The 141575-nt window shown below is 35.6% G+C and overlaps 9 protein-coding genes and 1 long non-coding RNA gene across 13 annotated transcripts in view; 5 read left to right on the top strand and 5 right to left on the bottom strand.

Moving 5' to 3' along the window:
- The window catches only part of LOC146733740 (uncharacterized), a 2056-nt gene extending 1985 nt beyond the window's left edge, over nt 1-71 (bottom strand). The window contains exon 1 of the mRNA XM_085491552.1: nt 1-71. This exon is cut by the window's left edge and continues 49 nt beyond it. Coding sequence (XP_085347678.1) covers nt 1-56 — 56 coding nt within the window. The 5' untranslated portion in view covers nt 57-71.
- A 547-nt stretch (nt 72-618) lies between these two features.
- LOC102804888 (uncharacterized) lies at nt 619-2738 on the bottom strand. The gene is made up of 3 exons (XM_006818027.2): nt 2391-2738; nt 1221-1319; nt 619-819 (listed from the first exon to the last, which is right to left on the bottom strand). The coding sequence occupies exons 1-3, from the start codon at nt 2736-2738 to the stop codon at nt 619-621; spliced, it is 648 nt and encodes a 215-aa protein (XP_006818090.2).
- Nucleotides 2739-20867: 18129 nt separating this feature from the next.
- On the bottom strand, nt 20868-28027 carry LOC100373814 (derlin-2-like). 2 transcript variants are annotated; one of them, XM_002735948.4, is made up of 6 exons: nt 27911-28027; nt 23502-23567; nt 22975-23142; nt 22077-22272; nt 21716-21806; nt 20868-21135 (listed from the first exon to the last, which is right to left on the bottom strand). In XM_002735948.4, exons 1-6 carry the CDS (start codon nt 28001-28003, stop codon nt 21000-21002), a joined length of 750 nt encoding a protein of 249 aa, XP_002735994.1. In that variant the 5' UTR covers nt 28004-28027; the 3' UTR covers nt 20868-20999. The 2 variants fall into 2 exon arrangements, with proteins under 2 accessions (XP_002735994.1, XP_085347317.1); XM_085491191.1 differs by lacking the exon at nt 20868-21135 and having other exon boundaries at nt 21622-21806.
- Nucleotides 28028-28309: 282 nt separating this feature from the next.
- Nucleotides 28310-38156, top strand: LOC100373967 (sin3 histone deacetylase corepressor complex component SDS3-like). 2 transcript variants are annotated; one of them, XM_085491189.1, is made up of 11 exons: nt 28310-28489; nt 29853-29919; nt 30635-30782; nt 31324-31383; nt 32582-32678; nt 33021-33116; nt 33657-33718; nt 34816-34854; nt 36760-36787; nt 37086-37273; nt 37914-38156. In XM_085491189.1, the coding sequence occupies exons 1-11, from the start codon at nt 28381-28383 to the stop codon at nt 38007-38009; spliced, it is 990 nt and encodes a 329-aa protein (XP_085347315.1). In that variant the 5' UTR covers nt 28310-28380; the 3' UTR covers nt 38010-38156. The 2 variants fall into 2 exon arrangements, with proteins under 2 accessions (XP_085347315.1, XP_085347316.1); XM_085491190.1 differs by lacking the exon at nt 34816-34854 and having other exon boundaries at nt 37914-38143.
- Nucleotides 38157-40232: 2076 nt separating this feature from the next.
- Nucleotides 40233-56666, bottom strand: LOC100374123 (THO complex subunit 5 homolog). Its single transcript, XM_085491188.1, has 16 exons — nt 56462-56666; nt 54150-54290; nt 53846-54057; nt 53302-53448; nt 48847-48961; nt 48095-48224; nt 47284-47399; nt 46428-46527; nt 46017-46128; nt 45057-45158; nt 44390-44604; nt 43778-43881; nt 43478-43565; nt 42913-43028; nt 42182-42372; nt 40233-40511 (listed from the first exon to the last, which is right to left on the bottom strand). The coding sequence occupies exons 1-16, from the start codon at nt 56579-56581 to the stop codon at nt 40448-40450; spliced, it is 2073 nt and encodes a 690-aa protein (XP_085347314.1). The 5' UTR covers nt 56582-56666; the 3' UTR covers nt 40233-40447.
- A 179-nt stretch (nt 56667-56845) lies between these two features.
- On the top strand, nt 56846-73164 carry LOC102805230 (ankyrin repeat domain-containing protein 27-like). Its single transcript, XM_006818029.3, has 16 exons — nt 56846-56929; nt 57666-57771; nt 58890-58926; nt 60075-60204; nt 61661-61717; nt 61874-61935; nt 62126-62282; nt 63540-63619; nt 64166-64325; nt 64903-64974; nt 65509-65607; nt 66404-66501; nt 66999-67092; nt 67845-68052; nt 68411-68516; nt 69357-73164. The coding sequence occupies exons 1-16, from the start codon at nt 56858-56860 to the stop codon at nt 69415-69417; spliced, it is 1599 nt and encodes a 532-aa protein (XP_006818092.2). The 5' UTR covers nt 56846-56857; the 3' UTR covers nt 69418-73164.
- A 4936-nt stretch (nt 73165-78100) lies between these two features.
- Nucleotides 78101-111514, top strand: LOC102808307 (telomerase-binding protein EST1A-like). The gene is made up of 20 exons (XM_085491187.1): nt 78101-78255; nt 79597-81511; nt 82295-82484; nt 83292-83399; nt 89812-89918; nt 95940-96018; nt 96838-96948; nt 97528-97737; nt 98073-98134; nt 98435-98580; nt 99100-99204; nt 99906-100053; nt 100616-100713; nt 100864-100967; nt 102472-102654; nt 103325-103474; nt 103804-103957; nt 104322-104536; nt 106882-106963; nt 109877-111514. The coding sequence occupies exons 1-20, from the start codon at nt 78159-78161 to the stop codon at nt 110011-110013; spliced, it is 4401 nt and encodes a 1466-aa protein (XP_085347313.1). The 5' UTR covers nt 78101-78158; the 3' UTR covers nt 110014-111514.
- Nucleotides 111515-112793: 1279 nt separating this feature from the next.
- On the bottom strand, nt 112794-115952 carry LOC144354648 (uncharacterized). Its single transcript, XR_013420982.2, has 3 exons — nt 115878-115952; nt 114735-114853; nt 112794-114486 (listed from the first exon to the last, which is right to left on the bottom strand). It is a non-coding gene; the product is annotated as an uncharacterized LOC144354648 (long non-coding RNA).
- Nucleotides 115953-118900: 2948 nt separating this feature from the next.
- On the top strand, nt 118901-124073 carry LOC100374423 (uncharacterized). The gene is made up of 7 exons (XM_002735952.3): nt 118901-118995; nt 120036-120114; nt 120473-120541; nt 120659-120787; nt 121503-121710; nt 122296-122413; nt 122838-124073. The coding sequence occupies exons 1-7, from the start codon at nt 118970-118972 to the stop codon at nt 123517-123519; spliced, it is 1311 nt and encodes a 436-aa protein (XP_002735998.2). The 5' UTR covers nt 118901-118969; the 3' UTR covers nt 123520-124073.
- A 1292-nt stretch (nt 124074-125365) lies between these two features.
- On the top strand, nt 125366-139313 carry LOC100370215 (developmentally-regulated GTP-binding protein 1). Of its 2 annotated transcripts, XM_006817997.3 has the most exons (10): nt 125366-125497; nt 126778-126898; nt 129153-129197; nt 132578-132708; nt 133578-133647; nt 134187-134286; nt 135559-135814; nt 136205-136317; nt 137484-137702; nt 139056-139313. In XM_006817997.3, the coding sequence occupies exons 1-10, from the start codon at nt 125459-125461 to the stop codon at nt 139060-139062; spliced, it is 1101 nt and encodes a 366-aa protein (XP_006818060.1). In that variant the 5' UTR covers nt 125366-125458; the 3' UTR covers nt 139063-139313. The 2 variants fall into 2 exon arrangements, with proteins under 2 accessions (XP_006818060.1, XP_002735973.1); XM_002735927.3 differs by lacking the exon at nt 139056-139313 and having other exon boundaries at nt 125379-125497; nt 137484-137706.
- Nucleotides 139314-141575: the final 2262 nt, after the last annotated feature.

The following is a 141575-nucleotide window of genomic DNA, read 5'->3' as shown; positions in this document are numbered from 1 at the left end:
TAACCAGATGTTAAAACCAACCAATTGGAAGACCCAAACTCAACCATAGGAGGCATGAAGTAAGGTCTCGTGTAATACTGCCTCAATATCTTGACTGCAGACTGTGCACAGTTCTGCCAGTATATATTCCAGTGCTTGTTTGCTGCCATCCCTCGAAGTACGTGCAGTAAAAATGGATTGTCTGGGTCCATACTGACCACTTTACACAGATACGATGTGCTCAGAACTGGATTTCTAATGAATAACTGTAGGAAAAGTCATAATGTGTCGGAGTGAATAGTTATTACGTTTCCGTTGACATATTTGTAACATTTTTTGAGAAAATATAACTTCCAGAGAATTATTGTCCAATGCCGGTACGTGCAAAACGACATGTGCAGCTGTATTGACATTGAGGTAACATTAAACTTCTATAGTTTGGTTATTCTAATCACACGACATGACCTGTTATCCAATCAGAATCGAACAAGCAGTCGATTGTAAGCCATAACAAAGTATATTCTCACCAAGACAGAATAATTCAGCAATCGAATTAAGTTGTGCGTATAGCCGAATAGTACTAAATAGACTGATCTAATTCTTGCGGATTACACCGCAAAACCGATGTAGACTCATTACCTATTCCCTAATAAATGTATTATATATGTTCACAACATCTATAATTACCTTTGCTATGAACTTTGAATTGAACTGTCTATACGCCTCCCAGTCCTTTACTGCATCAGTTACAATAACAGGTGTATTTGTGTGTAGATATTTCGTCATTTCCGCTTCGGTTACGTCATTAATTTTAATAGGTGTCATAAACTCCTCACATGTCTAAAATGTAGAAAATAATATCTATCCATTTTTGTTAAAGAATAGAATATGGCTGACCAAGAAAATTACTCTCGATAAGAAATAATATGATTCGCTCATGAAAAAAAAGTTAGATACGTATTGGGTCATAATAAATGCACGATATATGTAACTGATGAAATAAACGAAACACTCCGGTCCAGGTAACCATCTGCTTGATTTAAAACTACATGAAGTTTTGTTGCTTTAACACCAGGGAAGGTAAACATGTATCGTATTGCCGGGTGATATTGACGGAAAGCGGAAGTGTATAGTTTTTGAGGACAACGTGCATAAATATTAGACAATAATATAATCCAAATAACGTAATATAATGCAATACGTCTTACAGTTCTGGTTTCCTCTTAACAGTTATGTCTTACCTTGCAGTCAGATTCATTGAGAGATTTCGAGTTCTGATATGGGTTATACACCAGGCATTTATCTGCATACAGGTAACGCCAATCCCAGTATGGAAGTGTCTTTGAAAACAAAACAAAAAGTGACCATTCAATGCATGTACGTTTATTAGTTACTGCTGCTACATCCTACCAAATCGTAACTAATTTTCTTCTCAAGAAGTTATTGTGGTACGGTCTAAATTGCCTCCACGTCGTTAATGTTCAGACTTCCATATAAAAGATAAAATTTGTCGATGAATATGGTTTACTTATTAATCTCATTCGATATACTTTACTTGTTTTACTTATATCATTTGTGTACTGTTTACATAACAATATAACATAGATTCAATCATTTAAATTCTACACGCCTTAACTGAAATGTTCTACCTTCCCTGACATATGTACATTTATCGATACCCCAAAAACTCAGTGGACTCAGGTAGTGAGTAGCGCTACTTGCCACGAGTGTTCTGCTCATTCGTTGTGCTGTACATTTCAAATATTTATTAAACACTAGAAACTTCTCTCTAGTTAGCAGCATTGTTTGGAGTATCGCAATTAACTCTTAATTTGGACTGTTTGGAATAAAATATTCACGTCTTTTTTCGAAACACCTGTCTCACGAATATTTGTCCTAACGTGCTATGATTTAGTACATATCATAAGAAGTTGATTTGGCGATCGCTGTAGTAAATACTGCGTAGGTAGTCATGGTGATTCGTCATTCATATATTAGCAATCCGATAACATAGATTCTAATTTTACAGCGTCCGCGATTTACATATTATGGGATAGCTAATAACAATGAGAACATTTCACGTCGTCATGGTTGAATAATCATACGTAAATACATGCGCAGATAATGGTGCACAAAAGTACGTTTTCTATTTTCAACTTACCACAGATGTACATTGTCCTATGTAAATATATTTCTTTTACGTTATCGATAACGAGCCATTGCTCGCACCGTCTAACTATTTCCAATAGTTACTTAAGACAATGTTTGCAAAACAATTGCACGTCAAGTAATATTCAAGTAAAAGTGGTCAAGTTACTAGTGAAACTAGCATACTCTATATAACATACATCGCTGGAATACTGATGATAAATAAATCATTCAACATTATTTTTCAATTATTCGAATCTTACTTTTAGAAACGTGATCCGGATGAAACTACAAATCAATTGATACGACCAGCTGCAATAGCAGAGGATAATGCCGACAACGAGGGAGACTGCTGCCACTTTTCCGCACGCTATCAACTTGGCAATGTTAGCTTCACGGATTACACCAAATACTGGGCTATAACATGCACCGATATCATCGACACTGAACCCAGCCTTCACGCAGAACTCGTATAGATCCACCATATCATCTTCGATTAGTTGTAACTTCTTTTCCGTTGTCAAACACTTTTGATCCTCAGTGGCTTCAACGATTACTGGGACGTCAAAACTATCCTCGGTGGTGGGTTTCCTGCATCTGAGTTGAGACATTGTGACCAATGCAATATATCACCGTGGCAGGCTTCAAGACAAGTACACAGAAACTACAGTCATGTTTAATATATGGGAGTAATATACTTATATACAAGGACGAATCTATTTCAATTATGGGGAGACACCGCTCAATATATGTACTCTCTCATCCTATACCATAGCCTCTGAAAATACATATTATGTTATGTGTCAAGCATCTCAATCTTACTTCAATTCATATTCATATTCATAAACAGCGCCCAGTTATGCGTCCAAATATGTGAGAATAAATATTTATTGTTAAATTACCTCAAAATAAAATAATTTCACCGAATGTCATCGAGTATAATACTCATATCACATTTCACTTTTTTATCAAAAACGCATCTAATCATTTTATCGGTATTCCATAACACAATATGTATTTGATGTGGCCACCATAACTATGCTAGTGTTATTTCGTTATGACAGGAGCCTCGTGGTTTCTATGTGTGGAGTATGTACATATATTTGACTGAATATCAAATGCCAATTAACGCTTATTGGAATTACTACGTTACAAATATGCTGTACATATAGTACAATTGACGCTGATGTCTAAATACAATAACATTCAAATTGTACAAAAGATGTTATTTATAATTGTGTACCATTATCGTATTTTATTTGCTATGTGGCTGTTATTCACTTGGAATTTAATAATGCTATTACCTAAATCGGTAAAAATATAATCCGACGATGAAATATAATATTTATGCAAAATCATTAAAATAAGTCATGTTTTTGAGCTAATCTTGCAAAAATGGATTGTTGGCGATTTTTATTTTTTTTAAAGTGATTATAGTGTTTTAGGGGATTTTTGATTTGCAAGTAGTAGATTGATAGACCCAATTTTGTAATAGAAACTTCTGTATTTTAATTTTTTTTTTGAATGTGAAATTCTATAATTTTCATGTGCTAGTTCTTTAAATTACTGTTTTCCGGCATTTTTTCAACATTTTCTTCGATTTTTTTATTATGTCACGTTTTTTGTAAATGTTGTCTAAAGAGGGCATACTTTAAAGTTTTGTTGAAAATTTTAGTGTTTAGCAATTTCAAATATCTACTAAAGCTGTTCGCTTGTTTTACTATATTAATGAATCAGTGCTTGAATTAATTGGTGTGAAATCATGATTTCTAGCATTTAACAACATTAACCAGATTGATTGAGTTCATAATAAAATTAACAATAGTTAATTACTCAATTTATTACTAATAGGGAGGTGGATGTCGTAAATTAACAACATGGAAAACTCCAAGACCTCTGTTTCTGTGTTTTGTATATTACATAGTTACTATAGTAATCAAGGTTGTTGTGAAAGGAAAGGAAAGTACAGTGTAGGAAACTTCGACAAACTTAGCCGATGACGCTTATACAATAGAGTTACCAGGTTCGGCCCAAATAGTCTGGGGGCCAAAATGCCAAAGCCCCCTATAAAATTAAATTCGTAGCCTCCCCCCCCCCCGTGAAAAAGGTTTGACACTTTTTTTGTTTGTGTGGGTCCCCATGAGTGAATCTAGGGTGGATGTGGTCTGTCACAGTGGTAACATTTATAAGTATGGACGATTTTCTGAATCATATGAAAATTCTATTTTTTTTCATTCCTGAAAAAATGCGGTAAATGGGATGATTTTTCAATGTGCATACTATCATCATGTGCATTTAATTTATGAACTCAATTATGATTTAAATTTATTTTTTCATTTAAAATACTGTCTTAAAATATATAATCCCCATATAGTTTATAAAAAAACATAGAAAAAACATAAAAGCCTTGCCCTTTAATTTAAATAACGTTGTTACTCTTCTTATAATGGTGAACTTGTTCAATATTCTTTATGACATATTTATCAATTTATTCATATTTCTAGAATCCAATGATAATTTTCCCTGTAAGACACTGATTACCCCCTTGGTATATGCGTGCGAATATCATGTTTAGACACAGACCCAGAGCCAGTTAATTGGAAATACTATCATCAAACTGAACTATATATTTCATTATACACAAATTGTTCACTAAATTCACAGTGTGAAGGCGATATTGTAACCATTTTACGTATGCTGCTTGTATAGGTAAGTAAATTTGTTATTCAATTCTTCACATTGCATCTATTTTGATCTTGTTTTATACAGATATATACCATGTTTGAAAACATGCATTTAATGATAATCAAAAAATAAAGACGACTTTAATTAGTCACATGTAATATAATGGGTCAATCATATGTGCAATTGGTCACAGTAACAACATTCAGTTGTCTGTCAATGTGTTATTTTTTTAGGAAATTGGCAAAATAGTTTCAATAACTGTGATATGAAAATAAATCCATTGAGCAAAGCAATATATTTTATCTTCAAAAGTTTGATATAACTCGGAAATTCAAAGTACCCCATTAGATGTGGTATATCATCGATATGCTCTGTGTCACCACGAACTTGTTTGAGATATATATATATGTGAAAGTAGTATTTAATACATGTAAAATGTAGCCCATGTATCTTGTTCAGGTATTGAATAATCCTAATATGGAAACAAATTAAAACTGCATCACATATAGCATCATCATTTGTCCCTACTATGCCGAGAAGCAAACATTTTTTTGGCTTTATATTATGATATAAGAAATAAGTGTACAAATATAATAATTTTGCATGTCATAACAATCTGATGTAACTCTATGTTTTATTTGAATCTCCATTCAGATAGCAGCAAGAACATAAAGAAATACAATAATGGCTGATGACTTTCCTGAGACTCTTCTAACAAAAAACCTCGTCTGGTTAGTGACTGGTCTAAGTGTATAATTTGCCAGGTTTCGACACCCGAACAGCTTAGGACTGCAACTCCAGCAGAACTAAAGAACTTTTCATTGTGCATATCTTGCTAGAAGAGACCATGTTTATCAGAGATTACAGTCTTTGGATATTGATTCATTATTGACATTGCCACAAGTATATTATCATGCACGATGTCACCAGTCTTACTGCAGCAACCTAAAGCCATTTATGCATCAAGGAAGAAGTTCCAGTCCATGTTCAATGGCAGAACCTAGCACATCCATGGAATCCAGTCAGTATGCAAGCTCGTGCAGTCAAAGATCTACCCGTCAGCCTGTTAACTGGGATGTGTGTATAATATGTCAGAAGGTGTATAACAAGAAGGACAAGAATCTGTCTCAAATACTAACTTTTGGAGGGCAACAAACTCTATTCGAAGCAGCTGATAACAAGGAAGATGATACTGTCCTGAAGAGGATAGCTGGATTGGGCTTAATCGCATATGAAGCAAAATACCACAAGGGTTGCTTTAAGAGTTTCACCATAAAACGAAACCCAGAGTCTAAATTGTCACTTACCAGGGACGAAAGACGAGGATATATATCAAGAATGTTTCTGTGAACTAATTTCTGAGGTTGAAAATGACATTCTTATAAACAGAAAAGCATTTTCTATGTCCTACTTGTTACAGAGATACCGTAATATTCTGAAAGACAAAGTTACAGGCAGTAAAAGTTGTCGAAGCGAAAAGTTAAAAAAGAGACTTTCAAACTATTTTGGTACAAACATTTTGTTTCAACAACAGCCTGACCCAAGTAAACCTGAATTGGTCTATAGCAATAAAGTATCGCTCGAAGATGTCATAAACATTGCTGCCAAATTCCATTCAGAGTTACAACATGAAGATGAGACTTCTGTGAGCACTTCCATGATGAGTGATATTGATACGACTTCAAACACATCTACACTTTTCACAAATAATTCGCAAAGAACTCAGAAAGTGTGAGGTGTTGGAGATTAATCCAGTAGATAGTTCCACAATCACGTTAGAACAAGCAGTTAACATGATTCCAGATAATGTGTATAGATTTTGCATTGGATCTTCAAAGGGGATGATGGTGATGAACCTATAGATGAGCACTGTCCTTTGAGTACATCCAACAACAGGAATCTACACAGACAGATATTATCAGTTGGTCAGGACATGATCCATATAGTGTCCAGAGGTGCAAAACGTACCCCTAAACATGTTTGGCTAGCAATGTCCATACGACATATGACAGGATCAAAGCAGGTAGTAACAATGGTACACAAGCTAGCACACTGTGTCAGTTATGAAGACCTGGAGAGAATTGACACTGCTATTGCAATGGACCCACAGAGGAAAGCAGCTGCAGATGGTGTCATAATTCCATCAAATATACAGTATGGAGATTTTGTTCAGTTTGCTGCAGACAATGATGATATCAATGAAGAAACATTAGATGGGAAACACACAACCCATGCCACAACTATGGTAATGTATCAGCGCCAGAATCCAGTAATTACGGAAGGCTGTTTTGGAATAGTACCAACTGAGATGCAGGGGAAAATAATACCACCTAGACAACGAGCACTTAGTAACCCAACAATTTGTCACACAATCCTACAGTACAATCGTCATGGAAGACGTCCTAATCCAAATCTTCTTGGAAAAGAATACAGTAAATGGTTTTCTGATATTGAATCATGTCAGCAAGCTGCTAACATTGATTTACAATGGCTTATTGTTAGGTGTTGTCCTATAAAGCTATTTGAAGTTGAATTTGAAAGGCTTACTACCCAGCAAATCCCTGAATGGACAGCTTACAATGCAATGATTTCCTCTACAGTACCAAAAATAACATCAATTGGGTACTGCCCAATGCTTCCAGCATCACCTACTGAATGGAGCACTGTGTATACAGTGATGACAAATGTGTGCAAGATGACTAGGATACTTGGGCAAGATTACACTGTCCTGACATTCGACGAGGCTATATAATGTAAAGCCAAAGAAATTCAGTGGAGGTGTACTGAAGAGTTTAACAAAACAGTATTGACAATGGGTGGTTTCTACATAGCACTAACATTCCTGGCAGTGATTAGAAAGAAATATGCTGACAGTGGTATTGAAGACATCCTTATAGAATCACAGGTGCATGGCAGCAGTACAATAAGTAATCTACTGAAAGGCAAAACTTACAATCGTGGAGAAGAGCTCACAAACTGGTAATGGAGGCCCTGTTCAGACTAAGGTGACAGGCATTTTGTAAGTGGATACAAGGCAATGAGATAGATTGTGATGTTGACTTCATCAATGACAAACTTCAAGAGTGTCAGTCTGCTGTTTTGAATGATAACACACTTAGTCTGGAAGTAGCGCTCTCTCAGTTAAGTGATGCCATCTATATTGTGCATGATGCACTTACCAGATTCTGCATTACAAGAAATGCATCATCACAAACATTCACTTTCTGGAATGATTACATCAAAATGGTTAATATCCTATTGCGATTCATAAGAGCTGAATGAGCAAGCAACTGGGAACTACATCTGGCAGCAGTTATAGAGATGTTACCACTATTCTTTGCCTTTGATCGTACCAACTATGCCCGATGGGTGTCAGTGTATATAAGTGACATGAAGCTTCTACCAGATTGTTCCCCCGAAGTACATGCACAATTTGTACAAGGGAATCATGCTGTTGCTCATTCTACAAATAAGTTTAGTGAAGTATGGACAGATATGGCACTCGAACAAACAGTAAACCGTTATAGTAAGGTAAAAGGTGGGATTGTTGGGTTTACTTTATGACCAGGAGCCCTTGCTAGATGGTTTATCACTGCTCATGAACGCACATCTATTACAACCTCTATGAAAGTAATGTGTGATATGGTGGGAGAAACACATGCAAAGCACAAAGAAGGTACTCCAGGCCGCATACAGCGCGATGAAGGAGATGTCAATAAGATAATTAGCACTGTCACTAACTACATGGCAGACCCGTTTAACATAGAAGTGGACCTGGCATCACTTACCAACATTGTCACTGGCATAGTGATACCACCAGCAATTTCTACTCGGCTTATAAATGCCGGAGACACAGGAATGAAAGCAATGGATCAATTTGTGGAAGACATACTAAATATAAACAGAATAGGTTTTTTTCAACCATTGAATAGACATAACATAAACACATTCGCATCAATGGGCAAGAAAATAAAGAAGAAGTTTGGTGGAGAGCAGACAGTGACCATCAATGCAGATAGAGAGTTGTTTAGTCGGCTTGTAGTGGCTGCTCAAACAAGAGAAATTAATCTCAAAGATGTTTTCAAACATGAGCTGTCCACAGTTCCATATGCATTGGCCCATGCTGATGGTTCTCTGCTAAAAACAGCAAAAACTAAGCTACTGCCTGAATTAGAGAAAGAAACGGAATCACAACACCAATTGCCAGCATCCAACATTCCAACAGCATGGATGATAGACGGCATGGCTATTCTGCAGATGGTTAAACAAGAAGGTGCATCCTGCTTCGGAGAACTTGCTGAGGTACTTTTCAAAATAGTTCACCAACCTCTACAGAGATATGAATGCTGTACAAGAGTAGATATTGTTTTCGATCAAGGCTTTCGAGAGAGCCCGAAGGCAATCCTCACAGAGCTATGAAGATAAAAATCCATGGCCCTAACACACCAATACCGACACAGTGGAGTAAGTATATTGGTAATCCTAGAATTAAAGAACAACTGGTAGACTTCTTATCAGAATCATGGTGCAAAATGGCACAATTGTTACTTGAACCAGATGAGAAGGAGGGTTCAAGGATGGTCTCATTGCTCGCATGACATCTACTGGTGGAGTTGTTGATGTCGAAGATCTGTTCTCATCACATGAAGAAGCAGATACCAGGCTTTTACTTCATGTTGCACATGCTTCAGAATAGTCTCGAGTTGTGGTGTGGTCTCCAGATACTGATGTTGCAGTACTCTGTGTATACTTCAATCACTCCTTGGAATCTGTCCAAGAACTATGGTTCCATACTGGTGTGAAGGATAAATCTCGACTCATACCCACCCATTCCATATCTGATGCATTAGGTCAACAATTGTGTAAACAGTTCGCTGACTGTTGCCAGCAGTACACACATTAACTGGATGTGATTCCACCAGCAGTCTTGCAAGGGTTGGCAAACTTAAGCCATGGAAGCTTGTCAGGAAGAACCCAGACAAGTTTGGAAGCCTTATGGACTTTGGCACACATGTTGATATACCTCTGATAGAACTTCTGATAACCATTATCTATGATGCGACAGCTGACTCGGCAGATGTGAATGGTGTGCGGCATAAATTTTTCTGTCGCAGACAAGCAAAGAATGAAGCCCTTCCACCAACATCTGATAGTTTAGAGCAGCATTCCAAATATGCAAACTACCAAACTTATATATGGAAGCAAGCATTGGAGGCTCAGCGAGTCATTCACTCCCCTATTGGTAATGGATGGCATTACAGTGGCGATGGTCACATGTTTCCGACACTAATGACACAGTCACCTGCCCCTGAAGCTCTTCTAGAACGCATTACATGTGGGTGCAAGAAAGCAAAGTGTGAACAAAACTGCAGTTGTGCGAGACAAAGCATGGCATGCACAGATGCCTGTTTATGTATGTATGAGTGGTGATGATTGTAATAATCCACATAAAGTCGCTATTAGTGTTGACCCAGAAGAATCGGATACAGCAGACGACTCTGTTATGGATATGGACATATAAAATACTTGTGATATTAGCTGTGATGATAATGGCATTATTATATTATAGCTGTATAGTTTGTGTGTTATCATTTAGAATTAGAATATATCTTGTACATGAGTCATATGTATTTTCATATTGAACTGTATACAACTAATGTATTGCAGATATACACTGTCGAATTATTTTTCTATTATTTCGTGGAAATCTTTATTTTGTCATATTCTTATGTTTTGCATTTCATAACTTTACTATACTATGCAAACTATCATTTCTATGGGTTTTTTTCCTTTGAAATAATATTGCAAAATTATTTAAGTTCATCAAATAGTACATAACTTGGAAAATTGTTTCTTTATTGGTATGTTAATATAGTAGTAACATAATTATGACCTGTGTAAGTTACTATCTAGTAAATCAACAAACTATGCCAAACATATATATTCAGTGCATTCTTAACCTTTTAACCAAGGTAGACCATTAAAAACTCGGGGCGGTGATGTCAGAATTGGAAAAACAATTGCACAGGAAAAAATCATGGGAAAATTGGGAAAAAGTAGCATATTGACAAAACAAAAATTTGCACAAAAGCACAGTTGTTCTGCCACCCCCCAGCTTTTCCAATGGCTCACTCCTAAGCAATACTATGTACAATAAGAAATACAATACATAACCTTGATTAATAATGTTGGATGACTGGAATTTGTTTTTACTGATTAAACACAACAATATTCAAACCAAACAATTTTCGTTATTTTATGGTGAAATTTAGAGTTTGTCAAAAATCGTTTTTAACAGTGTACAACAACCCTCGAAATCTACACCTTGCTACCACTTTTTAGGGACACATCGCTCCAAATAAGTTTCCAAAGGACACTTCTATGAAAAAAAAAATATGGTTATTGCTTTTCACAAGGGGGGTGCTACGTCTGTGAAAATTTTCACCCTGGGCCCCCAGAAGAAACACATTAGTTCATTACAGATAGTTAATAGTTTATTCATCCAAGCGGTCAGCTGAGGCAATGCCTCAATGTCTCCCTCCTTTACAAAATCTTACCTACTTTCCAATAAATCTCTAAGGCGTGGCAGATCATGCGACCAGCCAATGGCTGCAGCCGTTGGTATGATCACGTGATTACCAGGGATGTGTCTCACGGTTAATGCATTGCGAAATTGTCATTATAGGATAAAATTAGCAAAGAATCTATTTTTTTTAAATTCCTGCTGTAATATATGTTTCTACTGTCTACCTTTAAACATGCACTTGAATAAACTATATATTGTTGTATAACATTTTGTGCGTAAGGTCTCACATGTTTTTGTCGATTTTGAATTGGGAGAGGGGGCATATTAAAAACAAGATTAAAAGTTGATTTTGGCGTTCAAAGAGTTGAAAGTGCAAGGAGAATCAATACAATATGTTCGTGTAATCTGTCATTGTATTTGTTCACTAATATAAAATATTCCCAACTGAGTTTTATATTTCCAGTGTTATTGTTATAACCTAACTAAAATGATTGCTGCTATTGGAAAGTACTTTTTAACATGTTAATGCAGCATGTACACATAATACCTAGGGTAAGGTCAAAGATGCACATACATACATCGTACTGAATGTATATTATCTGTGAAACTTGAAAAATCCAAGTGAATGTATATCTTCTTTGAACTCCTAATTGCCACGCATAGCTATATCAGCCCACCTAAGGGCAACACGTTGCCATGGTTACGAATAAGAGGCTTCACAATAATTGGCGATTATAAATCTTTACTTCGTGGCTATGCCTGTGCCCTAAACAGATGTGACACACTGATTATTCGTTACAAATAATCCCATATTTCTTTCTTGAATTATTTAGGAAGTTGTAATGTATTGTCTAGAGGTATAGTCTTACATACACCACGTGATAAATTGTGTTGCAATGATTTGCAAACACCTCTATAACAGAAGGAGAGGTTTGACAAAGACCTGAACAATGTTTGCAAATCATTGTGCTTCCTACTAATTGGCATATTGACTAGTACTTTTTTGTAGTTGATGTTTGATTTCATTACAAAATTTGATAAGTTATATAACAGTAATCACAGTGTTATTAATATTCCCTTTGGTGGATATTAACAAATTACATTAGATATGTATAATATGAACTACTAATCTACTAGTAACATGAACAAAAATCACAGGTAACACACAATCTTTAACCTATAGCGGTTTCCATGGCAACTTGGTATTCCAATTTAATTATGTAGCGCGCTGAATAGTTTCCTCATATGTGTGTCTGATTGGCAGATGGGGACACTGTTGATTGGAATGGCTATCCCACAAATTGGATCATTATAGGCATTCTTCCTCGAGATGATATCTCATTATCCCGCGAAGTCATAGCGGGGCTTAGATTAATCGATATCTCTCCATCGATGATATCACTTTAACGTATAACAACGTGTGTGTGTGTGTGTTTCAAAAACAAATCATGATCGTGAATGCCATCGTTACGGATATATTCTTTGGATGTTTCTCGATAGTCGGAAACACGGTGGTGATTATTATGTTCTGTCGATTTCCACGTTTAAGAACACCCGAGAACTGTTTCATCGTATCGCTGACTCTGTCTTGTTTACTGGTGTCCGTAATCGGTGTTCCGTGTTCGGCTTTGGTGGGTACGGATATTGTCCATCATATTTTGCTCTATGCTGCAATGAGCTGTGCCAACACTACGCTGTGTGCCATCGGAAGTTTAACTCTCTTAGCCGCCGTCGTCCACCGATCGCGCTCTGTTGGGTGGAAAATGGAAGACTATTTCAATAAACCAAAACCTGTAAAGAAAGTGGTTTTAATTGTGTGCTCCGTTTGGTTCTTATCAGTGGTCGTTTCTCAACTCCCTGCAATGGGCTTGATGATCATGGACGAGAATATTATTATTGGCATGTCATATTTTAAAATAATCGAAAAGAAGTATTGGATTATGGTTTCGTTGGTCCTGTACATTGGCCCATTCATCATTATAAGTATCGTTTTTGTCCGAATGTATATAGTAGCGAAGAAGCAAGTGAGTAGAATTAAAGAAGTAAAAGCTACTTTTCTCTTTGAACAATATTTTTTTCAGACTCGGATATCCTCTATCAAAGTTATTGAGATATTGCCTACATGTATATATATACGCGTTATATAGGTATTCTGAGTTTCTGAATTCAATGTATAGCTCATTTACCAAAAAAAGTATATTTTCACAAGGAGTTTTGCAGCAAATTGATGTTTGAAAAAAAAACATTTATTTATTTATTCATACACTCATGCATTTTGATGTGAACATTTTGATATGCATTTTGAAAATCGGGAGCACTCTGCAGTTGTTTGAGATCATTTCTCATAAATGATCTTTTACAAATCTAGATGCATATTCGACCTAGAATTCAGATGTATAATTTAATATTCAATTCTCTAGTAAATACAACGTTGGAATATTAAAGATGGAAAAAATGCTATATCATAATAATGCTACCAAGGAATCATAAAAGCGGTGTCCTCATTTAAATGGCCACGTGACACGATCTAATCAGTAAAATACCAACTATTGTTTTCAACGTTTCCCTGCTATTATTGTTTTTTAACATTGCTAAGACGCAATGTAATGCTGCGTATTTGGAAATGGCGGATCCAGCAAAATGTATTGGAGGGGGGGGGGCAAGCTTCGCTTAATATTACGGAGCGAAAATCGCAGAGAAGCTATGCGTAATCCAGATGATATGAATAGTCATGGTCCTTGATGACGTTCCTTATTTCATGCGTGCGTTGTTTTTCTTTTCCAGTTGCGTCAAGTAGCCGCCCTGGAGCTCACCAACACAAGAGAACAAACACGGTATTACGATAAGGAAACCAAGCCAACGAGAGGTCTCCTCATTCTCAGCATCGCATTTATGTTGTCATGGTTACCACTTAACACGCTCTATTTTGCAATTTACTTCATTGACCCCCGTCATATTTTACCTATTATCGTCATCGTGACAACAATAACTGCGCATTTATATTCGGCTTTACACCCTGTGCTTTGCTTATATGTGTTAGACGGATTCCAATCTAGAGCCGTTAATTGGTGGAAACAAATGTGTTCTAAAATTGAGCAAGACGCGCTTGAGGTTGATGTATGATTTGTATGTGGGATGACACAACACATTAAACTATTATGTCACACAACTATGTGATATTTATGCTATATATGATGACAATTAAATGAGATACAACTATGTGATATTTATGCTATATATGACAATTAAATGAGATACAACTATGTGATATTTATGCCATATGTGATGACAATTAAATGAGATACGACTATGTGATATTTATGTTACATATGATGACAATTAAATGAGATACAACTATGTGATATTTATGTCATATATGATGACAATTAAATGAGATACAACTATGTGATATTTATGCCATATATAATGACAATTAAATGAGATACAACCATGTGATATTGATATCCTATATGACAATTAAATGAGATACAACTATGTGATATTTATGCCATATATGATGACAATTAAATGAGATACAACTATGTGATATTTATGCCATATATGATGACAATTAAATGAGATACAACTATGTGATATTTATGCCATATATAATGACAATTAAATGAGATACAACTTTGTGATATTTATGTCATATATAATGACAATTAAATGAGATACAACTATGTGATATTTATGTCATATATGATGACAATTAAATGAGATACAACTATGTGATATTTATGCCATATATGATGACAATTAAATGAGGTACAACTATGTGATATTTATGTTATATATGGTGACAATTAAATGAGATACAACTATGTGATATTTATGTCATATATGACAATTACATGAGATATAACTATGTGATATTTATGCTACATATGACAATTAAATGAGATACAACTATGTGATATTTATGCTATATATGATAACTATTAAATGAGATACAACTATGTGATATTTATGCTATATATGATGACAATTAAATGAGGTACAACTATGTGATATTTATGCTATATATGACGACAATTAAATGAGAAACAACTATATGATATTTATGCTATATATGATGACAATTAAATGAGATACAACTATGTGATATTTATGCTATATATGATGACAATTAAATGAGATACAACTATGTGATATTGATGCTATATATGACGACAATTAAATGAGAAACAACTATATGATATTTATGCTATATATGATGACAATTAAATGAGATACAACTATGTGATATTTATGCCATATATGATGACAATTAAATGAGATACAACTATGTGATATTTATGCTATATATGATGACAATTAAATGAGATACAACTATATGATATTTATGCTATATATGATGACAATTAAATGAGATACAACTATGTGATATTTATGTCATATATGACAATTAAATGAGATACAACTATGTGATATTTATGGCATATATGATGACAATTAAATGAGATACAACTATGTGATATTTATGCTATATATGATGACAATTAAATGAGATACAACTATGTGATATTTATGCTATATATGGCAATTAAATGAGATACAACCATGTGATATTGATGTTATATATGACAATTAAATGAGATACAACTATGTGATATTTATGCTATATATGGCAATTAAATGAGATACAACCATGTGATATTGATGTTATATATGACAAGTGAATGAGATACAACTATGTGATATTTATGCTATATAATGCTATATATGATGACAATTAAATGAGATACAACTATGTGATATTTATGCCATATATGATGACAATTAAATGAGATACAACCATGTGATATTGATGTTATATATGACAATTAAATGAGATACAACTATGTGATATTATGTCCTATATGACAATTAAATGAGATACAACTATGTGATATTTATGTTATATATGATGACAATTAAATGAGATACAACTATGTGATATTTATGCCATATATGTTGACAATTAAATGAGATACAACTATGTGATATTTATGCTATATATAATGACAATTAAATGAGATACAACTATGTGATATTTATGTCATATATGATGACAATTAAATGAGATACAACTATGTGATATTTATGCCATATATGATGACAATTAAATAAGACACAACTATGTGATATTTATGCTATATATAATGACAATTAAATGAGATACAACTATGTGATATTTATGCCATATATGATGACAATTAAATGAGATACAACTATGTTATATTTATGCCATATATGATGACAATTCAATGAGATACAACTATGTGATATTTATGCCATATATGATGACAATTAAATGAGATACAACTATGTGATATTTATGCCATATGTGATGACAATTAAATGAGATACAACTATGTGATATTTATGTCATATATGATGACAATTAATTGAGATACAACTATGTGATATTTATGTCATACATGATGACAATTGAATGAAATTCAACTATGTGATGTTTATACAAGCGCATGGCCCAACATTTCCTGAAAGACGATTCCGGGAGAACACCGTGAAACATGACTATCTTACTATTTGATAGATGCGTACCGAGTTATGATATCACAGCCTAGCGTTGGGTAGTGATGCAAACGTTGTATGCATAGAGACGTGATTGGTTTCCAAGGTGATCAGATGATCTGTATCTTTACGTTATATACAGAGTAAACTATTCATTCTAAGTAGTATCAGTGATGTACTGATTACATCATATTTTCCTGCAATTTTATTATGGTTTGGAATTTTTAACTACAAATTTTGAAATGCATAAATAAATTACATGCATATATTTTAGTGTGATAATATATGCCCTGCTTTTGTTAATTTTAACTGAAATGACTACTGGAATGACCTCTGTCCGTGTTGTCATTTCGACATGTTGTATGCTGGTTGCCGCATGGTCGTCACAAGAGAAAAGAGTTACGCAGTAAGATGGCAGACATTATCGCCTGATACGGCATCACCAAAAAAACGGCCACATATAAACTCATTATTGCATTTCAATATAGGTTATTGTGCATGGTACAGTGCTACCGACGAGTCGAAATAGCGTCTGAGTCAGCTCCTTCAATTTTAGTCAATGTGACACTCCGTGCCAAGGTGACGTGATTTATTTTATACATAGGGTTAGTTTTCTTACTACACTAAAGGCTTAAAGAGGCACTTGATGTTGGTCTCTTGGCGAGGTTGTTTGTTAACACTCGGAGACGAACATGCATGTACTTTATCCGTCGTCACCAGAATGAAGATCTCCAGTTTAATAATAACCCCTGTTCATTACAGTGTGATTTTAAGAGAAAAATTAAATTCGTTTTTTTGGTGGAGTTTTTCACAATATATGTATTTGTAAAGGAAATATTAGATCATTTCTTTGTTTTTGTGAACGCGTTGTATATAAGGATAACTGCCCACAATAGTTTAATAAAATATCAATACTAATAATAAATAGCAATACTGGGGGACGAGTACAAATAACGTGCTTTAGGTGTGTATCAGCGAATAAATTTAACCTCACCTCATCACTTGGTCACCTTTCGCTATAATGCATTTCATCTCACCTCATCACTTGGTCGCCTTTCGCTATAGTGCATTTCACCTCGCCTCATCTACTGGTCACGATTCATTATAGTACATTTCATTTCACCTCACCTCACCACTTGGTCACCTTTCATTACATGTGTATATTACATTTCACCTCACTTGGTCACCTTTCATTATAGTACATTTCACCTCACCTCATCTCATCACTATCATTATAGTACATTTCACCTCACCTCATCACTTGGTAACCTTTCACTATAGTGCATTTCATCTCACCTCGTCACTTGGTCACCTTACATTATAGCACATTTCATCTCGCCTCATCACTTGGTCACCTTTCATTATAGTGCATTTTATCTCACCTCGTCATTTGATCACAATTCATTATAGTACATTTCACCTAATCACTTGGTCACGATTCATTTTAGTACATTTCACCTCGCCTCATCAACTGGTCAGATTCATTATAGTACATTTCACCTCACCTCATCACTTGGTCACCTTTCATTATAGTACATTTCACCTCATCTCATCACGATCATTATAGTACATTTCACTTCACCTAATCACCTTTCATTATAGTACATTTCACCTCACCTCATCACTTGGTAACCTTTCACTATAGTGCATTTCATCTCACCTAGTCACTTGGTCACCTTACATTATAGCACATTTCATCTCACCTCATCACTTGGTCACCTTTCATTATAGTACATTTCACCTCACCTCATCACTTGGTCACCTTTCGCCATAGTGCATTTCATCTCACCTCATCACCTTACATTATAGCACATTTCATCTCACCTCATCACTTGGTCACCTTTCATTATAATACATTTCACCTCACCTCATCACATCACTTGGTCACCTTTCACCATAGTGCATTTCATCTCATCTCGTCACCATACATTATAGCACATTTCACCTCACCTCATCACTCGGTAACCTTTCACTACAGTACATTTTACCTCACCTCATCACGATTCATTATAGTACATTTCACTCATCTCATCACTTTGTCATGATTCATTATAGTACATTTCACCTCACCTCACCTCATCACTTGGTCATGATATTACATTTCACCTCACCTCATCACTTGGTCATGATTCATTATAGTACATTTCACCTCATCTCATCTCATCACTTGGTCATGCTTCATTATAGTACATTTCACCTCACCTCATCACGATTCATTATACATTTCATTTCACCTCAGCTCCCCTCACCTTTCATTATAGTATATTACATTACATTTCACCTAACCTTATTACTTGATTGTCTTTCATTGCAGTACATTTCATCTAACCTCACCTTTTTCTCATATTGCATTACATTTCATATTACCTAGTCACTTGACCATATTACAGTACATTTCACTTGGTCATCTTTCATTACAGTATATCACATTACACCTAACCTTATCACTTGGTCATTACAGTAGATTTAATCTCGGCACTTGGTAACTTTTCGTTTCAGTACATTTTATATAAACTCACTTTGTAATTTTCTATTACAATACATTTCACCTAACCTCACTCTCAGTCTCGGTCATCTTTCATTACAGTACTTGCTCATAATATAACAATTAAATAAGACATGGAACATCTGCAAACAATTGAATTAATACATGTATGTACTCTATGTAGGTACAACTCGTAAAGTGATTTACCTTAATCTGATGAGTGAAAACTTTCATTGACCCAGGTCCAAAATTTCAGAGTAGACAAGTGCAACCAAACTATGTCTCGTACATGCTCAAGAAACTGCATTCATAAATCTGAGTAAACCTTGATGTACCTTTAATAACTTTACTTCTTTGTTAATTCAGGTCTTTGTATATTACCAGGACCTGGGGGTTTGTTTCATTATCACCAATATAACTCCCATCAAAAAGTAGCTCTTACACCCCTCTACAGTTTCCACTGAGATTGGTAATGATACGACCCATCTGTCAATGATTCAGATCAAGGTCATGACATCACTAAAAACCCTAGCTTTACATTCTAAGCTAATTATTTATTCTGAGCATGCTCAGTTGTACTCTCACTGGTGTTAGGAGTTTTGGATGAAAAAGACCCACTTTTAAGATCTGGAAAAACAAATTACATGCATATTCAGCAGAGACTTGTTTATCAAACTGCCAAGTTTTATTGATATCTGCTGCAGAAATTCTGAGAAAATGTTAGAGATGTCACAGACTAGAAGCGTCTGAAACAGGGACTAACTGGAGTGAATTGATGTCAAAGCTACATTTTCAATAATATCACTTACTTACCATTTTCTTTCAAGATTGCACAAGTTGAAGTCATAATAAATTCACCAACACAAAAACAACATTCTGTAATCACAGAAAAAGGCAATATATTTCAAGAAGAAACTTGTCTCTATTACATCAAAATAAATATGCTTTTATAGTGTTCTGAACAAAATAAGTAAAAAAAAAAAAAATTAGCAAAATTAACTCTCAACTGTTCAGCATTTTCTCTCATGGCCAGTTGATCAACTCTTTTTTCTGCCATTCTGTTAATACAAAGCCACTTAAAAAATTCAGCCTGATTGGCTACTCAGCCCTCACACCTGACTGTCAGACCAATCAGAGAGCAGCTTGTTTGTTGAAAGGTTTTTTCAATGTATCAAAATTCTGCTTTGATTCAACTGCCATCACCTGCTGTTATAGCAGGTCCAATTGTTTTCCACCCACTTTTGTGAATGAATTCATTCAGCTGCACAAAACTTATAATTATGGGGTAGATTTATGGATGTCTAAACATATTTTCTATGTTATTGGTCAAATTCAATTTGTAAATCATGGTCTCTTGGAAAATGCACACTAGATGTTGAAATAACAATGCTTCAAAGTAAACGCTTGTTTTCTCCAGTGTGTTGGGTTAACTGTAGGGTAAAACACATGAAGATGAGGGCAAATACAATTCTGCAAAATCACCATAGGTTGAGGTGGTTGGTAAAACTGAATATTTGAAAGAAAAAAAAAAACAGTTCTTGGAGAACAGCTCATAAGATCACAATAGCAAAATTAAATAGTGTAAGACTGAAAAATATAATATGTAGAAAGATGACATGATAGCTGAAGACAATGCTGTCGCATATAGTCTAAGTATCATTGATTATCCTCTGCTGGTGGCTGCTGGTCACCGAGTGGTTCACCCTGCCCCCACCGAAAACCACCAGGTCTGTCTTCTTCTGGTAAAGGTTCATAATTAGGATCCACTGTGGGGCCATCAAAAATAGATTTACTGTGAATCAAATAATACAGCAGTCATTAATTAGATGGTATTGATACAGATATTGCCATGGCAACATGAAATATTGATTGTTAGTGAATGTAAATACTATATTAATAAACTCAACTTGACAAGTAGGTGTATGGTGCTACTAGCGTGCTCTACTTCAGATTACCACTAATTGAGAGTAAGATGAGGAGGGGCATATTAATTGTCAGCACTACTTTATAACATTGATAATATACAACTTTTTATTCTCATGTCCAAAGCAAAATTTTGGGATATAAAGAAATAATTTTCACCATTTTTTTTTTACTGCTTCTTCAACATTTCCAGTGATCTTTATTTTTTTTTTATTTTCAGTATGCTAAAGGCATAATAATGATATTACCAAGAAGATGACATAATTTTTAATTCGGCCTGAACTTCCCTAAAACATTGCCTGCAAAAAGCCGCCACGGATAAGTGAAACGAATGCGAAAAAACGCATCAGCAGACAATACATGTATGTCAAATGTGAATATCCAAGAAAACTTGATATACTGGTAATGTAAAACAATTTAATATTCACATATTGATATCAGTTACTTACAGAAAACCTGGTGTCTTTAAAAGTTTGAAACCTCCAGGCTGCTGAGGAAACACGTCTTCCAAGAAGTAATAAACATGACCCACAGCTATACCTGGAAAAACAAACAAAAAAACAGTGACAGTGAGGAAATACAATCACCCTATCAATCCAAATGAAACAGAGCAGTAAATAAGTAATTTTCTGTTCACTGTGAGTTTTGTGTATTGAATGAAAGGTACAGACTGAATGACCACTGCAAAAATTGAATAATTTAATTTTGAACTTGAAATTCTTATTACAGCTCAATCACAGACAGAATCCCTAATCACCTTTGAGAAAATCTTTATTGAAAAACACATATTTGAGTATAGTGCCAACTTACCCATGATATCAACAATGACTGAGTTGCCAAGCAACAGTGAGAATGCTAACAACACCCATGGCAAGTAGGGAGCTTGGAAGTTCATTAACCCAAAAAAGTTCAATCGTACGTAAGGATTACGACGACTCCAGATGTACACTAGCATCAGCGTAAATGCCTGACCTAAAAACACTAAGTTTACAAATAAAGCAATTATCTGTATAAATCGTTAAGAAAAAATTAGCAAGCAGTTGAATTATCTTGAGCCAGGTTAGTATTGAGCGGCAACATGGCACAGGGATAAAAGCAGTATGAGCAAAAGACAAAGGCCACACAAGAAAGGGGCAGTTCGATGGCAGAAGCATATGAAGCAGGAACACAGTTTGATAGGTGAAGTATGGGAAACTATTGGAAAGACAATCTAAGTATGCAGCGTCTGTTTAACCTGCTTAGCATCAACAAAACAATGTTTTGGTTTCCTCCTAATGTTAACATTAATACAAGTCTTATTATTCACACTGATTGGTTCGGTTTTCAGGTGATGTAAGGTCAGAGAGCATATTTTTAGTGACATGAGGGCATGGTTTGCGTATTTACTTTGGGTTTGAAAAGTTTGATGACAGCTAGTGATGAGTTTCATGATGGCCAACTGATTAACCAGGCCTTGCAGTTGCACATTGGGATGACTAAACAGCTGAAAAAAAAACAGTTTAGTGGTTTTTGCAATAGTCTCAGTATCAAGCAATAGATTCATAATGAACATGTGCCCCAAGTACAGATATGATGATACAAATACGGCCAATGTATTAACACAAAAAACAACAGGAGGTTAAAAGACTGTACAAAGAAATAAACACTTTCTTAGGCTTTAGTTTATGAAAGTTTTGTATTTAGTTCTTGGTAATCATGAAAAGGATACTGTCATAACTATTCCACCAAAAAGAAACATGAAAAAAAAATCACTGGTTCGTCCTCGAAAAGATCCTTCTTCCAGCATTCGGCAGTATCTATATGTAAATATCATGTTAAATAGAAAATTAAAACCAATCGTCCCAAAAAATAAGAAATTTGTCACCAGCCTCCATAACTGCAAAAAAGCAACAAAAAAGCATTAGAATAAGAGGTACATTGTAAGTGTCAATCAAGATTTTAAATAAATCGTGCTTTTTTGAAATGAAAAATGTTTGGGTTTTGAGTTCTTGTAGATTGTATGTTCATCTTTAACATTTGCATGCAGCATTGTTTGAGAGTTTATATTTCAGTGTTGTGAGAAAGTTGATTGTAGTACCACGTCTCACATTACTCAACAAATTACAAATCAATGATTCAAATATTTATAGACATTTTCACCAGCACACAAATAACTCTAGCCTAAATTCTTAATGTACGAATAGGCATGAGGTTTGTGAAGAAATCAGTTGCGTGTAAAAGACTGGTAGTACATACCTGGTATTTTGTGAATATAAGATCTGGATTGAAATACAATTGGAATGGAGTTATAACATCTAGTTGCTGTAATGCAAAATACAACCATTATTAGTTATATGACAAAGAATATGATTGAACCAACCATCCATCGATCCAACAAACTTGTTGTCAAGCTCACAGATTCCAATGAGGGTACTATAAAAACATTTATTTTTATTGGCATTCAATTTCACTATTTTGATGATTTGAGCAATTTCAATAGGTTTTAAGTTCACAAATTTAGCGGGGAACCAAGAGTTTTATTGTCATTATTCACATGGATTTATATTAGTGAATTGTAGCAAAATATTATTGAACACCAATACAACTGTAAACCCCCCCAACAATTTTTTTTATTGGTGTCCTAAAATACTACTGTAGAATATTTTCGCTGAAGGGATGATTCCGTGAAAATAAAATCCAGCGAATATACTTTTTTTCCTATATTTCACATTAAACTCATCAAAAATCAGTGAAAATAAATTCCATACAAAATGCCTAAAAAGCCTTTTCAGCGAAAATTAAATCCAGCGAAAATAAAGTATTCCACAGTAGTTATTGGGCAACATTATTCAAATAATATCAACAAAACTACAAATGAATACGTACAAACAGGAAGAAAAGCAGGTGTGGGCAGGTGTGTAACAATTATACCAATAAATCAGAAGATAAAAACTGGACTTTGGAGATTAAAATAGTTCACCACTGAACACATACATTAGGGCCACATGTGTTGCTTGAATAACACTATTATTCATGATTACAGTAATAAAATGGAAGAGGCTAATATAATAACCCATTTACTGGAAAGTAGTGACATTAATGTTAGAGATCTTGGCAATGTGCAGAGACTCAGGGCAGAGTTGGCACATGTTGAAACACGCGTGTAAACGTTGAGGCCAAGTCTGCATGTACCAAAAAAAACTTGATCTCAATAGATGCTTGGGGCCGAAACTTGTTGTGTTCCAAGATTTGCTGCCTGAACACTCAGCACGAACTGAAATCACGCCCTCAGTGGTGAGTTTAAGAGAACATATACTGATTCATTCTAGTAGGACATGACGATGGAGGGAAGTCCAGGTATATATGGTCGGATGCTGTAGTAATGTAATAAATACCATAACAGCAAATTGATATGATTTCAATATAGTAATTATTATTATCATATGCAAGTCGTTTTCCATATTTGGGTCAAATAACAGATAGACGAATGATAGCGAGAATTTGGCATGAGCCGAATCGGTTCCAAGAAGTATCCAGGAGCGTATTTACTTTTTAACCATGATTGATCACGCAAAGTTGACTGGAATGTTATATGACAACATTATCAATAAGAATGAACTTGAATATTGATCAAAATAGAACCCTTTTGCTTTTTTGACACTTACATGAAGTTGTTGTTCATTAATGAAATTTTAAGGTAACAAAATTCACAGTTATTGAGATAATTACGACCGAGCAGTTAAAATCAGCAAATGCGAGAAAACCGATAGGTGTTACTAGTACTTAACGAGTGTCAGCAAAAATTATGGATATGGTATAGTCCGGCCATGTATGTATGGGGTTCTAAAAACTAACTCTGCGACGCGATTGTGCGACTCGCCGAATGTCGATTATTGCACTCTGCGAAGAGCACGATTCCTATTGGTTGGTTGATTGGTTGGTCGAACAGCGCGAATCCTAATGGTCGATTTTCACCGCATGCCTTATAAAAGTTAAGTTTTAAATGGTAAAAATGGTACGGTAAAAAAAGTGTGTGAACACTATGTACCGGCGACATGCCGCACTGTTCGGTGATCGACAAGCACATGGAAGACAAATTGTGGGAACAAAGAAATGACACATGGTTTACGGTGATTAGACACATCACACCGCTGGCTAGAAAAGTTGAATAGTGTAACATGCACGTTGGTTTTGACTGCCTATTTACGGTGTAACGTTATCGCCATCTTGGAGTTGTAAGGCTTCGTCCGGACGACTATGCTCATTAGCATAGGCGGCAGCTTCAAAGCGAGTGGAACGCGCAGTACTTTTCACGAGTTCTGCAACGAATGTTGTACGTCTGCTTTGACTTGTGCACCAAGGAAAATAATTTGCATGCAGTGAAAAAAAATCATTCACCATGTGCATCGTTTTGCTGTGACAGCAGTTGTTTGCAATCGTCTGCCTTCGTTTAGATCATAAACGGACTGCAAACTTGTGGTCTACGATCGATCAGCTGGTATTTTAACCACCAGAAATGAAATACTTTGTAACAGTTGTGAAAAGTAAAGAAAAACAGCGTTGGTTTGTGGTATGAATGTAATTATTTTTGTATCATAATTTTCAAAGTCAGTATTACTGAAAATTGTGGTTTATTTTTTTAAATGAAAGCCAAATTTTGGTCGTCCATATTGAATCTTAATGTAGCAGGAAGGGAAATTTTCTTTTTTTCTTGATTTTTCAATAATTGATAAAACGGTTAATTTGTACCTTGATTCATCTACCAAGCTTTTCGAAATTTAGGAAAGACTAGTGCTCAAACGCTAACACTACTACCGTTTCGTTAATATTTGCATAATGTTTATAACATGTATATGTATTCTACCGGTAATACTCTGTTGTTGACGATTCTGATAAAACGGGTGACAAGCTTCCTGTCGCAAACAGTGCATATCAATCTAACGTCCATTGTCAGCATTATTATCAGTCAAGACTTCGTCTGAGAAATCGTTTTATTTTCTAAGTCTATAATTCTATTTTAATAACACCATCTTACTAACGCAATGGCGATAAAAAGAAAGAAAGCAAAGACGCCAATGACAAACGAAGCAAAGACAAATCTGCAACTCAGGGTCATATTCACCCGGCATATTTACTAATTTAGACTTGCCCCCAGCCTGTTGTGATTCTGATGAAAAATTACAGGACTTTCGCGTTCACCCCTCGTTTACGCAATTTATATTGATTTTTCAAGAATTTTTCATCAGAATCGCAACAGATTGCAAGCTCGTCTAGGTCATATTATGACCATCCTCGCGAGTGGTTCGAAAGGGATGAATAGGCTGAAATATTCGCATCAACGCGAAAGAGTTTCAATTACTTAATCGATGATGACACCGATACGCGAGACAGTTAAGGGCCGGTGATCAGACGAGGAAGTGAGTGCAGGAAATCTGTTGCTCGTCGACATCGGCCAAATAAACAAAGCAATCGTTTCCGTTTATGCAGAGAGCGTGAACCCATCTAATTTTCTGTTGACACTGCCGTTTTAGATTTCTATCTTCAGCAGTAGTTTAATTAAATCCATTCACACAGCTTTACGTTTTTCCTCTCTTAATATTCTTAATAAAACGATATTGATTGCCTAGAAACAGTTTGACCCGTTACACGCTTTATTTGGGAGTTCAAAGTGATGAATATAGTCATAACAAATTATACTTGCTAATGACAAAAAAGAATGTAACATCGTGTGAAACGTACTTCGCACTCTACTCGCTTTGACGCCTATGCTAATGAGCATAGTTGCGGACAAAGCCTTACAACTTCAAGATGGCGTTTGTTAATGTTACCAGCTCCTTGATGTTACACCGTAATAAGGCACCCAACACCAATGTGCACATGTTTTGTAACCCCTTTCATCCCCTCCGAAGGATGTTATATATGTTAATAAATCAATGGTAAATACTTGCTGATTACCGAACCGTGCGGCATGTCGTCGGTAAATACTTGTTTACTGTAGTTCTCCGAGCAGTCTGCGAAATAACCATTTAAAACTGAACATTTCTATAACGCATGCGGTGTACCCTTATATCGATCATGGAGGTGAATCGATCGACCATTGAGATTCCCGCTTTTCGACCAACCAACCAATGGGAATCGTGCTCTTCGCAGAGTGACACTACGATCCAGATGCAGAGTGCAATAATCGACATTCGGCGAGTCGCACAATCGCAACGCAGAGTTAGTTTTTAGACCCCCATAAATACCTCCAGTCTGGCACACAGCTTCGTGGCAATTAAATTGACCACATCCATAATTATTACCCTCTCCCAATTTCCAATCACTCAGTTTGAGCATGGAGGTAGAAAAGACCCGTCTACCTCCATGGTTTGAGTTGAACACTTTAGGTACCAAAAAATGTTTGAAAAAAAAAACTAATGTTTTTTTGCAATAGGTGTTTAAAGTAGATAAATTATAATCTTACGAGTGAGTCAGCATCTACACCATAAAATGCTAAAATATAAGACCGCTGCATTCAGCAAACCTTATGGCAGTATGCTGGTGTTTACAAACTAACTTACTGCACTCACTCGACACTATGATTTCCGGTTTTGCGGGTCACCAGAATATAGACTGTTATGAAAATCCACCATGTTACCTAAAAAACCAGCTGCAAGAATACTTACGACTGAAAGTGTAGTTAGTACACATGCTGTTGTATATGCTCGGGTAATCGGAGGAGTTTGCATGTACTCCTGCTGGAACGACTGGAAAGCCATTTTGCCACGTCAGATTTATACGCATGCGTGGAATTTGTGATCAAAATGCAAGCCGGGAAAACAGTAACCGGAAGTAAGCAATAGAGTTCAGTAACGAGTGACCTCTTGCAAGACTACCCAACGTACTGTATTTTAACCTAATTTACAATACTGATTCATATTACCAGTGTTTAGATTTATATACGACTGGCAATTAGAAAAAAATATAAAACTATTTAATCTTTATTTTCACCAATTCTCAAACACTAATTACTCAACAGTGACAACATTGATAGTTTCAATGGGAAAAAAACAAAAATATATAAACCTAGGGATGCCAATGTCACATCTTTGTTGTCACTTCGCTGGGCAGAAAATCTGAAACTATTTGTGCAAGGATGGCTTCTTCGCCGTATTATTCACCGGGAAGAGCAAGTAATTTCAATGAAGATATTTCAGACGAAGAGGAGGAATGTAGTTATCTCAGTGGCAGATCGTCTGATGAAGGTATGCAGACAGTGTCGGGTCCGACGATTCCAACACGTTGGCCCGTCATAGTCGTATGAGTATTCTGTTTGTAAACTGACCCTGAATTTGTGGTAATGCGGCGTTGTATACACAGAATCACCGCCAATGTCATGCCGAAAATCTTTAAACCCACGCCATGATTATGTCATGCAAAACAACTAAAGTTATAGTTGGACATTTGTCACACAGCCAGTTCATTTATTATTTCATTTACATAAACACTAACCAATGGAGCATTCTATGCACCAACCAAACATGTCGGCCAGCCCCCTTACACAAACTACCGACCCAGGACTAGCAACACACTGAAAATAAGATAATCACTTATTTCTTATTATTAAAATGTTGCTTAATATGCATAGCATTTTTTCCCTAAAAGTAAAGTGTAAATATTTTAAATATGCCAGTAAAAAAAAAATAAAACGGGAATTTGACCAGTATTTATTATGTTATTCAAAGCTGTGTAAATACCATTACTAGTATACAAAGCAGATGTACAGTAATATACAGGGCTTAAACATTTTCTAAAATGTTTTTTTGAACATCCACAATTATGTCAGTGACTGATATTAATATGTATATATATTGCATTAAATTACCCAAATAGCACATTTTTATGTACTCATTTACTAAAATGTATTTCAAATTCAGTTAAAGAAATGTAGTTTGTTGATGTTTGAGAAAATCTCATTAGTTTCTTCATATGGGTATAAAGCAAATGAATGTGCTTCTAAAGCCATATCTCTGACATGCTTAGACTGATTATGTTAAAATTTTTATATATTCATTATACATTATGTTATAGATATATAGATGTATTCTATATGACCGATTTTGTTTTGTTAATTAATGCTGTTTCAGAGCAATATCTCTCAATATGGACAAGTACTCGTTTGACAATCAGATACAAGATGTCAATCATTTTAATGTTAAAAAAATCATAATCATATTCCTGACATGTTTATATTTCAACTATATTACTATAAATTATATATTTTAAATTCAACAATGCCCAGTAAATTTTAAGTGTAAATGCATGTTAAGGTACATACACCTGTTTACTCGTTTGGAGATCATTTGCTCAGGAAAACATGAATATACATGTATATGTGAGTCAATTTCAAAAGCATTTATTTACAAATAATGACAAACTCAATTCAAAAGAAACTTCTAACTCAAACTTGAAATAGCATGTAAACCATTGAATCTGCATATGTCAAGCAAAAAATTCTCACTGTGAACTATGATAGTTTTGTTTTAATACTACAGTAATTATTTATCAAATATCATGATAACCTGCAGTTTACACACATTATATACATTTTGGTTATATCTTCTTTAGACACTGAAGATGCAAGTGAGACAGACGTTGCTAAGTTAGAAGAAGAATTCACAGTTATGAAAGAAACGTAAGCATTACTAGTCCATGAATTAAATCGATCCAGTGACGTCTGGATACATGCCTTGTACATGAATTCAATAACAAGAAAGTACTTTCAATTCATTCTTGTTAAATATTTCAGCAAACAAAATTACAAAAACTTCTGTATCATGTGAAAAAAATGTTTTATACTGTGAATATCTGCTCAGAAACTTAGAGCAAAACAGCCTCCAGGGCTGTATTTAAAAAGGTTTAACTGATAACGTATAAAGTATGTAACAAAATGACTTTTAAGATGTAAAATTCAATGAAAAAGTAAAATAATCACACAAACAATTTATCTGACGATGGGCAATAAGACATGTGGTAATGTGATGGCACAGGTTTGATAGCAGATTGGTCTAAGTCCTCGATGCGGAGAGAAAGGAACCAGAGTGATTTGTACAGCCGTCTGTGGCGCTGCTATATGGCCTCGGTCACATGGTTCGTGACGTAAGGGAAAGAGAATCATGGGGTCATGGGGCTTCCCCTGACCTAGATTCTATCTCTCCGTCACCGGCAGAATCGCTGATTAATGCCTACAGTTTGACTGACTGGAGTCTATGGTGGGTATGAACTATGTGAATAGGCGGGTTCGGGAACCCTCGCCTAAATGTATAACATGCACAATTTATATAAGTATTCATACAAATGAAACTTTACCTCTATGACAGTTTTCTGCATTCTTAATTGTGTCATTTCAGTATGTATCAAGAAAAATTGGCACAGTTAAAGAAACAGCTGCAAAACCTACAAGATGGCAGCCATTCTGAATTGAATAAAAAACTAAAGAAATTAGAGCAGAACTACAAAGATAGAATTAGAGTTGCTGAGGCTTCCAAGATGTATGAGGTAAGCTGTTATTCCTGAACTCTCCCAGTGTTATCACCAGTATGCCCACCAAGCCGATATGACACTCCACTTATGCACCAAGTCCTAATTCAAAAAAACGTACATTGATATAGTGATCTTGAAATTTTAATTAAGTTATATGATTTGTAATTTGCTAAAATGAAATTCCCATCACGTAAACAAAATAGGTGCAAATATGAAGGAAATTGGGTTCATTGTTTTTTGTGCCTCAAGTCACCAATACAATACCATACAATTTTATTTTTTTCTTCAAGTTCTACCTCGCCAGCAGTCAAGCTTTTTTGACTTGGCATTCCTACAAATCAGTTATGGGCACACAGATTAACACTGTTCTAAATACAATAAAAATACAATTCAAATGTTCTCACCCCTTTGATTTTATATCCAGTGGTATTCTTTTAGAAGTACATCTCCAAATAGGCGCAATAACGGCAAAACTTGTGTTTTGTTTTGGTGAGATTTTGAGTACTCCAATTCATACTGTGATTTGTTAATGCATATCGTTACTTTCATTTTACAGTTAGAATTTGTTGAGCGTGAGTACATCAAGGAAAAGAAGGCTTGTATTAAAGAATTTGAGGTAAGACAGGTTGTACATTTGTGTACTTCAAAGTAATATGTACACATGTTCGAGACCGAAACTAAAAAGAAATACCTTTAAAATACATTTAAAAATTTGAAAAAAATATAAATTCTATAAAAAAAATATACATAAAACCAAATAATACCGGTAATGTGATTGCTGTATTTATTTTTATGATTTTTTCAGTTAGCAAACAGTTTTCATACTTGGTTGCCATGACCCGAATGGTTGTTTGGGACTTCTGAACAATTGGTTGATCCCTACATTATTGGAAATATTAATGGTTTTTACCATATAGTACCAGAATTAAAGAATGTATAGCATTGAATTGGATGTTGATTCTGTAAAACTATTTACCTGCTTACCATTTTGGATTCTATTGAATTCCTAGAGAGTCTATGTATTTGTATTTCAAAAGTACATTTTGCAATTTGTGATCAGAATGTCAAATTTACTTTAAAATCTGTCGATGTTAAAAATGCTGTAAATCTTCAGAAAATACAATTAGCAACATAATACTCTCTCTCATCCCCTGTTTAAAGACACAACCTGAGAATTATATAGTATGGTTATAAACTGTTGACAAAAAAAAACTATGGACAAAAAACAAAAAAATATTCAGCAATGTGGGGAAAAAAAAGAGGAGAAAAACATTATAAAATAAATGTACTTTTTCATAATTCATTATGCATATCCACAGATGGCAATACATGTAAGTAAAAAAGAGGAAGGATTATGGATAATCACAGGCACCATGGTACCTGTCAGAAAATCTTAATGCATTGCAGGCCAAAACAGCAACAAGTGATTTGTCTGAAATATGACTTTTACCTTACCCCTTGATTTGACTTTAATCACATGTACATGGGATATGAACTTGGAACATACTCAAATGAAGCTATGGATGTATAATACATTGTTTTAACTTTCTATGAAAATATCGGCACTCATTATTGATATTGACAAGTTCAAGATTATTGATGTCTCTTTTGAACTCTTTCTTGTCTTTATATTGGCCACAGAAGTGCTATAGCGACAGAAAGAGTATCCTGTCACTGAACTCAAATATTTGCACAGCTACTGCAAACACAAAACATGTATGCCAGCTGACTGTGAAACATACCCTTGTAATTTCTGAATGATTATTTTGTGTGTCATAATTTATTTTACATTGTAATTTCATCATGTCATCCAGGCTAAGAAGATAGAACTCAAAGAGAACCTGATAGCTGAGTTGGAAGAGAAAAAGAGGGCTATTGAGAGTGAAAGACACACCATGGAACTTACTGGAGGTATATACCATTGCAGTGTTTTCATCCTCCTACCTTTTTCAGTAATATTTTTTTTTGTAACAGTTATTAAATTACAGGCATTTGTAATGAAGAGACTGTATACAAATTGTAACAGAACTATGTTCAAAGATGACCAGGTGGCTCTTACTGTAAATGCATTAAATATTCACTGTGTTTTAATTTTGCTATTTCCACTGGTAAATAAAATCCATGAGAAGATTAAAATTACCGGTACTATCAAACTCATTGTTTCTCTGGAAAATTCATGAACTAAATATGTTCAAAATGGGGAACACATCACAACTTGCACAGCAATTCAGAGCAATACTTGTTTCTTTACAGACTCCATGGAAGTAAAACCAGTAATGACAAGGAAGTTGAGGAGGCGACCTAACGATCCCATTCCATTACCAGAAAAACGACGAAAACCATCACCTGATATCCTTTTTAGCTCTGTTTTTCCATTTCCCGGATCCATACAATGTACATAGTTTTAAATTTTCTACATGTGCCTTCTTCCCTTCACTGTACTTGAATGATCATTAGAAAGCACAAGATCAGCTGAAGGATCATGTGTTTCTTGTTTTTACATTCATTCTTTCACTGTACTTGAATGGTCATTTGAAAGCACAAGATCAGCTGAAGTATCATGTGTTTCTTGTTTTTACATTCATTCTTTCACTGTACTTGAATGGTCATTTGAAAGCCCAAGATCAGCTGAAGAATCATGTGTTTCTTGTTTTTACATTCATTCTTTCACTGTACTTGAATGGTCATTTGAAAGCCCAAGATCAGCTGAAGAATCATGTGTTTCTTGTTTTTACATTCGTTCTTTCACTGTACTTGAATGGTCATTTGAAAGCACAAGATCAGCTGAAGGATCATGTGTTTCTTGTTTTTACATTCCAAATACTGCTAAGGAAACTTCATATTAATTGATGATGCTATGAACTCAGGTGTTTTCCTTAACAGTCTTACCTCATCTAAACTTTTTATTATCAGAAGATGATATTTTGGAAGATTTAAAAGTTTTAAATAAGGTATGTGAATTCAATGAAATGTGTGTTGTTGTATTGAGGCAATACCTATTTTTGCTGTGCCCATAATGTGAATGGAAGGAAATGTACATGTATATGAAAGAAAAATTGTCTGTCTTGTAGTTGTCGTTGTCATCATCGTCAATGTTGTGGTTACAATAACTGAAAATGTTTTTCCTCTGCCTGGTTTCAAATTTTAATATGTTGTATAAAACTCTCGACCAATTTTTATTTGAGTTATTGTCTTCATCAGCATGCCATCTAGATGAATTGAAAAATAAAAGCAGGTACATGTCCAGACAATAATGATAATATTTATACATCTAAGACCCTGGTGTTGACTACTAAAATCAATTACTATAAATTATTAATATCTGTCATTTAGATAATGCAGTAACCTGATATGTTTACAAAATTTGACAAGAAGATGTTTTTCGAAGTTATTTGACCCTTCTATTTTTTATCTAAATTTCTGCATCTCTGCAACCGGATCTCCTTCATGCATGGACATACCTTGTATATGTTAAGACCTTGATGCACATCATTTTGTTTTACAAATGTCATTCCAAATGGCCGACTGGTGGCCATTTTTATTACAAAAAATGCGGTTCTGAAGATACTTAAACGATTACAGTAAAACTTCACAATCACATCAAACATAATTTTACACATATGCAATTGTATTCATCATTAACATCACGTTTATTCCTCCCAGCTGTACCTGGTACAGTTGTAACTATGAACAAGGCAAATGGTGTAATTGTTACACTGTGTTTGTACTGTAATTTACAATTCCAAATTATTCCTTGCAATTTGTTTTCATTTTTGGTGTGTTGACGCCCTGCAAGGGGTGTTGCTGAGAATAACAGTATCTTTTGTTGTACAGTGGCACAATAAATGGTGAATTTCACTCTAGGCGTACTGATCAATTACCAGTTCTACGTGTTATTCAACATTATTTGAAGCCATTAACAACACTTGAATTTACAATTTGTAGGAGTACTTTTCTCTTACAACCACCAAGTTAAAAATAGTAATGCCTGTCAGACATGTGTGTTAGTATATTTAATTCAATCTTGCCCTGTCACATTTCATTGTAGAAAATTCTGAAGAGTCTTAAGAACATGGTGCACTCGCAGGTGAGCATAACGGATTGTATTTAATGCAACACTTTACATTACATCCATTATTCATCTCAATACAGAGTGTAATTCCATGGCTGATACTATGATAATATACTAACACTATTGTGTTGTCAAGAAGGAAAATAGAATTCTTACAGAGATCCATTCTATTGTACTCTCTGGAGAATTATTGCAGAGATCCTTGGTGTTGTACTCTCTGGAGGATTCTTGCAGAGGTCCATTCTATTGCACCCTCTGGAGAATTATGGCGGAGATGCTTGGTGTTGTAATCTCTGGAGGATTCTTGCAGAGGTCCATGCTGTTATACTCTCCGGAGGGTTCTTGTAGAGATCCATGCTGTTGTACTCTCCGGAGGGTTCTTGTAGAGATCCATGCTGTTGTACTCTCTGGAGGATTCTTGCAGAGGTCCATTCTATTGCACCCTCTGGAGAATTATTGCAGAGATGCTTGGTGTTGTAATCTCTGGAGGATTCTTGCAGAGGTCCATGCTGTTATACTCTCCGGAGGGTTCTTGTAGAGATCCATGCTGTTGTACTCTCTGGAGGGTTCTTGTAGAGATCCATGCTGTTGTACTCTCTGGAGGATTCTTGCAGAGGTCCATACTGTTGTACTCTCTGGAGGATTCTTGCAGAGGTCCATGGTGTTGTACAAAATGTACCCTCTGGAGAATTATTGCAGAGGTCCATACTATTGCACCCTCTGGAGAATTATTGCAGAGATGCTTGGTGTTGTAATCTCTGGAGGATTCTTGCAGAGGTCCATGGTGTTATACTCTCCGGAAGGTTCTTGTAGAGATCCATGCTGTTGTACTCTCCGGAGGGTTCTTGTAGAGATCCATGCTGTTGTACTCTCTGGAGGATTCTTGCAGAGGTCCATGGTGTTGTACAAAATGTACCCTCTGGAGAATTATTGCAGAGGTCCATACTGTTGTACTCTCTGGAGGATTCTTGCAAAGGTCCATGCTGTTGTACTCTCTGGAGGATTCTTGCAGAGGTCCATACTGTTGTACTCTCTGGAGGATTTATTGCAGAGGTCCATGCTGTTGTACAAAATGTACTTTCTGGAGAATTCCTGCAGAGGTCCATGCTGTTGTACTCTCTGGAAGATTCTTGCAGAGATCCATGGTGTTGTACAAAATGTACTCTCTGGAGAATTCTTTCAGAGGTCCATGCTGTTGTACTCTCTGGAGGATTCTTGCAGAGGTCCATAGTGTTGTACAAAATGTACTCTCTGGAGAATTCTTGCAGACGTCCATGGTGTTGTACTCCCTAGAGGATTCTTGCAAGAGTCCATGCTGTTGTATTCTCTGGAGAGTTCTTACAAAGGTACATGTTGTTGTACTCTGTAGAATTTTCGCAGTGGTCCATGTTGCGGTACTCTCTGGAGGATGATAGTTTACCATTCATCCTGCCTAATTATAGCAATTTCTGCAACACAATTAACAAATTGGAAATTTGTAATATCCATTGATGTATATATGTATGATTTTGGTGAATTTCTTAAATTGATCTTGATATTATGTAAAAAAAACTTGCTTTATTTAAGGCAGAAGAATTTTATTCTAAATTCTATTAATGTTTCAATGACAGACATGCTTTGGGAGATATTATTTAAATTTATTGTGTGTTACCACCACATTATTCAACTTTAACAATGGAATATTGTAAATTTAATGTTCAAATGGAATGTATTATTTAATTTTCAAGCTACATCATTTTATTTTCTGTTTGTGGTGTAATGACAATTTTTGGCAGCATAGTGGTCTACATGCCCGGGATGAACACTGTCTCTGTATTTTTTGCATTGTTTGCGATAACATTTCAGATGAAAGGTGGACCACACACCCTGTATATACAAAGCATATTACCTCATAACAATACTTTTATTATTTGTTTTCAGGGAAAAGCTGTTACAACAAGAAGATCAAGTAAGTATTCATTTGTGTTTAATTTGAACCCTGTTGGTGATGTCTTTACCAAATAGCTTATCGAGGTCGTCTCGTTTGGAAATCGGTGCAAGAGGAATAGCCTCTGGAGTATATCATGCATCAGTGTAGTGTGTGGCATGTAATTAAGATGTTTTTTTTAAAAATATTTATAAAACATCTGTATGTTCCAGAACTTTATTTGCATCACATTTATGCAGTCTGAAATGAGATTCAAAAGAATCTTACACTTAACCTTGGTTGGTTGGACTGGACAATGATCATTATATTTGGTTTCCAGATCACCACGACTCGTCAGGAAATCATTGCTCGTCAGGCAATAATTCGCATCACATCTACGAATGCCGTATTGACGACGGGAAACTATTCTACGATAAACGATGGTACCATAGAGGACAACCAGTCTATTATGAAAACAAAGAAGGAAATAAAGTCAGCGGTGTTATCAGTTCTGTCGGTCAGTCAGAGGTACGTAGTAACCACATGGCTCAGTTGATGTCCTTACCAATATAACTTACAAGTAATAGTAAGCTTAGGATGAGTTAACATCTACTCAGTGAAGTTTTATTATGACTTGTGTGTGTCAGTTAAAAATGTGCACATCACAGCTAGTTTTTCAAATGGATTTTAGAGAAATGTATAAGAAAAACAAAATAAAAACACTAGCATTCATGCAAAATGTCTCCCGAATGACTGTTCATAGCACAGAATTGACACTGGTGCTACAGTAACTTAGAAACAAATTTGCTTTTGATAAATAGCCACTGGTGTACATTGCCTCAATCTACATCCAACGTATTCACCGACACATATGTAGATAATGTTCAGGTCTTATAGGATCAGCTACTAGAAAACGTGCGTTACAAACCATTCTGTAGCTTCCACTCTTTAATTGGTTGATAAATCATGTTTTACATAGTTATTTGCTCAGATGTACTCTGCCAACTGGAATTAATGCCATCCACCAACATTGAGTTTTAATCAGATTGCCAAGCAAAGAAAGATAACAAAATGTATGTCCCATATAGAACTGTGCTGTAACTCACACAGTATCTTCAGTTCATTTCAATATGATGTATAGTTGATTGTGTTACTGATTCTTTTCTAGATATGGATCAGAAAAACCAGTGATAATGCAAAAGTCCGAATTTATGTCACACAGTTCCAAAAGGGCAAGTACTCCATTAAGAGACGATCAACGTGACCTGGCAAGGACAATGGTTTTCTGTTTGAAGCCAAATTTCAATTATTTTTACTGCCACTTTTAAAACTACTTAGATGAGTAGTTCCTGAGTTTTATGAGGGCGCTGTGCACATGTGTGCTTCTATTTCATGACACAAGTAGACATACATGAAGGTCAATGATGGGATTTGTTACGTGTCAGACGATGATATCAATGTGCTTTGTGTCAGAAATACTACAGTACAACTCCGGACAGTATAATGAAGAAGCATTTCTTCTGATTCCATTGAACTCTGTACATGTATAATGCTGAGAGTGCAACATTTCCTGCATATCACGCTTCCCATTATAAGCATATTCGTGTCTAATCTATTTGTACACAGCATGCATGTAGTAGTATTCTAAATAATTGACATGTATATACTATTTGCCTTATTAGAAGCACATAAACCAAAAATGAATCTTCAAAATACGACTTATTTTCCCTCTAGAAACAATCCTGCAATGTACATATGCTACTAATAGAGCCAATGTGGTATGTACATTTCATAAATAGGATCCCAAACCCAATTTGTTACAGGACCTGATTGCTTGCTCTGTCAATATTTTCTGTAAGCAGCAAAGTGCCCAGATAAAATCTGAACTGTGTTGTTTCAATTCAAATAGCATACAGTGCTGTGTGAGTATATGGCTACAAGTCCATATCATTGTTTTTTATCAAAATATTTTTGATTGATTTTTATTCCCATTTTTCAAATTGATTGTTTGGATGTGAATAATCATGAAACAGAAATTATATTAGTTATTTTAGCTCACTGCAATTGTGAAAACATTCAGCTTATTTGACCCCCCCCCCCCTCCAAAAAAAACTACCTTATGTAGTATGTGATTTATTGCATTCTTTGTTTTATTCATTGATAAAGGGACAATCTTTTTGATGGAATTTGTAACGGATTCACATTTGGGTTAGAGTAATCATGTTTTGTTTTTTTCATAAAAAGGTACATTTAGAGGAAAATTAAAATTAATCAACATATTGCATTCTTTTGTGTATTTGTAATAATTTCTGAAATCTTGCAATGTAAATATTGAAATATTCTACCCAACCTCATTTACCATGTTATTTGTTTATCATTACTAATGGCCACAGGATGTACTTGCATTGTATTTGCATTTTAATTTGATATTGTCATCTTTTTTTAGTCCTCTCTAAATTGTACATTTTCATTTCATAATAAACTATACATTATTGTAAAATTCCTTCTGTTACTTCAGTTAAACGAATGATTCCAATCATTAATTTTGGATGCCATGATGCATTGTATTCCGCAGTACACTGAGGGAATTTTGGAAATCCCTCCAATACTCCTAAAATTGTCTACTAGTTTTAGACAGAGGATAATTTCTACTGCCAAACCCTGGTTTCTTTTATCAGCCAGGTCACTCTACTGATTGAGCTGAGAAGGCATGTGCCCCATGATTACAAATGTAAGTACATACCGGTACCATTGTTTAATAAGCATGCATGTTGACTTTAGCAAGAATAGTAGTCACTGGTTGTACTGAGACTGATGGATGTTAAACAAATCATAATTTTTTTTTTCAACAAAAGAGAATACAATTAGTTACTGAATAGAGTATTTATTCATGTCAGCTATTTTATACATAACTTTGTAAAAATATCTAGATATTTTAATTGATCAAATAACAGAAGTGGTAAAGTAAAGCATATTTTTACCCTTGGCCAGCATTGAGTTCTTTACCAAAGCCCAGGACATGGACGTTTCACCGAGTCAAGCCTCAATCTCAGGGCTACCATATCGAATTGGATATAGACAGCAATAAATTCTAAGTGAAGGAATGTGGGACGAACCAAATGATATGTTCAAATGTTGATTTTGGATGTATTTCTGGAAAAGGGGCTGAGAGTCGCTCAATAGTCGATGAAATGAAAAGCTTTGTCTAACAAGGACAAAACATATTTTAGAGATGAAGGACTACAATCGGGAGTAGATGCTATTTTTGGGGTGGTCATCTGGGCATTTTCACTGCCTGGCAACCACTATTGGTCGGACACTGTCATTTGGGTTAGTTGTCGAGACTCTCCTAAACAGTTAACACGACTACCCCTACATGTGCAACATATATAAATTAGGTTGTTCTGGATTGTCTCATAGTTGAGTTTATGCTGTTTTCTCAACTTTAGCAGTTTTCACTAGCTCTGCCTGCAGCGCCCAAATAAATATTGGGCACAGTGGTACATAGAACATTCTGTGATGCAGCTCCGCCTAGAGAATAGATAATTACCAGTACATAGCAGAGTAGTATTTTTTTTTAAATCCCCGGGTCACAACAAATAAATTTAAAAAAAGTTTCATCCATACATCGCTAACAAACTTGTTGACATGTGACAGAACTGTCAACAAATTAAACCAGCTGATCATATAGCAAATTAAGATTCATCTGTGACTGAAGAATCCATGCTGTGGGTTGTATTTGAATGGCTTGGCACGATGCGGTCCCCTGAAATGAATAGAGACAACAACTATTACAAATAACAGTGACAAAGTGAGTAACAAATAAGAAATACAATAATGAACATGGCTGATATGCACTTCTCCCTAAATAAGACCACACATCCACCTGGACAGTCTCTTACATATCTAGACAGTTTTGGCATCACCTTCTCGTACATGCCTAGACAGTCTCTGCATCATCTTCTTTTACATACCTAGACAGTCTCTGCACCACTTTCTCTAACATACCTAGACAGTCTCGACATCACCTTCTCTTACATACCTAGACGGTCTCAGCATCACCTTCTCTTACATACCTAGACAGTCTCTGCATCACCTTCTCTTACATACCTAGACAGTCTCGGCATCACCTTCTCTTACATACCTAGACAGTCTCGGCATCACCTTCTCTTACATACCTAGACGGTCTCGGCATCACCTTCTCTTACATACCTAGACAGTCTCTGCATTACCTTTACTTACATACCTAGACAGTCTCTGTATCACCTTCTCTTACATACCTAGACAGTCTCGGCATCACCTTCTCTTACATACCTAGACGGTCTCGGCATCACCTTCTCTTACATACCTAGACAGTCTCGGCATCACCTTCTCTTACATACCTAGACAGTCTCGGCATCACCTTCTCTTACATACCTAGACAGTCTCGGCATTACCTTCTCTTACATACCTAGACAGTCTCGGCATCACCTTCTCTTACATACCTAGACGGTCTCGGCATCACCTTTTCGTACATACCTAGACAGTCTCGGCATCACCTTCTTTTACATACCTAGACAGTCTCGGCATCACCTTCTCTTACATACCTAGACAGTCTCGGCATCACCTTCTCTTACATACCTAGACAGTCTCGGCATCACCTTCTCTTACACACCTAGACAGTCTCTGCATTACCTTTACTTACATACCTAGACAGTCTCGGCATCACCTTCTCTTACATACCTAGACAGTCTCTGTATCACCTTCTCTTACATACCTAGACAGTCTCGGCATCACCTTCTCTTACATACCTAGAAAGTCTCGGCATCACCTTCTCTTACATACCTAGAAAGTCTCGGCATCACCTTCTCTTACATACCTAGACAGTCTTGGCATCACCTTCTCTTACATACCTAGACAGTCTTGGCATCACCTTCTCTTACATACCTAGACAGTCTTGGCATCACCTTCTCTTACATACCTAGACGATCTCGGCATCACCTTCTCTTACATACCTAGACAGTCTTGGCATCACCTTCTCTTACATGCCTAGACAGTCTCGGCATCACCTTCTCTTACAAACCTAGACAGTCTCGGCATCACCTTCTCTTACATACCCAGACAGTCTCGGCATCACCTTCTCTTACATACCTAGACAGTCTCGGCATCACCTTCTCTTACATACCTAGACAGTCTCGGCATCACCTTCTCTTACATACCTAGACAGTCTCGGCATCACCTTCTCTTACATACCTAGACAGTCTTGGCATCACCTTCTCTTACATACCTAGACAGTCTCGGCATCACCTTCTCTTACATACCTAGACAGTCTCGGCATCACCTTCTCTTACATACCTAGACAGTCTCGGCATCACCTTCTCTTACATACCTAGACAGTCTCGGCATCACCTTCTCTTACATACCTAGACAGTCTCGGCATCACCTTCTCTTACATACCTAGACAGTCTCGGCATCACCTTCTCTTTCGCAAATTCTACTGGTGCAGCTGAGGTGCCAAAAGCTGATTCTGCTTCCAAATACACATCGAAACACATCATCAAACGCTGCAGCTGATTGGTCAATAAATAATCATATGCTCCATGTTCACTGAACTCATCAAAATGAACGTTGACTTCATTCTCCATCATCTGAATAAAATAAATTTTATTTCAATAATAATAATAATAACATTAATGCATGCTAACTACATACACACTTATTAGGGAACAAGTTACAGTAATTACTGGCAGCAAGAGGTATTATGGGAATACTACAACCAAAACACAGCAGACATGAATGTGATCCTGTAACACCAAGTTCAAACTTTGCAGTATTCTCATGATTACCCTATTAAGTCTATTCTTGCATGCAGTAATAATTTAACAAAATATAGCAGCCAGAATTGACAGAAAATTCCAAGATTTGTGCAGGGTTGGTCGATTGTATTCTGTGACAGGGTTCTATTTCTGTCATACACTACATGGTTTCTGAGTAAACTGTATACAAAGAGCAGCATTTGAATATGACGTAAATATGACACATCTTTTCTAAATAAGGAAGACGTTCATAATACATTTGAATGTGTCCATTACACTTTGGAACACATTCGTACAGGTTTTTATTTTACGAACAGCTAGATTCTATTGTTTTCATTGCATGATGTGATATTTATCATGATTTGCACTTACCCGGATACTGTGATCATTAACAGCATGATGCACACCTCTCCAGGATATATTAACTCTAAACAGAGGAGGCGTGGATGGATAATTGGGATGCACTGCTATAGCTGCATTTAGTTTAGCTACAAAGAACAAACACCAAGTGAAATATAGCAAGAGAATGAATTCAGATGAATTCTTTTCACTACCAATGTAAAATGATGTATATTTTCACAACTTAAAATAATTCTATAAGTAATGACACAATATATGCCTGTTTGGTTCATAGTTGAAAATGTACCAGTAGTTCGTAATTATGTTCAAAAATTCAACTTTGTATTATCCACAAGTAGTTTCACTGAATGAGAACATCTTCTGTAACAAGCATTCCTATTGGATAGGACAAAGTCTTTGTAACAAGCATTTCTATTGGATGGGAAACATTAACAAGCATTCCTATTAGATGGGACAAAGTCTCTGTAACAAGCTTTGCCAATGCATCAAAAACAAACAAAGTCAAAAGTGCATAGTGGACCAAACACTGATGCACACACATCGCTTAATATCAAGAAATAAACACATTGAGACTCACCAGACCCTCTCTCAAACACTGCAAGAAACATAATGTCTGTTTCATTCACTAACTCAGCTTCCAATGTGTCTTGAGTGTACAACAGTGTCTACAAAAAAGATGAAACGTAACATGAGGATTTTCCCTGACAGGATATCTTGGGCAGCGTGTTATTCTTGGAATATTTTTGGTACCAGTTAAATCCAATATAAAAGCCTGATTATCAAAATAAGACACTGATGACAAGAAAACATGGCTATGAATGGTATGAGACACAAACCATCCCTTCGGAAAATGAATACATTATCTTTCCTGACTCACCATGTAATCATCGTATGTCAAGGACTTCCAACCTGTGAACTTGCCTTCCAATTTAGCTGGGAATAAACTCTGACAATCACTTGGTACAGGAATGCTATGACGATCTACATTTGAGCATAGTTATTTCAATGGTTATTCTCGCTGTTGAAATAGTATTAGGTACTCGCAGAAAAGAAGTTTAAAATTATCATAATGGTGCCAAACACAGATTATCAGTTACTTAAATTTCAGTAATATGAAACTGCCGGAAAGCAGATGATTACAAACATGCCAAAGAAACATTGGTACTAACAGGGTTCTCCCCAAGGCATTATAGAGTTAGAGGTCTCCCAATTCTTTATTTTGGATAAAAAAATAAAGCCAATTTAGCATAACAATTACTACAATATATGCAATTAACATATTACATTGTTATGCAAATTACAAATTACTGTAATAATCCTGCCAATTTAAAACAAAAACGTCATAATATCCAGATGTCTTGAACGCAATGCAGTTTGGTATTGGTAGATTATAAGCTGGTAATACACCAGTAATAATACTTCAGTATATAGCAGTTTACTTGATTAATTAACATTAATATAATCATCACATAAACAAATTAAATCTTACCCAAGGATGCCAGCTGTTTCTGTAAAGCTAATCTAGCAACAATTCTGTTTCGTAGTGCCTTAGTAATAGTTTCTATGTGACTAGAACTGACAGACGACTTGGCTTTAGGGTCTCTTAACTCCTTACTATTCTCTAAAAATTCAAGACCACATATCCTTTGTACCCATTTGTAGGGATGACCAACTTCTGTGATGTATGCACCAAATGTATCCATTCTGGGAAAAAAAAAAAAAAAAAAAAAGCAAACCATTGGCAACTATATATAGTTACAGTGTACTCCTTTCAATACTGACTAAAGTCAGAAAAGTAAAGGAAGCTAATGCATTTGTGTGCTGAAGATAATGATGGGAATTGCAATATGGAAATAAAATATACCCTCCTAAACAAATGCTTTTTAAAAATCATATTTTTACACTTTTGAGATTTGATTAAAATTGCAGAAATCCTAATTGCAGTAAAATATGTGCGTTACAAAATCTATGTTACTAGTGACCAGCTATGAACAAAATTAGCTGAGACATAGTGAGAAGATGCCAGTAGAGTGAGACTTAGCCCCAGACTATTTCATCTAATTGAGTACTTAATAAAACCATTTACTAAAAAAGTGAAGCATTCAAATACTAGAAATAGAAGATGCTGGTTCAGGTTATCTCCTTAGAAAACTTACCCAAGCTTGCTCAACTGGAAATGATTGGCTGGATTGGGAGTGTCGTTACCATAGTCACCAGGGAAAAGACAAGACAACAAGCTGTTTGGAGACAGTAAGTCTCTACAATGTAAAGAATATCATCTGGAATTAGTACAATTCAGAGGAGCTAATTTGACAACTTAGTGCTTAGGTCAAGATAGTGTTTTGGTCAACATAGTGTTCAGATCAACATAGTGTTTCGGTCAACATGGTGTTTAGGTCAACATGGTTTGTAGGTCAACATGGTTTGTAGGTCAACATAGTGTTTAGATCAACATGGTGTTTAGATCAACATGGTGTTTAGATCAACATGGTGTTTCGGTCAACATGGTGTTTCGGTCAACATGGTGTTTCAGTCAACATGGTGTTTCGGTCAACATGGTGTTTCGGTCAACATGGTGTTTCGGTCAACATGGTGTTTAGGTCAACATAGTGTTTAGATCAACATAGCGTTAAGGTCAACATAATGTTCAGATCAACAGTGTTTAGATCAACATAGTGTTTAGGTCAACATAATGTTTAGATCAACATAATGTTTAGATCAACAGTATTAAGATCAACATAGTGTTTAGGTCAATATAGTGTTTAGGTCAACATAGTGTGTTTAGGTCAACATAGTGTTTAGGTCAACATAGTGTGTTTAGGTCAACATAGTGTTTATCAACACATAGTTATCAATGTAGTTATCAATAGTCTAGGTCAATGTAGTGTCTACGTAAACATAGTGTTTACATAAACAGTGTCTCTGTCAATGTAGTGTTTACATCAAAATAAATATACAAGAAAAACAACATAAATGAAAACATATTAATGTATAATTGCATACTTTGTTTTTAATATTGTTAAAACGCAATAAATTGGTCATTTACTGAGTTCACGTCAAGAGTCATCTTTCAAATCTCCCTCTGTTGAGTACCAATAGCATAATTTACAACTTACCCTGCACTAAATGTGGTGATTACAGAGTCCATAGCGGGTGTCAATTGCACACCCACTGTAACTATTTGTAAAACTGATAAGTAACTAAAACACAAACTAAGAACTGATCCATCTGCAAAGAAAGACAGTTAGGTGGAGTTAGTATGTTTAGAAAGTATTTATAACTGCTGAACAGTCTACCAATCATCAAATATGAATGAAAACGGTCATTGGAACTGTAGTAGTTTCTGTTGTGCATTTTTCTTAAATTTTCAAAAACTAATTTTACTGGTCCATGAAGTACATTAGAAAGGTTAACAGGATGAAAACACATAAATGGGGCAACCGAAAACACAAACATGACATGCATCTTGCAGTGTCTGTAGAGATATTTCAACACTGCCACAATTACCATAGGAATGACATTCATACCTTCACATTTGATCTTTAATACAACTGCTAAGGGATGCTTTCTAAGAACTCTTTTTCGCTTCTCTGTTAAGAGGTCAACAGTTTTACGCCGCCTTCTTTTCTGTTGAACAAATATAACAGAATGATTTACATGTACAATTTCAAATGTTGCATATGTTGAATATTAGTAAATTTCTTTAATTGCATGACATGTCAATTAGACAGTGTGAATACTAGTAACAAGTATATTATCAATACCTGAGATTTATAAGATGATGATATGCAAGGATGTGATTGGCAATAAAGATCACAAGCAAATTTAGGCAGAGAGTTCTCGGAACCCGCCTATTCACATAGCTCATACCCACCATCATTGGCTGAATCGCAGATTAATGCCTACAGCTCAAAATAGTCATTTTGACTGACCGGAGTCTATGGTGGGTAATTGAACGTAGTGAATTTATGCGCAAGTGATGTGAATTGCAATATGATACAATTTCACAAGTAAAACCTACATTTCTAGAAATCCAAATGCAAATAAGTGAGTTAACGGAAAAACTTTTGGTAGTGTCCTTCCTCATTCACAAAGCACGTATACATGTGTTTTATTATTTTGAATGTGGCAAATTATACTCTCGTTCATTTTTGTGTAAGCAATCAAACGTTTCCAAGCACCCACTGAGTTCTGTGACGCTATTGGTTGGAACTATGTCTGATTAATGCATGCAAAATTAGAACACTTTTAAAGGCTGGGTATGAAAGTTGCATACCATTTTATAAATCTATGTCATACATTTACTTTCAAAAAAAAATGAGGGCACTAATATAATATTAGAAAATTTATACAGATAGACTGTTTGATGTTAGTATAACTTACTGATTCAGTAATTGCCTCATCATCTGAATCACTGTCATCTTCCACAGCACTACTATTGCCGTCATCTTGTAATGTTGTATCTATATCACCTACAATACTCACTGTCAAATCAGCATCTGGAATACACAACAAATTTTTCAACGGAAAAATAACTGAAACATTAAGAAATTACATCACCATAATGCTGATTTTTCTAGATTTTTGTGCCTATCCTTGTGGGATGGTGGGAATGGTGAAATTCTTTAAAGCAACATAATATAACCGAATACAATTATGTTATATACATGTACAATGTAATTCATTGTACTGGTATCATGCAGCCAAACAAAATTGGATTATGGTAAAAATTCACTTGCTGCTGTGCATTTTTGAGCAATAAAGCAAATACTAGAATTTTAGCACTCAAAATCTAAGTCGGCCATTTAAAAAAAAAAATGGATTAATAAAATGCTGTGCCACAGAATAGGTCAATCAAGGGGAGAAAAGTGAAAGCACTAACATTACCGGTACATACTAAAGGTTTTCACACTAAAATATCACACAGCTGTATAATCATTTTACTATTTAGTAAAAATTTCTCATGTTCTTTCAGTTGATATTACAGTGTCACATACAGTGAACTCATTGCCTCATAATTGGCATGTCGATCCATGAATGGTATGGTATCTTGACATGCCTAAATAAAGTCCATTACGATATGTTTTGTCTTTGTACACGTCTACATGTAATTGGGGCATGTACATATACATTACAAGTATATTTTTGTGAAAGTTCATGGAAACTAAAATCTGACAATCAATTTTCCACTTACCACACGCCTCATGATAAGCATTAGCTTGGACATATAATATGTATAGTGGTCTTGTTAAATGCCTGGCAGTCTTGTGCTGTAACCTGATTGCTTCAAATGGCATAGACAACATTTGTAAGGGAACTGTAGCCTGTGGACAAAACATAAAGATCAGGGATCAAATCATACCATTATAAAATGAAGCATAATTACATAAATCATCTACTACATACATGTACATGATATTTAAATCTGTGAATGTACCTCTAACAGAGAAATATTTATTTGACAATGAAGAGATAGGAATGCAGAACTCAAAATTAGCAGTCTATCGAATTTTGTTCTGAGCCACTATTTTGCAAAATTAAGTTCAACACAAATTGAGCAAAATAACATATATTTATTTCTATTTCAACTACTTGGCACAGCTGTAAGTACCAACTAAACCAGATTGACTAGTCGATATTACTATGCAACTAACAAGCTCATTGAAACTGGTAGCCCAGGTTAATTTCAAGTCGTAGAAGCTTAGTGAAGCCTTGGGAAGCATTCTCGTTGGGTGTTTGAGATTCCTCCTCAGATGAAAAAGCCTTTTTACTGTTGGTGGTGAAAAGATTCAAACCCATTCAAACTCCATAGTCCTACTTGACCAGCAATCCATTTACAATGTATTTGAAGCAGCAACTATGGATAATTACATAAGAGAGATGTATGATATTCCAGGATGACAGACTTGGTGTAGTTATGAGAGGGCGGTGTGATGTTTTACTTACCTGAAGTACATCATTCAGTTTAGGTTGTAAACTATCCAAATAATCTCTTTTTGTCTGTATCTCTTTAGATATTATATTCTTACTGGTTTCAAGTTCTTTGCATTTCTCAGCCAACCTTGGGGAAAATGTATATATTATCAACCATTTAGAGACGATTTTATGTTCTTGTCTATAATTATTTTGTTAATTTTGAATTGAATGGACAAAATTTACATTTTTAACAGGTCTTGAACAAAATATTTGAAAACAAAAGTATTTTGTGAAAGGTGATAAAAGTCTACCTTGATATTCAAAAAAATAAGAAAATTCATCCTTTTACCATTGCATCCAAAATATAATTTCATTATTAGCCACAAAATGCAAACCAAACCTACATGGGTTTAGAATACCTAAATATGGCTATTTTTCTCCCAATTACATTTAAATATATAAATACTGCAACCTTTCCAGTGTTCTTTTCCACTAATTTGCATAAATCTGTATACTAATTAGCATATCATTTGCATATACTAAAGAAATGGATACAATTGTAATTTGCAGTCAGTGATTCTTAAAATCTACAATCATTTAATGCATGCATGTAGCAAATATACAAGATGATTTGCCCATAGAGTATAACAACATTTGTCAAAACAAAATAGACTATACTGAATTGTTTTATTTTTTGTAGCAGCTACATCACCACCCAGAGTTGTTGTGAAATTCAAGAAAAACACTACCAGCCAACTATCAGAAAGCCTTTGTGGACACTGTTTAATTAGAGCTAAATTCATAATTTTTATTTTGTTACTCTGCGAAGGCATCTGAGGAATACAGAGGGTAGGCAATGTAAAATCAAAGAAAGCTTAGAAAGAACTCCCATGTGCTGAGAGTATTGGAGACACATTAAATATAATTTGAAATTACTTAGCTGAAAACTAATTATGCAAATCAGAAAATTAACATGAACAGATTTGATTGTAAACTAATGAGGTCTGCGCAATGTAACAAAAACTCTATGTACCAAGTTTAATTGAAATGTGATTAGAACCAAAAAATTATGAATTATTATGCTAATTGGGGAAATAATATGAACAGAGTTTTACCCCAAACTAATTAGGTTTGTACATTGTCCTAGAGCATCTTTGTACTAAGTTTCATTAAAATGGAAATTAGTACTTTAGATATCAGTGTGAAAGCTTAAAATTGGTTAATTATGAAAATTGGGTAATTAATATGTACAGATTTTAACCCACAATTATCCAGGTCTGTCTATTGTCCTACAGCATCCATGTATAAACATTCATTGATATGTGATGATTACTGTAAAAACCCGCAAATAAGCGCCACCCTCAATTAAGAGCCACTCAGTGAAAATTTGTTACATTTGACCCTCCATTAAGAGCCACCAAGAGTTGAGTGGTTTTGTCAATAAGAACCCTGAAATAAGCGCCAACCGCCCGGTTGTTTACAATTAGGCAGACACCGAGCTTGTCATGCCTCACTTCCACCTGCATTGTTTATTGCCCCACAGAAGGTGTGAGACAAATAAAGATTATCCCCATAACTTGCCTGATGTCCTGTGTAATTGAGAACGGAAGAATGATAGACGAAAGAAATGCACTGAGAGCGTGAATGTGACTGTCAACTTGTCCATTTTATATTTCTGACACACAATCGACCAATTCACAAACTATTCAGTAGTAACTACTAGTATGTTTTTTGCCGAAACACCGAAGGACACGTTGAGATATTCATTGTCAATGTTGTCTTTATAACCAAGTAAAGAACGTCACGATTTTAGAACGCCTTTATCGGAAAATCGGAGGTATCGAAAATACATTCTCACAGACGGACCGGAACAGGAAGTCAGCAGAAAACAAAAGATTTTTTCCTTAGCGTGGGGGGAATTTGGTTAGCGTGGGGGAAAACAGAGGTGTTAATCCGGTCCTGGCAACGTTTGAGGGATCGTGACGTAGCTCCGACTGTGAGAATGTAATGATTACGCAGCCCACTCTCGCTGATCGTGATTTTGGGTTATTTTTTGCATTTTATTTGAGACGTTCGTTTTTGGATGATTCGAGACAAAATGTTCAGGGAAGTAACAAAATAACTGGCATTAGTTTGGAGAGGACTCTCTTGCCGAAAATAATCAAAATTGAAGTCGAATGGATTAGTTCCACAAACTTGTGCGATCAACTTGTCTTACAGCAAAGTGAAGTCTACGTGACCCGCCTGACCCAAATATTTAAATTAGCTATTTGTGAGAATTGAAAATAATCTGAACTTGTACCAATCAGAAAATGCCTTGTAACAGGCCTGGGCTTTCGTGAATGATTTCGTCTCTCCGATTGGTCACAGGAAATTATTTTTAATACATGTAATTGTTACTTTCTCGGTATCGTTTCGTATTTGGTTATATAGGGGTGGGGCTATAGTTTGACCCTGTTTGCGTGGACTGTGAAGTACGTGAATATCATTATAAGCTGGCTTGATTATGAAACAGGAAATATAAACCAAAGCTGTACTGTCAGACGTCTAGCGCAATTAAAACAATGCCCAAGTACCCAAGCTGTACAAATCTATAGAAAAACGTGTTTTTATTTATTGTTTTTGCCATAAATACAAGTGATTGGGCATCATTTTTATCATTCGTTCCATGCTTCCTTTGCAAGTATGTCCTCTCCTGTCGCTGCTGATCAGATCAATTCTATCCGAAACTATTTTATATTGTCACCAAATCAACCACCACGCCAGCCACAGCCACGCAAGTTATTCCCAGTTTTCAAGAAAAAAGTTTGCCGTACCAAACTTGGTAAACAATTGTACAAGTGATTTGAGTGTTGGGTCAGACACTGAGAGTGCTACAAAATCCGACTTCAGGCATCGCTACGCATTGTCAGTGAAACGTGACTTCAGGCATTGCTACACATTGTCGATGAAACGTCGAATCGTCGTATTTATTTGACATTTGTTATTCCCATAACAGTATTTTTACAGAATAAATTAATTGCAATGATACATCATTAATAATTACTTGTCTGTTTTGGTTGTGTGTGTGTTTGCCTATCCCCTTCCCTATTTCACAATGAAAAAGTTTGATGACCCTGGTTTAAGAGCCACTGGCTACAGGGTTGTCAACATGTTACCTCAAATAAGCACCACCCAGAAATGAAAGTGTTACAAAGTGGCTCTTATTTGAGGGTTTTTATGGTAGTACCTGAGATATCAGTGTGAAAGTTGGAAATTTGTTAATTATGCAAATTAGGTGATTAATATGCACAAATATTTACCAAAAACTAATTGGGTCTCTGCATAATTTTAGATTCATTGAAATGTGATGATTAGTACTTTAGATATCAGTAGAAAAGCTGAAAATTAATTATGCAAATTAGGTAATTAATATGCACAATTATTTACCCTGAAACTAATCAGGTCTCTGCATAGTCCTAAAGGATCTATGAACCAAGTTTCATTGAAATGCGATGATTAGTACTTGAGATACCCGTGGAAAAGCTGACAAGTAACTAATTATGCAAATTAGGTGATTAATATGCACAAATATTTATCCGAAACAATCAATCTCTGCATAGTCCTTGAGTATGTAAGTACCAAGTTTCATTGAAATGTAATGCTCACTACTTATATCAAAAGCTGAAAATTAATTAATTATGCAAATTAGGTAATTACATGTACTGATATTACCATAAAAACTATCAGGTCTGTGCAGTGTCATATGACATCTATGTACCAAGTTTCATTGAAATGTGATGATTAGTACTTGAGATATCAGTGGAAAAACCGAAAATTGACTAATCATTATGCAAATTAGGTAATTAGTATCCACGGATTATTACCAAAAACTAATCAAAACCTAGCATTAGTTCAGAAAATCTATGTACCAAGTTTCATCAAAATCCAATGAGTGGTTGTTTAGATATCAGTGGAACAGTCATGGAACCACTAAAAAATAGCTAATTATCATGCAAATTAGGTAATTAATATGCACGGATTTTTACCAAAAACTAATGAAATCTGCGCATATGTTCAGAGCATCTATGTACCAAGTTTCATCAAAATCCAATGAGTGGTTCTTTAGATATCAATGGAACAGTCATAGAACAGCTAAAAATTAGCTAATTATCATGCAAATTAGGTAATTAACGAGCATGGATTTTTACCAAAACCTAATCAAATCTGCGCATTGGCCCAGAGCATCTATGCACCAAGTTTCATCAAAAACTGATGTATGGTTCTTGAGATAGCAGTGGAACAGTCGGACACACATACACACATACACACACACATACACACATACACACACACATACAGACACACTAACTGCAAAGACTCCCATTTTGTGCTTCGCACATGGGAGTCAAAAAAGAAAATAACATTACATAAACCCATGACAATCACATAACTGGCGCCCTCCATTGACAACTTTGAGAAACAATAACAAGACATTCAATTTACCTTTTTCTCTGTTCAAGTTCCCAATCTAATCTGGCTAATCTCAACTGATGAGGATCTCGGTTTGTTTTTTCAGGTTTAGATATTTCTCCCGGTGCCTTTTCATAGAAGTCTGACACATCAACAAGATCTATATCTTCATCCATAGAACTGTAAGCAAAGAAAAAAGATCAAATAAATTAAAATTTAATATAGCATGAGAGCTTACCTAACAGTTTTATATACTGTGGAATACTTTATTTTCACTGGAATTAATTTTCGCTGAAAAGGCTTAGTGGGCGTTTTGTGTGGAACTTATTTTCACTGATTTTTGATGAGTTTAATGTGAAATATAGGAAAAAAAGTATATTCGTTGAATTTTATTTTCACGGAATTATTCCTTCAGCGAAAATAAATTCCAAGCGAAAATAAAGTATTCTACAGTATACCAAACTTATTTTCTCAGAAATAATTTTTTCATCTGAAACAAGATTTACAAGTACAAGGAAGTTAGGAAACTTTGATAAAGCATGTAAAAGATGTTTTAACTACTAGTATTGATACTCACGTAAATTCCAAACACTTTGTAACTTCTTTCTGTAGATGCATCGCTTCATACAACAAATTCTGCAACTGTAGATGGAAACTGTCCACTTTCTGTTTGGATTCATGTGTGGAATCTTTTGACTTCTTACTTCGTATGTGTGCAATGCGATTTAATTTCTTAAGAGTCACAAAATTTAAAGATGATTGGATTCGTCTTGCCGTCATCTCGCCAGTCTATAAAACAATAAATTTAATAAAAAAATTTATTAAAGATAACTTGTATGAAAATACAAAAATAACAGTAAATTAAAAAGAAAATTACTTACATTATCTTTAACACCTTTCATCTTCATATCATAAATTTCTTTCATTAATTTCTTGATATCATTTGAAGCAGCTGAAAATATTGCTTGGTCTTTTACTGGATCTCTCTGATCAACTTCTCTTTCTTCACTGTATACAAATTCCTATAATCCACATATACAAAGTTTTAACTTATTTCATTGTGAATGACACAGTTCATGACGATACCGTACTCGACCGCGTTAGCGCCCAGGGGCCTCAACTCAGAAAATCACGATTTTTTTAGGGGTGGGCGCTTACCCGAGCACTCCCCTCGGGAAAATGAAAATTTTGATTCATCATGCGACAGATATTACGTCTTTGAGGGAAAATCAGTGAAGTGAATTATCGATGTCGAAGTACGATCTGTTGGAATTGAATTCAGCGAAGAAACGACATGTTTTTTTTCCAAAAAACTGGTAACTAGCCATTTTTGAGAGGTAAACTGAATATGGCATGAACTATTTACCGCATTTTTATTTGTATCAACAGGTCATTGTCAAAGCATAGTTTACGCACGGTTACCGTGGTCTGCGCATTCACAACATATTCACAGCGGTCGATAGTTGATATCCACGCTGTATCATATAAAAACGATTACTAAGATTTGTTACGTAATTATCAAAGACCAAGTTTTAAATTAGTTGCATTTTGAAGGGGTGGGCGCTTAGCCGAATGTAACCCCGAATATAAAAATTGCACAAAAGTGGAGGGTGGGCGCTTGACTGGGCATGGACGCTAACGCGGTCGAGTACGGTAATTGAAGTGTCTTAACATATTGGAATTTTTATACAATCCAGAGAAAGAGACCTGAAGAAAAAACAATATGGCAGGCAGTCAGCCATTCTGAATCAGAATTTGAAAACCAACATTATTTTCATCATCCAAAGTTTGATTGAAATTAGCCCAGTCATTTCTGAGAGCAGGTTGTAAACATGTTCAAGTATTAGGATTTAATCCGATTTACTTCCAAAATGAGTCAGTGAGTGACTTTATCTGTTGGTACGGTAGAGACTATTCGCACCATATTTGTGCATATAATAGAATACTGTAAAATGACTAATTTTCACTGGGTATAAATTTTGCTGATTTACCATTTCAGGCATATTTAGTGGGTTTTAAATTCACGGTTTTGTCATTTAGATAATGTGTGCTAAATTTTACATATTCACTGAGTTTTAATTTAGTGCATTTTCCAGTCAGCGAAATAAGCAAAATTAAAACCCAGTAAATAATTACCATTTTACAGGAGCTTTGCATCGCATTGGTGCAAATAACAGAAATAGATACATAATTCTCACTGAATTTGTAAATAGCAGAAAGATATCAACTATTCACACTATTTCATTTATTACACCACAGTCCCACTATCCATCTACAGCGGGACTGTGATTACACCACAGCTAAAAATAAATTACAGCGCAATAAATAAATAAATATTGTATATAGCAGATAATATTGGTAATCATTGTCCTAAGTACATTTGTAACTACTATTATTATACATCTGTCATCGTAACACCATAAGTTACAGCCTGCCATAATTTTGCGGTATTGCACTGGGTATTTTCATCCTACTATATTAGGAAATGCAAATTCCAAATATGGAATGATTACATGCATAAACGTTCTCTAATAATAACAAACAAACATGGCTGCCCCAGAGTTTGACCAGACCCCACACAAAAAAGTTTGCTAAATCTGTACTAAACGTTTTAGATTTTGGCATTCCCATGATGTATTCCTGGGAGGAAAAGATGTATAATAATAAGGTTATTACGAGGATACTGCAAAGTATGCACTCAGACAGTATGTGGTCGCATCGACCTTGGCTGCACGTCGGCCGATACTGTACTGTACTCTCTTCATGCATACTTTGCAGTATCTTCGTAATTTATTTATCTTATTTCAGACTGTCAAACATTTGAAAGTCCATATAAAACAAGTAGGAAAAATAAATAAATAAATGAACAAGACATATATGTATGTAGGCCAACAGAAATGAATGAAGAAAAATTACCTCATACTCATAGTATTCAAAATAAATATTGTATTGTAAATAAATATAAATATTGTATTTGGAAGTGAGTGTCAGAAAATTTCACTCACCGATCAGCATTTTAGAGAGAAAATAAAACTATTTCTGCGGGGATACTATATTATCTCAGTGTGATACACACACACATACGAGTATGCTGTAGTTTTACATGTAGCAGTTCCCATTGTCATATGTTGCTTGGGCTTCGCTACGTCCCCATAACATCGGCAAGTTTACCAGACACTATGAGTGTACCCACCTTATCATAGGACGATAATTTTACTTTCTTGGGATCTTTCGAACTGACAGATACATCGCTTAATGGACGTGTTGTTCTACGGCGTGTTTTTTTCTGTGAAAGTGATGTACTTGAAGACATTTTGGCCGATCTATAATGTTATAAATGTAATACACGCTGGTTGACGCTATTTCCGAAAACGAGGACAAACCCTTTGAACCTTGAACTCTGCCTCGTTCCCTGATATAGTATTTATATCAGGCGGAAACAAAATATTACCTAATGTACAATTTGTATAATTATAGTCAACTTGTTTAATAAATTAATATTAATATACAATCAAATGAAAGGATAAATATACTCAGTTGATGGAGAGATAAACGATTTTTTTTACTACTCATGGCGACTGAGGCTGCTATGTGTATACATACACGCATAATGGCCGACAGTGAAGATTTGGATTTTAATCCGTTCTACAAACTTCTACAGGTAATTGCATGTTTCTGTGATCAAGTACAATTGTATCATTATTGAGGGATAATACATGATTTGTGAGTTTGTATAAAAGCATGGCATTTAATTAATCAATTGACAAGTTAAAGTTGACGTCATAAGTGAAACTGGAGCACCATATTTTGGGCCGGTGGAGAAAGTAGAAAACTGTAGTCTCGAGTTGTTTCAAATAATAGTAATATACTGTAGGTTGTTTATTATTTGGCGCCGTAGACGATATTTACTTGAGAACCTCTCATCGTCTTTATTTTGACCACGTCGTAGGTCATATACTCATCGCCCTCTGTGTCAAAATTCAGAAATGCTTTCTTTTTGTTTTCCACAGAATCCCTCATTTACATCAGTGTTTCCGGAAACGTTGTGTGATTTTGTGATCATCCCACAATTGGGGTGACTTCTTCAATTCCCATGAGATAGTCATGATCATTGCATTTGCTTTAATATTTATTGTAGTTTTTTAGGAAAATATGTTTCTAAAGATACAATAAATTTATCATATTATTGCAGCAAATCACTTGCATACCATCATCTTACAAATGTACATTGTCATTTTATATGCTATTTTCTTTGTTTTTAGTTAAATTCCTGAATTGATGAATTTTTGAAACTATTACTTTAAATTTGGCAATTGTTCGGTCCATATTAAGCAGTTGATCTGTGTTACTAGTATTAACATGTAATATTGTATTAATTAATTTGTTTATTTCTACAGACTAGATTTATGAATAAATTTGAAACTGCCCAGAAAAAATGTTATCTTGTGTGTATCCCTGCAGCGACAGCACTTCAAGGAATCAATATCAATCAAAACTTTGTAGGTATGTATGATGTTTTGAAATAGTTTCCTTCAACAACTCACATCAAGACGGCAGGCTTTTTGTAAGTCTTTGTCCACCACTGTCGTCCTAGGTATTCGACTTTTGTTCTCTTATGATGAGTTAATAACACCAACGAATTGTTTCCCTCAGCATTGTGTAAGTTAGATATGTGTTTGTGTACCACTACTGCTTTTCCTAGGCTTCAGTGACCGCGTCTCGTGATTCACAAGTGATCCTTTGTCGTTGGTAATTAACATAAAATGGTGGGCTTTTTGTAAGTCTGCGTCAACTACTGTCGTCCTGGGAACTTGACTTTTTTTCAGATACGTGTTTGTGTACTGCCACTGCTTTCCTTGGGCTTCGGTTTCCCTCTGAATTGTGTAAGATAAATATGTGTTTGTGTACCACTACTGCTTTCCTTATGCTTCGGTTATTTTTTCCACAAATAAAAAAGAAAATCAGCAATCTCTGGTCTTTATTTTTAAACCTAAATCGTAACTAGAATGGTTCAAAGCAGCCTGTAAAATAAAACAAAGGCAGCATGTTACTTAAGGATCTGTCAATCAACCACACCATGCTAACTAATTGACCTGTCAATCAACCACATCATGCTAACTAGCCCACAGCCGCCACCCCCCACCTAAATGATATACGGTAGTCCGGCACGCAAGTTGTTGGCGCTTAAATTGACAACATCCGACTTGTTCAACTAATACCATCAAGGCTACAACTGGCTTATTGTTACTGCAGTAATGTGATACAAAGTCTGGTCATCATACTTTAATTGATAGTGAATTATACACAAGCATGGATTGCTAGAATACTCTGTGCCCAAACATGTGAGTAACAATTGCACAGGGCACATATGTCGTCATAATTGAAATTGTTGTCAGGACAGTACATTCAGCAATACTGTTTCAGTCACAAAGTTAAACCACCCGTTTATCATACTTGCAACATAATAGCAAGCAATAACATGACATTAACTTGATGAAAATGAATGAATACTTCATATAATAGTGGTAGTGAATCTACATGTACATAGATAACATTTATAGAATTGATATACATACATGTACTACTACTGCTCATTTTACATATTTACTATTTTGTTTCAGATACTCATATACTCAGGCCTTCTCCTTATTTTCGAAGGTATGGAAAACCCAATTGCTTTATTACTTTTTTCATAACTCTGTACAGGATTCTACCAAAGATAAAAATGAATTAGCCATGGTGGCTATATAAATGTACTCCATCATTTTTCTTAGCGTGCAATCACCAACTTGTTTGGTCACTTTGCAAACATGAAAAATAACAAAATTATTCAGCTTCATGTAACAAATTGACTTACTTGACTTAATTCCTTGTCTCTTCGTGGAGATTAGGGCTAGTTGGTTTCCCTAATCACAGCTTTTTCCAGGGTAAGGTGATTACCCCGACGCCCAACCTCCAACCTGGAGGACCAGTTGAACTGTATTTCGTCTCTTCTCTGCATGGTTAAACATGCCAGGGGATTTCTCCTCGCTGACACAGCTCGTAGGGTAACTAAGAACCCCAAGCCTCTCCACCACGGCAAGGTAACAGTTCAGGGAGTAGTGCTGTAACACTTAATATAAAACAATATTATGTTTCCCTGATGTTTAATTTCTAGACATTTCTGGTGGTGATGTTTGTATATAATGACCATTTTCTCTCTGAATAATTGAAATTACTCTTAGCTATTGGTGGTGAAAGTGACGTAATATGTTGTAGCCTAAATGTAAATGTAATTCATTATTTGAGTGTATTTTAGTGTAAGGGTTACTGGAAACCCAGTTATTATTAGTTGTTATCCTTGTAAAGAGTATGAGCTTGGCAGAAATTGCTGCACCCAAATACAAGTAGACTGTTGACAGTCCTCAGGTCTAATTTGTTAGTATATTAAATCAGCAAACACTGAAGCTGTTTACAAGAAATTCCACAGGCATTTCAGCGAAGGCCACAATGTCACCTGAGGGTGTTTACAAACGTTAACAGTCATCAGGCCTCCAGCCTTTGCTGAAATGCTTATGGCATTTCTTGCAAACACCTTTAGAGTTTGCTGATTTAATATACTAAAAAAATCAGGCCTGAGGACTGTCGACAGTCTATTAAATATACAACTATCATTTTATACATTGTGTATACATTGTGAAGGCAGTATCTTTTCATTCACTGTTACTTGTTTTAGTTAAATTTGTTTGTTAATTTGTTAGCTTGTTATTTTTTAAATTTTAGCTGTAAAAAACATTTCTTTAATTATGTCGCTGTTTTTCTTGCAGTCACTATGAAAGTACAGATAAAACTGGTAACAAAAGTATTGCAATTGAAAATGGTTTTGTTCAAACCAAAGATGGATTCTCTGTTAACACAAAAATCAGGATTCTGTCTGAAGAACTCAGCTACAATAAGGTATACATTGACACTTAGAAAACCTAAGTCAACTTTTGTCTGAAATTTTCTGAAATAAACTTAATTTTTTACTCCCATGTGCGAAGCACACAATGGGAGTTTTTGCAGTTACCCTGTCTGTATGTGTGTATGTGTGTGTGTATGTGTGTGTGTCCGTCTGTTCCACTGATATCTCAAGAACCATACATCGTTTTTTGATGAAACTTGGTGCATAGATGCTCTGGGCCAATGCGCAGATTTGATTAGGTTTTGGTAGAAATCCATGCATATTAATTACCTAATTTGCATGATAATCAGCTCATTTTTAGCTATTCCATGACTAATTTCACTAATTTAGTCCACTAATTTCTAAAGAACCACTCATTGGATTTTGATGAAACTTGGTTCATTGATGCTCTGAACTAATGCTAGGTTTTGATTAGTTTTGGATGAAAATCTGTGAATATTAATTACCGAATAATGATTAGTTAATTTTCGGCTTTTCCACTGATATCTCAACTACTGATCTTTGCATTTCAATGAAACTTGGTACCTAGATGTCATAGGACACTGCACAGACCTAGTAGTTTTTAGGGTATATCAGTACATATTAATTACCTAATTTGCATAATAAATTAATTTTCAGCTTTTGATATTTCAAGTAGTAAGCATTACATTTCAGTGAAACATGGTACATATATACTCAAGGACTATGCACAGATCAATTGTTTTGGGATAAATATTTGTGCATATTAATCACCTAATTTGCATAATTAGTTAATTATCGGATTTTCACGTATATCTCAAATACTAATCATCACATTTCAATGAAATTTTGTACATAGATGCTCTAGGACAATGTATAAATATGATCAGTTGTGGGTTAAATTAGCATAATAATTCATAATTATGATCTGATCACATTTCAATAAAACTTGGTACATAGATGGTCTGTTACATTGCGCAGACCTTATTAGTTTTACACTTTGTTCATTTTAATTTCATGATTTGCATAATTATTTTTCAGCTTTTCCATCAATATCTCAAGTACAAGTAATTTTGAATTAATTTTTACTGTGTCTCTAATACTCTCAGCACACGGGAGTTCTTTCTAAGCTTTCTTTGATTTCATATATTTTCAAAAATATTGATCAAGACTGGTAGCAAATAGGGGATTATGTCAATTTGGCCTAAAAATAACAGAAAAACATTATACAAAAATACATAAAATGTTGCGCCATAATTGTGGTGAAAAAAATGTTAAAGTTAAGAGTTGTTGGATAAGCGAATCACTATTTGTATCTCAGCAGCTGCAATCCACCCTGCCACATTTGATAATGTATCCTTCAAACTCTTTTCTGCATCCATAGTTCCATTGCCTTACACAGTACACACAGTGTACTGATTATATCATGATTTGTCATATACTGCATAGTATGATTTGCTATAACAAAAAATTTATATTATTTACTTTCAGGATTATAAACCATTCAAGATTTTAATAATAGAAAAACCATTGGATCCAAGGTTCAGGGTGAGTATTATTTACAGTATCAGTATATTGAAGCATATGATTAAAGGTTACTATTGGTAACAAGGCAGAGATTTCAGAAAAATAATTGAACTGTTATAATAAGTACTTTTTGTACTTGATTATGTTAGAAATCTAATCACATTTTTTTATTTGCAGACTGGCAACTTTGTTTCATTGTCGCCTGTAGATACGTATACTAATAGCATATCATTTCAGGAGTAAGTGATTTCTTTGTATATGTATGTGTAAACAGAGTAATGATTTGATGAACCATTAATTAAATGTGTCTATTCTACAACATTATACCTTGAGATCTCATAGTTATGTAAGTGTCTAGTGAACAACTTTACAAACAAACATCCTACAATGATCATGATGCGATATTTACTTTTCAATTTTGACTTTCAGAAACAAGAAACTTCTGTTTCAATTTCCGGAACACAGAGTGCCTTTGTCAATTTTAGATCAGAACATTAAACAATTTAACATGAATTATATGATATTGCAAGGTTACTTGGACCATGCTGCAATGAAGTTACAGGATATGTGTTTTACTGCTACTGAGGTAAAAATGCTCTACTTAGAAAATCATCTTTTTGTAGAAGTGCTCATCAAGCCAAAATATTTTTTTATTGTACATATTGTTTTTCCATAGATACACTCATTTATGTAAAGGTGTATGTTACTTTTGGTTTATGTACCGATATAGTCAAACCTGTGTTTAGAAACTACCCAATATGAACAGTGTTTATAGACAGGTGGTCTTGTATGGAGGTTGAATTATCTTTTCTTGAACTGCCACCTCATACATTTCAAACTATGTTTAAAAACAAATACTGTAGATAACTTTATTTCGCTGAAGGGATGATTTCGTGAAAATAAAATTCAGCGAATATACTTTTTTTCCTATATTTCACATTAAACTCATGAAAAATCAGTGAAAATAAATTCAAAGCAAAACGCCCAAAAAGCCTTTTCAGCGAAAATTAATTCCAGCGAAAGTAAAGTATTCCACAGTAATTTGTTTCTGTTCCTGTTCCAAATTTGTTTGATGTTAACAAAATCAAGTTTGACTTAAAAATTATTTTATAAACAGAATTTTGGTTCTTAAGCAAAGACAATTAAAAATATTGGTCACATAAGACAGGTATTTTTTTTACCCTGGTTGCTCATACATTATGTCATAATAGGCTTTTTTTTCTTTGAACTAATGCTGTAATAGTTTTATTTCATATGATTGCCCTATCAAAATATAAGTAAAAAAAATAGTTGACTATTATATGTACATGCAAAACTCAAATTGGCAGTAATATTACCGCCAGTCCAAATTTTAAGTTAGATGCATCAAAATTAAAGTTGTATGTGTTACATTACCCAATGGATACTAAAAAAAATTTTTAATTTGCAAAAAAAATTTTACTAGTGTTCATTTGCATTTTTTTGTTATGAAATATATAAATATTTCTATGGTATACACTGGAGTCTACTAAGCCATGTACGTTATAATTTATTTATAAACCAAAATGATTCCAGTTACATATTGTATGAACTTGTGCAGCGTCTGTCACATATTTGGCAGATGAAAACAGTAGATCATGGTAAGCTGAGAAAGTGTTGTGAAATCTCAAGCCATCATTGACTGGTCTGATTGATTCTTGAATGGATGGAGCAATCTGCCTAGTCTATCCAATTATCTTTTTTATTAATTGAATTAGATTAAATTCAAATAAAAACAGTTGGATTTATAAGTATAAAAAATTTATTTTATAAAAATAAACAAAGATTTGTTGATTTATAAGCGTGATTTGATTTTGATTCGCAGAGCATTTTGAAAGTTAACAGAAATACGCGACGTAATGCAGACAGGAGAATGGTTGATATATTGACAATTGCAGTTGAAAGGTAAACATTTTGTCTGTGCATGACAAATTTATATTTTTCTCATTTTGCTTAATAATTTGTGTAAATGTTTGGTCAAAAACATAAGTCTGAATTCTGTGTTGGCATATGCCGGTCATCCTAAAATAAGAAATTATTATAGATTAATAATTAATTATTATTATAGAATGCATGCATGTCGTATTATCATATTATAGCTAGTTTTTACTGAGTTGCACTTTCACTTTGCAATATAGTGAGGTATCATTCCCTGGCCAATATGTGCACTGTCAATGTTGACGTCGTGGAAGAGCAATGGAGAGATACAGAATATGAATTGAAGTGAATCTCCTAAATTAAACTAGCTTTGTAAACAATAGACACTCATTTGAAGGGTTTGTTTTATCGTTGGTATGTTTGATAAAAATATATTTATACAATTTGTGTTTTTATCTTATCTGGGAGTGATATTTCATATACAAAGTAGGAATGCAATTATAGCTGGTAATCTCAGTACTATTATTCATGTAAACTGTAAATATAACACTGATCATATTTTATTTCACATAGTTATGTTATGGGGTGTGTTCATAGCAAAGTATTCCCGGCTGTCTGTCAGAAGTGTTGTAGAGATGATAACAAAATCTGTAGCAAAGAGAAAGAACTCCAAGGAGTTGGAGGTGACGAATTTGGTGTCAAAACTGAGTTTTGCTGTCCACTACCAGCATCAGTGAGTATTCATTTACCCTCAAACTAGCTTAGAATCTAGAACCTACCGGTAGGCTTAGATGATGACATTTTCAATCAACCAATCAAATTTAGTCAATAGCTGACAGTGATTAAATATTACTAGCATCATACCTAGATATAATTGATGGCATTTTCAAACAACCAATCAAATTTACAGTCAATAGCTGACAGTGATTAAATATTACTAGCATCATACCTACGCTTAGTTGATGGCATTTTAATTCAACCAATCAAATTTACAGTCAATAACTGACCATGGTAAGATATTACTAGCATCATACCTAGGCATAGTTGATGGCATTTTAATTCAACCAATCAAATTTACAGTCAATAACTGACCATGGTAAGATATTACTAGCATCATACCTAGGCATAGTTGATGAAATTTTCAATCAACCAATCAATTTTACAGTCAATAGCTGAAAACAATGAGATATCACGTTTTTCAATATTGCATATTTTTTGTATCAATGTGTTTTCTGATGAATCTATTCATAGCATTCATACATGGTATATTTACCATACTAATGAATTGTGCAATGTTTTACGTTATGTAGGTTGTTGAATTAGCAAGATTGGATGGACTCTACACCCCACTTGAAAAATTGTTTTGTTTAAAATCTACGTTGGTGAGAATTGTAATTTCATATATACACTCATCACTTCACATTGTTTTGTATTATACGTACATGTATTATATTAGTATCTGTTGTGGGTTTTTTCTGCCCTCTAGTATGGACTATAATTAAATCTAATCCCATGTATTTGCATATCGTTTAGACCAAGTTGTGTCCATGCATAAAAGTTACTTGGGGACAACCAAACTTACCAAGAAATTGTCAGTTCTTTTAATTTTGATTTCTCATTAAGATAACCAGTTTTACTCCATGTTCCTTGCATGTAGGGAATAACACGAAATGAATAGTCATAAATATAACAGTAAATATTTCAAATGGACAACACATACAATATTGTTTTGTTGCCAGAGGTCATCCTTCAGGGCACTTAGATTGAACCAGCTATTTCTTTGCTCATACTGAGGATTTGCACATGTTTCACTGTACAATTTACAACTACGATTTTTGACCTCTTAGACCATGCTAAGGAACTTTGCATGAATACAACTATTATGTGTTTATATATATGGTTTGTGTTAATTATAGGATTGTATATCAGAAGAAGTGAATTACTTTGCTAAAGACAATGTGGTAGCTGGTAATGAAGTACCATGCATTGCGTCAGATGATCTTATACCTCTACTGGTAAGCAAAGTCCACAATCATGAAGCGGATCTGCCATTACTTAGTCAGAATGTGTCCAATATTGCATTTGTCATCCAGTGTTTGTATTTTAATAGCAAGAAAGAAACAATATTAATTTGACTTTCTTGGTGAAAATAAAAAAGTTGCTTAGTGTAACATTTGTGTTAAGACAATAATGTTTATATCCATCCGTGTTAAAATGATTGGTTACCTTATTATGGTCATCATTAGGGTCAATGCCATTAAGATACCAGGAATAGAAAAATAATTGGTGTCATCGAACAAGTCCAAAATTGTGGTGTGGAATATGACAGAAATTTTGCATTTTAACACTGGTTTCTATGGTGAAATTATTTCTTCACAATGAATCCTGAAATTTTATTTGGTGACATTATTGATATGAATCCTAATGCTGTTAAAAAAACACATTTAATTTTGTGTGTTACTTGTGTCATAATATATTCCTAAAAAGTACAACGAGTAATCCTCTCCCACAATGCATTGTATATATGTGCAGTAACATGCTCAGTAGTGCAAAATTTGAATTCAACTCCCACAATGCATTGCATATATGTGCAGTAACATGCTAAGTAGTGCAAAATTTGAATTCAACTCCCACAATGCATTGTATATATGTGCAGTAACATGCTCAGTAGTGGCAAATTTGAATTCGACTCAAACTGTCTTGAAGTTACTATGGATTCAAAAATAAAGGGTGATAACATTACATTTTATTTTGCTCATTGCTGAAACTTAGGTTATTTTTGCTTAAAGTTGTATCGTTATTCCATTTCAGGTAACAGTACTCATCCAGTCTAAAAGCACTCATTTAATCAGTAATTTGTATTATATAGAACATTTTCACTGGGCAACAACGTCAAAAGATGATCTCAGGTTAGTCATACACTCAGTTAATGTTTAATAAATACAGCTAATCTGTATTTCAGATAATTATCACATTTGTATCATGTATATCTGACCTGTGTAATGGAATCTGCCTCAGTGTGAGCCTTATTCATGACAGAACTTTTTCAGTAAATCAAATAGAAAGTATTAATTATTCAATTAAGTTCAGTAAAATTTGTACATGTACAGGGTACATGTAGCATGTTTTATGATAAATCTATAAATTTTTAAAAGAAATCACTGAAAACCATTCGACCAATCACAGTAATTTTGAATTTGACATCACTAGTGTAGATGAAATGATCTGAGTGTCATCCAATCAGCAATCAGTTTCACACTTAGAGAATGATACAAAAGTTCATTCCAGCGTCTCTCATTTCAATTGAGAATCAAAATATTTTCCAAAAAATTACAGTTATTGAATTCACTTGGTAATCTGAAATGCATATATACATGTGTCACATATATACTTTTGTATTATTTAGTTTCAGTCTAGTGACATTTAAGGCTGCTACAGAATATTTTCTGAACACTGATTTTTCACATCTCAAACCACTTGCACCGAAGATGAGAAATGAGGTAAGTGGTTGCTGCTACATTTGGTAATTATTATTGATATTGACAATGATGTGACGTGACTCCTTCAATTGTTGTGATGAGCAAGACTTTGGAAATTTGTTAGTTTGAAATTACGAGACTTTAGTTTGGAGACAATTAGTAGCAATCCAACAAGTTAAATTTATAACATTTTAACATGTGCTACCAGTACATGATTTGTGTCTGTAATATGTTAGCTAGAATGAAAATTTCTGCTGTTGGTTTGAAATCTATGGATAATCTTGATAAACTGGGTTTTAAGTATAGGATAAAGCTTGAGTACAAAGATTTACTATTTCCATAGCAACTGGATCCAGATCTCGTCTAATGTAATTGGTTGTTTTGAAGGAGAATCCTTCCCTAAAGAAAATTTTATAGTACAAGTGTTATCATTGGTTACTTGTTAATATATAGTCGTTATTACTATTTTTAATTTAAATTAAACATCTTATTAATACCGGTACTTCTTTTTATGGACACACCCCCCCCCTCATGGGCATGTAAATTAAAAATCATTCTCAAAGTTGTTGTTTCCATGGTTACCAGATCCTTCTCCACCAAAATTTATTAGATTGGCATTTTGAATGAAAATTAGTTCCTGGAATGAATGTTTCCATGGCAACCGTATCTACAAATTTCACAAACAAACATACACTGGCAAAAATGTTATTGAAAAATCCTTGGCTGACTAATTGCATGCATTTTTTGTAAACTTCATATCTGTAATATACTAGATGACACTAGAAGAAATTCTTCTTGCCAAAAAAGAACAAGAAAATGAAACTGGGGAAAAAGGTGAGAGAAGCAGAGACAGCCATAAAGTAGCATACAGAACACGTGGAGGTTCATTCAACAGAGAATTAGACAATATAACAAGAATGATAGAAAAAACTACTACTAGTCCTACAAATACAACTACTCCAATGAAATCTCTTTTTGCCGGTAAGTCAAACAACTGTGATACTTTAGGATGTGTCTTAATTTGTGTATGTTAAGCCCTGCTCAGATTGATCTAGTACAAAGGTATAACACTGCTCAGTAAAAGAATGACCTTGCTAACCAAAGAAAACTGCCTATTCATACAACATCCCTTATAATCTATATCAATTATCCTGTTTATCAAATAATGTATTTAGTATATTACCGGTAGTAGCAATTATGTGAATGAAAGAGTTGTGTTTATGGGTCACAAATTTTAATGATATGCCATACATGTGCAATAAATGTAATTTTTATGTGCACTTCTATTGGCCATATGGTAGGAGCAAATATGATAGTGGTTGATACTTATCTGTTTTAGAATATGACCAAGTCCAAGCAAGTGGTTTTGCTCAGAGATCTACAGTTGTACCTCCAGACGTGATCCCTTCATCATCAGCACACACAAGACTACAAACTCCACTTGGGTAAGCATGACTAAGCTCAAGGTTGTTGCATTTGCATATTCATGTCATATTTTATTACAGTATTATTGACATATCATCAGGATTTATGATGTAAAATTTATTGGAGCCAGTAGGAAAAGTAGAGTAAAGTTGGTTATCATTATCAAATGTTTTTTTGGTTGTATACAAAGTCTTGATGTGAGCCATGATGTTTTGTGCATGATTTGACCTACAACCTTTGATCTGATAGGTTAAGTACAATCTATGTTATTAACCAATCAGAATGCTGTGCAATTCTCCAGGAATTCTCAAATAATAGCAATGACATTCTTATAAAAAAAGAGGATTTGAATTACCAATATTGAACTGCAATTCGTTGGTATTGATTTTAGGGACAAAACTACAGAGTACAATGGCTGTGCACTGGACATTTGTGGTCAAACAAATTTCTGGATTTTGAAAGAGATTGCATATGTGACCCCGAATGTAAATATCATGCAAAAATTAGGGATGCTTGACCAAACATCTAATTTTATTATTTGAACAAGTTATTGACCATTTCCTTGGCATGTTTTAGCAGATTCCATTCAAGCTTATTAGGAGCAACTCACATGAAGTACTGATGCATGTTGATTTGTTTCGTGAATCGGTTCAAAATGGCTGACTGATGGCCACGTTGGTTTTACCGTTTCTCGGTCATACTTTGACCAATTTTGTTCAAAAAAGTCTTCTTTGGTAGCACATTATTATGCTGAATACTCCTCCAACATTGAATATAATTATATTTTTTTTTATTGTTTATAATTCACACAGTCACTAAGAACTTGATAATTGAAAATGACTTATTCACATTCATTTCAGGGACTTTCTATCATCTTTGAAGAATGATGTATTGGATGGTACTTATGGAAAAGGAGATTGAATAATATCACAAGTTTTACAAATTGGAAAAAAGCTACTACAGCTATATTCTGCAAATCTACATAGCTGTTCGCAAAACTACATTGCTGCTGAAGTCTGCTTCCAGTCAATACAGATGATACAATCTTCAGTCCATTTTGCTGTTACAGTCCTCAACCAATCTACATAGCTGCTGCAGTTGCCTACCAATCCACACAGTTGATACAGTCTTCCAGTCCACATAGCTACTGCAGTTGCCTATCAATCTACACAGTTTCTGCAGTCCTCTAGTAATCTACATAGCTACTGCAGTTGCCTACTGGTCCACACAGTTGCTACGGTCCTATAGTAATCTACATATCTACTGCAGTTGCCTACCAATCTACACAGTTTCTGCAGTCCTCTAGTAATCTACCTAGCTACTGCAGTAGCCTACCAATCTACACATTTGCTGCAGTCCTCTAGTAATCTACATAGCTACTGCAGTTGCCTACCAATCTACACAGTTGCTGCAGTCTTCTAGTAATCCACATAGCTACTGCAGTTGCCCACCAGTCTACACAGTTGCTGCAGTCTTCTAGTAATTTACAAAGCTACTGTAGTTGCCTACCAGACTACACATTTTCTGCAGTCCTCTAGTAAACTACATAGCAACTGCAGTTGCCTACCAGTCTACACAGTTGCTGCAGTCTTCTAGTAATCCACATAGCTACTGCAGTTGCCCACCAGTCTACACAGTTGCTGCAGTCTTCTAGTAATTTACAAAGCTACTGTAGTTGCCTACCAGACTACACATTTTCTGCAGTCCTCTAGTAAACTACATAGCAACTGCAGTTGCCTACCAGTCTACACAGTTGCTGCAGTCCTCTAGTAGTCTACATATCTACTGCAGTTGCCTACCAGTCTACACAGTTGCTGCAGTCTTCTAGTAATCTACAAAGCTACTGTAGTTGCCTACCAGTCTACACATTTTCTGCAGTCCTCTAGTAAACTACATAGCTACTGCAGTTGCCTACCAGTCTACACAGTTGCTGCAGTCCTCTAGTAATCTACATATCTACTGCAGTTGCCTACCAGTCTACACAGTTTCTGCAGTCCTCTAGTAATCTACATAACTACTGCACTTGCCTACCAATCTACACAGTTGCAGCAGTCCTCTAGTAAGCTACATAGCTACTGCAGTTGCCCACCAGTCTACACAGTTGCCTCAGTCTTCCAGTAATCTACATATCTACTACAGTTGCCGACCAGTCTACACACTTGCTGCAGTCCTCTAGTAATCTAAATACTCACTGCATTTTCCTACCAATCCACAGTTGCTGCAGTCCTCTAGTAATCTACATAGCTACTGCAGTTGCCCACTAGTCTACACAGTTGCTGCAGTCATCTAATAATCCACATAGCTACTGCAGTTGCCTACTGGTCCACACAGTTGTTGCAGTCATCTAGTAATCTACATATCTACTGCAGTTGCCTACCAGTCTACACAGTTGCTGCAGTTTTCTAGTAATCAACATAGGTACTGCAGTTGCCCACCAGTCTACACAGTTGCTGCAGTCTTCTAGTAATCTACATAGCTACTGCAGTTGCCTACCAGTCTACACAGTTTCTGCAGTCCTCTAGTAAGCCACATAGCTACTGCAGTTGCCTACCAGTCTACACAGTTTCTGCAGTCTTCTAGTAATCCACATAGCTACTGCAGTTGCCTACCAGTCTACACAGTTGCAGCAGTCTTCTAGTAATCTACATAGCTACTGCAGTTGCCCACCATTCTACACAGTTGCTGCAGTTTTCTAGTAATCCACATAGGTACTGCAGTTGCCCACCAGTCTACACAGTTGCTGCAGTTTTCTAGTAATCCACATAGGTACTGCAGTTGCCCACCAGTCTACACAGTTGCTGCAGTCTTCTAGTAATCTACATAGCTACTGCAGTTGCCTACCAATCTACACAGTTGCAGCAGTCTTCTAGTAATCTACATAGCTACTGCAGTTGCCTACCAGTCTACACAGTTTCTGCAGTCCTCTAGTAAGCCACATAGCTACTGCAGTTGCCTACTGGTCTACACAGTTGCTGCAGTCTTCTAGTAATTCACATAGCTACTGCAGTTGCCTACTGGTCTACACAGTTGCTGCAGTCTTCTAGTAATCCACATAGCTACTGCAGTTGCCCACCAGTCTACACAGTTTCTGCAGTCCTCCAGTAATCTACCGGTACATAACTACTGCAGTTGCCTATCAATCTAATTGCTGCAGTTAAGTACTTCTTGAGATCAATCATCACGTCTGAGGAAATAAATTATAGTGAAGATATGGAATAATTTGCATACCTATAGATAAATAATAGTTTTGCTATTTTCACAATTTCAAAGATGATAAAACTGACTGGCCACTGAATCACTGTTTAGTAAAAAGAGATTGATAGTTATTTTTTTTACTGTTTTGACAGATTTTTATATATTTACGCTGTCCTAGCTTTCTTGACTTGTTCAATAACCTATTTAAATTATGTAAATATGCAAATGTGGTCATCAAAACATTTACCAGTGTTGGATTTGGATACAATTTTATACATAAATGTGTTCTGAGACATATGTGTTGATTAACAAACAATGCAAAGTGACTTTGTGATCAGCATGTACTTGTAGAATGCCGTACACTACCGGTAATCTCCTTAATCAGTAATTATTTATTTACTTGGCTTGTTAAACACTATACTTATTTATTTCTTAAATAATTATGTTTATGAATAGTTTATTAATTGGTTTAAATAATGTTAAATATTTTTCTGAAAGAGGCTGTTTTTGTTTGCAATTTGATTTTAAAATGATAGGTTTATTATTTAAGGATGGACGTAGCTGAATGGGAGTTCTCTGAAATGTGTTCAGACTTGATCCTTGTGACAGACTTTTTGTTAAGTTTGAAGAAAAAATACCATTGTTTGGTATTTGGTTACCAATGCTGATCTTTAACAGAAACCAATGTTGAATGAATTGTGACCAATTTACAATTGAAATAGACCATCATAGTAGGGCTTATGGGGAAACAACAAAGCCATTGTTTCCATGGAAACAATCTTGTGTAACCCATCTTTTTATTTGAATTTTGTCATTCAAGAGATTGATCACACTTGAAAGTAAAATTGCACATGGAGGGTCATACTATATCAGTATCAATCTTCAACTTTGACCCTAATAGCATACTACAACATTAGTGGGTTGATGTACCTCCTGATTCCTACATCAAATAACATGTGATTTATTACATATCAGTGAAAATAAATCTGTCAATGCAAATTTTAGTTTTCAGTAAAAATTAAGTAAATCACAGTATATTATAGATAAATATAAAGCTTTCCATTGATACTCACTCTTTTCTAAATATGGACTACTTTTTGCTGGACAATCGTAGTAGTTCAATTTGTATAATTGGGATACAGTTTTATTTGTTTTATTAATGTAGAAACAAACTCATTTTTAATCTCTATAAGGAGCTTGTTTTTAATCTCTATAAAGTACATCAACTTTCCAAGGTGTTTTCTATCTGTTCCTGTTATAATACATTACACTGTATGTAATTGAAATACACCATCACCCTTCATTTACCCCTGAGTCTGATGAGTAACTGTAAAACTTATCAAGTAATCATTTTTGTTTTAAAGCTACATTATGTAAAACTTCAGTGAATTGGAGTTATTTATTGTTATATTTTATTGCATGTGCAATATCTTGGCTGGGATTTTTATTAAATGTCTTTAGTTGTAATAAGAATTGTGTTTTTTTTCCTGTTGTTCATATGTGTGTGTGGGTACGTGCATGCATGCGGGTGCGCACAGGTGTGGGTATAGATGAGTGGGTGTGGTGGAGGGGAGATTTCAACTTGTCTAATGTTAGAAGGGTAGTAAATGAGAATCAGTGAGTGCTATTTATGTTTGTATGCATTTACAATACAAATAAAAACTATCCATCATAAAAATGCCCAACCAACAGATACAGAACGAAATAGAGAAATTGTGTCATGTCAACAATTAATTATTCGTATTATAAAGGCAATAGTGAAAATGCCAAAATAATGTGTTTTTGCATAGACCCTCCATGGTTTTTGTCACAAATTTAACAAAGAATGCATGTTCTGTTATGTATTGTGTGACAATCTGCTGAAAAAAAATATTTAGGGTTGATATTTGTCTCAATTTGCATTTCCCATTATTGTTGATTTTGTGTCCTGAAATACCATAATTCTTTTAAACTAAATCTAAAAAGTTTACCCATTTGTTCTTTTTAATTAGCTATTTAATATTGATACTTTAGAAAATTTAGTGAGCTTATTTAGCCAGCTTCCAATGAGACGTCAAACAAAGGTGAATTTTATGTATACATTGTATTTGTTTTTTTCTACACCACAACATACATCCAGACATGCACCATATTCTGAGCTATGAATGTGTTCACTTCAATATAAATAGCTGACAGTGTTCAACCAAAAATGCCATTATAACTAGGAGTGGTCAACCAACCAGGTAGTGGTCACTAGGAAGGAGTGCTCAACCAATCAGGTCGTTGACACTAGGAGTGGTCCATCAACCAGACTGTTGTCACAAGGAGTGGTCCATCAACCAAACAGTTGTCACCAGGAGTGTTCAACCAATCAGATCGTGGTCACTGGGAATGCTCAACCAATCACGTCGTTAACACTAGGAGTTTTTAACCAATCACGTCGTTGACACTATGAGTGTTCAACCAATCAGGTCATGATCACTACAAGTGCTCAATCAATCACGTCGTTGTCACTAGTAGTGTTCAAACAATCAGATCGTGGTCACTAGGAGTGCTCAACCAATCACGTCGTTGACACTAGGAGTGTTCAACCTATTACGTCGTTTACATTAGGAGTGTTCAACCAATCACGTCGTTGACACTAGGAGTGTTTAACCAATCACGTCGTTGACACTAGGAGTGTTCAACCAATCAGGTCGTGGTCACTAGGAGTGCTCAACCAATCACTTCGTTGACACCAGGAGTGTTCAACCAATCACGTCATTGACACTGGGAGTGTTCAACCAATCAGATCGTCGTCACTAGGTGTGCTCAACCAATCACTTCGTTGACACTGGAAGTGTTCAACCAATCAGGTCGTGGTCACTAGGAGTGTTCAACCAATCAGGTCGTTGACGCTAGAAGTGTTCAAACAGCCAGGCCGTGATCACAGGAGTGTTCAACCAATCAGACTGTTGTCACTAGGAATGGCCGTCCATCAACCAGACTGTTGTCACTAGGAGTGCTCGACCAATCACGTCGTTGACACTAGAAGTGTTCAACCAATCAGGTCGTTATCACTACGAGTGCTCAACCAATCCGGTCGTGGTCACTACAAGTGCTCAACCAATCACATCGTTGACACTAGGAGTGTTTAACCAATCACGTCGTTGACACTAGGAGTGTTCAACCAATCAGGTCGTGGTCACTAGAAGTGTTCAACCAACCAGGCTGTGATCACTTGGAGTGTTCAACCAATAAGGCTGTTGTTACTAGAAGTGTTCAATCAATCAAGTCGTGGTCACTAAGAGTGTTTAACCAATCACGTCGTTTACACTAGGAGTGTTCAACCAATCAGGTCGTGGTCACTATGAGTGTTCAACCAGTCAGGTTGTGTTCACTAGGAGTGTTCAACCAATCAGGTTGTGGTCACTATGAGTGATCAACCAATCAGGTCGTGGTCCCTCAGAGTGCTAAACCAATCACGTCGTTGACACTAGAAGTGTTCAACCAATCAGGTCGTGGTCACTAGGAGCGTTCTACCAATCAAGTCGTTCACGCTAGGAGTGTTCAACCAACCAGGCCGTGATCACTAGGAGTGTTCAACCAATCACGCTGTTGTCACTAGGAGTGGTCCATCACCCAGACTGTTGTCACAAGGAGTGGCCGTCCATCAACCAGACTGTTGTCACTAGGAGTGCTCAACCAATCACGTCTTTGACACTAGGAGTGTTCAACCAATCACGTCGTTGACACTAGGAATGTTCAACCAATCAGGTCGTGATCACTACGAGTGCTCAACCAATCACGTCGTTGACACTAGTAGCGTTCAACCAATCAGGTCGTGGTCACTAGTAGCGTTCAACCAATCAGGTCGTTGACGCTAGAAGTGTTCAAACAGCCATGCCGTGATCACAGGAGTGTTCAACCAACCAGGCCGTGATCACAGGAGTGTTTAACCAATCACTAGGAGTGGCCGTCCATCAACCAGACTGTTGTCACTAGGAGTGGCCGTCCATCAACCAGACTGTTGTCACTAGGAGTGGCCGTCCATCAACCTGACTGTTGTCACTGGGAGTGCTCAACCAATCACGTCGTTGACACTAGAAGTGTTCAACCAATCAGGTCGTTATCACTACGAGTGCTCAACCAATCCGGTCGTGGTCACTACGAGTGCTCAACCAATCACATCGTTGACACTAGAAGTGTTTAACCAATCACGTCGTTGATACTAGGAGTGTTCAACCAATCAGGTCGTGGTCACTATGAGTGTTCAACCAGTCAGGTTGTGGTCACTAGGAGTGTTCAACCAATCAGGTTGTGGTCACTAGGAGTGATCAACCAATCAGGTCGTGGTCCCTCAGAGTGCTAAACCAATCACGTCGTTGACACTAGAAGTGTTCAACCAATCAGGTCGTGGTCACTAGGAGCGTTCAACCAATCAAGTCGTTCACGCTAGGAGTGTTCAACCAACCAGCCCGTGATCACTAGGAGTGTTCAACCAATCACGCTGTTGTCACTAGGAGTGGTCCATCAAACAGACTGTTGTCACAAGGAGTGGCCGTCCATCAACCAGACTGTTGTCACTAGGAGTGTTCAACCAATCACGTCTTTGACACTAGGAGTGTTGAACCAATCACGTCGTTGACACTAGGAGTGTTCAACCAATCAGGTCGTGATCACTACGAGTGCTCAACCAATCACGTTGTTGTCACTAGGAGTGGTCCATCACCCAGACTGTTGTCACAAGGAGTGGCCGTCCATCAACCAGACTGTTGTCACTAGGAGTGCTCAACCAATCACATCTTTGACACTAGGAGTGTTCAACCAATCACGTCGTTGACACTAGGAGTGTTCAACCAATCAGGTTGTGATCACTACGAGTGCTCAACCAATCACGTCGTTGACACTAGTAGCGTTCAACCAATCAGGTCGTGGTCACTAGGAGTGCTCAACCAATCAAAATATCGTTTTTAAGGGGAAGCATCCCCCTGTAAGGCCGTGCCTTAGGCGCAAGGCTGGTAAGCAGATCTCGCCCCTTCATGCAAAATTTCCTGTCGCCGCCTCGGTTTATGGTGGGTGTTATGAAAGTTTTATTATTTAGTCAGCGATCCGCGAAACAATGAGTCAGTGACATGCTGTAACACGTCTTGCCTGGGGTTATTCTAAACAAATATCCTGCTTTATTGTGGAAATATCTGTGTCTGTTTGAATTTTGAAATCATAAATCAACATTATGATTTGTTACATAGCGCCATTTTAGTAGCTTAGTAGTTTTTATTGTTATACTAATTTTCATGTATTTTTTCTTCCATTCTTAGTTACATGTACTCAATGTTTTATTCGTGATTCTGGTGTATTGAACTGTACTTCAGTTCTGCTTTGAACTAAACAATAACATTAGCTTATGTTTAATGTGTTATTTGTTATATGAGTTGTGTGAAGTATTATTTCTGTTTTTTTACAACCATAAAATTACTCTCTGTAGCAGATTTTCGTGTTGAATAAAATTATTATTATTATTATTATTATTATTATTATTATTATTATTATTATTATTATTATTATTATTATTATTATTATTATTATTATTATTATTATTATTATATCAATTTTTATATCAGCTATGCCCCTGAATCCATAGTAAATGACTGCCAAACAAATAACGAAACCGTGTTCTAACAACCTGGTATAATCGATATGCTATTTGGTTATACTCAATGACAAATCAAGTGTTCCATTTGGTAGTCATATTTATTTTATGTCCAAGTTTTTTGTGATTTGACGATGTAGTGATTTCGTACTTTCGGGCATAATTGTTTTTACACTCCGTATTTCAGATCTCATGGAAGTTTTAAGTTATACGCGGGCGGCAAGGGGATTTTTTCTTAAGTTGGAATCAATTGTTTTTTATTTTTGTAATAATGTAATTTCAATAAATAAAAAAAAACGTAAATTCGTAGATATGGGCAAGGTGTAAAATGTAATCAGATATTTTATTCGTTCGTAATTTGTACAAATACCTTCTTTTTTGTTAGCGTATATAAAGCATTTTTTACATTAAAAGTCGTAATTCGTACGCAATTTCCAGTTTTGTATCATTTTATTAATTGATTGATCAATAATGGTATTGGCATAATGAGTCACGAATCACATGTGCAGAATATTCGGAACTCGTTTGTTACCACGGATTTTACATATCATTGTGTAACTAATGACATTTATTATTTTTTTATAAACAAATAAACAAATCATCTCTTGTTGCTCATACAAATATTACTACATCAAACATAACGATGAAGTCAAGGTCAACTCTCATAGTTTGGAAGTTAAAAAAACATCGACACTGCGTGGTGTGGTGTTTTCCAGAGTGTTTATTTATATATGAACTTTCTACACGTCATTTGATTAGGTGCCCCTCATATTGTTGTGCGGACGCCCCTGTTTATGTTGAAAATTCACGTTAGAATGTTCCCCGCGCTTGCGCTCTAGAAAATTTCAAATACAAAATGGCTTCTGATGTTGATGTTGTTCGAGTAACCGAATCGGAACTTCGAAAAATTGCTGATAAACTTAAGAAGAAAGGTCTGCAAGCTACAGTTAAAGGTATCATTTGAAATTTTAAAATACGTGAGTTTAAAAAAGCACAGTATTCAGCTTTCCTGGTCATCTAAATCAAATTCTGCGTTAAATATATTATCGTCGTAGTCCAGTGTGTACATTTAACTGTGGTATTATTATTTTAAGGGTCAATGTTCAATATTGAGCGACTGTCTATGTGTTAAAATTACGCCCTTTTTACTCACCCCATGTAACCTAGTGCTTTTGCATTCGCTAACTGAATATGCACACAATAATAACTAGCCTTATTATTATGCACACACGTTGTTTGCTAAATATTGATTATTATATATAAACAAAGTCTAACATGGATGGGAAAAGGGGATATTAATTCAATTCAGTTGTCACGAATAATATTATACACTCATTTCTGCAATTTTCGGAAATGAATTTAGTTTGACCTGCGACCTGTGTGATTGGGGGCCACCTTGACCCTTGACCTCATCTGCTGACTGACATTGCTGACATACAATCAAAACAAGCCATAGATTGGAGGGTGCACACATCAAAGCAAAGCGTGGAGAATTGTTTCCATATTGTTTTAAAGATTTTGAAAATGTCCAAAAGTACAGAAGAATACATAAAAACGTGCAAAATGTTTTACCAAATTTTACCTAGAAAACCTATGGTGTTCAAAGGGTTAATATACTCCAAATTATTCTCTAAAACTGCATGGATTTTGTCAAACAAATCATTATGTTGTCTGGGTCAACTCAGTAATTATTCATAAGAGGAAGGGTCATGGAATTTTAACACCTGTCAAAACAAACCAACTAATGCATTCTATAAAAATTAATGTTTTTTAACTTCCTCGTTTCGGTGATACTAAAATAAATTTGCATGCTATAAAATAAAAATCAACCACCAATTAAAGGGGGGCAGTCGTCGTACTGCGTCCTGTTCGATATGGGACTCATAGCGAAGTATACAACGTGTGTAAAATACATTGTTTATTTACATGAAATTCGAACACGGGCTGCCCGACGACCACCGCGCTTTAAACTGCAGCTCCAAGTTAAATTTTAGGCTACATGTTGGTGTTCTAACTGAGAGAAATTTTTTAGTATTTTGTCGGCTAATATTTTCTAATTGTAAACATTTTACATGTCTCCCTTTTCAAATAATTTACTCCTACAATAGAATGCAATACACATGCATGGGAATACCATGGGAATTGAAACAAGTTTGGGCAACTTTTTATTTACATGTTTTCATTTATATGACGGAACCTTATATACAGCTGAATTTGCAATAATTTGTAATGCTTTATCTATCCTTGAACAGGCAAACTTGATTAATGACTCATACTTTCTTTATTTTCTTCAGAAGTGACATTGCAGAATTCGTCTACTGATAATAAGAGGACAAATATGGAAAATAGGAAGAGAAAGGAAACAAAGAGACCAACGATGACATTCTATCAACCAGGGAAAACACGACTGAGTAGAAGAACTGTGTCCAATACCTCAGTGCCGATTGAAAAGAATGATAAGAGTAGTGAAGTTGAGAGTTCGGCTCTTGAAAGAGAAGATAGCTGTGATAGTGATCATGACATGGCTTGTACAGAGGTGATTGAATCTACTGATAAAGACCAAAAAAGAAAATCAAAGAAACCTGATCTAGTTCGTTATACTGCTCCTCGATGTGCTGCTAAACCTAAAGATAGTGAACAAGCTGAAGAGGATAAGGAATTAACGCCTCAAAACAGGGAAGTTATCATTCCTGAGAAAGTGGAAACCCATAAAAAGGATCATCATCTTGCTCCATCCAAGAAACAAGAAGTATTAGAACAAAAGCTGGAAAGTAGTAGGAAAGTGGCTTTAGACCAAATTGGAGATATTCAAGTGACTGTGTCAAGTGATAAAGATGTGACAACATATACAAAACAGCATTCAAGACCCAAGTATGAACGGCATAGAGATGAGAGTACGAGCAGCGATATCAGTGTAAACAGCAGTGAAGACAGTGTCATTCCCCATCCCTATGAAGACTGGGAAGCTGAAATGATTGATATTGATAGGAATGATGTGGAGCACGGCATTAGTAAAATTACTGATAATGTGAAAACACAGGGAAAAGGTGTTGAAGTTTATGATTATTGTGGTGAGGGATTAGTGTTTGAAAGGCGAGAAATCTGGGAGGAGCAGATCGTTGATGTCCCATCATTAGCGAAAGACGTAGAAAGACAAAAGATTGATACTGTCCCCGGCTGCAAAAGTTTGAATAAGAAACGTGACAATGTACATCCTGAAAATATTGCTAAAACTAGAGGTGCGAAAACAAGTGGTAGTGTATCGCAGAGGCGAGTCGAAGCAAAATGTAAAGAAAGACCTCACGAAAACACACAGAGAGAATCTGTTAGAAGCACATCAGAAAAAGTTTCCTCGTCTGATGATCACAAGAAAGGAAAGTTAACTGTCACATTTGATACACATATCAGGAAAGTGAATGTGCCTCCAGAAGATTATTACAAGCGACCAGATAGGAAATCCAAGGCTAAGCCTTGTAGAACTAGTAATGATAGATCCAACGATGGTCATAGTGATCACAGTCCAGTGAGTCCCACTGCTAAAGGTGGTGGTATAATTCACTTACCTCATAATGTTTCATTGTCTAGCAGTCCAACTTCACCCCATGATCAGATCATGGTCAACAGAGGACGAGGCAGAGGTCGCACTAAATTATGGGATCCCAATAAACCACAGCCCAAAACTGCATCAAACAGACCAAATCAACAACCGTTACAATTCCACGATCCTGAATTCGATAGACATTTAGACTCAGAAAGATTTTCCAGGGAGCCAGATATGCCATATTCTTCATATAATCACCGGGAATACTATGCACACCAGCAGCAGCAGCAGCAGCATCCGCAGCAACAACAGTCACCAGGTTATTCTGAAAGGCCGTATGTTGACATGCCTCCTTATATGAACCAAGGATGGTACCCTCCGTACTATGGTCATGAGTATGGGTACCCTGTGCCTGGCAGTGACACGTCTTGGGCTAATCAGATGGATACTACTATGCCATATTATCCACCGTATGGTAGATCAATGAACTATCGTGAACACCGAGGTGATGGTCATTCTGAGATTGCCTCACAGAGAGTGAAATCTAGGAACAGAGAATCTGCCCAAAGATTGTTTCACCAGGTTGTAGCTTTGGAAGCACAATTAAGCAATATATTATCAAGAAGGTTCCATGCGGTGGAGAGTATCAACACACTTTTTCAATTAAGGTAATGTGTTTGTTTACTTCTGTCTTGCTGTTTGTGGCAACATTTTGCACATTTTCTTGTGTTTTTCTGAAAACATTTGATTTATTTTTAGACCAAACTGATCAAAATTTGTGAAAAATATATGGGAAAATTTATACAGGTTTTTTTGCTGAACAAAAGTTGATTTCTACATGTAATATGATATCCTCTCTAAAAATTGACTACCATACACATAGCAATGTCAATGTTAATTACTGTGGACGCTTGAATGAAAGGAACACATACTTACCATCATCGTCAGCAAACTAGCAAATGAATCGCCTGTGTTGATGTCTGGAGATCATTATCAATTTGAAATGCTTTGGAAAATTCATATACCGATCATGCCCCTCTCTAAAAGTATCTTGGCCTCCTATTAAAAATGGGATGGCCTAATCTGATATGGATCTCCAGACGCCAATTTTAATTAGCACAGGCGATTAAAGTTTGCTGACGATGTTGGTAATTAGGTGTTCCTTTCATTCACACGTCCACAGTAAGTAAAGGAAGATGACATACTTCCGGTCACCAAGAACGTTCAGTTTTCAAGATTTTACCATACCAGCTTAAGTTTTGTTTCATACCACTGATTCTATAGTGTAAACATCTAGGCCACCTTTTGAAGTTATGAAATGTTCATAAAATACACACCCATTAGCCATACAAAATTTAATCTGTGACATTTTGGTACATACCGGTACATATCAATGCGGCCAGCAAGTAAAACTTGTGAAAAACTTGTACTTGTATTATATTGTATTATAGAACAGAGTTGGAGCAGGTATATGAAGGTATTATCCTACTTGATGTGACAATAGCAGAAGAAAATAAAGTGGAGCAACAGCTGTGGAAGAATTCTTATTATCAGATTATTGAAGCATTTAGAAAGCAAGCTACAGATGAAGAATGTGAAGCTTTGGAATTGAAAGATAGACTTTTAAAACTAATTAATCAGGTAATGATATTCATTGTCAGCTGCCAAGTGCATATCACAAACAAGGGGTAATATTGTGTTCATCTCTATGGGTGCATTAATACTGAAATAATAATTTCTGCTTATTAATTAGCTCATCTGCATAATGCATGCCTCATCTGCTTATTCGTCCTTGTTCGAACACAGACCGAAAATAGGGACTTATGGATTGACCTCTGTGCGTCCATGTGTGCGTCCAGACCTGTATCTTAGACATGCCTGATTACATTCAAACTTCACACATACATCATACACATATCATATACATATGCACATCAATTTGTTTTACTATCTGATTCAAGATGGCCGAATGGCAGCCATTTTCGTAATGAAAAATGTTCTATGTTAAAATTTTAAATATTCATTATACACCATCTCATAGATATACAGATATATTGGTTTGGCGATCCGATTATTGCCATTTTGTTTCAATTAATGCTGTTCCAGAGCAATATCTCTCAATATGGACAAGTACTTGTACTGTAAAATAAAACTATGTAACTTAGATTTGATAACTAACAGGAACTGTACCATGCATGGCTTGTTAAATAAGTACCTTACACGACCCACTAATTGATTAGTTTAAATGCATATTAACTTACCTGATATTAATTACCTTCTCTGCATAATTCAAACTACAGGCAATTTAAATATCTCATTTGCCTCATTTTAAATGCATTATCTATCTGTACTTTATTTCTTTTACTGATCCTGTAACGAATTGTACATTTCTGAACCTACTTGCCACATATCTATATAATTGATACATGTCTTTATTTCTTTTATCAGGGAACCATATTCTTTGAGAGTTTAATCTCCAAACTGCAAGACACATATAGCTTCAAAATAAATGAACTTACAGGATTAGACCCTCTACAAAATATAAGTGAAAAATCGGTAAGTTAGTGTAGACACCTAATTTTTTTTAGCTCCGCTGTCGACTTTGTAAAAAGTGATATTTTCGACTTCTTGTTAAAAACCGCAGGTCCAATTGCTTTGATATTACATATATAGGTACTACATGTGGATGTCTCTCAAATTTGTTCATTTTGTAATGATATCTTTAATTCTCTAATTTTGGTGAATATTTTTGTCATTTTTGGTAAAAAGTGATATTTTTGACATCTTGTTAAAAACCACAATTCCAATTGTTTGGATATTACATATATAGGTACTACATGTGGACCTCTTTCAGATTTGTTAATTTCGTGGTGATATCTTCAATTATCTAATTTTGAGGATTTTGATTCATATTTGGTGAAAAGTGATATTTTTGTCCGGTTGCTTTGATACTATACATATTGTTAGTCCCCGTTCGGACGGAGTCCGAAAACGGGGACTTATGTTTTGCCCTGTGTGCGTCCGTCCGTCCGTGCGTCCGTCCGTCTGTGATCACCTGTATCTCGAACATGCATTGACCGATTATGTTCAAACTTCACTCATACATCACACATTATATGGGACATATGCACATGCATTTTTTTCATGATCCGATTAACGATAGCCGAATAGCGGCCATTTTAAGGCCGAAAATGCATTGAAATCGCACATTTTCACCATTCCGGACCCAGATCTCAGTTATGCATGGACGGATTTCATTCAAATTTGGTACATACATTAAACATAATAGGACCTTGATGCACGTCATTTTTTTTCCGGATCAAGTTCGAAATGGCCGACTGGCGGCCATTTTGTTTTAAAGAATTCAGTTCTGGATCCGTATCTGAGACATGTCTGGATTGATCAAGTTCAAACTTCACACACACAAGGTACATCATGTCACAAATATGTATGTGCATTTGTTTCATGATCCCATTAACGATAGCCAAATGGCAGCCGCTTTAAGGCCGAAAATGCATTGAAATCGCACAATTTCACCATTCCGGACCCAGATCTCAGTTATGCATGGACGGATTTCATTCAAATTTGGTACATACATTAAACATAATAGGACCTTGATGCACGTCATTTTTTTTCCGGATCAAGTTCGAAATGGCCGACTGGCGGCCATTTTGTTTTAAAGAATTCAGTTCTGGATCCGTATCTGAGACATGTCTGGATTGATCAAGTTCAAACTTCACACACACAAGGTACATCATGTCACAAATATGTATGTGCATTTGTTTCATGATCCCATTAACGATAGCCAAATGGCGGCCGCTTTAAGGCCGAAAATGCATTGAAATCGCACATTTTCACCATTCCGAACCCGGATCTCAGTTATGCATGGACGGATTTCGTTCAAATTTGGTACTTACATTAAACATAATAGGACCTTGATGCACGTCATTTTTTTTTCTCGGATCAAGTTCGAAATGGCCGACTGGCGGCCATTTTCTTAAAGAATTCAGTTCTGGATCCGTATCCAAGACATGTCTGGATTGATCAAGTTCAAACTTCACACACACATGGTACATCATGTCACAAATAGATATGTGCATTTGTTTCATGATCTGCTTAACAATAGCTGAATGATGGCCATTTTAAGACCGAAAATGCATTAAAATCACGTATTTTCACAATTCCGGAACCAGATCTCAGTCATACATGGATGGATTTTGTTCAGATTTAGTACAATGTGTTATACATATGCAGGTGCATTTCGGTCATGATCTGCTTTGAATGTATATGTCACTCAAATATGAACGGAACGGGGACGTGTCATTGACAATGACTTGTTCATTTTCTAATGATATCTTCAGTTCTTAATTGAAATGTGCATTGCTAACAGCAAAGCTATCTCAGCCGACAGGCTGCTTGTTTTCTTTCAAAAATTTTATATTTTTTCTCGATTCGAACAAATATGGCCGACTGGTGGCCATCTTGTTTTTCATGGTACCCATGCTACTTTATCTTTATCTGTTTAAATTTTGTACAAAGATAATATACCAAGAGATACATCTGCACCAACATTATTTTTGTGATTCAATTCAATATGGCTGGCCGACGCCCAATTTTCATGTTAAAGCGCTAAATCGTCATTTTTACTTGTCCGGAGCTGTTTCTCAGAGATGACTAGGCCAATTTGGATCAAAGTATGATGATCATACATATTGGGTTATAGTTGCATGTCATATTTTTTCTGTGATTCAAACTAATATGGCTGACTGGTGTTTTTCATTATACCAATGCCTACTTTCCCATGAATACAATGAACATTTCAGTTTAAATTTTGTACAAAGACAGTATACCAATAGATACATAAACATGAACATTATTTTTGTAATTTGATTCAGTATGACTGCCCAATTCTCGTGTAAAAGCACTAAATCATAATTTTTTACAAATCCATCTCCTATTACTCCTATTAATGCACTACGTGAAATAGCGAAAATATTGTTAAGTACAGACATTTATTAAAGCCTGTATTTTTGGTAAATACAGGTAGATACAGGGTGATACACATGAAAACAGGAAACAGAAATACATTTCCTGTATTCATACCTTTATTCACCTGTAATTGCACTCTTGTAAATACATGGTGATTACATTGTGAATACAGGTAAATACTTACTATAAATACATGGTTTATTTCTGATGTATTTACCATTTATTTCTACGGTGTGTATTTACTTGTATTAGCCAAATACAAGTAAATACATAAGCATCTAATTAAATATACTGATACATACTGGCACATAATTCTACTGGTGAGGGGATTTGATTTGATTTGACAGACTGGTGGGTTTACACAGGGGGGGTGCAGATACATCGTCGACATATGGAATTGATCTTAACGGGGCTATCTGTTTCTGTACATGCTGAGAAATTTGAAGACATGTTTTGAACTATACTGAAAAACTATAAGTACACATCTCACCTCGGGTATTTATATGTTGTTATGACCTCTTGGGTATACCAAGAAATAACAATTTCCTTATTCAAAACGACACAACACCCCCAATTCAAACTCGCCCATGCAATGCATTATTGCGTGATAACAAAGTACAAATTTGACAGGTTGTTATTTACTCCTGGGCAATTAGTTTCGCTATATATGTAGTCCAAACCTTGTTTTGCTTTCCTGCAAGTTTTGCCATACTTGATTGGGAATTGGACATTAAATCATTTATGGTAACTATAATTGTGCAAGGCTACATACTGGCAGCTATGTTTAGGGGATGTAACATTGCTTTGTTATTAGACTGGCACAGTCTGGGCGAATAATTTTTTTTTGCATTTAAAATTAAGAAAAAAAAATAGCGAAATGGAGGTGTTACCGCAAAATCCCCTTTAACCGCGAAATTTTGCAAAATTATTTTTTCCAATTTTTTTTTTTATTATTATTTAAATGAAAAAAAGTCATCACAGCTGGGCCAGTCTACTTTGTCATGAATGCTTCTAACAAACATTGCATTGTAAGATACTTTCATGAATGGAATGGGGGGGGGGGGGGGCATTGTGCAGCAGAAAACATTTTAATTTCAAGTTAAAATGAACCAAATCAAGTTTTTTGGCACAAACTCAATGGTTGGTAGAACCTTTTGTGTTGAATTTCAAGATGCATATTGACCAGTGCTGTATACGTGTACAATGCAAACACTTAAAATCAACACAAATTCACAATATTTTCATTTAAAAAAATTATTTTGAAACACAGAATACATCATAATTATTTAAAAAGTTACATCTCTGGTAAAGGTGGACCTCAAACATTTCGCCAAATATTAATAAAAATACAGACTGGCAGGTTTACCATAGCAATAAAGCACATGCAGTACCTTATTCAATCAAATGGGAAGTGCATATCAAAAAATAACACCTGAAACATGGTACTCTGTTTTGCAAAACAAAATGATTTATTAAGAACACATTTTAAAGCACATGAACAGAAAAAAATTTGCATATTAGAAGCGTATTACCAATAGAAGCATATGTAAATAATTTCAGTGAGACTGCTGGCATGGGTGATTATAGTCCAAGGTAAACTTTTAAAAATCACATTCTGAGTAAACAAGTATGATTATGTAGAGCAGACCAGCATATAAAATAATAAAATAATAAACAATTATATACAAAATCTGAAAAATGTATTCGCTCTCTCACTGCTGTTATCAAAGAAAATCCAAGATATTGAAATAGTTTGCCCTATAATGCATTTTATGACGCCACATACAGTAACTTTTCTTTTGTGACACAAAACATCTGCAATTTTTACACATTTTATTACTGAAATACAGGGGCTGATGGTACAGTAACCAGTCCACATTCAATGTAAGACACAAGTGAAATTTACTTTTAAAATATCCTTCATTGAAAAATTCTTTCCACGCTTTCCCGTCATAGATGTCATTCAAAATGTTTTCTCCTGGTTGTCTTGCTCTCCACTTGTTGCATGCAGTTGTAAATCCGGGTCTTCTAACAAACATTTCCAGGGATGTAACTAGACTTCTATAACAATAAACTTTCTTGGGATACAAGTACTGTACCCTCGACCGTTTTGTCCTTTTACCTTTTTGAGTACCGGTAACACTTCACCACATTGCTTTTGACGTGACCGATGTTGATGTTGTGGAAAGGCAACATGCTGGCACTTTAATGAAACTTTCTCTCCGTTAAACTTGGTTTTAAAACAATCCTCAAATAAATAAACACTATGGCATTTAGCACATACCACATATTGCTTGAATGCGTCTCTGTCAAGTCCCAGAAATTTCCTAATAGTGAACAATGTGCCTGGTAAAATTTTTACAAACTTTGTCAGCGCATCAATGTTAAAGATCGTAGCTATTGTCAGTAGCAGATGTTTGATGAATGCCACAAGGCACTGAATACCTCTATCAGAAACAACATAGGTTTTCTGCCATGAAAGAATAAACAGTAATATTGCAGTCATCAAATGAGAATGATCCGTTTGTGTTGTATCAGCATGTTGATTGTCAGGCACATCGTTGTTGAACTGCATGGCTTCCTTGATGTCAGCCTCATCTACCCAGACCTCTTGTACATTTTCTTTATTGATTGATGGCCCAATTCCTGATGACTGACATCTATCATAATTACTTGATCTCTATAAAATAAAATTACACTGTTAATGAGCATTGGGGAGAAGTATACACTTTTCAACAAGCTGTGATCATGTCAACAAATCTATTGGTTAAGTGGACAAGTGTTTACAATGCACAGTCCCTGTGCTCTTCTGTTCTGTATTTAATGACCTGAGACGCTTTCTTACTTTTTTATTGTGTACTTTTTTAACATTGGGTATAAAATGACACCTAACCAATGGAGGATTAGTAGTTGGCACACTTTCATTTTCAAAAAACAAAAAAAAACATAGCTTGGTATGATTGTCCATGTCATAGGAAAACTTGAGAAGAAAATAAAAAAAAAAAAAAAAAAAAATTCAAAATGTGTCCCTTATCAATAAATTATATTGATCTAATAATGATCAAAATCTTTGATTTCATAAATAAAGTTTAACTGATTGAACTTGCGTTTTTAAAAGTATGACTGTGTGCCATTTATTTCACCCACCTAGGCGTGTGCCATTTTATTTGCAGTTGTAAACAGCTCTCAGACTGGTAAAGTTCTGTCATTGTGTTTTGGGGAGCATTTGGGTTACTCAATCATGGAAAATGTTGACATGAATGGCTTTGAATATAAATACCATGATTAAACATGATAATTATGAATAGTAATTGCATACGTATATCACAATTTTGTGGTGAGAAAAACTGGTGTAACGGTTTGCAAATGTCACAGTAGAAAGCTTACATGACTGAACAGTGACAATCACTCAATACTAAACAAAGGCCAGGAAACCATCTACCCTGTGCTGCAAGATGTAGCCACACCTCAATAATCATAGACTTACTTCATTGCTATCTTTCTTTTCTTCAGAGCTAGAATATGCATCAAATTCACTGTGATCTTCCTCAACATCAGTAATTAAACTGGAAATGATGCCATAAAATATAAATGAGTACAATATCTATAAGGATTATTTTATTTGATGAAACATTGATCAATACATGTCTTTCACTTGCCCCATTTCACATAAATTTTAGTATCATATGACATCCATATTGGAGGCCAGACTGAATTTCCTCCATACATTCAACATGTAACAACTTTTCAGACTGTAAAACAATTTTGTCATACACAAAATACTTACAGCAGCACAGTGTCAAAGAGTGCAAAAATACAATGCCATAGACACAAAAGATAGTTTGAGTGCCTTTAGCATGGTTTCAATTTAATCTAATGACTTCATCAGCATCAAATTGATATGTCAGATCACAAATTTTGGACGGGGACTGTGTCATCAACAATGACTTGTATAATGTTGTTTTATCTTTCTGTTTAGTGTAAACTTGCTGTTGTTCATGTTCAGAAGTGTATGATATATATTGGGGACCTTGCAAGGTATAAAGAGCAAACCAACGAAACAAGTAATTATGGCAGAGCCAGAAGGTACAGAATGGGCGGGAGGGGTTGGGTTGGTGATTGTGGGTTGGAGATGCTTATGAATTAGGGTCCATCCATTTCTTCATTTGTCACATTTTCCCCAATGTTTCCTAATTTTTCCAAGCCTAGTTGAGACATAATGGTGTACATATGCCTCCAATTTTTGTTTCAAATCAGATTCAAAGTAATCTAAAAACCTACATTTTATGTGTGTAGAACATTCTCAAGTTGTGCTGACCAATTCTGTTTGAACTTAGAGTATTGGTAACACCTGTTGACTCGCTAGACAAAATTAACAACTAGCATTGTTCATTGCTGTTGTTAACCCTTTGAGCGTCTAAGTCAACTTCAGGCACCACCATCCACAAAATAGTAAAATAATGCCAAAATTTCAAATTTTTTGATCAAATGCTAGAAGTAATGTCACATTTCGTGACAGCTGGAATAACTATATAAGACAACAGAGAAACATGGTTTGAAAAAAAATTATTTTTTTCAGAGAAAATAATTGAGTTATAGATGGTACATGATATGAAAATATTACGCTATAGCCTAAGTTGATTTGCAAGTTTGTTTTTCAGAGGCTGATACGAGTTAGTTGAAAGATGATTGCACTTTTATTTGGGGGAATTTTTAAGTTGTGAGTTGGAAACTTGGATGATTGGTGTATTGCGACACTGCACTTTTTATATAGTTTAATTCACTACGTTCAATTACCCACCATAGACTCCGGTCAGTCAAAATGACTATTTTGAACTGTAGACATTAATCAGCGATTCTGCCGGTGACGGAGAGATAGAATCTAGGTCAGGGGAAGCCCCATGACCTCAAGATTCTTTTACCCCTTACGTCACGAACCCACGTGACCGAGGCCACATGGCAGCGCCATAGGTAGCCGTCAATCACTCTGATTTTCTCTCCGCCTTGAGTGGAGAAGAAATCTAGCGAGCTCTGCTGGATCGCCTGCTTTTTTTTTTCCTGTCCAGGTTTATAGCTTGGGTTGTTGCCGCTGCACGGCATCCGACATTGTAGCTGGTAGGATAAGTTTTCCTTGTCATTTTTACCCTCGTGTCGTTTTCCCCTTTGTGTGTAGTATTTTTCACAACAAAGAAATTCAAACCCGGCGCCACTACGTAACCAGTTGGTTTTCATGGTGGCACCTTTTACAACTGTAATTCGTTTCCCTCATGCATGTCGTCTTTTATTTACAATGTATTTAGCAATATATAGATGTAATGACATGACCAGGGTTCGCTGCCGTTTTCTTTCCGGTCTCCTCGTATTTCGAGTCGACCGTGCAGTGGGTATATTCAGAATTTACCAGCATAGAACCTGCATCCGTGATACTTTGTCGTAGCTATGTGCGGAGTTCGGGGTTTTTGCGTGAAAGTGTTTTTTTTTTTTTTTCCTGGAGTTCTGAGGCCTTAGATTTTCTTTCAGAGCCATCAAAATCGCTGAGACTGACCGCGTCACAGCAAGGTCGCGCGTCCAGTAAACAAATCGGTTAAAGTGAGTTTCGTGTTTTGCATGAGTGGAAAGTCCTCACGCTAGGCTACCGGTTCTTCGTGTACCGGGACATCGAGTAAGAGGCCCGACGGTGGAGGTACCGATATTTTTCTCGGTCTCCCCCGCTGATCGGAGGGCATCCTCACAGTCTGTTTTTTCAGGCGGTGTTTTTACCCGATTTTATCGGCTGCAGCGAGGCTGTGCCCCTGGAGGCTTTCCTCCTATGGGGCCCGTTTCGGGTCTCTTTGTGGACCCTTCCTCGCACGGCGGCGGGTTTGCCTCCGAGTAGAGGGCTTTGGTCGAAGGACTGTCGGGACAATTGCGTCCCTGGCAGGCCGGGTAGATCAGACGCAGTCGGAGCGAGCTGCCTCCACTGTGTCCCCTCGGTGGGCAAGCAGGAAGAGACACGAAAGCATGTTTACATTCAAACACGTCGCTTCTGGGGAACCCCCGTTCCCAGTCACGGCTCTCCCCCTATTTTGGGCACACGTTGACCCCCCCCCCCCTTTCAGCCAGCTAGGGTAACGAATTTATCCTTGTGTCCGGTCCCTGCTGTGGGTTTTGACTCCTTTCTTACCGACCCACGGGCGTCCCCAGAGGGAACCGACCCTGTCATGAAACACACAGTACTCCGGCGGTCCCTCAGAGTCTTCCATCTGTATGACTCGATGAGCCACGCTTCGGGGTGAGGTGGAGTATCATCGATCCCAGTGATACGATGTATATACCCCCACCCTTGATCCTAAAGCGACCACGGGCGTCAGGATCCAAAGCAACCCCATCGGCACGTCTCTCCCTGTTCGTCTGAGTGCAGAGTGGGGCGCAGAGCACGCAAATGGTGTTGATGGGCGGCGTTGGTCAGCCGCGGAGAATGTAATGCTTAAGGCCCCCGGGTGGGGATAACATAAGGCAACACTTCCCACTGGACCAAACGCTACCTGGTCGGTGTGTTTCTGGTTTGGAGATGGCGGGTGACCGATACCCGGACCTTTCCAGGTGGTGACATCCGTTTACGGGATACCGCTGAAATGTCCATTTCCCCTGTCAGTGTCTCTCCTGTTGGGCACTGCCAGGGGACTCCCGCAAGGCGGAAGCAATCAGACAGGAAGTAGCAGTTTGCTGGGGAAAGACGCCATACACAGGGTACATCAGCCGAAACTAAGTCCAGGCTTCTACCCAAATGTGTTCGTAGTACCAAATCTACAAGTGGCAGGCGTTCAGTTTTGGACCTGGGCAGACTGAATCAGTACGTGCCCCTCGATCGGTTCCACATGGAGACACCATCCATCTTCTCTCCATCCACCGTTTTGACTGGCTAGCCCCGCTAAGACTTAAGCGGGGCCTACCTACACGTACCGATGCACCTAGTGATTTGCCATCTCCTTCGAATCGCCCAGCTGGGCCAAGTATTCAAATTTCGGTGCAACCCCTCCCCCCCTTCGGGTTAGGCACAGCGCCCTACGTGTTCACCAGAATGATGAAACAGGTAGTGCTGCTACTTCACCAGATGTCGGTACACCTCAATCCATACACAGACTACTGGTTACCAACAACTCGGGCAAGGGGTAATAGCCAAATGCATCAGGCTAACACAGGATTTACTTCACCAGTTGGGCTCGTTAGTAAATCGACAAGTCCCACCTCGAGCCAACGCGCAGTTGGTGTCCCCAGGGCATGGAGTTTTGACACAGAGGTAAGCTTGGCTTAGCTATTTCAAGCGTATTGCTTAGCGCTAAGCTGCCTACCCGAATGCCTAGTCTGCATTCCCTTGGTGTCCCTTTGTGAACTAATGCGGATCATCGGAATGATGACCTCGGTTCGAAGGGTCGTTCCCCAGGCCGTACTACGCTGCCGCCCGGTATAGCGCTTGTTATATCGCCGAGCTCTCCTATGGGAACTAGATAGGTGGGTTTCGATCTCGGACCAAGTGAAGGAAGCCCTGCCCTGGTGGTTGTCACTGGCCAACCTCAGGCAGAGGGGTCTCCTTGGACCCGCTCACCGCAGGTATGGGGAGCGCATCTATTGGACGAACAAGCCCAAGGATATGGCTCCCTCATAAGTTTCGGGACCACCACATCAACCGGCTCGAACTGTGAGCAGTGTACTTAGCACTACCACGCTTTCTACCCGTAGTTCGAGACCACAGAGTCCTGCTTCGCACAGACAACACAGCGGTGGTCTCCTTCAAGAAGGAGGGGGGGGGGAACGCATTCCCCATCGTTGTCAGTCCTAGCGGAGCAAAATCCTCCTTTGGTGCCTGGAATATAATGTGGAGCTAACTGCACACCACCTTCCAGGGGTGAGGAACAGTCTGGCGACGCCCTTTACGGGCGACTCCGTCTCCAGAACCCAGAGTGGCTGATACCCCAGTGGGTAGCGTCCAGGCTGTTTCAGCTGTGGACGGTCCAAGGTTAGATCGTTTGCCGCACCCCAGAACACCAAGCTCCCGACGTACGTAACACTCCTGCTGACTCCAGGAGCCTGGGCCATGGTCGCTTTGCTACCCCGCGGACCCACTTAGTTGTGTACGCCTTTCCTCCCTTCCCGCTAGTCCACCGGGCACCGGAGAAGACTTCGACAGGTGCACACCTGCATATTATCATTGGTCGCACCCAATTGGCCAAACAGGGCCTAGTTTCCACTTCTGTCGGAAACGATAGTCAAAACACCAGCAGTGCTTCCGGACTTACCGGACGGCGCACTACCACGAGCCCAGCGGGTATCACTTACCCGCATAGAGGCTCTCAGTAGACCCGCACATACAAAAGCTTTATCTGAGCGGGCTGCCAACATCCTGGCCAGGGCAAACAGGGATTCCACCAATGCAGCCTACATTTCTAGGTTGCGAGCATACACTGGTTAGTGTAGCGGAAGGGAGATTGATCGATACCATCCCTCTATTGGCCAGGTAGCAGGCTCCTTCGTCCACCTGTTTGACGAAGTGGGTTTGTCCTACGCAGCGATCGTTGGCTACATGTCGGCCTTGTGCCCCACCATTCAAACGTACGGGAACAAGACTAACCGATTGTCCTACTATTAGGAGACTATTTACTGCTTTCCAGACGCTGAGACCCCATACAAGGGACTTGTCGGCTGTGTTGTCCGCTCTAAACAGACCGTCTTTTGCGCCTCTCCGATCAAGCACCACTCAAATTTTTGACGTGGAAAATAGTCTTCCTGCTGGTCCTCGCCTCATGTAGACGTCGGCCAGAGCTGGGGGGCATTGTTCTTCTCGGATGATGTACCGCCGTTATGGACCTAAAACCAAATCCCAGGACACAATCCTCACCCGATCGTCATCCCCCGGCTGGCAAATATTGTCGGCCCGGAGGATCAGGGGGAATTGCTTCTCTGCCCGGTCCGAATGCTGAGTTGCCGCGAGAACCGTACCAGGTTTTCCAGACGGGGAACAAAACACATATTTTTGTGTTACGGCCCTGGCAAACAGGATAAGCCGGCTTCCCCGTCTTCCAGGTGGATTACTGCGACTGTACTGGAGGTCTATAATACACTATCCTCCTCAACACAGACCTTGCAGAGACACCAAGTACGAGCACATGAGGTTCGTGCGATTGCTAACTCACCAGCGCTAGCGTCAGGCGCCCCCCTCAAACACATTCTGAGGGCAGGCTTCTGGAGAACGCAGAACGTCTTCATCAACTACTACCTAAGAGACACCCAATCTATTGAGCAGGGTCCTTTCAGGTTATGCCCCGTCGTAGCGGGTCAGGCCTTGTTTGCTGACCCAGCCCAAACGACCGCAGGGGCCTCTGCGCATAGGCGATAAGTCAGTCTCGGCATTTTTGTCTGTACCACTAGCACTTCCTGGAAGCTCCCAGGTTTCGCTTCTTTCGACCTTACGCCCTCATGCGAACTGTTTCGGTCCTACTTCAAGCTTACCACCCCCAAACTCGGCTTGGGTCTAGCTTTCTCGGGCACACCGAACCCTGTCACCTCAGCAGCATTCGCTTCTTGCTTCGGGGACAGCACAGGCAAGGTAAGACACCACCCTTCTTGGGTCTTAACTTAGGTTTTTGAGTTTGTTTTCATCCCGGACTGGGGAAAAGTCTTTCATCATTCTCCTTTTTTTTCTGTTTGCTCGAAAAAACCCGCCACCTATCGGTGTCTGACTCTGCCTACAGTTCAAAATAGTCATTTTGACTGACCGGAGTCTATGGTGGGTAATTGAACGTAGTGAATTTAGGCGAGGGTTCTCCAAACCCGCCTATTCACATAGTTCATACCCACCATAGACTCCGGGTCCCTCCCAACCTCCCCACTCTTTCCGTCGCATCATGGGGCTTCCCCTGATCTAGATTCTATCTCTCCGTCACCGACAGAATCGCTGATTAATGCCTACAGTTCAAAATAGTCATTCTGACTGACCGGAGTCTATGGTGGGTATGAACTATGTGAATAGGCGAGTTCGGAGAACCCTCGCCTAAATTAAATCTACTTATCACAATATATATACATTAATTTTCAAAGATGTATAATAATTGTATCCACCCTCATTTGCAGTTGGTACCTGAAAGCTCAACAAATTGCTCCTAAGAATGGAAAACCATACAATCAATTGGCAATCCTTGCAGTCTATACGGTAGGAGTTTACTGTACACAATTTCTATTTCATATAACTGACAAAATCATCCTTTGAATGTATGCCACTCATTGTTACTTAATTTCTAGTCACAATTCTGTGAAAATACCATTTTAAAACATTTCTGAGCTGCTGAATTTTCACAGCGTAATCAAGCTTTTGTACTAGAACCCAATAAGGAATCAGCATTAAAGGATCAGCATCTACCGCATGATTATTTTTTAACTATGATGATCACTTTCCCAAACACACACAGTAAATACCCACATATCTCTATATATCTCTTGATGTGATTGATTATATTTGACTCATCACACCAAGCTTCTCCACTTCTCTATCATTATTATTAGTATACATCTGTTACCGTAATGCCATAAGTTGCAGTGTGTCGTAATTTTGCTGTATTTTCATCCTACCATATTAGGAAATGCGAATTCCAAATATGGAATGATTACTCGCGTAAGCTCCTCTAATAATAAAAACAAACATTGCTACCACCAGAGTTTGACCGAATTCAACACAAAGAAGTTCGCTAATTCTGTTCTAAACATTTTGGATTTCGGCGCTCCAATGGCGTATCCTTGGAAGGAAAAGAAGTATAATAATAAGGTTATTACGAGAATACCTCAAAGTATGCACTCAGACAGTACTCTGCACATCGACCTCCGCTGCACATCGGTCGATACTCCAGCTGTACTGTCTTCGTGCATACTTTGAGGTATTCTCATAATAACCTTATATTATAATGATATAAAATGTAGGCACGTATTACAGTTTGATAATCCAAGTACTAACTGCTTTCCTTATTTTATGTGACAGAGACGTAAGCTTGATGCAGTCTATTATTATATGAGAAGTCTTGCTTCCACTAATTCATTTGGTACAGCAAGAGAAAGTTTAATGTCATTGTTTGAAGAAGCAAGGAGAAAGGTAAAAATCATAATTTGTAAATTTTGATGTTCTACTAAAGCCAACATGTATGTTGTATTCCTTATTTGTTTAATTTAAATCTTGTATAAAAATCTTGCACTCCATAGGACCACAAACTATTTGAAGGTAGGTGTCAAATCAAGGCAGAAAGTTCTATGTAAATTGTATAAATTTTCAGCTGAACATGCATGTACACGTATGATGTAATATTGGGATCATCGAATCTGTTCTTCTGTCTTAGGGGTTGACTATTAAAACTTTGGGGGGGGCAGTGTAAATTATATTTTCTTCACTCAATTTTGAGTTAATTTGATAAAATTGCTGTGAAATTTTTTTTTTTTTACATTTTCTTATGCAATTTTTCATGTTTTTTTTTCTTCTTCGCCCCCCTAGTTTATAATGTTCAACCCCTTACTTTCTGTTTGTGGAATGCTTCTCAAAAACTGCTGAACAGGGTTTTCCTGTGTGTATCTTGATGGGTGTTGATAATACATGTAGCCATCTATTCAAAAACAATTATAAACATGCCATTCGCAAGACATTTCCTCTTATGACTGTATTCATTCAATTTAATACTAGGTCGAACACATAGAAAAAAAAAGGCATGATGTGGCAGTGGAAAGGAAGAAAGAAAAAGCTAAAAGACAGAATAAGAACTTCCACGGTGATATACAAAACAGTCGCCATGAAATATGGGTGTCACGAAATGGTGTTATCAAGTCAGAAGAAACAACTATTGATGATAATTTTAGAGATGACGTGGACCTTACAAAATTGTCACCTGTAGAGGTATCATATTATCTATTTTATTATTCATATTGGATTTTGATATTTATTTCTAGAGTTTTTTGTTGTCTGTTTGACATTCGTGTAAAGACCCATTGATAGCCAAGGTATTGCCTGGATATGCTCATTCCTATAGTTTTGTAGATATGCATGCTCTATTATAGAGATATTGTAACTATGGGTTAATACTAATCTAATCTAATCTAATCTAATCGAATCGAATTGAATCTACATTGTAAATATCTAGTGCAATCTATTCTACATGGTTAGCTAGTGCATGACAGCAAACTATTATCCATAGATAGACTCATCAGTTGTATTTATATATTATTTGACAGTTGAACAAGAGGTTTGTTCTCAGCTTTCTACATGTCCATGGCAAGCTGTTTACTAAGATTGGGTAAGTTATTATAATTATTTTGCCTATAGGTGTAAAAGGTGTGAGCAGAAGTATATCTGCTATATGCATTTATATCATTATATAAATTATATTGATATAGCGAATGTGGATGAATGAACATTTTTTTAAGATGAATTTGTTTTTTATATATAGTTCAATGGCCAAATGGATCTCACAGTGAACGAAAAAAGGTCTATTGTCAGCAATTTTCGTATAACCTTTTGATGAGAACTCACTTATCCATTTGTGAGTTCTTTGTTTGTTGTAATCATCACTCCATTCTTGTTTGTTTGATTTCAGAATGGAGAAATTCCCTGAAGTGGCTCATAGTATGTTAGATGAATTTCAGACATTATTACAACATTGTCCATCACCATTGGGTAATACTAGACTTTTACAATTGATGGCTATTAATATGTTTGCTATACGTAATACCGCACTCAGAGGTAAGTTCACAGTATTTGTTTTATCTCATGACCCAATACTAGACTCTTATAATTGATTGCTATACTAGTGCATATGCGCTCTGAATTAGCTGTAGCGGTATGTATAGGTCAATCTGGGTAGCATAAGCATATATTCATTACAATATAATATGAGGTTATTACGAGGATGCATGAAGTGGAAGTATCGACAGACAGACAGGCAATAAAGATATTATTATTATATTTACGTGATTTCATCAAATGATTACTGCTATGTTTGCTGCCAAATAACATCTTTTGTGAAATCATAATCTATTGTTCCTACCAAGATGAAATAAAATTATTTAAAATTTTTCCACATTGCCTCTTTAACGTTTGAATTACTCTAAATCAAATATACCACCATTCTTGCTAGTTTCAGTTGTTTAATTTTACTTGCCATTTGTACAAGTGCAGTAATAATCTGAAATCTAAAGCATTTGTATAGTAAGCTAGCAACAGTGATATTTTTGATGACATAACTTTATACTTAAATTTTAGATCCTGCATCAGATTGTGTTAGATCTTTCATCCAGGAACAAGCTATTCAGCTGGGCTTAGATATGTTTGGTCTTGTAGTATCCAGATGTGTTGAGCTACTCAAAGGTAGGTATGACATACTTTGATACAATGGGGAGGGATATACAGATATACTGGACAAGTTTAATAAATTAGAGATTATTCTTATGTCATGTAACCACCAGTATTCAGGTTTTCAGCATCAAAACTCACAAGCATTACATCCCATTATTAGACTCTGTTTGTACGCTGTTCGCAAACAATGACTTGTGGATTGACCTTTGTGTTTGCGTCCATGTGTGTGTGTGCATCTATGCGTGCGTGTGTCCGGACACATACATCATACATAATATTATACATATGCACATCAATTTGTTCCTTGATCTGATGGCGGGGTGGCAGCCATTTTTGTGCTAAAAAATCATCAAAATCAAGCTGTTTACAGATGGATTTTGTTCAAACTTGGTACATACATTGGATATTATAAGTCCCTAATGCACGTTATTTTGTATTTAAGATCAGATTCAATGGCGGACAGTGGCATTTCATTGAATGTGGTTCCAGAGCAATATCTCTTAATATGGACTTATTTGATGTTCAGGTGCAAGATTACTGAAAGTCAATCATTTTAATAATAACAAATATGGATCCGTATCTCTGACATGTTTTTGCAATAACCTCATGTTATTAAATATTCCTTCAGAAAACCATTGATGTATGTATTTGATAGGACGATTATATTTCACATGCTTAGACTGACAATATAAATTAATCCTAACTTTTTACAGAGAATGACAGCAGTTTTGATAATAAGAATGGCCTTCATTCTGATGATCTTCATGAATATTTACCAAGTATTAAGATATGGACAGATTGGATGGTATGTCATCCGCAGTTGTGGAACCCACCACCCGACTGCTGTGCCCCTGAACACAGGTAATATTACTCAAACATGGATCAATATGCCCAATACATGATGTAACTAACTTAACTGCTGAGCCAGTCACTCACCCACAACACAGGCAAAATATTTACATTCAAAAAAAAAAAAATTGAGCATGAAATGAAGAATATTGGATAATTATTCCGCCAATTTGAAATAAACCACATAGGTAAAAACTTATGCATTAAATCAAGTAACATTCTCCAAATATTTTAACCCTTTTTGTTCACAACTAGAAAATAGTTTGGGAGATTTGTCAAAATTAAAGATCCATGTTTTAAAATAATCATTATTTCAGGAAAAAATGTCTTTGCTGAAGGTGGTGCTTGAGGAATTAACAGGCACAGCCATTTTTTGTATAGTACTTGTCTTTGATGTGGCTCAGACAATCTGCATCCTCTGATGATTGTAGTATCCACCTTACTGCTTCTTCTTCTATCACATCACAAGGTAGCATTGGACACCAAGATTCAATAATAACTGTGTTTCATGAGCAGCGTTTAGAATATAATACAAAACACCTCTTTATACATGTTTCTGTTGTTTTGCATACAGTATATCTGTAGATGTATGGCTCTCACTGGCAGAGTTTGCCAATTTATTAAAAGCTGTTGATATATCCAAAGTTACGATCATTCAAGAATTTAAAGAAGGTAAGTATGCAGGACTGTGTATGAGTCTTTCTTTTAATAATATAGACACCTTCCCTCTGCCCCATGCTAACCAACTTTTCTCTACGCTTTCATGTAAGTCCTTTGTCTTCTGACTGGTTTGAGAATAATTGTCTAATTATCTCACTGCAGGTTATGACAGTGTTGTAGTGCCAGAGGATGTTATGATGTCGGGATTTGTACCTCTACTCAGTTTATCAGTAGAACCACATTACATTGATAAACAAACAGACATGGTAAAGTCTTACACATTACAATATCAGTTATATCAGTGAGAGTATGGCTGGGGATCAATTATATTACTTGGGATGGGTGGGATGGGTTCTTGCCAATAAATTATAAATTGATCTTTGTTTTTTACTTATTGATGTTTCCTACTTTATAATAACTGTTAGGTAATATGATAGTTACAGCAATTAATGTCTAGACATTTACGTGAAGCCAATTTTTATCAAATTTAGTACATAAGTACCATGTTTGGGCATATTAATTACCACATTTCAGCCTGTGTAACCATGCAAAATCACAAAAACTTCTGAGCAGATTTTGATCAAAGTTGCTATATACATGTAGTGGTGCTAAACATCTACTAGCTGATAAACTTACCCCTAATGCCATTGCTCTTTCACGGACTGTTGGGAATTTCCATTTCCAAAATATTATTTTATTCACATAAGAGCTTTGCAAAGTTTAATTGTGATGGACAATAACTCTTCATCAATAGTATCTGAACATGTAGAAAAATAAATATCTTTAAACCTTTTAGCTCATGCAAATTTCAGGTGTGTCTGTGGTCAAAATATGGCATATTTTAATGATCCAGCAATTTTTTGTTAATGTACACTTTCAAAAGAACAAAGTTAGGATCAATACACATGTACACCTTTTCTAAAAGTCACGCTTGACATTGACCCTGTGTTACATTGAAATGATGGGTAAGAGCAATGTTAATTGTCTTTGCCAGTAATTTTCTGAAAAAACATTATTTTTTTTATTCACAGAAGATTAAAACATTACTGTGAACAGCCTTCTTTGTCATCATTAGACTTGCATGTATAGGAAAAGTGTATCGCCTGAAGTTTTGGCTCAAAATGAATACATAATTTTCACATTAATTAGGTATTCCTTGCAGGTGCACTATGAGCAGCTGATAGTGCAGCTGCCCCTAATGTGAGCATATTCTCTCTGTGATTATGAATACCAGAGGTACATTACTTGGGGTTTGCAACTCGCATTGTACTGTATGATGACATCATGTTAAGATCCCATTCAAGTCTCTTCTCGTAGATAGCGAGACTGAGGCAAACGACCTTCTGACATGGCGCATATCAATGTTCAAGGTTTGTAATGAAAAAAATAAACTTTTCTTGTCACCATCATAGTGAAAAATGTAATACATCGAAAATGTACAGAAAATATAGTTCTCGTAATCCGTCATATCGTGGGCAGCTATTTTGATCCACCTGGACATCCCAGTATCCTAGTTACCTCGGGCATGCGCATTCGCATTTTTTCTGAGTTGGAACGTTTATGCGAGAGCGAGATTGTGACGGGATCTTGGTATCATGTCACCGTAGTTACAAACCCCAAGTAATGTACCTCTGTGAATACTTAATTATTATTATGATTGAATTATTATTACAATTAAAATTATTATTATTTGGCATGGTGCTAGTAGCAGTATCAATACTTAAAATCATGTTCGATTTAAATTAACCCAATTATTTTTTTATATTTCAGCAATTGGCTGAGGACTGTGTGCGCATATCACAATTATTGTTATTTTGTGAATATTTATGTGGCGTGGATAATCCCTTATTAGCGTACAGTGTTGAGAAACATTGTTACATTTCAATAGGACCAACTAGAGCACAGAGTGAGAAAGTTGACAATGAGAAAGACTTGATTAATAGACTATCACAGGTAAGTGTTGTATATAAAATGTATATCACTGGAGGACCAAACAGGTACTCAATTCAAACGCCAAAATATTTGAATATTTTGAGGAGCATCAAGACATTCACGTTATAGTCATCAAAGCAAATTTGGCCTTCATAGCCTTCTTGAGCTTCTGTGCTTTTAGCCTAATTGTCATATATGATTGACTTGATTACAATAAAAAAGGGTGTATACAGAATTGGCCTCTCATGGGATTCTCTCATCATCCGAATCGCACGGTCCCGTGTCTTCGATCTATAGGCCTCTACACAATACCGTGTAGGCTAGCATAGGCTAATTGCGTATCTTAAGCAGTGGGATGTGATTGGGCACGCCTCGAAACAAGGCGCCCAATCAGCTTGGACGTACTAAATTATAATACAAAATTCCACTTCCTGTTTTTATTATCACAAATATCAAGTTTCATGGGCGCCGCCATTTTGTTTAAAATGAAACGCAAAAGAGGGATTTGTTACATGCAAACTGATTGGACAATGATTAGCCGCAACTGACTACTGGGGGCGCTGTTAGAATATGCATATTTGATGGTCGTTCTGCCAAGGTCTGTTTAGAGGCTTGGCCGAATAAACTTAGACCTTGTCTAGCGAAGATGGGATTCTCTTTGCCATGATTATTTCCCCATTTGCACTTACAGGAAGATGACGATGATGTAATAATAGAGAGTAGTGGAGATGAAGGCAACCTAGAGAATACAGATGCTACTAATATTGGCAGATTGAGAGCACAAAAAGACGCATTAACAAAAAGAGTAAAAGAAGTACAGAGGAGAGAACAACATATTAAGGTTAGTGAAGGAACCAAGCATCCATGCATCCACTGCATGTTGTATTTATATTTTTATTTCAAATTTATCTAGTCTGGCTCTCAAAGTCTGTATTACCCGGCTGACTTTATGAGAATCATGTTGCTATGGCTCCGGAATTAATGTGATGTTACAACATTGTTCTCAACTTCTGCCTAGTCTGGTAACGATATAACAGAGAACAGAATAGTGTTTCTGTTGCATGACTTGTACACTGTGTATAATATTTTACGAAAGTTATCAATATAGTCTTTGTGTTTTGTTATTTACTGCCATGCATGTAAATGATTTCTCTGTGTACTTAATTATAGGCAGTTGTTGATAGACACAGTAGTGCCAGACCAATTGAACTCGAGGTCCATCCTGTACATCTTGTTCCAGATACCAATTGTTTTATTGATCACTTGAAAGGAATCAAATCAATTGTTGCTTGTACACTTTATACATTAGAAGTCCCATTAGTTGGTAAGTGATATTACTATGATGACATCATCTGTCCTTATTACAATTATATTATTTTATTCACAGTAGTAAAAATAAAAATGTATTCCAGGTGAAAAGTAAATTTACACACTATAAACAGCGTACTAACTTTCCGTCATTTATTTAAGCAATTATAATGGAGGGGGCCAATATACTGTATTTGTCTGATACATAGCCCATCCAATATATTGAATGATTTTCTCCTTGCGTCAGCAGATTTTTGTTTGGACATTGCTTATATTGATTCAATGATCTTCTCTATGCTGTGCCTGTGTGGTGTGTAGTCCTAGAACCAGATGTAATAATCCTTTATTCTTACTAAATATTGTATTTCTTTATTATTCAGTCATCAATGAACTTGATGGTTTAGCCAAGGGTAGTAGAGAAGGACAGTTTGCTGATTCTATGCATGCACAGCGAGTACAAGAAGCAGCAAATGCTGCGGTCTCTTTCTTGGAAGATGAGTTTGAAAGGTATAACAACAGAATGAGAGCAGTGACAAGTAGAGGTTCCGTACTTGACACCATTGCATTCAGAAGCGAAGATCCACAAGGTCAATTGGTATGTAGTGTTTTTTAACCACCGATAGTACATGTAGAGTGAATGTTTTCTCTATCTGTGAATCTGAACCCTTTCACCACCAGACTTTCTCGTCCAAATATTTTTGCACTTTTTTAGCTCCGCTGTCGACTTTGTCGAGCGGAGCTTATCATATGAGTGATTGTCCGTCGTCGTCGTCCGTGTCAATGTTTTACTTTCTCGACTTCTTCTTGAAAACTACAAGCCTGAATGCTTTGATACTTGGTGTATATGTACCTTGGGTAGACCTCTCTTAGATTTGTTCATTTCATGTTGATATCTTCAATTCTCTAATTTTGGTGAATATTTTTGTCATTTTCAGTAAAAAGTGATATTTTCGACTTCTTGTTGAAAACCGCAAGTGCAATTGCTTTGATATTACATATATAGGTACTACATGTGGACCTCTCTCAGATTTGTTCATTTCATGATGATATCTTCAATTCTCTAATTTTGGTGAATATTTTTGTCATTTTTGGTAAAAAGTGATATTTTCGACTTCTTGTTGAAAACCGCAAGTGCAATTGCTTTGATATTACATATATAGGTACTACATGTGGACCTCTCTCAGATTTGTTCATTTTGTAATGATATCTTCAATTCTCTAATTTTGGTGAATATTTTTGTCATTTTTGGTAAAAAGTGATATTTTCGACTTCTTGTTGAAAACCGCAAGTCCAATTGCTTTGATATTACATATATAAGTACTACATGTCGGCCTCTCTCAGATTTGTTCATTTTGTAATGATATCTTCAATTCTCTAATTTTGGTGAATATTTTTGTAATTTTTGGTAAAAAGTGATATTTTCGACTTCTTGTTGAAAACCGCAAGTCCAATTGCTTTGATATTACATATATAGGTACTACATGTGACCCTCTCTCAGATTTGTTCATTTTGTAATGATATCTTTAATCCTCTAATTTCGGTGAATATTTTTGTAATTTTTGGTAAAAAGTGATATTTTCGACTTCTTGTTGAAAACCGCAAGTCCAATTGCTTTGATATTACATATATAGGTACTACATGTGGACCTCTCTCAGATTTGTTCATTTCATAATGATATCTTTAATTCTCTAATTTTGATGAATATTTTTGTAATTTTTGGTAAAAAGTGATATTTTCGACTTCTTGTTGAAAACCGCAAGTCCGATTGCTTTGATATATTATACATATAGGTACTACATGTGGACCTCTCTCAGATTTGTTCATTTTCTAATGATATCTTCTGTTCTTTAATTGCCATGTGCATTGCTAACAGCGGAGCTATCTCAGCCGACAGGCTGCTTGTTCTTATATTCTTCAATATTTCTGGAATGAACCCTAATTTTGGAGATATGCAACCAATCAAATTTGAGTAAATTTTCAGTTTTTACTCTGAAGGAAAGTGCAAGCTATAAACAGGACTATTTTGTGAATTTGTGATGAAAAGAGGGAACTTGGGGCTATGAATGAAATAGAGATAGGACGGAGGGAGTTACCTGTATGGAAGAATATATATGTAGGCAGAAGTGTATACATGTAGGAGTTAGGGATTGATAGAGGGGTACTTGAAGGGGAGGGAAGGATATATAATACATACGTAGGGGTAGGAAGGATTGAGGGAAGGATATATAAATATGTAGGAGGAAAGCTACACATGTAGTAGGGAAAGGAAAGGTACATGTGTATATGTGAAATGTAGGGAGGGTGAGAAGGAAATGCATTCATATGTGTGAGAGGCAATTAATGTATGCATATATAGGAGAGAGTTGTAGGGAAGAAAGGGTACACATTAGATGGGTGGAGGAGTTGAAGGATGGAGAAAAGGAATGCATGCATATGTAGGAGAGAGTTGTAGGGAAGAAAGGGTACACACATTAGATGGGTGGAGGAGTTGAAGGATGGAGGAAAGGAATGCATGCATATGTAGGAGAGAGTTGTAGGGAAGAAAGGGTACACACATTAGATGGGTGGAGGAGTTGAAGGATAGAGGAAAGGAATGCATGCATATGTAGGAGAGAGTTGTAGGGAAGAAAGGGTACACACATTAGATGGGTGGAGGAGTTGAAGGATGGAGGAAAGGAATGCATGCATATGTAGGAGAGAGTTGTAGGGAAGAAAGGGTACACACATTAGATGGGTGGTGGAGTTGAAGGATGGAGGAAAGGAATGCATGCATATGTAGGAGAGAGTTGTAGGGAAGAAAGGGTACACACATTAGATGGGTGGAGGAGTTGAAGGATGGAGGAAAGGAATGCATGCAAATGTAGCTATGTAGTTTTATAATGTAAAGACATTGTGTTGATTGCTGTTCATATTATATACTGCTTTGCTTTATATTTCCAGGGTAACAATGATGACATCATTTTGTCATGTTGTTTATTTTATTGTGATGATAAAGCGAGATCATTTATGCCACATAACAAAGGTAATCATAACACCAAACAGACATAAACTACCCTAAGTTGATTTACCTTGATGTACTATGACACCAAACAGACATAAACTACCCTAAGTTGATAATACCTTGATGTACTATGACACCAAACAGACATAAACTACCCTAAGTTGATTTACCTTGATGTACTATGACACCAAACAGACATAAACTACCCTAAGTTGATTTACCTTGATGTACTATGACACCAAACAGACATAAACTACCCTAAGTTGATAATACCTTGATGTACTATGACACCAAACAGACATAACTACCCTAAGTTGATTTACCTTGATGTACTATGACACCAAACAGACATAACTACCCTAAGTTGATTTACCTTGATGTACTATGACACCAAACAGACATAAACTACCCTAAGTTGATTTACCTTGATGTACTATGACACCAAACAGACATAAACTACCCTAAGTTGATTTACCTTGATGTACTATGACACCAAACAGACATAAACTACCCTAAGTTGATTTACCTTGATGTACTATGACACCAAACAGACATAAACTACCCTAAGTTGATTTACCTTGATGTACTATGACACCAAACAGACATAAACTACCCTAAGTTGATTTACCTTGATGTACTATGACACCAAACAGACATAAACTACCCTAAGTTGATTTACCTTGATGTACTATGACACCAAACAGACATAAACTACCCTAAGTTGATTTACCTTGATGTACTATGACACCAAACAGACATAAACTACCCTAAGTTGATTTACCTTGATGTACTATGACACCAAACAGACATAAACTACCCTAAGTTGATTTACCTTGATGTACTATAACACCAAACAGACATAAACTACTCTAAGTTGATTTACCTTGATGTACTATGACACCAAACAGACATAACTACCCTAAGTTGATTTACCTTGATGTACTATGACACCAAACAGACATAAACTACCCTAAGTTGATTTACCTTGATGTACTATGACACCAAACAGACATAAACTACCCTAAGTTGATTTACCTTGATGTACTATGACACCAAACAGACATAAACTACCCTAAGTTGATTTACCTTGATGTACTATGACACCAAACAGACATAAACTACCCTAAGTTGATTTACCTTGATGTACTATGACACCAAACAGACATAAACTACCCTAAGTTGATAATACCTTGATGTACTATGACACCAAACAGACATAAACTACCCTAAGTTGATTTACCTTGATGTACTATGACACCAAACAGACATAAACTACCCTAAGTTGATTTACCTTGATGTACTATGACACCAAACAGACATAAACTACCCTAAGTTGATTTACCTTGATGTACTATGACACCAAACAGACATAACTACCCTAAGTTGATTTACCTTGATGTACTATGACACCAAACAGACATAACTACCCTAAGTTGATTTACCTTGATGTACTATGACACCAAACAGACATAAACTACCCTAAGTTGATTTACCTTGATGTACTATGACACCAAACAGACATAAACTACCCTAAGTTGATTTACCTTGATGTACTATGACACCAAACAGACATAAACTACCCTAAGTTGATTTACCTTGATGTACTATGACACCAAACAGACATAAACTACCCTAAGTTGATAATACCTTGATGTACTATGACACCAAACAGACATAACTACCCTAAGTTGATTTACCTTGATGTACTATGACACCAAACAGACATAAACTACCCTAAGTTGATTTACCTTGATGTACTATGACACCAAACAGACATAACTACCCTAAGTTGATTTACCTTGATGTACTATGACACCAAACAGACATAAACTACCCTAAGTTGATTTACCTTGATGTACTATGACACCAAACAGACATAAACTACCCTAAGTTGATTTACCTTGATGTACTATGACACCAAACAGACATAAACTACCCTAAGTTGATAATACCTTGATGTACTATGACACCAAACAGACATAAACTACCCTAAGTTGATTTACCTTGATGTACTATGACACCAAACAGATATAAACTACCCTAAGTTGATTTACCTTGATGTACTATGACACCAAACAGACATAAACTACCCTAAGTTGATAATACCTTGATGTACTATGACACCAAACAGACATAAACTACCCTAAGTTGATTTACCTTGATGTACTATGACACCAAACAGACATAAACTACCCTAAGTTGATAATACCTTGATGTACTATGACACCAAACAGACATAACTACCCTAAGTTGATTTACCTTGATGTACTATGACACCAAACAGACATAACTACCCTAAGTTGATTTACCTTGATGTACTATGACACCAAACAGACATAACTACCCTAAGTTGATCAACATTGATGTGCTGATGCCAAACAAATTAATTTTGTTGTGCCATTGCGGACACGCGCAATCAGCTGTTTTTGTGCCATTGCGAACTCGCAACCACCTATTTTTGTGCCATTGCGAACTTGCAACCACCTATTTTTGTGCTATTGTGAACTCGCAATCGCATGTTTTGTGCCATTTCGAACTTGCAGCGATGCTTGCAATGCCTGTTTTACTGTGCATTGACATACATCGATTTCCACACGAATTTGTCTCCTTCAAAATTTAAGTGGTTTACACTAGTGTGGAGCATTGTGCCTGCTTTGCCATTGCTACTGATTTTTTTTCCCGGAAAACCAAATAAACTTCTCGCCATGCTAGGCAAAATGTTTTTTGTGGATAAATTATTGCTTTCAGATGCATAGATAAAGTAACGCATTACTGTTTGAAAGCCTTAACAGATAGCCAAAATAAAAAAAAAACCTCTGCAGGAGATATGTTAAAATAACTTGGCCAGTCAACTATTCAAATAAACAGCATGAGCTTCATTACTCAGTCCTACATTACCTTATTTGTTACTGACTACAGATTTTGTATTTACAGATGACCCAATCAAACTACACAGAGAGGTGGTGCTCCTGACAGATGATCGCAATCTTAGAGTGAAAGCACATACACGTAATGTACCCACTAAGACAGTCCCTAACTTCCTTCAATGGGCAGACTTAGTGAAGCGCTGAAAGCCGATGCTCACCTGTGTTGCATGGGTATTACACAAAGCTAATAGCGACCAAGATGAGATTCCTGATCTCAAGAGCTATGAGAGGAAAAGAGACACAAGCGAAGCGATGGATTATTTAAGCATGATGTTCCTATCTCTAATAATATTTTCATCAATTTTTTTTCTCATTGTTTGAAATAGCAATATACTTTTCTGCTGCCTAGAAAAATGTAATTTGTTCTAATAAGTGGAGATAGTTTTGAGTAAATCAATTTGTTTTTAAACTTTTCTTGAAGAAGATATGAATTTCCAGTTCACTTTAATGACAGTCATCTAACTAGTCTAGGTTTATGTGCACCCAAGAATTAACATCTGTACAAGTAGGTATCTTTGGTAATTTAGGTTAGCCAAGGAAAAAAATCTGCTTCTCATGTAATTTACATTTTTTTTAAAATCTTTTTTAATGACTTTGGGAAAGACATTGGATGCAACTAACACAAAACAAACACTGTAATTTTGATCAGGATGAGAAATTTTCACTGCAAATTACACTTGAACCACTTGTCGACAACTTGTGCCTGCAAAATTGTATGTATTTTGGCAGATATGACAAAATCATTTTTTCCCCCTTGCCTTATAGTAGTCATTGTGTTTCATTCTTTCTGATCTATACCATGGCATCAAGGGAATAATTAAAATAAATAGTATTATTATACATCTGTCATTGTAACGCCATAATTACAGCGTGTCGTAATTTTGCGGGGTATTTTCATCCTACCATACAAGGAAATGTGAATTCCAAATATGGAATGATTATGCGCGTAAGCGTCCTCTAATAATAAAAACAAATATGATTGACCGGACTCTGTTCTAAACATTTTGGGTTTCGGCATTCCCATGGTGTATCATTGGAAGGAAAGATGTATAATAACAATGTTATTATGAGGATATCTCAAAGTATACACGAAGACTGTACAGCTGGAGTATCAACCAACGTGCAGCAGAGGTCGATGCATGACGTACTGTCTGAGTGCATACTTTGAGGTATCTTCGTAATAACCTTATATCATTAGCATTCACTGTTAAACTACACAATTATACGGTACATCTGCCTAGCACAGAGTATAAATGTATGTGCATTTGAATGATGTATGTACCTTACAAATGAAAGAAGCATGGTGAGCTTGCAAGAATGCTTACCATAACATGTGACTAAACCTGACATCCAGGTGTTGAAAAGCTCTTGTACTACATGATCAGAATCAAATGTAAACAAGTTCGGTTGATGTTTCTGATCTTAATATGTGTAACTTAGTGTAATCCAAACGGAAATATGCATAATTGCCGACATCTACTTTTTTAATTTCTATATACTTTTAATATTGGTGGATTTATTTATTTCAGAGTCTCATGGTAATGTACATTTGCTTCATTTTGTACATTACAGTGCATTTCATCAGTTATTTTATAAGTAATTTTAACAAAATTGAGGATAAAATAAAATTGTTTGTTTCCGTTGACTCCATGTTTTACTTACACTACTATACAATGTACATGTGCGGGTGTTGTGAAAACATTACTAACTATCATGAATATAGACAGATACTATTTCCTTGAGTGATCAGTTAAATTTCACTTACCCAAGGAATACAGCATATACAGCCAACTAGTAAAACTTGTTTCTATGAAAACAGTGATGTTGTCATTTTCTCATAGAATCAAACCTTGTACAACTGAACTTACTAGAAGTGTTTGACTATAAATCTAGATTTAATTTGTGGTTTACCCCAAAGCAATGATTTACCAAATTTCATTGTAATTCGACAAGCATTTTTGAGATGTCTGAGAAGTTTCAATGAAATCTACATGTAATTTGTTCTTGAGATACTAGTATTGAAAAGTTACCTAATTTATGCAAATTAGGTAATTAATATTCACAGATTTCTACTATAAACTACCGATAATAAGTTTATGAAATCCCCAAGCACACCTATTCACCAAGTTTCATTTAAATTCGTTATCACAGGAAAAGCTAAATATGGCTAATTATTGAGCAAATCCGGTCATTATTATGAACACATATCCCACATCATCTGTCTAGCAAATTTCATTGAAACCCAAAAAATGGTTCTTGAGATATCGGGAAAACAGACTCGCACCTACAGACAAGAAAACCACAAAGACCATGTTTTGTTGGTAGCCTTTATCGTATGAAGTAACATGTGCCATATATCAAATTTAACAACTGCTATTTCAGATGAGCAGGTCAAAATCTTTGCACCAAATGATTTCTGTGCTGGATGTGTGGCTACTCTCTCCGATTCAATCTGTAAAATATCAAGGGTACTTGATTTTGTGAATTTATTGGCTAATAACCTTAAAGCTGTTTTATCTTTTAAACTAAGTTGAATTTTTTCACATGTCTAGCCATGGATCAAAATCAGTAATTAAGGCATTTGTGAGTCTCATCACCTAATTTGTTTTTTTTAACTTGACAACCTAAAATTCTGTTGTGTAATCTAAAATCTTGCTACAGAAACATGCACAACACTGAAAAATGGGTGTTAATTCAAACAATTCGGGGGAGGGGTTGCTTGTATCATTTCGAATTTTGATTTCTTAAGAAAGCTGTCTCAAATCTTCTTTCAGAAATTTTTGTGATTAGAATTGGTGATCCGCTAGAATGCTGGAAACTCATTCACAACCATAGATTTTAGGTATTTGTAAGTATCTTGAGTATATGGCACATCATACTTCAAATGTCAAGATCTACGAATACAATATATATAATAATACAACTTTAAGACAAAATCTTCCTTTATTAAATATTAATAATTATATTATATAATTTTTATTACAATAGAACATTTGCTTAATATCACAATACAGTACAGTCAGATTTCTTCCAATGGTGAAAATTATTTTACATACCGGGTATATAAAAAAAAAAACTTATTGCACATAGAATGAAGCTTACGTTTTAATAAAAGATAGACATCTATAGTCCGTCGCACTTGTTTACGTTTTGCGTGTGTTCGTGTTCACAGTGATTTGTTGGCAAGGATCAATCATTCACACCTAAGGCCAGACTTTTATTACCCCTTGTTTCGCGAACCCGCCGAATGAACAGGAGCCGAAAATGAAATAAAAAATGTAATTTTATTTCAGCGTAATTTCTCGCGCCCGCCGACTTGTAAGCGCAAAAAAAAAATGCTAAAAAATATTATTTTTATCTTCATTTTTTTATCGACCACCGCATAACAAATCCAAGTTGCATTTTCAGGGGAGTATCATGATCAAAGTACCGAAGTCTCGCGCAGATGAGAAACAAGGTTATACATGGAATAAAATTTTATTTCATTTCTTCTCTCCGTTCAATGATCTCACTTACAATTCTTTGAGAATCACACAAATCTAATGAAAAAAAGAATTAATTTTATTTTTTTTCCGCCCTCCTCAAAAAAATTGCCTTATAAAAACTCGCGAAACAAGGAATAAAAAAAAGATAAATAACAATGATGTTCGCTTCAGTTTTTATTACATTTTTATGTACGTGGAACACAGGAACTGTTATTAAAACAACAGACTGTATGCCAGTGCTGATCAGTGGTGTCATTTGTTATCACACATCACAGTGCGATGGCCTATAGAATTCTTAAACTTAAGAAGGAACCAATATTCAAGGCCAAATCAATCAGACTTGCGTGTTATCATTTTTACCAAAAATTATCTAAAGTGGAGAATTACAGATATCATCATAAAATGAACAATATGAGAGAGGTTCACTTGTAGCACCTATACCGGTATGTATGGACTTGTGGTTTTCAACAAGAAGTAGAAAATATCACTTTTTACTAAAAATTACAAAAATATTTAAAATTAGAGAATTAAAGCAATCAGGCTTGTAGTTTTCAAGAAGAAATCAAAGAAGTAAAAAATATGACTCATATGACGAGCTCCACTCAACAAAGTTGACAGCGGAGCTTAAAATGGCCTCAGCACATAAGAATAACATTGGGTATCAGGGGAATACCTTTTGATGTCTCTGTGAATTTCAAGGCTTGCTTAAAGCGGGGGAGTCATCACCTGCGCATGCGTCAGATGGCCATAGCGTGTCATTGTTTACAAACAAGTGGCTACCCATGAGCCTTTGCATTTTTAGCGCCTGTTGTTATTGTCACTTGGGACTCAATTCCCGCGCGTGCGCAGGTGACGATCTTCTCGCTTTAAATAAAATATATATGCAACGGTTATGAAGACAGTAATGACACATGAGTGATACATGCATTCCTTATGTGAGCAAAGTCACATTTGTAATTATGCGAAATTGATCACACTAAATAGGAGTGCCAGTATTCAATGAAATGTGTTCAGTCCATTTCATTCATTAAGGGTTGAAATCTTGTGTTGTTACTGGATCTTGGTTTGTATATAAAAACTGCCAAGCCAACATATAATACCACCAACACAGCAAACACACTGACTGTCAAACCTGTATGAAATGAATAGAAAATAATTAATAGTTAATGTCATCAAAATCCCTTTAAGTACAGACAGACAAATAATGTAGACAAAATAATGCAGGTACTCGGCAACATTTTTAAACAAAGTAGGCAATCTCGGTTTTGTCAATGGTTTATGAACCAGAGCAATAAATACAAACTAAATGTATTACTCAAATTATACTGAAAAGACTTTGCAGGGGAGATAAATATCAGAGCATAACAAGTCATTTCTTACCAAGGTGTTGAGCTTTGAGAACATCTACAATACCCTGTCCACTATTGTCTTCAGCGAACACCACACCAATAAATAACATCAAATATATTATAACAGTTTCCATAATTGGTCATTTAATTCTACAAATAGGAAGATAAAATCACATCAGCATCATACAAAACACAGACATCGATAGATACTACATTTGTGTAACAAAATGTTTACCAGTACACAACATTTTTCATGCGGGGGTGGGGGGTGGGGGGGCCAAAGGCGTGACCTTACTAGGGGGTTAGGGACATGCTCCCCCTTGAAAATTTTGAAATGTTAATTTTTGCATTTTGAGGGGCAAATTTTGCTGACACAAAGGTTTAGGCTTGATTTTTGGAGGGTCGAACAGAATGCATAATTTTCATCAATATTATATTTCTTATCACTACCATAAAGAAATAGTACACTTCTAGTATGGTAAAACTAGTGTACATGGTAATAGAGATATAATTTCAGAATGTTAATCAAACAAAAAATACGACAATATTTTGATAGTAGAATGACCTGAGTGTAGGTATGTCAATGCAATAGCGCCATCAAGTCAATCGAAAAGTATTTTTGCAAAGTTGCAAGCCATCTTGCTGGCCGAATAATTTTCAGAATGGTTGTAATTGTCAATAAATATTGACGAGTTTTCCCCTAACGCTGTGTGTAGTTTATTCAGCACAGAGTGTATTTTGTGGCTGGCATGAAGGAGAGATCAAAGTTACATTTGGCAAGCGTGTGTACCAGTACTATCAATAAATATTGACATGTTTTCCATGAAAACTGCATGTGTTGCTTATTCAGCTTAAAATATTCCATATATTTTTTAAGATGGTATTTATTGATTTGATTTGTATTTTTCCCTCAAATAAAATTCAGTCAGATGAAAATATATCTTGTTATCCATTTATAGTTACACTGTATATTATTGGGTATTATTTTTTTTGTATCTTGAAAAAAACCCTAAAAACTAGTACATAGTGTATATGCAATCCATATCAGACAATGTTTCCAGTTGACGTGTGATAAGAATTAGTCCACCTGTGTGTACGTGCGTCAATGCTTGGGGTACGAGTAGTATAACATTTAACTCAACACTTAAAATAAGCAGTAAAACTTTAAACATACCTAAATTACATATTTTCAGACCAGCCGTTGAACAAATTACATTTCAATATACGTCTAGCACTCGATGGTGATAACGGTGGGATCAAAAGCTACCCGCCAATCATACCCCGTCGCCACAACTGACAAACCACCCACCCTTTAACCCCTCATTTGGAACTACCTCACAATTTAACATTCTGTGCCAAATAATAATGGTAGTACTTGTTCTTGCATTCTTGTGCTTTAATTTTTAAACAAATTTGATGAAGTCTATCTTTTGCATTTTTGTACGGTTCTTTTAGCAACTGTAGATTATGTCAGTAATTGACCAAATTAGTGACTAGAGAAATCATCTTCTTTGGATTTGCATGAAACCTCTTCTTAAGATTTTGAGCATTATAAGCAGGGGTGGATACAGGATTTTTTTAAGGGGGGTACAAACTTTAAAATCGCCAGACTAAGTTATTGATTTTTATATTATACAAAAACAAATTGAATATTTTTTTTCAACGGGGGAGACAGGGATGTGTGGTCCGGGCCCCAAGAACCCCCCACCCCACCCAGACCCGTCACTGATACGTGTATGTATGGGGTAGAATTATTTGTATTGATAATCAGGGCTGAAATTACCATAAAGCACATTTTCAAAGTTTATCAAAAATACAATGTCTATAGAAAAAGAAAAAGGAAAAACTGTCCCAAACAATGGTGACATTACTGTATATGCTACATGTAATTTAAATGCATAGAGGAAAAAACATTAAAGCCCTATAGTCGTCACGCAGCTTCACGCATGTTCGAATTTCGCCTAAACAATCTATTTTACACGAGTTGTATACCTCATATCAAATAAGAAGTGGTGTAACAACTCTAACACTTTAAGTATTAGATCCACACCCTTTGCACTTAAGTTTCTATATTTTACCATCTTGAAATAGTATATTTTCTGTTAGCACTGTTTTTATGTTCTGTAAAAGGTCATATACATGTATTAATAAGCCGGGGTATTCTATGAAATATGAGTACACTTCTTGAATGTCATTAATTATGTACATTGTATGCAAATTCATAAATTAGGTCATCAATATGAAAAAAATTCTTTTTTTGTGTGTGGAATTTTATTATGTGTGTCATATGGGACCAGGCATCAAATTATACTCAATATAGATGGCTGAATTTAGATCTGGAAAAGTACAAGTACATTTTGATCAATAATATCATACAAACGTGGGTTGATGATCTCTTTAAGGTAGAGATGCAGTTTGCCTGACAGGTATTTTAATTATTTAATTAGGAAACCAAGATGACCTCCCTTGTCCACAAAACTATATATTTTCGGAAAGATTATTGTATGAATTTTAAAGTTTTGTTTTATTTTATTTTTATGGACACTGTAGTTTGAAATATGCACAAAAATGTGCTTTTTTGGTCAAAAGTGATTTAAAAACAAATAGCTTCTAAACCATGCTTCTGTTTCCTGTCAAAATTGGTTTATGGGTACATCTGTTTACTTATGAAGAAAGCGCCGTCTTGAAAACTGTCTACCAGTTGTCAATTTTGTAGGGTAGCAGCTCAAATTTCACTACTTCAAGTATATGCATAAATTAACACCCAGGCTAGTTGTCTGTACGATTGCTGTAACACTATTCAACTAAAAACAATGCCCCGACGGCGTTTTGAAGATAAACACACTGTCAATCATTTGTGAAAATTTCAAAACAAAAGGTCAAAGCGTCTCGGAGCTATTTTTTTTTTAAGTTCTGGAATGTGCACTAAAAAAAAGCTGAGATAATTGCTAATTTGCATAACAATTCACTGAGTAAGAAGTTTGCTAATGCTCATAATTAAAATGGCTGTTACAGTTTCAAATTTAAATGTATTATCGTTTTGTAAAAAATTAAATACAGTGCATAATATGGAGATTCCGTCATTTCTTTTTTTCACCATGTTTTCTTTTATTATTTATGTACAGCCTTGCTAAATCTTGCTAAGCATTCAAAAGAGATAATTTTGCACCTGTTATCTATATTTTAAAATCGTTTTTTGAGTATGTTCCACTATTCACAATTCTACAAAATTTCAACAGTCTATAGCCAAGACTTTTTGAATAATAAAAAGCAAAAAAAAAAAAAAAATTCACTCCCAAGTGCCCTAGAACCTGCATCTCTACCTTAATAATGTTTGTATTGTAATTAATGAAGTTTGTATGAAATGATGAAAACAAATTAATGTTAATGTGCTCCTTTTTTTTAGATATTTTTCATCAGAAATTGTGGTTTGTCAGGTGAAACTTTGTGAAGATTTGCTTCAAGTCCGGAAAATAATCAATTGAAAAAAAAACAAATTATTACATCACAGTTGTTGTGATATTTGTGCATCTAAGTGTTCATGTGGACATTGCAAAGATGAGAGTAGTTATATTGAAAGACATCTTATTCGTTACTGTGATATTACAGAAAGAGGGGGGGGGGTAGCTGGTACAGGTTACATGAAATAAAAACGGCATTTTACATTTTTACAGGAAATAAAATAACAATTCCATTTACAGTAAAAATTTACATTTTACAGATAAAACAAAATCCTAATTACATTTTACATTTTTATAATATTTGTGATAATTTGAGTTTAAGAATCGAAATTGGAAATTGCGTACGAATTACGACATTTATTTTGGAACATGCTTTATAGGCTTACAAAAAAAAATATCTTTGTATAAATTACGGATGAATAAAACAGATGATTACATCATAGACCTTAGCAAAGGTCTTGATTACATTTTACACCTAACCCATGTCTACGGATTTACGTTTTTTTTATTTATTTAAATTACATTATTACATAAATAAAAACAAGTTGATTACAGCTTACGAAAATACCCCTTGCCGACCCTCCGGAAATGTAGGTTCTTTACAACGCTTTATACATTTGAAATTGATAAATATTTTATATAAAACAAATTATTCATTATTTAATATCGAATTTATTGCACCACTGCAATGGTGTTCACAATACCCACTACTTTTAAAACCAGGTAGAATGTTTAGTGTCGGATAAATTTATATGTCAGTTTCCATTGTCGGCTCTCTTTGCGGGCTGTGGTCAAAGGTAACAAAATGGCGACTTACGGTCACGGAAAACAGTGAGTTAAATTTTAATCAATAGTTCACGCATTTAAACCCATATTTCAGTATAATTATAGTTTTATATGTACCAGAAAGTGGCAGTGGTAGTACACAACTAAAAAATGTATTCGTCCACGTCACAGTATACGTCTCATATACGTTGTTGGTGTACCAGTATTTAAGATTTTACACTGTGCCGTTGTTTATAGTATGCTCCAGTCAATGTCAACCCCCACCCCCACCCTCCCCACCTTGGGGTTTAGTGGGGGATTTGGAAATTAGCCAACAATAACACTTCAAATCTCTTTTTAGGGATTACCCGTGTATATGTGCATGGCAGTGTTTGCAATGTATCTGTGAAGTACAACATATGTGTAATGTTCTTGAAATCATGTGTACAAATTTATCCTAAGTTAATACAAAATATTCAAAATAATTCATCAACAAATGAAAAAAAATGTAATTTATGTAGATCTTTTGTTAATGCTTGAATAATGAATAAAATAAGCTTAAAACAAGTGGCACAATACCCACAGATTGCAACCCATGGTGGTCTGATATGAAGTTATGGTACAAATGTTTAGGTCAACACATATTCACAAACATATTATTTACTTGAAAAAATCCTGTGGGTTTTGTTTTTGCCAATTTTAATTTTTTAAAAGCTTGCTGTAAATCAGTATGTGGGTAAGTAATGGGTGTGCTTGTCTTGTCTTGTCAATCCAGTCATCTTGTTTGAATTTGAATGTTACAGATTACAGTTGGGTTTGTACATTTTGATAAGCATATTAAGTATAAACATGTCTTTGCTGCACCACATGTATCAACACAATACACCCCTTTCCTTTCTTTTAAATATTCATAACAGCATTTCAATGGGTGTCAAATTCAATTGATGAGCATAGTGTTCAATAAAGTCATTTCAAAATGTTATATTATTGCCTTATAGAAGTCTCACTTTGAATTGTGAAATTTATAAAAATGAAGATGATGGATTGTACATGTACACGTTACAATACTAAATTAATAATCACATGCATTATTTATATTGTACCAGGTATGGACTGATTAAAAAGACTGCAAAACCAGTACTTGCACAAAAACTCTCAATTTTTCAAGATGATTCCAGCGATGAGGTGAGTTGCTCTGTGCAACTAGTACATTATATACATGTAGTGAAGTTTGTGTATGCCGTCATCGACTTGTGTGTTCTACTTACAAACAATGCAATGTTGTACTGATAGATTGTGAACTTGTGCTGATCCCTGCATGCCTTTTTTTGGCCCGAGATGTTGTCAAAAATATAAAACAAAATATTATCACAACTGGCGTATAGACCATTTCGAGGGACATTCAGACAACTTGTCTGAAGTTGTTCTATTTAGTAGAATTGTAATGTACCGGGTAATATTAGAGGTTCTTCACTGTTTGTTAATACATTATCTATGACTACACCAAATAATGATTGCTATTTACTATTTGCCATTATTTCAGGAAACTGCAAGTTCGCAGATTAATATGTCACTTAAGAAAGTGGCTATCAAAAATCAAATAAAGAAGCAGGTGAGTTACATGCATTGGTACTTTTTAGCAATTATCTCAATTCTTTCAGAAAGATGCATCCTCACAGGAATTCCCTCTTCTACTGTTACTAACAGTTGAATATGTTACATTAAACAGACACAAGTGGAAATGCAGAAAGCTTTAGAAGAAGACCCCACAGTCTATGAATATGATTCAATTTATGATGAGATGGAAAGAAAAAAGAAAGAAGAGAGTCTCTTGTTGAAAGGGAAATCAGACAAAAAGGTAGTTGGCTTCACTTTTAGTAAGTCATCAGAGGTAAAAAAGTGCTAGCGGATTTACTTTTTGGTGCAAATGGCAATATTTAGGACTGTGTACATCAAAAGCAAAACATATACTACTGAAAACTAGCTGAAGTACATATGTAGCATTACCATTTCAACATGCCATACAATTATCAATGAAATCAAACAGCATCTCCATGTGATCAAAAACCAAATACTAGTATTTGTTTGTATCATTGTGGACGAAATTTGAGATGCAGTGACAGGTAGATACATGTTGGTGGCTGGCTAAAACCAAAGCGTATTTACCTATTATATAACTACTCGTATCATGGTGCAAATGAATTCACCTGTGTCAGTGAAAGAACTTTTTCTGATTTTCGTGTCATCAAGCTAATTAACACACGGAGTGAGCTAGCTCAAGCTTGAGATATGTTTTCAAGTTTTTCATTACAAATGTTTTTCAAGCCAAGGACATCCCAAATTTACATAACACGATTGCAAATATTCCCTGCTCCTGCTACTTTTTTCATCTACTTCTAATTATCATCTGCATTCGGTTCTGGCTTCTATAGTGTAAAGTGTACCTTGTATCAGCTATGTACTTCTAATACCTATACATACCTGAGATAAGTGATACAGTTATGAATATACCGGTATTCATAAAATATTAATTTATGTAATATAAAAATGTTACATAATTTATCTTTCGACAGCCTAAGTATATCAATAGTCTTCTAAAGGCAGCTACAATTAGGAAAAAAGAACAAGACCGTAGAATGGAACGAAAGATACAAAAAGAGAGAGAAGATGAGGGAGATGAGTTTGACAATAAAGAGGAGTTTGTGACTTCGGCGTATAGAAAGAAGTTAGAAGAACGAGCAGAAGAGGAATTCAAAGAAAAGAGACAAGCTGAACTGGAAGGTAATATTGTTTCCATTTTACAGTGATTTTCACGAAAGCATGAATGTTTTTTTTCTGTAAAATATTCAATAATAAATTTCAAATGACAATTAAAACAACTGCACCAATCACAACGCATTAGCAGATGCATGGCAGTATGTAAATATATTAGCCAATAATTGGAGAGAGCCTGCAAACACTCATGGGTAATGGATGTTACACGGGGAAGACATGCATTGATGTGTAGCTAGCGCCAGTGTGTTTGTGTGTCTGTTTGAGTCACACATGCAGTACATGTTTACCTTGCCATGTATTATTTTTGTGCTTCCTATGTTAACAGCTTTTATGATTTCACACAGCACTGTTTGCAACTACTACTAGGATATTTATCTGTACTTTTTGTCTAATCATTTTATCTGAATAACTTTCCATTGTGATTTGTGATTTCTGCATAGTTTTTTGAATTTATTTATTGACACAACACTGATTTTGGAAAGATCTGCAGTAAGGTCACTAAAAACTAAAAAAAACAATAACAAAAAAGTTTCTGTAACAAACCAACTAAACTGAAATTGGAAACTTAACAATTTGTTTTTATTTTTACAGCAAAGTTGGATGTTACCAAGCAGAAAGACTTAAGTGGTTTCTATAGGCATCTGTTAAATCAGACCGTAGGGGAAGAAAAAGTGGGAGACAGTGAAGAGAAACCGGAGGTGACTCAAAGGTTAGTGTACTTAGAAATAGCATAAAGACTTGTAATCAGAGGTTTCCTTAGAAGGCAGCTGCTGGCTAATCAGCCTTCTACTCTTGTTCATAATGATCCATTAGCCATCTAACTACTATGTTTGAAAGAATACAATTTAGTTGCCTACTTTCTTGATTCAGCTTTCTGATCAAAATCTTAAGGATAACCCTGCTTGTTATATTAACAAAGTTATACAGTGATGGTGACAATCAGGGATATGTCTGGTGCATGCTACAGGGTTGCTGGAAGATACCGACAGAGTAGTTACCCTGTACATGCGAACAGGATAGCTTACCCTGTACACTGTATATATTTTACTTTTTAAAATCTTATTTAAATACAATGTATACATTATTCAATTAAACATATTATAAACTGTTGAATGTATTTTTATTATTTTTAGTACAATGGTAAGCAGTCGTGAAGTAGAAGATAAAGTTGGGAGTGAAAAGGAACTGCATCAGGGTAGCAAAGTACACAAACACAAAGATAGTCATAGACACAGAGACCGACACAGAGATGAAAGACAAAGAAGAAAAGATGGAGACAGAGAAAAGCACAAAGAAAGACACAAAGATAGAAATAGAGACAGAGAAAGGAGCAGACATAGAAACAGAGATGAAAAAAATCATCGTCAAAAAGATAGTGATGATGATAGCGATAACATTATTGATCGCAAAGAAAGCAAAAATGAGGACAGAGATAAAGAAATTGACCTCAATGAAAGCAATATTAATGACAGCATTGATGACCAAGTTAGAAAGACTGATAATGAAGTTGACAATATTGAGCACCAAGACAGTGATGAAGAAAGTACACCAGATGTAGAAGAAGGAAATGAAATTCAAGAGGAAAAAATCCAGTCCACAGAAACAAGGAATGAACTTGATCAGCAATGGACACTGCATTCTGATGAACAAAACGAAAGTGAGAGGGAAAAAATTACTAAAAGTGAAATGAATCCTGCGAAATTTGCTAAACGAAATATGGAACAGACTGTTAGTTCAGCCAGAGAACGTTACCTAGCAAGAAAGGCCACGAAGTTGGCTTCAAGAGTAAGCGTTGTTGAACCTGAAGAAGATTAGTGTTTGTGGTGAAATAAAAATAAATAAAAAATGTTCCCTGATCTTGTTTTTTTCAGTTTCCATATAATTACAAATGCAGTTTTAAAAATAATTTGTAGGTTTGTTAGTTTGCTCTGTATACGTTTTCATTATTTTACCCACTAAGACATATAACTAAATCAGATAGGTGATGTGATACAACATCAGGTCATTGTTGATCATGCACATACAGTGAAATGTTTTTCAAGATGTGTATCAACATTAACATGCTACAAGATTATTAAGTATTTATTTTACAGTTGATGACCTTTTACTTTTCTTTGCATATGATTATAATATTTCAGTGTCTACCAGTGATTTGTAATGAGAATTTGATTTGACTCTTCACCAGTTTGGATAAGTTGTATGTTACAAATAAAGGCTTACACAATTCTGTTTGGTACCATATTGCCTACTTTAATTGGACTGCTCAAGAAATTGTTCAGCATTATTGAATTATTGGAGGTTTTGTCACTGTCATAACATGATTGTAAAATAAAGAGCGAGAGCTGGGACCTTTTTTTTGCTTCTCAAAATAGCATTCCATTCATTCATATCATCACGCCTACTAGTATTATTCCAAATACCATATAGTTATGTAGGTCAGGTCACGTTCGGTCCGGTCCAGTCTGGTCTGGTCTGGTCTGGTCTGGTCTGGTCCGGTCCGGTCCAGTCCAGTCTGGTCTGGTCAGGGGAACTGCAGATGCGATGATGGGAGACAATATAACACTATTTGAGGGACAAAAATGAGTCGTTCAAAGATGAATGGTCATTATTATACATAACTTTTATATATGAAGTACTTTTGCAACCAATGGCTATCTTGAATTCATAAGTCTAATATTTAGCTTTCGCAGATGAGGTTGTTATATATATATATATATAAATAACTACAAACAATGCCATAATTAAGACAACGAATATGAGATAAATATATGGCCATGTGACCTCATTAATATGCGTAATTGTAGTAGGGAGAGAACTATTGCATATACACGTGTGTAACCAATGCTATAATTGAGGCACTGGATAAGTTGTGACCAACATATAGGAGGCCCATGTATGTCATGTGACCTCATTAATATGCATAACTTTAATATCTCGAGCAGTGTAGCAAATACAGACATGCAAACATGACTAATGCCTTAGCAGTCTTCCTAAAAAACAGCTATGGAACAAAACAGCAACAACTATCAGTGTATTAGGCTACATTTTGTGTTCATTCTGTATTCACCATTGGCTGCAAATTGTCTATTGATTTTGATTTTTTTGATTTTTTTTAGAAAAGTTTTTATTTTTTGTTTTATTTTTTAGATTGTAGTTTGTTTTAATTTCTTTCTGTAAGACCCTTTCTATCCTTTCCTAAGGATTTTATGCGTCTAATAAAAATAAAAAAATAAATAAATAAAATAAAATGAAAGCACTGTACAAGAAATGTAATTTACGTATCTTGTGACCATATATTACTTTGCATAATTGTCATCCAAAAACACTGGTGCAGACTTTTAGTTGTTCCACTGATATCCTAAGTACCATCACATATCAATAGAACTTAGTACTTTGGTGCTCTGTCGTAGTTCACTTAAAATTAAACTTGATGTATATGTGCTCTGGGATAAATCACAGATAGCCAATGATCTAAGCAATCATGTTTATTCATTTGTTTTAATAATTTTATAAACTCTGGGTCACATTGCAAAGCTATATTAATCACCAGGCTTCTTGTTTAAATGCACCCTTTCTTTGATTTATTAATGTGTAGTCGGTGCGCCGTTTTTGCCTCATCATTTCTTGTCAATTGGGGGCGCTAAATATAGCTGTGGTGAAACGAACTGACCAACAAACACCCGCGTTTTTTTTTTTTTGCGATTGTCGCAAACGTCGTGAAATTCTTGTAAATTTGCTGTCAGTTCGCATCAAAATGGGTATTTTGGAAAAGATATCGGAAATAGAGGCTGAAGTAAGTATCATATTGATTCTAGTCTATGTGTTTAATTCTTTAACTTGTAGATTTATTGACTCCAATATACACGTGTCTGTCGATTAGTTCACAGTTTAACATATTGACTTGAAGGGCTCATACCACTAATTAGATTTCCATAGACGACAATGTTAGTGTTTGAATGAATTTATCCTCCCAAAAAACAGGTTACAAATATTAAAATATTCGTTAAATTTGCTGTAACCACATGTATGTAATTAAAATTATTATGGACAGAATAACACATGTTGCCCAGCTCAAACTTCTACAAAATCGATGAACACCTTGATTTGTCAGTCTTTCTAACTTCAATATTCACAGAAAAACAACCCGTGTCTGATCTGCAGTTGCTCAGATCGACAGGTCATCGATACTTGTCAATAAACCACCATGCTTCACACGAGTCTAACAGCTGACATAATTGAAGTACGCCCTCACACATCATGTTTCAGATAAAGTGCAAAGAAAACAATCCCAAATACCAAACGTACGATTTCTGTTCCATAAGCTTTGATAGGTTAATTTGTTGATGACACCTGAAGACTTAAATAAAAAAAAATAGGATAAAGCTGCTGGGACAAATAGATAAACAATTATTTATGTTTAAGTTTATCACTTTACAGAATATGAACAGTGTGTGTATCCAGGGGTAACTTTTTGTTGCTTATATCAGGGGTCGAAATACTCTGGTGCACTATGCACATAGATTATAAGCTAGTGCAAGTAAACTCAAAATATAATGTGCATGCTGTGCATGTAGAAATTAACATTTCCTCATTATATTCACTAATCCTAAATTAAGTTCAACCAACATTGTAAGACAACTAAAAAAAAAAGCAAATTCTTTCGTGATCGCATCAATGTATATACCGTAAATTTTATTTAAACTTTAAAAGTGGTGCATTTCACAACAAGTTAGTGCAGTTAAATTTTAAATTCAACATGCACACTATGCATGCAGGGAAAAAATTCTATTTCAATCCCTGTTATATGCCAGTATCGCTATCAAGTGTCTCGCTGCTAGAAACATAAGAGAAGTTCAGAAACTTTGAGTGTTCACGATTAACGACCAGGCTAAAATCAACATCGAAAATCTCACCTTCATAACCTTCATCAAAATTTATCAACATGATGTGTAATAACTATTTATTTAAAAAAATCAGCTGTTTTGGGTAGTTGTAAAAGATTTCTCCATATTTGCGAGGCAATCACAACAAAATCTGAAAGTCCTGATTTCAGTATTTCTAATTATCCTTTAGATGGCTCGTACACAGAAAAACAAAGCAACATCTGGCCACTTGGGACTTTTGAAGGCCAGGTTAGCCAAACTTAGAAGAGAACTGATGACCCCCAAAGGAGGGGGAGGGGGAACTGGAGAAGGTAAGTATTTTTGTCTGAGAATTGGATTCAGTATTTTGACGAGTATAAAATCTAATTAGTTATTGGTACAATTTCATCCATAATCATTAGTTGAAATCATTTCAGTTAAAGAGGTATACATGTACTGAATTTATTTTTTGCACTCTACATACAAGTACTTGTATATACTGTACTATTGTGCCACAAGGCTAAAAAACAAAACAAAAACGAATTTCCGATAACCTGACCTTGCCTTGTTTTTCCAGCTGACCATGTATCTTTTTATGGTCAAACTTGAACATATGGGCACTTGTAGGTACACCTTTCAGTTCTACATGCCAGATATGATGTATTATTGGAAAATACATTTTGTATAACAGTATGGGCCAAGCAGCACTGTAGAATAATAAATTGAGAATAATTAATTAATTTTTGTAAAGTAAAAAGTTATGATAAAATAAAATTATTTCTACCTACATGTCCCTATCCTACTTTAGTTTTACCAGGCAGAATCACATTTAATTTTTTTCGTTTCGGCCTAACAAAAATAGATATTTCTGCTTCAATTTTTGTTTGTGTCTTATTATCAACAGTGTTCTCAGCAGGAATTAAATATGTGGGGGCAGAATTGTTCCATCAGTTCAGAAAGTACAAGACAACTACCCATCCATGTTGTAGTGGAAATAGTGTTGTAATGATTTGAGGCTATGTTGTTTAGTTTAGTTATTTGCATAATGATATTGATACATTGTATGGAACATGAGTATTTAGACTCTGTTCCAGGCCTAGCAGTTGAGCAATAAACACCTTGGCTACAATTGCTCCTCTCCAGTGCGTTATTCTCCTCCTGATTTGGTGACCAATACTCAATTGGTTCACTCTACCTTGAGAAGTCTGTTCTCAGTTTACAAGTGTATTCAAATGTTTACTAAGTAAACATGTTTGAATTTTATTCTAAATTGTCACTTGCATTTTCTTACTTTTTTGTGAGACAATTTGTCTCTGGGACAAAAAAATTAAACCATGCGGCAAATGTTTCATGTCTCGTATCTGGTGAGAACACTATAGTGGGATACTGAACACGTATGTCTATGGAGGCTTTCAGCAAATCATGTCTCATATCTGGTGAGAACACTATAGTGGGATACTGAACACGTATGTCTATGGAGGCTTTCAGCAAATCATGTCTCATATCTGGTGAGAACACTATAGTGGGATACTGAACACGTATGTCTATGGAGGCTTTCAGCAAATCATGTCTCATATCTGGTGAGAACACTATAGTGGGATACTGAACACGTATGTCTATGGAGGCTTTCAGCAAATCATGTCTCATATCTGGTGAGAACACTATAGTGGGATACTGAACACGTATGTCTATGGAGGCTTTCAGCAAATCATGTCTCATATCTGGTGAGAACACTATAGTGGGATACTGAACACGTATGTCTATGGAGGCTTTCAGCAAATCATGTCTCATATCTGGTGAGAACACTATAGTGGGATACTGAACACGTATGTCTATGGAGGCTTTCAGCAAATCATGTCTCATATCTGGTGAGAACACTATAGTGGGATACTGAACACGTATGTCTATGGAGGCTTTCAGCAAATCATGTCTCATATCTGGTGAGAACACTATAGTGGGATACTGAACACGTATGTCTATGGAGGCTTTCAGCAAATCATGTCTCATATCTGGTGAGAACACTATAGTGGGATACTGAACACGTATGTCTATGGAGGCTTTCAGCAAATCATGTCTCATATCTGGTGAGAACACTATAGTGGGATACTGAACACGTATGTCTATGGAGGCTTTCAGCAAATCATGTCTCATATCTGGTGAGAACACTGTAGTGGGATACTGAACTCCTCTTTTTTCATTGATTTTGGTACACGTATGTCTATGGAGGCTTTCAGCAAATCATGTGTTACAAGACATGACAAGTTCACAATGTTCAATCACAATTTCAAAAGGGTTAAGGTGAAAGTAGTTATTTGCGACCATAAAACTCACATGGGTTTCCTGTAAATCATATTGCCCAACTAAAATAACCTTGCATCATTGACATTGACAAACATGTCATTTTACCTATACTGTATTTTTACTAATTTCATGTGTAGCTAATAGCAAAAAATCAATTCTCACAATACTTTAGCTATATTAAAATTCTAAAATTTAATTTGACTAAAATAGCATATAGTTGCTTCAGTGTTTTATAACATCATAATATTACACAGACATTGCATTGTATTGTTATTGTCTCATTAGGTTTTGATGTAGCCAAGACTGGAGATGCTAGAGTAGGATTTGTTGGTGAGTACCTTATGTTCTGGTCATAACTTCAATAGAGATCAGAACAACAGAAATGTTGTTACTGTAAAATTTATAATAGAATGCAACAGAAGGGATGTAGCCTACCGATATATTAAAGCAATACACATATGAGAAATAGTGAATGTTTGGTTTTCAATTGTTTGAAAAAAGTGGGTGTGGCGGGATGCGACCATTAATACAACTTTTACTGTACCATGCATGTGGCTATGCACTGTGACAAAAGCATGTCGTACTGAATTATGGATCTCACTGCTGTGTCAGAAGCTGAATTATCAAAAATGTTGTTCTTATATGAATGGTTGTTATTGCTATTTTATTTTCATTCAAATACAGAGAATTTCATAAAGGCATGAATGCTTTTTTAATGGAAAATCATAAAAATGGAAATTTCAGATCCATAGAATGTTTCCATTGGCTATAGAAGCTATTTGCTAATGCTCATTACAATGAGTCTGTGGGTTACATTCAATTATTAGCCAATTTACTGTCAAGCGCTGTTATTGGTCAATTTGTTTTCAACCGTCATTTGAAATTTAAAAAAAAACATTTATGAATATGCATATGAAAAAGCATTAATTCCTTCATGAAATTAACTGTACTTAATAAAAGTTGAGTGAATGTTTAAAAATTTTGGTTGATGATTAGTGAAATGGTTCTCATTTGCATTTGTGTTGTAAATATTTTATATACCATACTTCTCCGAGTATAAGCCCCTCCCCGAGTATAAGCTCACCCCTCTATTTTTGAACATTTAATGAGTTGAGGGCATCCCCGAGTATAGGCCCAGGGTGTTACCGGGCGTCGACGCCATTTATTAAAATTTGCATGTAAAAAGTGTATTTCATTGCATAAAAATCATGATTGGTACGGTAGTTTGGTTCCAGCTTTTACGAGAAAACTCGCATTATTTTCAGAGTGCACAGCGGGCGAATATACATAGTTCGCACCTTTTCTATTCTGTTATTTACTCGGGATGAACCCTGATGTTTCAATACTGAAATAATCCATATTTCTTATGAGTAGTAGTTTTACAAACGGCTAATGTGATCGTCAAGTCGTGAAACCTGGTCACCATCATTGTTTTACTTTTCCGAATAATCTTGTCCATTGAGACTATCATGAATGGGGTGTGAATGAGCAAACTATTCTTCGGCTGACTTGTTGGCGGCCGTGAAAGGTTTAAATACTTCCCTCACCCTCAGTTTACCTTTCGAAAATTGTGAATCAACAGCTTTCAGGGAAAAAAGGCACCGTTTTTTGTAGAAATCAGTGTTAACTGGTCACATTTTAACATCGAGGTAATACACTTCTACTTCTGCATTGCGTTGAAAAAAATACTTCGTCAATAATCGGAAAACTTCAACTGTATGACAGAGCATTTTCATTGGTTAACGAAAGACGTGACCTGTTAGGTCAAAGGAAGTTTTTCAGGTCAAATTATGATGAAACCATGGCGGAAATGGAAGCTTTGTATCTAGAGTTTGCGTACGATCTTGCCTTAGACCGTTTTCCCACAGACCCTGCCCATTTTTGCACCGTAAATTCAGACGGTATGTGAACCGTATTGTAATAAAATTTTTGTTTGTTCATATTTGTTTCTTCATTGTAAAAAGCGTCATTGAAATCAATGACAGCTCGTTTCGCATTTTTGTTTTCTCAAAAAAAAAGTAATATTCCCCGGAGAACGGCGCTGTGATCGAAAAATGTAATTTGGATAATGTTTCGAGGCTGGGAAGATGGTTACAGTTTTAAACGCACCAACAAATTATTTTTTCTGAGGTGGTCCTTGAGTATAAGCCCACCCCTTAAAACGAGGACTTATGTTTTGCCCTGTGTGCGTCCGTGCGTGCGTCCGTCCGTGATCACCTGTATCTCGAACATGCATGGACCGATTATGTTCAAACTTCACTCATACATCACACATTATATGGGACATATGCACATGCATTTTTTTCATGATCCGATTAACGATAGCCGAATAGCGGCCATTTTAAGGCCGAAAATGCATCAAAATCACACATTTTCACCATTCTGGACCCGGATCTGAGTTATGCATGGACGGATTTTGTTCAAATTTGGTACATACATTAAACATAATAGGACCTTGATGCACGTCATTTTTTTTGGGGGATCGGGTTTGAAATGGCCGACTGGCGGTCATTTTGTTTGAAAGAATTCAGTTCTGGATCCGTATCCGAGACATGTCTGGATTGATCAAGTTCAAACTTCACACACACAAGGTACATCATGTCACAAATATGTATGTGCATTTGTTTCATGATCTCATTAACGATAGCAAATGGCGGCCGCTTTAAGGCCGAAAATGCATTGAAATCGCACATTTTCACCATTCCGGACCCGGACCTCAGTTATGCATGGACGTATTTCGTTCAAATTTGGTACATACATTAAACATAATAGGACCTTGATGCACGTCATTTTTTTTTTTCGGATCAAGTTCGAAATGGGCGACTGGCGACCATTTTGTTTTAAAGAATTCAGTTCTGGATCCGTATCCGAGACATGTCTGGATTGATCAAGTTCAAACTTCACACACACATGGTACATCATGTCACAAATAGATATGTACATTTGTTTCATGATCCGCTTAACAATAGCTGAATGATGGCCATTTTAAGGCCGAAAATGCATCAAAATCACGTATTTTCACAATTTTGGAACCGGATCTCAGTCATGCATGGATGGATTTTGTTCAGATGTAGTACAATGTGTTATACATATGCAGGTGCATTTCGGTCATGATCTGCTTTGAATGTATATGTCACTCAAATATGAACGGAACGGGGACGTGTCATTGACAATGAATTGTTTTTTCCGATTTTACATGTTCAGGCCCCTGGGCTTATACTCGGTACGGTAATATAATATATATTTACTAGAAATGCGTTTGCTTTCATAAATGCATCATTAAAATGATTATTACAGTAACAGATGGCAGTGTTATAAACAATGACATTATCATATTTGCTCTATTAGTGATCCACTAGTATGCAATAAATGCTTTTTGGGTTTATGTGTGCTGCTAATAAAACAAATACAATGTACAGTCTAATTAACATGTCATCTAGAGGAGGGGTGCAATATTTGTATTGTTTGGGATCTGAATACTCTAGAATACTTTATTTTCGCTATTTTCGCTGAAGGGATGATTCCATGAAAATAAAATCCAGCGAATATACTTTTTTTCCCTATATTTCACATTAAACTTATCAAAAATCAGTGAAAATAAATTCCATACAAAACACTCAAAAAGCCCTTTCAGTGAAAATTAATTCCAGCGAAAATAAAGTATTCCACAGTAACTGAAATGTAGTGTACCTGTGTCTGTATGCTTACAGGTTTTCCATCTGTTGGCAAGTCTACATTACTGAGTAATCTTGCTGGTGTATACTCCGAGGTTGCAGCGTATGAATTTACAACATTAACCACAGTTCCTGGTGTCATCAGGTACAAAGGTGCTAAAATACAGGTACAGTACTTCATTTTAATAAGGTAACATCACTGTAATAAAACAATATAAACTGTCCTCGTCCACGGTACTTGTTAACCTTTTAAATATTGGAAATTTTTACCTATTTTTGATATTTTCTTCATTAATTTTGGACAAGTATACATAATTTCCAATCAGAAATGTTAAAAAAAATAAGGAAGGTTCATTTTGTGGAAAGTGTCACGAGTTGACATTCAAATAGAATAATGTACCCACAAGGTGATTTGAAGAATTAATTGCATTCATCTTGGCCAAACTCAGTGTTGCATTATATAGGTACATACAAGAACGACAAAGGTTCCCTGTCTGTATTTTTGCTATTCCAATGCTATTTTGAAATTTCTACAAAATGTTTCCCCCAATACAAACAGTGCACACAAGTCCAATGGAATATTCTAAACACGTTCCTGTGTTAAGCTTTATAGTCAAAATTACCACCCATGGTAAACACCTCTCTCAATAGAACAGATTTGCTAATTTCGCTGTTTTACCCTGCCAAGGGAGCTGACTGTTCTTTGAATAAAATATTGTATATAGTTCATATCATTAAGTTCACTGTCTGGTGTATAATTACATATTATCTATGTACTGGTTTGTTTGTACACAACCTTGTTGGCACCACAGTCAAAGGAATGGACCCTAGTTGGACAGCTGCATTAAAGTTTGAATGCTACGTGCAGTAGTAGTAAAAATTTGACCATAAACGCATCCTTGTCATTTACTTAATAAGATACCGGTACATGTATTAGCAACTAAAAAAACCCAAATGCGATTAATAATAATAATTACAAACCTCATTGTAACATGCCATGTTATTGCTTCATGCAGTTTCTATCTTTAATATTTAGTTATTAGATCTGCCAGGTATTATAGAAGGAGCTAAAGATGGCAAAGGTAGAGGCAGACAAGTTATTGCAGGTCAGTGTCTCACTATTATTATGTAAATGTAATTAAATGAACATTCTGCACTGTTGTTGTCACTGCCAAAGTGACTTTGTTTTCATTGAATCAGTAGATTTGGAGTCCAGTTGTATATTTTATTATTACTGTAAAATGACTAATTTTCATTGGCATATTCAGTGAGTTTTAAATTCATGGTTTTATCATTTAGATAATGTGTTCCATTCTTAATTTTACACATTTCACTTGGTTTTAATTTAGCGCATTTTCCTGTCAGCAAAATAAGCAAAATTAAAACCCCCTGAATAATTAACCCTTTTACAGTTTTATAGATTTTTGAATTGCATGAGTCTGCACCTCGTGTTAAAGCGACACTCACAGTAATTGTGAATGTGCGTATTCTATGGTTCTATTGTTTATTCGTTGGTTTATATCTACATCATGTGCAGTACATGCTATACACAGTTTTAAATATATACATTGCCCACAGCCAGTGCTCACAGTCATATATGTAGTACCTCACATGGTTTCATATTAACTTATCTCTTCCCTCACAGTTGCAAGGACATGTAGTTTGATTTTAATTGTACTCGATGTGCTGAAGCCCCTCCACCATAAAAAGATCATTGAAAGAGAATTAGAAGGTTTTGGTATAAGGTAAGATTAAGACAAATAGTGTATTTATTTGGTGAACATTCATTATAGATTAATATCAAGGTAGCGAATGCTGTCATTTGTATATCTTTGAAAATTAAAACCAGCTTTCTTTGTGCACACTTTAATAATTTTAAATTGAATGTGTATTGTGATGTTGCTATGGAAATATCACAAAGTATACACACAGGAAGTACAGTGATCATATCAAGCAGCATGTAACGAAGGTCAATGTGATCCTGTAATGATTGCATCAGACATTTGAACTTGCATTTGTTTCGCAATTTGATTGATGGCTGAATGGCAGAAATACTTAATGACTGTTAGGTAAAGGAAATAATCACACAAGTAAAGTGGCTTCAGTCTGTATCTTGTGCCTGACATTTATTAGTCCCCGTTCGGACACAGTCCCCGTTTTGACCTCCATGTGTCCGTGCTTCCATCCGTGCGTCCATGCATGCGTGGACCAATCACAATCAAACTTCACACATACATCATACATGATATTATACATATGCACATCAATTTGTTTCACGATCTGTTTCAAGATGGCCATTTTTGTTCTAAAAGTCATCAAAATCATGGATTCCTCGGCTGTTTAAAGATGGATTTTGTTCAAACTTGGTATATATGTTGGACATTATAGGACCTTGATGCACATACATTGGACATTACGGGTTCCTGATGCACATTATTTTATTTTTTAGATCAGATTCAGAATGGCTGACTAGTAGCCATTTTGTTTTAATGAATGGGCTTCTAGAGCCATATCTCTTACATGCTTTGACTGACTATGTTCAAATTTTATATATTCATTATACATGTATTCAAAATGGCTGATTTTGTTTTGAATTATTGCTGTTCCAGAGCAATATCTCTCAATACTCATTTGACGATCAGATACAAATGACAATCATTTAAATGTTAAACAATCATCATATTCCTGACATGTTTATATTCCAGCTATATTACTATAAACAAAACTATATATCTTAAATTTGATAACAAACAGGGACTATGCCATGCATGGCTTGTTATTTATTATGAAGACATGAATGTATTGTATCTACCACATCATATCACCAGCAAAAATTGAAACAACTCTACTGATGTATTCTACCATCTTACTAACCACACCAACTTCAACTCACACTTTTAAAAGAGTCATTGCATGCAATTGTTTCCTTTCACACATAATGCATTCCATTGGGATGTCTAATATTTAGCTCATAAGAGATTACTTTGAAAAATGCATCAATGACTTGCTCTTCACAGGTTGAACAAAAAACCTCCAAATATATCATTTCGTAAAAAAGAAAAGGGTGGCGTAAATTTAACTGCAACATGTGCTCAAAGTCAACTTGACCTTGATACAGTGAAGACTATATTGTCTGAATACAAGATACACAATGCTGATATTACACTGAGATCAGATTCCTCGGCGGATGATTTAATAGATGTCATAGAAGGTAATAGAGCTTACATACCATGCATCTTTGTCCTGAATAAGATTGATCAGATATCTATCGTGGTAAGTATCTTAGTTTAATATTTCACATTCCAAATTAACATTTTTTGGCCGCGTGTGCAACATCAAAAAATATATGGTCCGAGTATGGTCCGTTGCATAGCATAGTTGAATTGATTAAACCTGCAACATTTGGTTCTAAAAACTGAATACTGTGGAATACTTTATTTTTGCTGGAATTAATTTTCACTGAAAAGGATTTTTGGGCATTTTGTATGGAATTTATTTTCACTGATTTTTGATGAGTTTAATGTGAAATATAGAAAAAAAAGTATATTCGCTGGATTTTATTTTCACGGAATCATCCCTTCAGCAGAAATAGCGAAAATAAAGTATTCTACAGTAGTGCCAGTATGTTGATATCACAATTGTTTTGTATATTTCATAATTCAGGAACTGGACGTTATTTATAAGATTCCCCACTGCGTTCCCATCTCAGCTCATCATAAATGGAATTTTGATGATTTGTTGGAGAAGATGTGGGAGTATCTGAGTCTTGTGAGGATGTAAGTACAATAACTCTACTTCACACATTTTTAAATTTTGAGTTGATAATGTAATAACAAGGTTTTCACACTTTGACGTTTGTTTATAGAACTATGTGTAGTTGAATCAAATGACTTCATTACACAAGTACCACACATCAGGTCAAGTATGTAACGCTAAGCAGAAATTTTCACTAATGGCTTTAAATCAATGCAGAACAGGGCTTATGTTTGTCTACAAAGGAAATGGGGAAAGTGCTCCACACATTAAATTACATGTGTATGTGGTTCCATGCAACACCGTTCATCATCTTTTGTCAAACGCAGTTTGTTTAGAACATGAGCATAAGATTCTATAATTTTTTTTTTCCGTCATATTTGAGCAAACATCACAAAATTGGGTAATATAAATAACTATGAACAAAAATTAGAAAAACAAAATCCCTACCTACCAACTCTATATTTGAAAAGCACATTTGGCCTTAATGTACTCCAAATCATCATACTTGTTTTACACATTGATCAAAGTTGAGTCATTGCCATTTTGAATACAATTATTCGATTTATTGATTTTTCAAGTTCTTCAAAACACTTAATGTAACTAGTACATCGCTGAGTGCTGTTCTTGTTTTTACTTTTTTATTTGTTAAATTAAATTCGTGAAAGATTTATTTTCGGCAATCTATGTGAAAATGGCGATTGTTTAAATGCAGGACATTCACATTCTTGGAGCTTTATTAGGGTGTCAGGACTTTTATGAGAAATATTTGATGGTCTAAAAATGTGTGTATTCCAGGAAAAACAAGAATTTGCCATAATTCTACCTTGTTACAAATAACTGTAGTATGCATGTCTTTGGGAACAGAAATGAACCTTTATGAATCATTGCAAATACGATTAAGCACCTTATTTTCACTGAGTTGAAGCTGTGAAAATAAGCCATTTACAGTACTAAAATATGGTAGCAAAGAATATTTGAACCCACAAACAAATGGCAAATAAAAGGCATTGACATTTGAACAACTATTGTATATTTCCCACAGACCATGAAATATTTTACATAACTCCCCAATAACATGTATGAACTTTCCCAGAATGCACCTCTATAGAAAATACAGTTGCATGCCCATGTTTACTTACTTTAATGTCTATGAATTCTATACAGCTCAGTTTGTGTTTATTCTCAGATATACAAAACCTAAGGGTCAACTGCCAGACTATGAGGCGCCGGTTGTACTGAAATGTGGTCAGTCATCAGTGGAAGATTTTTGTACGAATCTACATAAAGCTATCATGAAGGAATTCAAATATGCGTTAGTGTGGGGTTCCTCGGTTAAACACACTCCGCAAAAAGTTGGAAAGGAACATTTGCTTGATGATGAAGATGTGATACAAATTGTGAAAAAGTGAGTATTGTTTAAATAACTAAATGTGCAGAATTGGAGTAAGGTTTTTTTATTGCCAACTACTTTCAGTTTGAATAAATTTGCTGTTGTACATTGTGATGTGTGTTAAATGGACAGATTTGTTATTACTGTCCTTGCAAATAGGGAGTTTGATCAAATATGAATGTGTACAACAAATTAAAAACTATTTTAGAAGAGTACTAAAATGATAGTATGTGTTGACATGGTGGTAAGCTAAATTAACAACACAATTTTGGGGTTATCTTATTTGAGCTGTATGTAGATACGGTAGTAAGTTATGGTCATTACATGCTGCCATATCGGGCTTGAATAACTGCATGTGATGTACCGGTATATAAAAAAACAAAAGAGAACCTGAAGTATGATACAACTGAATACCTGGGTATGATGATGATAATATTGTCCCGTGTGATGTTATGTGATTGCACTGTACTGTTCTTTATCCTTCTCAAAATCATATGTATTTTGTAAAATTCACTAATTCTTTATTTAAATTAACAAACTTTAATTGCTTTTTAAGGTCATATAGTAGACTTCCATACAGTGTCTTATTTATTTTTTTGTGATTTTTTTCAATGAAATAAAATATGGGAATGTATAAATAGCAAAAGTCAGGTTACTGCAAAATAAACAAGAGACTTGTGATTCTTTGATGACATCACAAAGTTGATGGGCGGAGCATGTATACATATAAGTGTATATTCTTTTTGGATGGCCGTGAATAACTAGAACACTAACAAAAAAACAAGCTTGCCAACTATTGTATCACTGAGAACTCGGGAATACATTTTTATTGCATGTTTGGTCAAAGATAACAAAAAATTAGTCAGCCCTAGAAAGCTTTTCAAAGCTGGCCAAAAGATGCTTGCCTGACAAAACACTTGCACAAACATCGTGACCATGCAGAAGTGCAAGCATGAAGGACGAACGATTTATAGCCCATTATCTTAGTAGTCTTGCAGCCATCATGAAAAAAAAATCTCAAAGAATAATGTGAGATGCTAGCTTGCAAAATTTCAGTTTCAAAGCGGTTTCTAATTGAGACGATATTCCAATTGCATGCTGATTGGTAGAATATTAATGACCTTGTAAATAATTGCGTCACTCACTAAACCAAGAACAGTGACAATCATCACTAGTGTCGCGAGAGGGCATCATCAAGGGTAACAAGTCCCTTGTTTAATTTGCGGCTTTTGCCCAAAAAATAAACAAGAGACTGTATGCAAGTCTAGTCATATAGCAGTTATTAGTTCATCCGCCTACTAATTCAGTTTTATGAGGAAGAACAACAGTGTGTATTGTGAATTTTAAACGAATATATTGTTTTTCCAGACTCTAATGAAGTGAACAGAAGATAATGGATTGAACCAAATATTTATTGGATGGAAAATTTAGGAACGCTGATCAATCAACTTTTTGCGTGATCTTACCTGTGCTTACACTTCTAGTAACATTGTGATTTGGAGAATTATGTTTATGAATGCCGATCTCAAACTTTACATGGATCCCCAGTATTTTAAAACTCAAAATCTTTAGGGAAAAAAAAAAGGGAAGGGCTTTGAATTCAGAAATAAAACGTTTCTCATGAAATGTGTCATGGTTTTGATTTTTTTAGAGCTAAGCACTTAGTTTACATAGAAAAATTAGCCCACTGAATGTTTTTCCATTTGCTCATTAATAATTTAAAATCTTAAATTTGATATGCTATTGAATGAAATAGCTGGAACAAATGGTACGGTACCTACATGTACTGTGGTAACTTTTGAATGGTTAACTTAACATTACACCTTGGTCAAATTGCAATATGTGCTCAATTTACATAAAAACAATGCAAGTTTACCAGTTACTTCAGACTTAGATTAGTGGTTAGGTGTCAAAAAAGGGCAGCATGTCCTAGTCACTCAGGCCACCTATGCTTCAAACATTTATTCAGGCAATTTGCATACGGGTGAAATGTGTCTTTTTATGGTGAAATGTTTGTTGAACAGTAAATGTTAGAAATAGATAAGATGCTACTTTAATCCATTTAGTTACTAAATGTAGATCTTTTTGTTTAGGTATTGAAATAATCTCACAAAACTAAAACTTCAAAATTTTCCTTTGGCTTTGTGTGAGAATCACGTGAATACAAATGTAGTGTCTTACAATCTGCATAAAGACAAATATGGGTTTACTAAAAGTTAGTCAACTAGTATGAAAAGGTTTACGAGTATGAACTGCAACAGGATAGGATTTTAATCAAAACTGTACAGATTAATGTTAAAGTACACATAGGTTATCTGTGTTGTACTTTTTTAGGATGTTCTACAATCCCAATTGTGTTTACCACATGTGTGAACTTTGTGGATGGACAATAGTTTTGAAGATCAGGAGATACCTGGATGTACATGGCACACCTGATTTATGTATCATGGACCACTTTTTGCATTATCAATCCACTTGCTTTGCTTAGTCAATTAGGGTTACTACTCTATGACTTGGCTGATATAAAGAAAAGTTAAAGAAAGCTTGGGTGCATATAAAATTAGCCTTCCAAACTTAAGACTGGCAACTAATAGCTCTGCAATATGATTCACAGTATTGAAGTTTTATAATGCTAATAAAACACCTATTAAAGCAAAAGGAATAATTTTGATTTCGTACATTCCTGGTTTGCTGTCTGGTTTATTTCAGATCACCAATGCTCCCTTCCAAATTTAATTTGAATTATGTGAATTTTGGTAATAAATAGTGATTTTAACTCTAAACCTAATCACATTTGTGAAGTAATCAAAGCATCTATGTACAAGTCCCCACTCTTAAGTAATGACTATTATAGCATTGGTTATACATTTCTGTCTTCCATAGTTTTCTAGTTTACACTTATTGAGGTTGCATGACCATATATAATTAGTCCCTGTTCAGACGCAGTCCAAAAACAGGAACATATGGATTGACTTCTGTATGTCTGTGCGTGCGTGCGTGTGGGCGGACTTGTATCTTAAACATGCCTGAACCAATTGCATTCAAACACAATTACATATTATACATATGCACACCAATTTGTTCCACGATCTGATTCAAGATGTTTGAATGGCAGCCATTTTTGTACTGAAAAAATAAAAATCAAGCATGTCATTTAGAATTTGTTTTTCAGATAAGATTAAAAAAATCGGCCATTTTGTTTTAATGAATGTCTCTGACTTGCTTTGACTGATTATGTGTTCAAAATTTAAATATTCATTATAGATCATGTTATAGATGTACAGATATGTTGGTTTGACGATTCTATTCAAAATGGTTGAATGGTGGCCATTTTTGTGCTAAAAAATCATCAAAAATCAAGCATTTCTGGCATTCCAGAACTTGATCTCGGTCGTGTATGGATGGAATTAGTTCTAACTTGGTTCAGACATTATGGGTTCATGCATAATGATGAGTCAATTTTCGGCTTTTCCACTGGTAATCACATTTCAATGTAACTTGGTGCATACATGTCATAGGACACTGTACAGACCTTATGATATCAGTACATATTAATTAATTAACTAATTTGCATAATTAATTAATTTTCAGCTTTTGATATTTAAAGTAGTAATTACATTTCAATGAAACTTGGTACATAAATACTCAAGGACTATGCAGAGATCAATTGTTTTGGGGTAAATATTTGTGCATAATAATCACCAATTAGCATATATCAGAAATGACTAAAATACCATCACAAGGACTAAAGACCGACACAAGAATAGCTATGGACCCACATCCAATGGTCGTCTTGTTCAATGTCTTTATTACAGCAATAGAGCTTGTGATAATATAGTTATGCATTAGCATATTACTGAATTATCAGGACTATATATAGTTATCTGA

The sequence above is a fragment of the Saccoglossus kowalevskii genome, chromosome 16, assembly GCF_978046115.1.
Source record: "Saccoglossus kowalevskii chromosome 16, keSacKowa6.1, whole genome shotgun sequence".
NCBI lineage: Eukaryota > Metazoa > Hemichordata > Enteropneusta > Harrimaniidae > Saccoglossus > Saccoglossus kowalevskii.
The sequence above is the reverse complement of the archived record's forward strand: the minus strand, read 5'-3'. Positions and strand labels throughout refer to the sequence as shown.

Coding starts and splice junctions, on each gene's coding strand:
- LOC100370215 (XM_006817997.3), top strand. CDS start 125,459: ATGGGTATTTTGGAAAAGATATCGGAAATAGAGGCTGAA. Junction 129,198..132,577: donor TGCTAGAGTAGGATTTGTTG/GTGAGTACCTTA, acceptor GTATGCTTACAG/GTTTTCCATCTGTTGGCAAG. Junction 135,815..136,204: donor TTGATCAGATATCTATCGTG/GTAAGTATCTTA, acceptor TTCATAATTCAG/GAACTGGACGTTATTTATAA.
- LOC100373814 (XM_002735948.4), bottom strand. CDS start 28,003: ATGGCTTTCCAGTCGTTCCAGCAGGAGTACATGCAAACTCCTCCGATT. Junction 23,568..27,910: donor TACTAACTACACTTTCAGTC/GTAAGTATTCTT, acceptor TTTGCATTACAG/CAACTAGATGTTATAACTCC. Junction 21,807..22,076: donor AGTCATTGTTGATATCATGG/GTAAGTTGGCAC, acceptor TTGTTTTTCCAG/GTATAGCTGTGGGTCATGTT.
- LOC102805230 (XM_006818029.3), top strand. CDS start 56,858: ATGTGTATACATACACGCATAATGGCCGACAGTGAAGATTTGGATTTT. Junction 58,927..60,074: donor CCTTCTCCTTATTTTCGAAG/GTATGGAAAACC, acceptor TTTTTCTTGCAG/TCACTATGAAAGTACAGATA. Junction 67,093..67,844: donor CACCGAAGATGAGAAATGAG/GTAAGTGGTTGC, acceptor GTAATATACTAG/ATGACACTAGAAGAAATTCT.
- LOC100373967 (XM_085491189.1), top strand. CDS start 28,381: ATGGCTTCTTCGCCGTATTATTCACCGGGAAGAGCAAGTAATTTCAAT. Junction 34,855..36,759: donor AGAACATGGTGCACTCGCAG/GTGAGCATAACG, acceptor ATTTGTTTTCAG/GGAAAAGCTGTTACAACAAG. Junction 36,788..37,085: donor TGTTACAACAAGAAGATCAA/GTAAGTATTCAT, acceptor TTTGGTTTCCAG/ATCACCACGACTCGTCAGGA.
- LOC102808307 (XM_085491187.1), top strand. CDS start 78,159: ATGGCTTCTGATGTTGATGTTGTTCGAGTAACCGAATCGGAACTTCGA. Junction 83,400..89,811: donor AAAATATAAGTGAAAAATCG/GTAAGTTAGTGT, acceptor CTTTCTGTTTAG/TGTAAACTTGCTGTTGTTCA. Junction 100,054..100,615: donor TGCTGTGCCCCTGAACACAG/GTAATATTACTC, acceptor TTTTGCATACAG/TATATCTGTAGATGTATGGC.
- LOC102804888 (XM_006818027.2), bottom strand. CDS start 2,738: ATGTCTCAACTCAGATGCAGGAAACCCACCACCGAGGATAGTTTTGAC. Junction 1,320..2,390: donor TCCGGATCACGTTTCTAAAA/GTAAGATTCGAA, acceptor TTGTTTTCAAAG/ACACTTCCATACTGGGATTG. Junction 820..1,220: donor TCAATGAATCTGACTGCAAG/GTAAGACATAAC, acceptor TCTACATTTTAG/ACATGTGAGGAGTTTATGAC.
- LOC100374123 (XM_085491188.1), bottom strand. CDS start 56,581: ATGTCTTCAAGTACATCACTTTCACAGAAAAAAACACGCCGTAGAACA. Junction 48,225..48,846: donor AACTGAATGATGTACTTCAG/GTAAGTAAAACA, acceptor TTTTGTCCACAG/GCTACAGTTCCCTTACAAAT. Junction 40,512..42,181: donor GTGATGCCGAGACTGTCTAG/GTATGTAAGAGA, acceptor TATTCATTTCAG/GGGACCGCATCGTGCCAAGC.
- LOC100374423 (XM_002735952.3), top strand. CDS start 118,970: ATGGCGACTTACGGTCACGGAAAACA. Junction 120,115..120,472: donor AAGATGATTCCAGCGATGAG/GTGAGTTGCTCT, acceptor CCATTATTTCAG/GAAACTGCAAGTTCGCAGAT. Junction 120,788..121,502: donor AAGGGAAATCAGACAAAAAG/GTAGTTGGCTTC, acceptor ATCTTTCGACAG/CCTAAGTATATCAATAGTCT.